Genomic DNA, 137,721 nt, shown 5'->3' with positions numbered 1-137,721 from the left:
CCATCAGTTATCTATTTTATATATAGTATTCAGTGCCCTATTAAACAGATTTGTATCTGTATGAGAATATTTCTGAAATTGTGGCTGTAGGGCTCTCAGAGTTTCTGCAGAGTAGAGCTGATAATGCATTTGTAAAGTGCTCTGTAGAACTTTCATACCCATTGTGGAGGTTAGGGCCGGGGGACTATGGCCAAGGAAAAATTTGTTCCCACTTTGTAAAGAGGATCAGGAGACTAAGGGAGAGTGTGACTTACTTAAGGTACATGCAGGTCTAGTTGATATTGTCCCTCCTACCATCTGATAAAGAGCGCTGTTTTTCTCAATATACCTGTCTGGTATTGTAACAGAATCACATTAGACGACGAATGTAGAAAATCTGCCCAAATATGTGTGGTTCTTCGAAAGGCATTGGAATTAAGGATGGAGCTTATTACTCTGAAAAATTACTCTGAAAAAGTTTGGAAGTTGAAATTTGAAAGGTATTAATATCCTGAGGACCCAACTCTGCTCCTTCCTTTGAAAGACCAGCTCCAAAAGTCTGTAAGACTTTTTTGCCTTTTGAAAGCTTATTTGCTGTATTTTTCATTTGAAAGATCCATCTTAGCTCATACCAAACATTGTCTTTTGGCTCTTAGGAACTCAATTATTGCTGTACTCCTAAGTGGTCTTCCGTGCAAATCCGTTTTCAAAGGAAAGATGAATTGATAGGATCTGAAATCCATGTTTTTCCAAAGCTCTTTGCAAAACTCTTCCACATTTGTCAATATATATTATAGTTAAGTTGGCAGGCTTTCACATCGTAAGAGGCTTTTGCCAAGATGGCCTTTTATTTCAGGTGCATCATGGGAGGAGAAGCTGATGTGCTGATTCTGAAGAGTGGTGCCATGTGTGCAGACGGCTATATGGATACCTCTCACCAGACGGGCCAGTCATAAACTCTTCATCGGAAACTTCATCAAGGATGTGTTTTGCAGACTGCAGGTTGAGACTCGGCAGTGAATTGTAAAGTTGAATGAGTCGCAACCAGCATTAAAATAAAAAAATGAAATAGTTAATTTAAGTGTGAATCACATATAGTAGGTTAAGTATTATTTCATGAAGTGTGTGTGTGCCTGTGTGCTTGTGTGCATGTGTATGCTTGTGAACTGGGTTACCGTGTAAAATGTATTCTAATGTGATTGATACAGTCAACAGAATGGAAAGCCACTACCTTACAGATCACCTAGGCCACCAGTTTGTAAACTGCCCTGCAGAGCCCTAAGTGGGGAGAATTATGATTCAGATTTTCTCTGTCGGATGGAGCCACTAGTAGTACTGATCTTTGTTGAGGGATTGAGAGATGATACAGGTAAGCTTCGCAAGGGCTTTGCTCTGCTTTTTTTTTTAAACTTTGAGCTTCCCTGTTGGATTCTTTTTGATAAAAGGTTCCGCAACCAAAAACCATGCGAAAACCACCCATCTAGCCTAGGCCTTGTCATGGGAACCGACTGCCCCAAGGTAAAGCCACGGCTCCCCCAGGTGCCTTGCCACCCCCGCAGACTGCCTCAGCCCGGGGGCTATTGAGGGCACCCAGCTTTAATTCTGTTGTAGTGAAAGGAAACAGACTGAGAGTAACCAGGTGCCTCTGAAGCAGGGGTAGAAGTAGCTCTCAGGGAATATTGGAGATGTGGAAGGAAAAAACCCGAAATAGGAAACAATGTGCAGAAGTGGCCTTTGTGAACCACAAAGTCCCACATCTGTTCTTTCCCTAGTGCATAACCGGGCAGGGACCCTTCTAGCAATTTAAGCATGGAGGCTTTGGCTTAACGTAGCCAACATGAGCAGAGGGGAGTGGTAAGCCTGACTGGTCTGGGCCCCGCCTGGAGGAAGACGCTCACGCCACTGACCATCGGGACCCAGCCAGACGGCCAAGATGTGCTGAGCAGCCGCCAGGAACCCTGTGATTTTCCACGTTTGTTCCTTTGCTTTTCTCTTGCTGTTCTCTGCCTGGGATATCCTTCCTGGTCTCCTAATGTCCTAATCCTTTTTGGACTTAGAGATGTACTTAAGATGATGGTTTTTAACTCTAAAAAAAAAAAAATACATTCACTTTTAGAGAATTTGGAAAACAAAAAGAAAAAAATTGGGAATTCCCTGGTGGTCCAGTGGTTAGAACTCGGCGCTTTCACTGCGGGGGCCTAGGTTCAATCCCTGGTCTGGGAACTAACATCCTGCAAGCCATGTGGCGTGGCCAAAAAAAAAAAAAGAGAGAGAGAAAAGAATTGTTGGCAATCCCATCATCCAAATATAACCAAGGACACCTACCTCAAGTCAAGTACTCTACCTGACTACACTCAACCTTCCCTGAGCTCCCCTCCTCTAATACATGGAACAAACTGGGGCTTTTTTCCCCGCTATGTATTTAGAAGTACTGATGTAGCTACAAACATCAGGATCAAACCATGTATATATAATGTTTAATATTCTTTTTTCCATTGTGCAGATCATGAACTAAAATTGCAGAATACATTTTAAATGTCGTACAACCAGGAAATTTGGAAAATAGATAAAAGAAAGTAAATTACCCCATGCCAACCTCCAAACACAGCTACAGTTCTCCCTTTTGTATATTTCTTATTTAGTCATTTTTTTTTTTAATGTTAGGGCTTTCCTGGTGGTGTAGTGGATAAGAATCTGCCTGCCAAAGCAGGGGACACGGGTTCAAGCCCTGGTCTGGGAAGATCCCACATGCTGCGGAGCAACTAAGCCCGTGCGGCACAACTACTGAGCCCGCATGCCACAACTACTGAAGCCTGTGTCCCTAGAGCCCGTGCTCCACAACAAGAGAAGCCACCGCAAGAAGCCCGCGCACCGCAACGAAGAGTAGCCCCTGCTCTCTGCAATTAGAGAAAGCCCGCGCGCAGCAACGAAGACCCAACTCAGCCAAAAATAAATAAATAAATAATAATTTTTAAAATGTTAGATGCTTCTATTTATTTAAACTCTTACCTCTACAGATAAAATGGTAATAATGGCACCCACCTCACAGGGTTCTGAAGAGAATTAAATTGAGATGAATAGAATGCAGTCCCTGATCCAGTGGAGTTCATGGCACATGGCCGGGAATGGGGGGGGTAGGAGCAGAGGGGCAATCAAATAGTGATGAAACCGCATGCTCAGGGACATAAAAGAGGGGAGCAGTGCAGCGTTGCAACGGTCAGGAACAATGTTCTGTGGCAGCATCTCAGCCACAGACACACTGTGAGGCTAAGCAAGTGACTTCGCCTCCCTCAGCCTGTTTCCAGTTGGTTTGCTGTGAGAATTGTTCCACAGGTACAGTATGTTTGCTGCGGTTGTGTGGGGAGGTGAGCTTCACGTCCTCTGACTCTACCATCTTGATTCACCTCCAGCCTCAGTTTCCTCTCGTGTAAAATGGGCATAGATTCAGTAAGATAATGCATGTCAAGGGCTTGGCTCATGCCTGGAGCATCATGAAGGCTTCATTAGTGAGAGTTATGGACAAGTTTTATCAAAGCTTGGATGCTGGCAATTGGAGGATGCACCACCATCTATTAAATATCATGCTGTTCATTGTAAAGACGCATGGAGATCCCAGAGAGGTCAAAATGTGGAGAAAGAAGTCTTACATTATATTTTATAACGCACATATATCTTACATTATATACAGTGTTATGCACAGAAGGGTCTGGAACCCTGAAGCAGGAACACACTCATCTGTCACACTCTCAATTTCTCTGTCCACGTCCCTACCCACCAGCTCCTTCATTTTGTCTCTCTCTCTCCTGTTCCAGCAGCTTCTCACATTCTTCCACTAGGTGGCGCCCGGGCCCTGGGTGCCCGCAGCCCGAGCTCACGCCCTAGAAGTTAGTCCGCCCCTCCCACTTCCCCTTTTTCTTCCTCTTTCCTTTTCCCTCCATCCCTATCTTTCTTCCCGATTCAGTGCTCAGAGGCTCTCTGGACGGCTCCAGAGCTTGAAGAACAGCCATGGGGCCCTTGCAGGTCACCCAGTCCATCCCTAGTTGGAATTCCTTACAGCCGGCCCCGAGCTGTCTCCAGTTCTCACTTGCACACCCTCAGTAACAGGAAACTCACTACTTCATGAGGATCCTGTTCTGGAAGGAATCCATGTAATAGTCATGCACTCGAGCTCTGAAGACAAATCCAGCTGGATTCTAATGTCTCAGCTTTGCTCTTTGCTCAGCGGGTGATTCAAACACTTGTCTGCTTTGTTGATGGGTGAATCCCCAGGGCCTGACACAGGAAAGGCACTCATTTGGTAAATGAGTGAGTAAATGAACAAACTCAATCATCTTCTGCATCAGTTTCTTCACCTGTGAAATGGGTTAATAATAGTATTTACCTCATAGACTTGTGAGGATTAAACACAACAGGACCTGAAACAGGCTTAGGCTCATTTCTGGCACATAGTAATTCTTCCATAAATATTCCTTTCATTTTCTTTTATAACTATGGATATCTCTATTCCTTTGATCTGAAAGTTCTCCTTTAGAGCAAATTGAATCCTGATCCCTAGGACTTCCACACAGAGGCCTTGGTCTTAGCCCTGTCCCTTGGAGCCAAAAAGAACATTTACTCCTTTTTTGAAATGATTCAGGCCTGCAGATGTATGTGCCTACTGTGCGCCAAGCACTGGGGTTACCAAGACAAAGACATGACCACGGTCTCTTCCTTTGGGTGCCTCTTTGTCTAGCCAGGGAAAGAGACAGTCAAGCAACAGTGTGTGCTCAGTGAAGAATTTGAATGAACAGTAGGACTTATTTATTGAGCCTTTACTGCACCTCATTTCATTCTTCCACCTGCATTCCTGGGCATTCTAACCCCATTTTATAGATGAAGGAACCAAGGCCCAGATAGGTCACATAAGCTGGTGAGTATAGATCCAGGATTTGGATGCTGCCCGATTGCAGAGGCCTCACCTTAACCTCTAAGCCCTGTTATCACTTCACTCTGGAGGATGCTCAGGCCCGTGGGAAATTTCCTGTTCCTGAGTATTCCACCACCACTACCATGACGTCATGGCTATTATGTGGCTTCCCAGCATCTGTTCCCCATCTCTCCCACCATCAGAGCCATATTTGGCTCTATTGGAATCCTATGTGATTGGCTGGGGGTTGGGGTGGCACCTCCAGCTCCAGGGTGGGCTCTGATGGCTTAGACCAAGCAACGCATCATTCCCATATCCTCGGTCACAAAGACGGACACTACCTCAGCCAGAGCCAGTGATTTGTCAGAAGTCGGCATGGCTTTTAGAGGGGCGGAGCTGCTTTTTGCTTCTGCAGAACTACTGGGAGGGATACTGTTCCCTGGAGAGTCTGTTGAGGGAATGTGAGAGCTGGAGGTGCAGCAGCTCTTCTGCCAAAAGAGGATCCCTTTTGAGGATGAAGCCAATTTATGGAGGATGGCAGAAGGCAGGACCAAGAGACTTCATGGAGAAATAGAACCTGGTCTGTGTTTTTATGTTACTGTTGTTGTGTACAGAGCACCCTAAACTTAAGAGCTTAAAACAGCAAACATGAGACTTCCCTGGTGGCACAGCAGTTTAGAATCCACCTGCCAATGCAGGGGACACGGGTTCAATCCCTGGTCTGGGAAGATCCCACATGCCGCGGAGCAACTAAGCCTGTGTGCCACAACCACTGAGCCTGTGCTCTAGAGCCCTCAAGCCACAACTACTGAGCCCACGTGCTGCAACTACTATAGCCCACGCCCCTAGAGCCTGTGCTCGGCAACAAAAAGAAGCCACCACAATGAGAAGGCCGTGCACTGCAATGAAGAGTAGCCCCTGCTCGCCACAACTAGAGAAAGCCTGTGAGCAGCAACGAAGACCCAATGCAGCCAAAAATAAATAAATAAATATATTAAAAAAACAAACAAACCAGCAAACATTTATTCCACATGCTTTGTGGTTGGGAATCCGGAGAGCCTAGATAGGTGGTTCTGGCTCAGGGTCTCATGAGTTTATAGGAAGATGTTGGCTGGGGCTGCATTCATCCGAAGGCTTGACTGGGGCTGGAAGACCCACTTCCAAGATGACTCATGTACATAATTGTTGGGAGGAGGCCTCGGTTCCTCACCAAGTGGACCTCTCCATGGCAGATGGCTTCTGCTGGAGAGTTGGGGGTAGGAAAAACAGTGCCTTCTAGAACCTAGTCTCTGAAGTTGCATGCTCTCATTTCCACTTTTTTCTATCCTCCAGAAGCAAGTCACTGAGTCCAGCCCACACTCAAAGGGAGAATAATTAGGCTTCCTTTGAAGGGAGTGTTGAAGTATTTGTGGATTTTTTTTTTTAATGGATACTTTTTAAAAAAATTGAAGTATAGTTGATTTACAATGTTGTATTTGTTTCTGGTGTACAGTAAAGTGACTCAGTTATACTTATATATACATAGTCTTTTCCATATTCTTTTCCATTATGGTTTATTACAGGACATTGAATCTAGTTTTCTGTGCTATACAGTATGACCTTGTTTACCTATTTTATATATAGTAGTTTGTATCTGCTAATCCCAAACTCCTACTTTATCCCTCCTCCACCCCCTTTCCCCTTTGGTAACCCTAAGTTTGTTTTGTATGTCTGTGGGTCTATTTCTGTTTCATAAATAAGTTCATATATGCCATATTTTAGATTCCACATATAAGTGATATCATATGGTATTTGTCTTTGTCTGACTTACTTCACTTAGTATGATCATCTCTAGGTCCATCCATGTTGCTGCAAATGGCTTTATTTCATTCTTTTTTTATGGCTGAGTAGTACTCCACTGTATATATGTACCACATCTTCTTTATCCATTCCTCTGTTGATGGACATTTAACTTGCTTCCATGTCTTGGCTATTATAAATAGGGCTGCTATGAACATTGGGGTGCATGTATCCTTTCAAATTAGAGTTTTCTCTGGATATACGCCCAGGAGTGGGATTGCTGGATCATATGGCAACTCTATTTTTAGTTTTGTAAGGAAACTTAATACTGTTTTCCCTAGTGGCTGCACCAATTTACATTCCACCAACAGCGTAGGAAGGTTCCCTTTTGTTATGGACTGGTTTTAACCCACCACTATAGTGAAATCACTTGAGCTGCTGGACCAAGCTCACACCTGAGGGTCCATCTCTGAAAGTTTAGATGCATGAGTTAGTTCATTCCCCTTATTGATTTTTTATTATTATTATTAATTAATTAATTTATTTTTGGCTGCATTGGGTCCTCGTTGCTGTGTGCGGGCTTTTCTCTAGTTGCGGCGAGCTGGGGCTACTCTTTGTTGTGGTGCACGGGCTTCTCACTGTGGTGGTTTCTCTTGCTGCAGAGTACATGCTCTGGGTGCGTGGGCTTCAGTAGTTGTGGCTCACGGGCTCTAGAGCGCAGGCTCAGTAGTTGCGGCGCACGGGCTTAGTTGCTCTGCGGCATGTGGGATCTTCCCGGCCCAGGGCTCCAACCCGTGTCCCCTACATTGGCAGGTGGATTCTTAACCACTGCGCCACCAGGGATGTCCTATTCCCCTTATTGCTGAAGCCAGTTTGAGCTGGGTTTTCTGGTTCATGCAAATCAAAGAGCCCGGGTTAGTACCTCCAGTGCCTCATGGGAAGTGCCTTCATCTGCCTCATCTCATTCTCCAGACCTGCCTTGTCTGACGGTGACCCTCTTAAGTACAGTGGTGAGACCTGGGCCCAGGCTTGAGGAGAAGTCCTTTTCCTAAAACAAGGTACATGCCAGGGTTCCATGACTACCAGTGAAGATAGATGTGGGAAAACCTCACTGCTCTGTTGATTCATGACCCATCATATTCATTTTTCCACCGGTGGCTCCTGCTAAGACATGGCTTTTCCACCCTGGACCTGCCCTTAAACATTGGGCAACAATCTCCAAGTCTCTCCGGGTCAGGCCCCTTTGGGAGGAGCAGGACAGAGGAATCAATCCCATGGTCATGTGGGAAGGGTTGTAAGTCCACCTCCACCCTGCCTTGCTATGTGACTGTGAGCAGGTCCCTCCTCCTCTCGCGGCCTCAGTGCCCTCTTTTATGAAAGAAGTTTACACTTACTTGCCCGAACATGCTTTAGGATTTTCTTAGTTCCCTTCTGTCCAGAGGAGACATGAAATCTGAGAAGTAGCCTCACTCAGACAATCTGGGTCTTGTGTGGTCATTCGTATCTTAGCAGAGATAAAGGCATACACTTTATGCCCTTTGCCATCTGCCATCTCATTCGATCCTCCCAGAAGCCAGCGAGGAGACAGGGCCGGGTAGACCTTCAGGACAACATGGTCTCGCCTCCAGGGCCTGGGATAAAATAGCCGCTGTCATTTATTGAGTACTTTCTGCTCACCGTGTGCCAAGTACTTCATGTGTGAGCGTTTCGTTTCATTCACACGTCAACCCTGCTGGGTGGTTACTATTATTACCCCCTTTTACAGATAAAGGACCATGAAAACCAGAGGGGTGAAGTAACTGTCCAAGGAAACGCAAGCAAAAGGAAGCAGTGGAGCTGGGATTCAAACTTGAATGTCTCAGAGGCTGCTGTGTTTTCCATCACACAACACTCCCTCTTGGTATTAACAGGAGCACAAGGGTGGGGCAAAACTAGGAATCCAGAGACTTGGCATCTCGAATAAACTCTGAACACTCACTAGTTCTGTGGCCAGGGCAGATCTCCCAGCGCTCTGAGCTTCCGTTTCCTTACTCTTAAAATGGGGATAGTGATTCTCACCTGAATTATAAGAACTCGGGAGCGGTGGAAAAGCATTTGTAGTGAAGGCGTGTGTGAGAGCGTGCCTTTTGTACTGCAGAGCTGTCTAAATGTTACAGATCGTTGTTTTTCTTAATCCTGGATCAGGAGCTGGGGAAGGAAGTAGGCAGGGTGACCAGGGTAGGCCAAGTGTCCCAGAGTGGCTGTTTCCATGCTTGGTGTACACAAAGTCCCCTGGAAAGGAAGAGGCAGGGCAGGAGGAAAGGCCAAAGCTCTGGGTTCTTATATGGAACTTCCCTCCACTCCAGGGCCCTCCAGGGCAAGAGAAACTCTGGACCGTCACCACCGAGTTCCAAGCATTCCAGAGGGCTCAGTGGGGAGGAAGGCTATCGCCTGACCCAGCAGCAGCAGCCAGGGATAGGCTGCGATGGGCTGGCTGTAATCCTCTCCTCACCCTGCCCTGCTCTCACTGTCCTACCCAAGGCCCAGCCCCCAGTGCCCACCCTACCAGGAGGAACAGCGGACTCCAGACCCCAGCAGTGATGGCCAACCGCCCAGCCCTATCGAGGGGCAGCTTTGGAAGGAGACTGGGATTTGGAGTCGGGACGCCCAGGCTCTGGTTCTGGTTTAGTTCTATCCCCTCTCTGGGCCTCAGTGTCTCCCCTGTGAGATAGGAACATCGGCGAAGGGCACCGGCATACTGCAGTCTCACCCTGGGGCGGAGAAAGAGCCACGTGCTGTGCCTGTCACAAAGTGCCGCTCATCCTTCTTCCCCGGGCCGCCAGAGGAACACGCACGTGCTGCCCTCTTGGTTGGTGGTCGCCGTCCTCCAGCCCAGGGATTCCACACTCAAGCTGTCTTTATAATTTTGTGTCTCTGATTCTCCCCGAATCCTAGGTCTTTCTTGCTCCCAATTAGGCTGAGGGGTCCTTAAGGATGAGAAGCTGGGGCCTGCTTACTTCTGGGCTCCCCTCGGAGCCCAGTATACGGTTGAACACAGGGTGAATCTCGGACCCGTTTACTGATTGTGCTGCTGGACCATCCTGGGGGCCAGGGATGGACACTCAGTTCACTCCCAGTGCCTGTTGGAAAGAGTTCGGCCACCCAGGGGGGGAATCCAGCCTTCTGCCCCTGGTTCTACTCCATTCAGACTGTGTGACTTTACACAGGGCCCTTCCCCTCTCCCAGCAGTGTCCGTGTTTCTTTGAAACGTGCTTAGTGGAGACCTAGTGGACCCTGCAGCTCCAGGTGGAGCGAGCCGAAGGTGTTCCTGGATGGTGGGGAGAGGCCAAGGGCATGAGCTGGTACTCCAGCCCTCACCCCACCCCCAGAGCTGCTCTGTCCTTCACTTTTTAAAAAAAAATTTATTTATTTATTTGATTGTACTGGGTCTTAGTTGCGGCAGGCGGGCTCCTTTCGTTGTGCCTCATGGGATCCTTAGTTGCAGCTCACTGGCTCCTTAGTTGCAGCAGGTGGGCTCCTTAGATATGGCATGTATGAACTCTTAGTTGCGGCATGCATGTGGGACCTAGTTCCCTGGCTGGGGATCGAACCCAGGGCCCCTGCATTGGGAGCACGGAGTCTTAACCACTGTGCCACCAGGGAAGTCCCTGTCCTTCACTTTCAATTTTTATGCATTGGGCTTTCACGTGAGACTTTTGTTTTGTTTTTAAGGCTTTACTGAGGCACAGCTGAAGCACAATAAACTGGCGTACTTAAAGTGTACACTTTGATAAGTTTTCACATATATGTACACTCGGGAAACCATCTACAATCAAGAGAGCGAACTTGGGCTTCCCTGGTGGCGCAGTGGTTGAGAATCTGCCTGCTAATGCAGGGGACACGGGTTCGAGCCCTGGTCTGGGAAGATCCCACATGCCGCGGAGCAACTAGGCCCGTGAGCCACAACTACTGAGCCCGTGCGTCTGGAGCCTGTGCTCCGCAACAAGAGAGGCCGCGATAGTGAGAGGCCCACGCACCGCGATGAAGAGTGGCCCCCACTTGCCACAACTAGAGAAAGCCCTCGCACAGAAACGAAGACCCAACACAGTCAAAACTAAAATAAATTAATTAATTAAAAAATAAAGGGAAATAATTAAAAAAAAAAAATAAAGAAAACTGATGTTTTAAAAAAAAAAAAAAAAAAAAAGAGAGCAAACTTATCCACCACCCTCAAAAGTTTCCTTGTGCCCCTTTTCAGTTCCCCTGTTGCCCAGGAACCACCGATCTGCTTTCTGTCACCACACACCATTTGGCATTTTCTAGATTTTTTTATGTAAATGGACTCATACAGTATTTCCTTTTTTTTGTCTGGCTTCTTTCACTCAGCATAATTACTTTGAGATTCATCTATGTTGGTACCTGTATCAATAGTCCGTCCCTTTTTAATGCTGCCTGGTGTTCTGTCGTATGGATAGACGCACCACCATTGTTTACCCAGTGACCTGTCGATGGGCATTTGGGTTGTTTCCAGATTTAGCTATCGCAAATGAACGTTCCTGCTACGAGTGTTCCTGTGCACAAGATTTTATCTGAAGAAGTTGCACTATTTAAAAAAAAGCTGGCCCGTGCTCCACAACAAGAGAAGCCACTGCAATGAGAAGTCTGCGCACCGCAACGAAGAGTAGCCCCCGCTCGCTGCAACTAGAGAAAACCCATGCGCAGCAACGAAGACCCAGTGCAGCCAAAAATAAATTAAAAAAAAAAAAAGGAAAGAAAAAAAAGCTGGATAACATGATCCCCAGAGTCGCAGGCTTTTAAGGACCAGAAAGCTGTCATGCGGAGTCAAGGACTAAGGGAGCTGCCACTTTCGAGCTCCTGCGGCCGCCAAGCACCTGACCACACCTGCTCAATTCGTCAGAGCACGTCTGGGAAGCAGGCGCCATTGATATTCCCAGTTTACAGATAAAATAGCTGAGGCCTAGAGGCATGGCTGTGGCGGACTGGCGACCCACGCCGAGGCTGTGGCAGAGCCTGACTCAGCCCCAAGTTCTAGCTGCCTCTCCCAGCTGCCACTCGCCTGGGAAGAGAACCAGCCCTGGTTCCCTCTTTCGTTGACTCACCGAGGGGCTGGGGTTGACGTCTGCATTGGTTTCCATCGTGCTGGGCCCGCAGGGGACACCCCGTCAAGCCTGGGAGGCACGTCGGGGACCTGTGGCCAGCGCAGCGGCAGGAAGTGAGGCAGCGGCGTTCGTGAGGGGCACCGGGTCCTGGGCCGGGCAGAGGAAGAGAGGAGGGAGCCCCTTGTCATGTAGAGGCCGCTGGACTTCCCACACATGTTCTCCCCTATAATGTGCACAGTTCTGTGAGGTAGGAATGATCACCTCCATCTTACAGATGGGAAAACTGAGGCTCAGGAGAGTCTATCAGTCAGGATTCTGTCAGCTTCAAGTAACAGAAAAGCCAACTGAAAGTGGCTTAAACCATCAATACATTTAATTGACAACCCCCCAAAGTTCTAAGTCCGGCAAGTGCCAGCTTTTTATCCAGGGTCCCCACAGGCCCTGAGGACCCGGCTCTTTCCCTCACCGGGGCTTCATCTAGGCTCCTCCCTCCCTCCCAGTCCCCGGAAAGGCTGCCACAGGTTCAGGGGCCGCAAGCCAACAATGGCATCTGGAGGCAAATAGGGAACTCTCTCCTCCCTCGTCACCCCTTTTAAGAGGGGGAAACCCTCCTTGGAGCTCCCAGCAGACTTCCCCTCACTTGTCATGGGCCAGATTTGCCTTAACCAATCACTGGGTTAGGGAACACTGGGTCTGTTCCCTAACCGGGGGGCGGGCCCCCCCTGGAGGCTGGATGCTGAGAGGGCGGTTTTGTTTCTGAGGAAGAAGGGGTCTGCCTCAGAGGAGAAGAGACTTGCTCAAGGTGGCCCAGCTGGGTCAGAGGAGAAAACTGAAGCTCCTGCTGTAACAACGAGGAGCTTCCTTAGGCCCCACTGCGCCATCAGTACTTCATGCGCCAGCTGTATATTATCCCACCACCTATGAGGTAAGATGCTATTATTATACCCACTTCACAGAGGGAGACACAGAGGCACAGAGAATAAGAAGCTTGCCTGAGGTCACATAGCCAGAAAGTGGTGGTCCTGGTATTTGAACGCTGCCTGGTATTCCAGGATCCCACCACACACAAAGGTCAAAGGAGGGGCTTGGGGAAGGCCCAGGGGGTGAGTCAGAGGGCGGGTGGGGCAGCCCCCAGGCCAAATAGGGATTGCTAAGCGGTGACAGGTGAAGACCAGCTGCTTGGGGAGCCCAGTGGCCAGGAATGGGGCTGGGGCCAGGCCCGCTGGCAGGCCCAGCCCAGCCCAGCCTGCAACACAAGTCCAGGAGGCGTCACCACCCACCCACCTCTCCTGCCTCTTGGGTTCCAGGTCTCTTGCCCGGGGGCCCCTGCTCCACTTTCTAGATGGAAAAACTGAGGCCGATCTTGCATGAACGTTTAGTTTGTTTGTTTTTATCTGTTTTATTCACTGCCTCATCCCTTTTGCCTAGAACAGTGCTTGGCACATGGTAGGCATTCAATAAACATTTGTAGAATGAATGATTGACTTGTTGAATGAATGTGGTTTTTCCGAGGCACTTAGCATTGCAACAGAAAGCTGGCTGTCAGAACAGAGCCTCTTCTTCAACCCCTGACGTCACACATGGGAAGACCACCTGAGGTCAGAGAAAAGGATATACCCTCACAAGGCACACAGGCTCTCACAGGCACAACACTGAATACATTTCCCCCAACACCCAAACACAAACACACACACACATGCACACACACACACACACACACACACCTCACTTTAGTTACAAGGACAGAACCCCGTCAGCCTACTTAAGCATAAGTTGGGGGGTGGTAGGTGGAGAGGGTTACTGGTAGGATCCTTGTGTAAGGGCAAGGGCTGGAAAAGCATCCCCAGCTCCAAGGGGCCAGAAACAAAACCAGAAGAAAATGACATCACCCGCCACCACCACTGCCCATTTGGGCTGCACGCCTACTTTTTTCTCCCCTTCTCCGATCACTAGCTTTCTCAGGACTCCTGGCTGCCTCAGCCCCAGCTCTGCAGGTCCTCTCAGTTCAAACACCAGACAGAGGCCGGTGTTTAGGTTTCAATTTCAAATTCTAGGAGAGTGAACCTGATTGGCCAGCTGAGGGGCCACTGCCCATGAGCCAGGGTTGTGGGAGCAGACCCTGAGAATGGGGGTATGGTTGCCTTCTCTAAAAGACATGTGGAGGGTGGAGGAAGTGATGCCTTCCCAGCAGCTAATCCCTTCCCAGGCCCCATTCTGCAGACAAGAAGTCTTGAATATCTCCTGTGATGGTGCTCTAACTACCCACACAGCACAATGCCATCCATTGTCCCTTATTACTCATTATTGGTTGAGGGCTCTTAAGTCATCCCTTCTTCTGAACCAGCCATTGCTCATTTGCTCACGTCTGTGGCTGCAGCATTTACACAATTTTAAGTCAAGGCAACCACCTGTTCCCTCATTCTGCTTCTTTGGCTGTTATAAACCATATTTACACCTTCTAGAGCCAAACCTCATATAAGACAGGATCTGATTGGTTCTCTCACTCGCCAGCTTGTCATGACTTCCCCTGTTGGCCAGTGCATTCACACCAACTCCCCCATTGGTTGCCATCCAACCTATAGAATGGCTGTCCAAGGACCAGAGGCCCACTCATCCCTGGACACTGATGCTTGGGGTCATTTTTTAGCTTTGTCTTTTTCAAGTGTTTTCTCCTCTTATCCTGATTTTCCTGTGGGCCTGGGCCAGTTTCCTGTGCTCCTACCCCCTCCCCAATTCTTTGTTCATTGGTTACGGAGGCTTATTCTTCTCCTTCCTGGTGTTTCCCCACCTTTTCCCTGCCGATTGCACGTTTTGGACACATCTCTGATCATTTCAAGCAATGGCCACATGTATCGCTTTGGGCAAGTCTCCTCCCCTCTTTGAGCCTCAGTTTTCCTATGTATATATTGGGGCTACTAATTCCCACCTCACAGGGTTATTGAGAGGATGAAAGGAGTCCATGTATGGGCGAGCTCCTGCCACAGAACTGGACCCTAAACAAACCCAGTGTCGATTCTTCCTTTTGGTGTCAACCCTTAGTTAAAGCAGTCAAAAGACATGAGAGGTAGAGCTGGACCAGGAGAGAGAAGAGGTTTGCATTCAAGCCTCAGCTGGGCATCTAACTTGCTGTGTGACCTTGGGAAAGTCCCTTCCCCTCTCTGGGATCAGTTTTCTCATCTGTCAAATGAGGATTGGACCAGAGAAGGTCCCAAACTACAAGACAGGGGTTAATAGCACACCATACACAAAAAGAGAAAGAGATTGAATCTTTGATCAAACATGTTGGGAAAAGCCATTTAACACCTATTAGAATATAAAAGGCTCTGCGGCTGTGTTCTCCAATATAGTGCCCACTAGCCAAATGTGATTATTTAAATTAAGTTAATGTAAATGAACTAGAATTTTTATTTTTTTATTTTTTTTAATTTTTGGCTGCGTTGGGTCTTCGTTGCTGCGCGTGGGCTTTTCTCTGGTTGCAGTGAGCGGGAGCTACTCTTTGTTGCGGTGCGCAGGCTTCTCACTGTGGTGGCTTCTCTTGTTGCGGAGCACAGGCTCTAGGCGTGCGGGCTTCAGTAGTTGTGGCACACAGGCTCAGTAGTTGTGGCTCGCGGGCTCTAGAGTGCAGGCTCAGTAGTTGTGGCGCACGGGCTTAGTTGCTCTGTGGCATGTGGGATCTTCCTGGACCAGGGCTCGAACCCGTGTCACCTGCATTCGCAGGCGGATTCTTAACCACTGCACCACCAGGGAAGCCCTAAATGAACTAGAATTTAAAATTCAGTTCCTCACCAGCCACATTTCCAGCGCTCAATAGACACATGTGGCCAGTGGCACCGTATTGCACAGAAGTGATCAGAGGCTTCCCTTGATAGCAGGATGGTGTCTGATGGTACTGAAGTCAGAGGAGGCCTGCTTCACGTTAACCCAGCATTTACCACACACATTTGATCACACCACCTCTACGGAACATCTGTGAGCAGCGTAAGAAAAGAAACTGCTCCCAGGAACACGGTCTGGAAGATGTTGAGCTAGAGGATGTCTCAGGGCCCCTCCAACTCCAAGAGTGGAGAAGGGGAAATGTTCTGGCCCCTGATTTCCTCTTAGGGGAGGGAACTGCCTGTTTCCAGCAGTTCTCTTGGCTAAAAAGACATTGTAATTGTGGGAAGAGAGCCCCCTGTATGCAGCTGGGATGCCCTGGGAAGGAGAGGGGGAAGAGAACCTAATTGTTCAGGGAAATAATAATAATCTGTACACAGCTGCCTTGCCAGGCAACCCCCCTCGCCCACCACCCATGAATCAGTGAATGTCTACCACATCTTGACACATGAACTTGGGGAAAGTTTTTACAAAGGGAAGGCTATGTTCAACCTTTGGGCTGCCAGTGGTGTGGAAAGGGCCTTCAAGGGAGTTGAGAACTAAAGGAGATAAAGAATTCAGCAGAAGCAGGTTATATGGAAGGAGGAAGTGAAGAGGTTGACTAGGAGAAATGGACCCCTTCCTAAGAGTCCTCAGAGAGGTTAGGAGGTGTGGTGGTTCTAAAACGTGGTCCCCAAATTCTTTATACTCCTCCCATCAAAATGTGGGGTTGTGTATGTCCTCCCCTTGAATATGGATTTTGTGACTGCTTGACCAATAGAATACGGGAAGTGACCCAAATCTTAAGAGACTGGAAGGTTTACTTCCTATTTCTAGGAACACTTATTCTTGGAATCCAGCTGCCATGCTGTGCCCAGGGCACATTAAGAGGCCACGTGTAAGTGTTCTGGCCAACAGCCCCAGGTGACATCCCAGCTGACGACCAGGGTCAACTGCCAGACGTGTGAGTGGAGGAAGCCTCTACATCACTCCAACTCCGTCCACCATCTGATCACAGCCACGCGAAGAACCCTGAGAAAGAACCCAGCCTAGCTGAGTGCCGTCAACCCACAGATCCGTGAGACACAGTCACAAAATGATATTGCTTTAAGCCACTAAGTTTTTTGGTTAATTCGTTTTCCAGCAATAGTTTAACTGGAACAGGAGACCAGCCACGAGTCCCATCACAGTGAGATAAGATACGAAAGCCCATTTTTCATGAAATCTTAAAGCACAGGGGACCCCTAGCAAGCTGTTATACTTGGAGGATGAGAGGGGTGACACCTGGAGGAACTTGCTGTGAGATAAAGTTTCTGCTGTGACCTTGAGGAGCTGGCCAGAGACTCGCCAGGTGAGAGAGAGAAAAGTGTCAACAATGACTTGGAAGTTTCTATCTTGAGCAACTGTCCTCAGTGGTAGCAGGAGCTGAGATTGGGAAAGAGGAGAGGAAGAGGACGAGCAGGTTTGGAGGAAGATGATCAGACCTGTTATGGACACACTCTTGCATTTGCAAAGTGTCTTCTGTAAACACCAGAACTTGCTGATAGGCTGAGAAAAAAGAGGAATTCTTGCTGGAAGCTTCAGCTCATGTTCCCAAAGCAAAGATTTGAGGACCCTGAACCCCAAACCTCATTCGTAAATGCCCATGCTAATTCATTCATTCATTCACTCATTCATTCATTCACTCATTTAGTAACTCAGTCAGACAGGCATGCTTAAGAGCCCAGGCCCTAGAGCCAGACTGCCTGGGTTCAAAGCCCAACTCTATATCTTACTACCTGCATGGCCTTGGGCAGGTGACATAATCTCTCCTTACCTCAGCTTCCTTATCTCTAAACGGGAATGATAATAACAGTGCTTGTATTATTATAAAGATTAAAAGAGTACATACTTGGAAAACTTTAGAACTGTGCTTGGAACATAAGTACATGTTACATGTTAGCTATTAATATTCAGCAAGTAATTTTTAAAATTTTTATTTATTTATTTTTATTTTTTTGGCTGCGCTGGGTCTTTTGTTGCCGCGCGTGGGCTTTTCTGTAGTTGTGGCAAGCGGGTGTTACTCTTCGTTGCGGTGCGCAGACTTCTTATTGGGTGGCTTCTCTTGTTGCAGAGCACGGGCCCTAGGCGCACCAGCTTCAGTAGTTGTGGCACTCGGACTCAGTAGTTGTGGTGCACGGGCTTAGTTGCTCTGCGGCATGTGGGATCTTCCTGGAGCAGGGCTCGAACCCGTGTCCCCTGCACTGGCAGGCGGATTCTTAACCACTGCGCCACCAGGGAAGCCCCAACAAGTAATTTTTGTGCTGGACCCCAGCAGTGAACAGGCCCTGCCCCATGAGGTTTACCTTCTCGTCCTTATCCAACACCTGGGCCCTATGCTTCCTCAGGTTTTCTTTCATGTGTACTATACCATTTGATCCTCAGAAAGGCCCCCTGAAGTTGGCATGACAGTGACCTTCTCCCCATTTGACAGAGGTAGAAACTGAGGCCCAGAGAGGAGCATTGATGTCCTCTTTGCACGGCGCCTCAGTCTGCTGGCACAAATCGATGTGTCCCTTTAACAAAGGCACTCTGACTTGAGCAGCCCCCTGTCTCCTGTCAGCTAGCTCTGCCCAGAAGCCCTCCAGCAAACGAAATCTCAACCATGACTAACCTCTTGCCCCCAAGCAGGGATCTCCGCAGCCCTCTTGAGGCATGAGGTCAGGGCCCTGTGCTCATGTTGCCCCTCTCCTTGCTTGGTCTCCTAGGCAAACTGGGTGTTTCTCCACTTGGTGGGACCACACTAAACCCCACCCAATATCATCTTCATGGATGCCTGAAATTCTACCATTCATGATTCATTCTTTCAAGTTGAGCAATGGCTCCCAGGAACATCTTGTAATAACCAAAATCCCTCTGGAATGGGTTACTAACACCTTAGTGAGCTAAAAGCTGGCCTTGAATATGATCACCTTCCTCCTACAGATGAAGAAACTCTGGTCCAGAAGGAAAAGTGAGCTGCCCAAGGGCACATAACCAGTCAGTGGCCAAGCCAGGACCAGACGCCGACACTGCCTCCTTGGCCCATAGGCGGGACACGTGATGCTTCTGTGCGTCTCCTGCTCATTTACAGCCTGCGAAGAGCTTCCCCAGCAGAGCTCGCCTGATTCAGGCCATCCCTACGAGCAGGCCATCTTCTTCCCAGATGTGCACACGAGTTGCTTTGGGCTGCCACAACCATGCCCTCTTCTTCCGATAACAGGACCTGGTTTATTATTTAGGGAACTAGCCTAAAGGTGCTGTTCATTGGTCCCTGCTGCTGGATGCCTGCAGTGGCCCTAGTTCAGCTCCTCCTCCCATTCTCTGGGCAGCCCCTGATCCTTCCTAGGCATTCCTTTTGTTCGTTGTCATTTAAGTAAAAGCCAAAGCTGCTTTCTGTTGCTGGCTTCTCAAGAACTCTAAGTGACATACCCACATTACAGATGAGAAGAATGAGGTGTGTGGAGAGGAAATGTGAATAATAAGCGGTAGAGCGGGAACTGCACCCCAGGTGAGTTTTCCTACCTCCCTGCACAGGCTTTTCCTCCCCACCACAATGCCGGCTCTGCGCAGCTGCGGCCAGAGGAAAGAAGATGGTAGAGAGAAGTGCAAGTGAACAGGCCTGAACACAGCACCGTGGTTACTAGAGAGGTTTAGGAGTCAGATAGTTCTTTTTCTGTTTTTTTGATATTTATTTATTTAGGCTGCGAAGGGTCTTAGTGGCGGCATGCGGGATCTAGTTCCCCGACCAGGGATAGAACCTGGGCCCCCTGCATTGGGAACGCAGAGTCTTACACACTGGACCACCAGGGAAGGCAGTTCTGAGTTTAAATCCCAGATCTGTCACTTACTAGTTACGAAGCCTTGAACAAGTCATTTAATCTCCTCATAACCTACCTTCCCTCAGCTGTAACATAAAGAGAAAAGAACATTTTAAAGACACAAACCTCCAGGAAGAGCATTAGTGATTAGAGCACTGGGTGGATTGGAGTCTTCGCACACCTGCCTTGGCTGGGTCCCCTTGTGCAGTGAACAACCTGCACAACTGGACACAGCAGCCCTACAGATAGATAACACCCCCCCTTATATGGTTGTTCTAAGGACTAAATGAGATAAAGTCTTTGGCACCGTGCCCAACACTTAGTAAGCGCTCAATAAATAGTAGCTAAATATTATGACATCATCATCACAGGCTCTGTCTGGAAGGTCTCTGGCAGTCTGTGGTGAAACTCCAAGTCCTAGGTTCCTCCCTTCCTCACCATCCACCCCCAAACCTCATAACCTTTCCTAGATGGCCTCGATGCCCTGCCTCTCCCTCCAGGGCTCAGCAGGCTTGGCTGGGCTTGCTGGGGAACAAGGCTCTGGCCTTGTCTAGCACACCATGGCTTTCAGTTTGGTGAAGGCCCCAAATATGCCAGGGCCAGATGGCAAGTGCTTCCTGCTCCAAGGTTCTAAAGGTTCCAGCAGAGTGCTCTGCCCTCCAGCCTCCTCCTTCAGCCCTGAGGCAGGTGGAAATCAGAACGCAGCATATCTTCGGGGCCCACCTGCAGGAGGCCCAGTAGCCCCTACAGCAGCCCAAGCCTCCTCATGCCTCCTCCCTCCCCTCCGGGCAGGCCCAAGCAGCCAGAGGCAGGAACGGCTGGACCCAGGGCCTCTGGGAGAGCCACGTGTGCCAGCCCAGCGCCTGCCAGCTCCCAGGCTGGTCTCACAATGGCTCCTTTCACCAGAGGGAGGAGATGGCCCCTCTGGAGCCCAAGGGGTGATGTCCCAGGCCCCAGGGGCATGGAGGAGGAGGTCAGAAACTCAGGAAGGGGTGGCTAAGGCTGGGAGAAGGGAAGGTGCTCAGCCCCTGCCACCACTACCGCCTGATGCTAAGGTGACCGCCCCACAACCAGGCCCACAGAGATCGGATTCCCTGGGGCCTGGGGGTGGGGGGACGAGTAAGTGTGGGAGCAGATGGAGGGAAAGAGTTAGTCATGGGGTTCTGGGGGGGAAGGGAGGCTGGGCCCTCAGCCCACGCTCTCGCTGGCATCTGCAGGCCCATAGCAAAAGGGTGACGTGGTCTTGGTCCTTGAAACAGCCCTTCCAGTAACAGCTGGGGCATCCCAGCCAGGCATCTTTTGCATCTCCCCCTTGTCTCCATGCCTTCTGCCGCTGCCTGGCACATAGCAGGGGCTCAGGAAATACTTGTGAAATGATCTGAATTGCCATCAGACTGGGCAGGCCCCGGCTGGGTGTTGGTACAGTGGGGATGGGGCCCTGACTCTGGCACTACTACTAGGCAGCTCTATGGCCCATTCCCACCTCTGTGCGAATGCTCTTTCCTCAACTTAAAATGTCTGTCTCCCTTCAATCTAAAATCCTGCTCATCCATCAAGGAGCTCGATGCCCTTAATGTGTGATGTGAGGGCTGCTTTGAAATTGAACAGACTTGAGTCCAAGTCCTGGCTCTTCCACGTGGCACTCGTGTAATATGGGGCAAGTCATAGAACTTCTTTGAGCCTCAGTTTCCTTAAAATGGCAAACGCATAGTGCTTATTACGTGCTGGGCATTGTTCTAAGTGCTTCACATGTCCTGGCACCTCTAATTTTTTGTCCACCCTCTGAGTGTAGGCACTAGTATTATCCTCATAATAAATGAGGCAACTGAGGCCCAGAGAGGTTAAGTGTTGCCTGAGGCCGTGACTAGGAGGTGGCAGAGCTGAAGTTGGAACTCTCACAGCCTGTCTCCAGAACTGTCCTGCCCCTTGCAAAATGGGGACAAAACTAGAACCTTCTTCATAAGGTTGTGAAGTTCAACCTTCATATAATGTGTGGAGGATCCAGCAGAGCTGAGCACTGCTGTTCCCACTAGTGTGTTCTGAGCCTGATAGAGTCCAGTCTTCCCAGAGAACCCTGGACCTCGGGGTCAGGCTGGAGGGAGTGGGGCTGTGGCTGGCCCAGGACATCGTCCACTTGGCTCTGGCTACATTTTAGGGCTTTCTGTGCTTGGCAGAAGGACTCGACTCATAATGCTCATTTGTCCAGATTGTGACTCAACGGCTTCTGTATTCTCTGCACACACTCCCTTGGGCCCAGAAACGATAGAGGGGGACAACACGGGCTCCAGCCAGGCTAGGAAAAGCTGCTGGGAATTAATAGGTCTGGGGTGGCCAGTTGGTCTAGTTTCTAGAAACCCCAGCTCTGCCACTGCCTGGATGTGAGAACTTGATCATGTAATAACCTTGGGCCTCAGTTTCTTCATCTGTGAAATGGGGACAGTAATGGTACCTACTTGATCTGGTGGTGTGAGGGTAAAAGAAGATGATGTGTTTTGCAGTATGTGTCGTGGGTACTCAGCGAAAGACAGTTGATTATTAGTCTCATTTTGCTGTTTCCTCAGCCAGGCTGTCTGGGGCTCAGTCCTGGCTCTACCATTTCCTAGCAGTGTGACCTTGAGCAAGTGACTCAACCTCTCTGTGCTCAGTTCCTCTCTTGTGAATCAAGGACAATGACAAGACAATAATAAAGCAACTATATGTCTGGCACATTAAGGATGCACTTGTTTTTATTATTCTCCAGCTATAAGACTTCGGGCAACAACCTGCCCCTCCCCAAGCCTTAGACTTGGCTATCAGGGCCATTTCCTAAGAGATTACGGGTTCCAGCCCACCCTACTGAATCACTCACTCTGGGAGAGAGGCCAGATGTCCTTTCTTCAAGGGAGCTGCTGTGTCCTTCTTGTTCTTGCTTTGCTCACCGCTGTGTCCCCAGAGCCTGGCCTGGACCTGGCACATGGTGGACCCTCACTAAATGTTTACTGAATTTATGTTTTTCTATGAAACAAACACTGACTTAGTGCTTTTTATGTTCCAGGCACTCTTCTGAGGTCTTTACAGATATAAATGCATTGACTCTTTGCCGTCTTGGAGGGAAGGACTCTTATTATCCCATTTTTTCACAGATGAGGCAACTGAGGCAGCGAGTTAGTGTACTCGGGATTCACACCCTCTGGCTCCAGATTCAGTTTCCGACCTTCTCTGATCCTGTCCCTTCTGTTCAGGAGCTGAAGTGCACAGATTCTCCCATCCTTGGGGTAAGAGGCGGGGATTGGCCGTGAGATGTGGAGAACTGAGCAATGGGTCCAGCCTCTGGGGGACAGCCTGCCAACACCTGCCACTCTGTCAAGTCAAAAAGCAGCCTGGGAGTAGCTCATATCCTGCTGTTCTTCCGGAGCCCAAGGAGAGAACAGGAAAGGTTGAGAGGCCTGGCTTCGGTGCTGACTCACCAGGAGGTGGGGCAAGCAGCCAGTAGGAAAGGGCGAGGAGTGCATTAAATTCATCCTTCCTTTCTCGGATACTCACCGGAATAAGGCTGTGCCCTGGAGCCAGAGGCCTGAATCCCCCCAACCCAGATCTGCAAGATGCTCCCAGACCACGGGGGGAGGAAACACATGTTCGATTAAAACCTGGGCACAGCACCCCTCCAGGAAGATGAGGGTCTCTGCATGGCCAAATACAGTAATGGCCACCTTGGGCACTGCCCTCTCGCTGACCACAGCCTGGAGGCCTGGAGGGTGGAGGGAGGCCTTGGGCAAGAAAATAAGGGGAGACTTGAGTCCTGAAAGCAGGAGGAGGGAATGAGAGCAGAGAAATGCAGCTGGAAGAAAGAAGCAACCTGTCTAGAGTCTGAAAGTTCCTAGGATGGAAATGTTTGCTGGACTTTTAAGAAGATGGATATTTAATATTCAAATTTTATCTTTTAGTGGTGGCTCTCCCCACGGTAACCACCAACCTTCCAGACCATCTGCCATACCCCAGCCTCGTGGGGTAAATTGTGAGGGTGGGAAGGATGGAGCCGTGTTCCAGGAGTGGGACTGGGGGTGTGCACAGCACACACGGGACACTAGAGTCATCTGGAGACTGAGATCTCAGTAAATGCAGCCCTGGGAGGCTGGTGAGACGGGCTGCCTATAACCTGCACATCTCCTGGGCTTCTTACCAGGCAGGCCCTGGGGGTTTGAGCCATGTGGTTAAGACTGCAAACTTTAAAGCTAAGTTATGCAAGTTTGATACACTTACTACATGTGTAAACTTAGGTCCTGTCATACACTCCCTGAGCCTTGGTTTCATCTGTAAAATGGGAATAATAACACAAAGACTAATATTTTTCAGCACCTACTATGTGCTAGGCACTGATATTAGTATACCTTATGTGGATTACCCTATTTTAATTCTTACTGCAACCCTATGAAATAGGTTCTGTTTTCGGATGAGGAAAGTGAGGCATAGGAAGGTTAAGTTTATATAATAAGTAGCAGAGATGTGAAAACCCAGGAGGTCTCACTCCAGAAAATGTACTATTAACTATGACACAGATCACATCTACCTATTAAAGTAGCTGTGTTTAATGGATTTATGCATGTAAATCTCTTGGAACAGTGCCTGGCACATAGTAAGTGCTCAATAAATTAGATGTGAGCTCTTGCACTGGGATCAGTGAAGATGTGAACACCTGACTCAGTTGGCATAAACATTAAGGGAATTTGTTATTTCACCAACAGGAAGTCCCTGGGCATTCCTGGCCTCAGGAGTTGAACCTCAGTGGTTCAATGATGGCATAAGGACCTAGAAGCTTTCTGTCTCCTGCTCTGCACATTGGCTTCAATCCAAGCTACCCTCTTGATGGCAAGGTGGCTGCCAGCAACACCTGGAGCATCCTGCATCCTCACTCTTCCCGAGCAAGAGAAAGAGGCTGTGTCCCTAAACCAGACAGTTAAGGCCTTCCCTTCAGTCTGATTGGGCAAGCTGTGTCATGTGGTCATCCCTGGACCAATAACAGCACCAAAACAATGCCAGGAGCTGATTGGATTAGCCTCCTCTGTCTCCACCCCTGGAGCTGAAATTGGGGCAAGCTTTCCCAGAATAGGGAGGGTGGCAGGAAGAGGACTCTGTTGGGAAGATATAAGGGGGATGTGGATGCAACTTTAAAGAACTAGTGACCCTAGTTAGCTGAGGACCTGGGGGACCCCTGGGTTACACAGATAATTTCAATACAGTGTGCTCGCCCAGTGTCCGGTGGTGCCGGATCCAGAGGAGGAAGAGGTTTATTTGGACTGAGGGTGGAGGGTGTGTTTCTGGGAGGATCCCTGGAGGCTTCGCCTCTGAATCCTGAAGTATGAGAAAGATTTCCTCGGCCTGGAAAGCCTGGGAAGAGGGTCAGAGGGTACAGCATGAGCAAAGATCTGTGGGCTTGGGGAAGCTGGGGCTTGTAGGCAGAGTAGCCTGGGGCAGGGAGGTGGAATGTGAGACGGGGCCCTCAGGGCACAGAACTCACTCTTCCCCACCTCACCTATAGGCTGAGAGGACCAGAATAACAGTAACATTACTGAGCACTTGCTGTGTGTGTGTATTTTCTGGGCATTTAATCCTCATGACAGCTCTAGGAGGAAGTACTACTACTATCCCATTTTACAGATGGGGAAAATGAGACACAGAGTGATAAGTAATTTGCCTAAGATCACACAGCTGGCCACGGCAGACCTGGGCTTCAAATCCAAGCAGTCTGACCCCAAACCCTGTGCTTTCAACATGCCCTGTACCTTCCTCGCTGGTCACCATCCCAGCAGGAGGAGAGCAGCAGTGGAGAGAGAGAAGTTCCAGCAGGCCAATGCGTCATTCTGTGAGTCACTGCAGCTGGTGGTGGCTGCAGCAGGGGGACCTGCATCTGGCAGACAAAGGTTCAAGAAGGTTTTGTCTCCAGTGGGCAGGGAGCTGGCCCCCCTCCTGAGGCCTGGGAGACAGGGAGAAGGTGCGGGAACTGATGTGAAAGAGGCTCTAGAGCCAGGAGACCTTCCTTCCTAGGACTTGAGTTCTTCAGGTCTCTGTTCTCTCTTTTGAAATAATAATAATTCTCATTATTTCAAATATCATGCCATTAGGAGGAGGCAGGTGGAACTTGGTAAAGAATACAAAGCTGCTTTTTTACCATGCCATTCAAAGGTTATTTGTTTTTCTTATTAAAGCAGAGATCCTGGGTTGGCAATTTTAGCAGTGATTGCCTTTGCAGCTTAGTTCTTTGTTCTGCTTTTCTTTTCTTTTAGTTTAGTTTTGTTTTTTTCCAACCTTCCCTACAACGAATATATTTTACTTTTTAATGGATTCCCTCCCAACAAAGAAGAACATTAAAATTCATTTTAAAAATTCCTCTATTGGCTGTATCTACATGTGCATAGAATATCTTTGGAAGGAAACCCAGGAAAATGATTGTGTGCAGCCTGAGGAAGGGGAAATGAGAGACTGGGGGGGGAGGGGCTGCCCTTGGGCTGTAGGCTCCCTGGGCTGCTTGAATTATTATTTATTTATCTTACCATATGCTTGCATAACCTCTCAAAAAAGTTTTGTGATCTTTTTTTTCAGTCAAGAAGAAGAACCAGACCCAAGCCCCAAATTCCCACTGGGCCCCATGGTTGTCATACTTGGGATCCATCTCTGGGCTCCCCCCTCCACTTCTGTGTTCTGGTTCTTTAAGAGACATCCCTTTGGGAGAGACCCTGGGTCAGACTGGAAGGCTGACTTGCCTTGTCTCCCAGCCAAGTCGCTGATTCCTCTGAAGTGGGTGCCAGACAGCTCGGGGAGCAGAACTGCAAAGATGCCCCACCCCCCTGCCTGCCCCACTTTGCACTCCTTCCCCCGCAAAGTGTTTGAATTCATGAGGTTTCTTCCCCCTCTCAAACCTGGAGCTCCTCACTGAAACCTCCACACCATGGAGAAAGGGCACATTTCTTAGGGCAGTACAAGGCCCTCCCTGATTGACCCTACCCTCTGTTCAGCTTCATCCTCTCCACTCTCTGATCTCAGACTGATGGCTGGTGCCAAAAGGGCACCTTCTCTCACTTCAGGCCCATGCACAGGCTGTTCCCTCCACCTGAACAGTCCCTCTCCCCCATCTGCACAGCTAATAGCTACCGATCTTGCAAACCTCATCTTAGATGGGACCTCCTCCAGGAAGCCCTCCTTGATCCATCCTGTCAGGGGCGGGCCCTCTTCCACACTGGGATTCCCTAGTGCAGAATTCTAGCTGTGCCACTTTTACACTGACTGTGTAATTCAGGGCTAATGACCTAACCTCTCTGGGCCTCAGTTTCCTCATTTGTAAAATAGCACTTAGAGTTGTTGTAAAGATTATACGACTTAATGCAGATAAAGTGTTCAAAATAGTGCCTGGTACGTAGTAAACTCTGAATAACCCTTAGTTCTTATCACACGATGTTTGGAATGGTTTGTTTATCTGTCACCCTCACTAGGCTATTATGAGCTTCACGACTGTGGCTGGGTCATGTCCTAATGTTCACATATTAAAACATTCTTGAAAAATTCTTGTTAAATAAATGAAATAATCCATTCAGATTAATAAATATTTCTTGAGCACTTGCAAATCATGTACAGTACCTAATACTCCTTATCAGACACTGGGCTACTAAGTACCTTCTATGCAATATTTCATTTGATCATTGTCACAGGGGTTTAAGTTAGGTACTTGTAGTATTCCCATTTCATAGATGGGCAAACATTCTGTCCCCTTAACCTGTTTCATTTTTTTATCATAGCACATCACCTCCTGACATATTACGTGTTTATTCATCTGTTTGTGAGGAGCCTGCCTTCCCCCTAGAATGACAGTTCTGTGAGATCAGAGACTCTATTTTGTGTTCTATTTTGCGGTGTTCACAGGACCTAGCACAGTGTCTGGCGCAGAGCAGATGCTCAGTTTATGTCTGTGTTAAACACTATTCCCTCTTGAAAAAACTTTGTTGACTGTCTTCCACCCCAGACTAAGATAGATGCCCCCACTCTGTGCTTTCATAGCACCTGGAAATTATGTGTACTTCCCCTAATCCAGCAGTTATCAGGCTTTGCTGATATTTCTTCTTAAATTTGTGGTTTTCTTGGCCAGCTGCAGACTCTGGGAGGGCAGGACCTGCGGTTAATAATAACAATAACAATGAACATTTGTTGAGCATTTAGCATGGGCCAGCTCTTTCCATGAAGTATCTATCCCATTCAGTAGTTTCAAGGAGCCTATGAGGTAGCACGTTGTCCCCATTTTACAGAGGAGGAAAACTGAGGCTCCTGGAGGTGAAGAGGCTTGCTGCAGGTAAAGTGACGAGTGAGTCACGTGCTAGCAGTGCCTGGCTCAGGCAGTCTGAATTTAGCTTTGGGATCCTTAACCACTACGCACATTGCCTCTTCAGAAAAGACAACAGTCATTTATGCCACAAACTGAGTGGGGAGCACTTGACAAGTGTCTTTTGAATGTCTGACAAGCAGGAAACAAAAAGGTGGTTCCCAGTTCCGGTTCTGCTGATTCCTGGCCCACTCAAGACAATAGGGGGTGGGGTGCTGGACCAGTCTCTGCGGAGAGAGGAGTCATGAAGGGCTTTTTGGAAAGGGCATAACAGTGCTTCTTCCCCCTCACTCTCCAGCTCGGGGCTCAGAGGCTCCAAATTCCTGGAAAGGCCAGTGGGTGAGCCGACCGCCCAGCCCCTACAGCCAGAGTCGGGGTGGCCCCAGTGGTGACGATCTAAGAGGCTGGAGTGTCTTCCTGGCTATTAACAAAAGGGAAACCAACCAACCCACAAAAAAGTCTTCCGAAAGAGAGAAGTCATAGAATGAGTTCTGCCAGTTCAGTCACTCCAAGATGAGGGGAAAAAATTCCCTGGATTTCAGTTAGGGATCCAGCTTTTCCTCCCTCTGGACTACTATGATGTTTATTTTAATTTAAAATAATTTCAAACTAACAGTAAAGTTGCAAGAATAATACAAAAGCTATTAAATATCTTTCACCAGGAATCATAAATTTTTTGCATTTTGCCATGTTTATTTTCTCTCTCTATAGATAGATAGATAGATAGGTAGAGATAGATAGATGATAGATATTAGATATAGGTAGGTAGATAGATAAATAGATAGACACATATAATCCTAGGATACATACTATGGTTTCTGAACCATTTGAGAGTAGATTGCAGACATCACATCCCTGTACCCATTAACACTTCAGTACGTATTTCCAAAAAACATGGATATTCTCTGACATAGCCACAGTACGACAATGAAATTCAGGAAATTTAACATTGATATAATACTTTAATTACTATCCATGTTGCAATCCTGTCAATTGACGCAGTAATGCTCTTTATGGTATTCTTTTCACTCTAGTACGAGCTCCAGGCCAGGTTGTGTGCTGCATTTGGCTGTCACATCTTTTTACTCTTCTCTAATCTGGAACAGCACCCTGCCTCTCTTTGCCTTCGTGACATTGAAATCTTGAAGAATACAGAGCAGTTATTTTATAGACTGTTGCTCGATTTGGGTGTATCTGATGTCTCCTCATGATTAGATTCGGGTTATGCATTCTCAGCTGGTATATTACCAAAGTGATACTGTGTGTTTGTCAGGGTATCACTTCCAGAAGCCCCCAATGTCTGTCTGCCTGGAGAGGGTACTCATTTTGATCACCCCGTTAAGAGGTGGTCTGGTTTCTCCACTGTATAAGTTACAATTTCCCCCCTTGCCAGGAAAAAGCAAGGGGATACTTTAAGGTCATGTAAATATCCTGTTCCTGCAGATTCTTGTAGTGTTTATTTCTGCTCGGCAGGAAGAGGTGCCCAGTCCCCTTTTACCGTCTCGTCCCGGTCATCCTCCTCACTGTGGAACTGGGATGTGGCCCCTCCTAGGATACTATTTCAGCATTATGTGGGGCTTGGACATGTTTACCCCACTTGGGAGCCCTGCTGGTTGAATCCAGGGACTCTGGTCTCTGCCTTGACAGGGTAGATCCAGCAGCTGAAGGATATGGGCATGTTCCGGGGAAGAAAGGACTCCTTTTAGAGCCTCACTTGAAAACGAAGAGGCGAACCTGATGGGAAAGAAAATAAGTGTTGGGCTCAACCTTCAGGACCCTGGCCATGTCTGTGATCAGCTCAGGAAAGGCTGTTGTCCTTCTGTTAGGGACTGTCCCCTGTGTGTACACAAACACTGGTGGTCCTGGTCCAAATATGGACATTGCAATAGGAAGCGTAGCACTATTTGAAGAGATGAGCAGTTGTTTTATATGGGAAACAAACAAATCAACCAACCAAGTCTGCACCTCCAAGTATCACCAAGCCACCAACAAGTGAGGGAACTGGACCACGGGGCATGGGATGCAGCTGGGAAAACACAGACCCTCTGCATTTCCCGTTCCCCCGCTTGCGGGTCTCCTCTGGCTGCTGAGATTCAGCACAGCTCAGAGCTGGGGATGTGTTTATTCTTTTGAAGCGTGAAGGACACTTCTCAGCTTTGAAAAAATACACTTGCCTGCTTGAATTTCAAATAGTTTAACGTCCCCCTCTGCTACCTAGCTGTGATCTAAAGAACTGACTGTTCAGGCCTCAAAGTACCAAAGTACCACTCTAATAAATGAACTGTGGCTACCCAGGGATGGAGAAGAAATGTCCTTATTCAAATCAAACTTTATGGCTGGAAAGGATTGTCGATTTTTGGTCTGATGTTGCAGGGAAGCAGCTGGGTGGTGGAGACCCACCCCTGACATTCTCCTGGGGCGACAGCTGGCTGTCCCTGCACCTTTAGGCAGTAGGAAATGGGCACCTCATCTGAGTCAAGGCCACCAGATCTAGCGGTGATAAATATTTCTCTATGTTGAAAGTCGTGTCCATGGTCTTAGGTCAAGGGGTAAAGGGCAGAGCAGGCACCTGGAGGAAGACTGTTGAATGCAGGGCACTGCCCACAGGGTGTCTGTGGGCGATGGGAGGCGGCAGCGCAATAAAGTGCACTGTCTGGAGTCTGAATAGACTTGGATTCAAATCCCAGCTCTGCCTCTTACTTACCAGCTATTTGACTTGGGCGAGTGATTGAATTTCTCTAAGCCTCAGTTTCCTCCTCTGGCAAATGGGGTTCAATAATAATACTGGACTTGGGTTGTAGGTATTAAATGAGATTGTATATGCAGGCACATATTAAGTGCTCAATGCATCTCTAATAATAGTGTAAACTCTAATAATAATAATAGTGATGATGATGGTGGTCATCATTATTATTTCTGAGCCTCCAGGCTATGTTCGGCTTGGCTAGGAGGTTGGAGCTGGGGTGGAGGTAGAATCGGGGATGTGGGCTGAGGGAGCAGTGAGTGACACTGAACTGAGGCCACCAGGCACAGAATGCCATCATCCTGGTGGCCAGTTCCACTAGTTCCTACCCCCATCAGCCGCGCCATTCTCAGCAACCTTAAACATCATTTTAAGTGACTGTGTATTATTCCATTATATAGATGAACTATAGTTTTTGTTTTTTAAACTATGTTTTATTTGAGTAATTTTTAACAGTTGCCGAATATTCCAATGATTTGTTGGATCGTATTTTGACAGGGAAGCAAAGTGGTGTATTAGAATCTGAACAGGCTTTGAAGATAGAGATCTTCAACTGTTTAGTCAGCATTTTTGAGCATCAGCTTTGGGCCAGGCCCTGTGTATGTGCCGGTCATACAAGGGTAATGCAGATAGACATGGATCTGTCCTCACGAGCTTAGGGTCTAGAGGGGGGTGACAAGCATACAAGTGGACCTGAATTTAAACCCCGGCTGTGTGATCTTAAACAAGTCTCGTGTCTTCCCTGAGCCACAGCTTCCTCCTATACGGAGGCTCAATGTAGCGTGTTATAAGCACAGTGTTCCGCTTACAAACATTAGTTCTCTCTTTTAATGATTAGTGGTTATATAGATATAGATATAGATATGCATACATATAAATATTTATATATGCATATCTATATATGTATGTATATAACATCTATATTATAATATATACATATCTATATATAATATATATACATATCTATGTTATAAAATATATTATATATAACATAATAAAAACATAATTATTAATATATAATTGTTTTTTGCCCTTATGGGTAATATAGCCATGGATAGCCTCCAAAAATATCAACTTTTTCTTTTGGGGTTGGGTTATTTATCATCATGGAATGATTTTTGTTATCCAGCTAAAGAAGTTTTTCTTTTTTTTTGGCTGTGCCCTGTGGCTCATGAGATCTTAGTTCCCCGACCAGGAATTGAACCCAGGCGCCGGCAGTGAAAGCACAGAGTCCTAACCACTGGACCGCCAGGGAATTCCCTAAAGTTTTTCTAAACCCTCTGTTACTCTTCAGTGTTCACTAGGCAAAGAAATGGGCAAGAGCCACTGAATTGGTAGGAGGTCTCAGCAAACAAGTCAGACCTTTTATTTCTCATCTGCCTATTTAGTGTTCCTCCAACACACCAAGGAAATTCTTGCCTCAGTGCCTTTGCACTTGTTGTTCCCTCTGCCTAAAGCACTGTTTGCCTAGGTATTGCCTTCCCTTCCTTCAGCTCTTTACTTAAATGTCATCTTATCGGAGAAGCTGTTCCTACCCCTGACGCACAGCACCTCTCTCCATCCTCTTCCTCTGATTTATTCTTCTTCACAACTCTTATAACCTCCTGACATAGGCATATCGGCCTGGGTATTGGTTTGTTATCTGTCTTCCTAAATAGAATGTAATGTTTGTGAAAGCCAAGATGTTGTCTGTCCTGGGCCTGGAACAATGCCTGGCATATAGAAGGCCCTCAATAAAAATTTGTGCCACGAGTAAATAAAGAGATCAAATGTGACTACTCACAATACTTACAGTATATGCTAGTGTCTGGAAACAGTAAAGAGCTGTTCAAATGGAAGGGAGAATAAAAATAATTGGAAACTTAATACAGTACCTTATTTGGGTGGTAGGCCATTGAAGATCTTGGCTGGGGTGTATGTGAGTGGGGACTGGGGTCGGGGAGGCAGTATTTCCTCCCTGCCAAGCTGGATGAGAGGCTAATGGCCTCCATGGGGATCCAATCCAATTAAGGCCCTGGCTCCAAGTCAACTCGGGTTTCCTTCCTGGCTGTAGCAGCTTTCAAGTAACAAAATGAAACCTGTAACTTTCCCAAGACGAGACAGTCTCCAGGCGAGCAGGGCAGAAAGGGGCTCAGGGTAGGGTTTCTGCTCCCAGGGGAATAGATCTGCATTGCACCCACATGGTTCTAATATTGTGTGTGTGTGTGTGTGTGTGTGTGTGTGTGTGTGTGTGTGTGTGTGTGTGTGTGTGTGTGCCAGGCACAAAAGCTGGTCACCATCCTCAAAACCAGTGCTCACAGAAAAACAGCTGGATGCAGTGGAAAGGCATCAGATGCAAAGCAAGGGGACGTGGGTTCTCAGTTCTACTCCCACCCAGCTGTGTGACAGGGCAGGAAACCAAGAAGGCAGGCAGGGTGAGCCGTGCCCCGAGTCACATAGCTCCCTACTGCAGAGCTGGAAAGGTGACTGTCTACAAGTTTAGGCTTAATTGCACTCACTCAGAATGGTCTTTCAACTGTTTTTGTTTTTGTTTTTCCTTTTTTAAGCCAATTTTTGGGAGAGGTAATACACACCCAAAGGACAAAATTTTAAATTTATGTAAAAAACAGTATATACTAAACAAATCTACACCTCTGTCCTCAGTGACCTAGTTCTCCTTTCTGGGGATAAACACTTGTGCCCAATTCCTTGTGTATCCTTCCAGAGAGAAATGCACATGTGATATATAGTTATGAAAAGATGAGTATGGTATGAGAATGTGATATACAGGCATGCAAAGATGATATACGAGTATCACATTAAATTTTTGACTAATATATCGATAGAAAGACCTACTGTCACAATGATTTTGAGTCTTCCTATCCAAGAATAGATTATGCTTCTCCATTTATCCAAGCATTTTCAAGGTTTTTTTGGTGAATATATATATTGTCTCACATATATATGTTTCTCAAAAGCATTAACATTTTTTCGAATAGAACTTCACATATTATTGAGATGATTTCCTATTTCCCAGATAGTTTTATGTTTTTGCTTGCTTTAATAATTGAGACATCTTCTTCCAAATTTCTAACTAGTGGGGCTTTGAATATAGGAAGGCACTGCTTTCTAAAAAAATATTAACTTGATATCTTATCACATTCAGGAGGTTGTTTATTGTTGGTAATAGATTTCTAGTTGTTTTTCTTTGGAACTAATGTGGAAGACAGTCAGCCCAGTAGATCCTGAACCCATGGATGCTTTGTTAATAAACTCTTTTTGATGTGAATGGTGACCTCTCACATCTGTGTAAACTTCCCCTTCTCTCCCTGACTCAACATAAGCCTCTGTTGTAGACATTATTCCCACACTTGACAGAAGAAACTGAGGCTTGGCAAGGTGAAATGATTTGCCTTAGCTGGTGAGTGGCAGAGTTGGAATTTGAACTGAGGCCTGTTATGCAAAATTTTTGATCTTAGGACGGCGAAACGAAAGAGAGAAGGGGTTAGAGAGGGGTTTGTGCAGAAGAAGCAGAGGTGACATATTTTGAATGCCTACCCTGTGCCAAAAACTTTATGTACCATCTTTCTGAATCCTCCTAAGAACTCTTGGAGGCTGGTATTATGAGCAGATGGCTGGCCAGGGCCTGGGCACAAGGACAAAGAGATCTGGGTTTGATTATTGGCTCTGCTGCTTTTCCAGCTGTGTGACCCTAGGCACACTGCTTGAGTCTCTGAGCCTCAGTCTCTCTGCTGTATCCTTGTTACAAATAGTACCTGAATGGTCCTTCTTTCAATAAAGGTCTGTGTAGTAGAGCCTGTGGCCAGGAAGAACACCTCAGTCCTTGGACCCACACACTGGAACTCCATTTCTAGAACCTAGAAAAGCTGAACTGAAATGTGTCTCCAGCTCCTATGTTTGTTGAGTGACTTTGCTTCCTCCAGGGGAGCCCATATCTACAGGGAGGCTGGAAAGTTGGTGCTTCTGTGGACACAGCATTCAGGTTAAACTTTAGCCAAAACGATGGCTAAGTCACAATTAGCAGGATTTTATAGGACCTAATTCATATCTTTGGGACACATTTGAAGTTCAAAGCTGCATTGGAATTTTCCATAGCTGGGTTGACTGACATCACTAGAGATTAATTAAGCACCTATTATAGGCGTAGTGAGAGAAACAATGATGTGAAACTTAGCACATGGGAAGTTAAAAGACAATGTTTAAATTTTATTTATTCTTTCACTCAATCTTATCAAGATTATTATTAGTTTATTATGCCCCAGGCACTGAGTTAGGCATAGGAGAGCATAAATAATGACTATAGGCATACATGATCTTATCGTACTTTATTGTGCTTTGCAGATATTGCATTTGTTACAAACTGAAGGGTTTTGGCAACCCTGCATAGAGCAAGTCTATTGGCACCATTTCCCAACACCATTATTTTAATTTATTTATGTATTTTTAAAATGTATCTCACACCTATAATGTGCCAAGTACTCTGCTAAATCCTTTACATGTATTATCTCACTTAATCCTTACAATTACCCTGTGAAATTAGTATTATTATCATCCCTATCGCATAAGTAAAGAAACTGAGGCTTAGAGACTAATTTGCTATTTTTCCCATTGTCACTTAGCTAGCAAAGAAAAAGTATTTGAGACCCAGGTCTAGTGTACCAACAGCATTATTTTTATTTTTTATTTTAAAGTAATTAATTTTTAATTTATTTTAAAAATTAAAAAATTTTAAAATTTAATTTTTAATTAAAAACTTTTTTTAAACTTTTAATTTTATATTGGAGTATAGACGATTAACAATGTTGTGATAGTTTCAGGTGCACAGCAAAGTGCACTCAGCCATACATATACATGTATCCATTCTCCCCCAAGCTCCCCTCCCACCTGGGCTGCCAGATAATATTGAGCAGAGTTCCCTGTGCTATACAGTAGGTCCCTGTTGGTTATCCATTTTAAATATAGCAGTGTGTACATCCCAAACTCCCTAACTATCCCTTTCCCCCACCTTCCCCCCGACCCCCATAACCATAACCATAAGTTTGTTCTCTAAGTCTGTGACTCTGTTTCTGTTTTGTAAATAAGTTCATTTGTATCATTTCCTTTTAGATTCCACAATAAGGGGTATCATACAATATTTCTCTTTCTCTGTCTGACTTACTTCACTCAGTATGACAATCTCTAGGTCCATCCATGTTGCTGCAAATGGCATTATTTCATTCTTTTTAATGGCTGAGTAATGTTCCATTGTATATATATACCACATCTTCTTTATCCACTTCTCTGTTGATGGACATTTAGGTTGCTAACATGTCTTGGCTATTGTAAACAGTGCTGCAATGAACACTGGGGTGCATGTATCCTTTTGGACCATGCTTTTCTCCGGATATATGCCAAGGAGTGGGATTGGAGGGTCATATGGTAGCTCTATTTTTAGTTTTTTGAGGAACTCATACTGTTCTCCATAGTGGCTGCACCAGTTTACATTCCCACCAACAGTGTAGGCGGGTTTCCTTCTCTCCACGCCCTCTCCCGCATTTATTGTTTGTGGATTTTTTGATGATAGCCATTTTGACTGGTGTGAGGTGATATCTCATTGTAGTTTTGATTTGCATTTCTCTAATAATTAGCGATGTTGGACATCTTTTCATGTGCCTCTTGGCCATCTGTATGTCTTCTTTGGAGAAATGTCTATTTAGGTCTTCTGCACATTTTTTGATTGGGTTGTTTGTTTTGATAATATTAAGCCTCATGGGCTGTTTGTAAATTTTGGAGACTAATCCCTTGCTGGTTGTGTCATTTGCAAATATTTTAACTTTTTTTGGCTGTGCCCGCGTGGCTTGCGGGATCTTAGTTCCCCAACCAGGGATCAAACCTGCACCCTCAGCAGTGAAAGCACAGAGTCCTAACCACTGGACCACCGGGAAATCCTTAACAGCATTATTTATTTATTTATTTATTTATTTATTTATTTATTTAAAGAGCTTTTAAAAAAAATAAATTTATTTATTTTATTTATTTTTGGTTGCGTTGGGTCTTCATTGCTGCGTGCGGGCTTTCTCTAGTTGCGGCGAGCAGGGGTTATTCTTTGTTGTGGTGTGTGGGCTTATCATTGCGGTGGCTTCTCTTGTTGCAGAGCACGGGCTCTAGGCGTATGGGCTTCAGTAGTTGTGGCATGCGGGCTCAGTAGTTGTGACTCGCGGGCTCAAGAGCACAGGCTCAGTAGTTGTGGCGCACGGACTCAATTGCTCTGTGGCATGTGAGATCTTCCCAGCCCAGGGATCGAACCCATGTCCCCTGCATTGGCAGGCAGATTCTTAACCACTGAGCCACCAGGGAAGTCCCTAAAAGCATTATTTTTCAATTAAGGTACGTACATTATTTTTTCAGGCATAATGCTATTGCACACTTAATACACTACAGTGTAGAGCAAACATAACTTTTATATGCACAGGGAAACCAAAAAATTTGTGTGACTTGCTTTATTAAGATTTTCACTTTAGGGCTTCCCTGGTGGTGCAGTGGTTAAGAATCCACCTGCCAATGCAGTGGACATGGGTTCGAGCCTTGGCCTGGGAAGATCCCACATGCCATGTAGCAACTAAGCCTGTGTGCCACAACTACTGAGCCTGCGCTCTAGAGCCCATTGAGCCACAACTGTTGAGCCCGTGTGCCACAACTAATGAAGCCTGCACGCCTAGAGTCCGTGCTCCGCAACAAGAGAAGCCACCACAATGAGAAGCCCGCACACCGCAATGAAGAGTAGACCCTGCTCGCTGCAACTAGAGAAAGCCTGTGCCCAGCAATGAAGACCCAAAGCAGCCAAAAATAAATAAATAAATAAATGTATTAAGAAAAAGAAAGATATTCACTTTATTGCAGTGGTCTGGAACCGAACTCACATCTCCAAAGTCTGCCTCTAATGTTCACTGAGCACTTAGTATATGCCAGGCAGTGTGTTAGGTGCTTTACATTAATTACCTGTTTAATCTCCATAACAACCCTATGAGGAAGATATTGTAATTATCATCATTTTATATGAAGAGTCAAGCTATAGAGAGGATTGCTCAAAATCACACAGATGGGAAATTAAATATTTTGCTCAACTAAAGATGGATATAGGTTCCTTTTACTCCAAGAATCTCACAGTATACCAAGGAAGAAGACATTGATATGAATAGTAATAATAGCTAACATTTATTAAATGCTTATAATTAAATGCTTTACATGTATTATCTCATTTAATCCTCAAAGTGACTTTGTTAGGTTCTATTGTAGAACCTAATTGTTGTAGTGGTGAGGAAACTTGCTTGAGTTAAGTAACTGATCCAACTGGAATTCAAAATCAGGCAGTTTAGGAACAAGACAAGGTTGCCCACTCTCACCACTATTATTCAACATAGTTTTGGAAGTGTTAGCCACAGCAATTAGAGAAGAAAAAGAAATAAAAGGAATCCAAATCAGAAAAGAAGAAGTAAAGCTGTCACTGTTTGCAGATGACATGATACTATACATAGAGAATCCTAAAGATGCTACCAGAAAACTACTAGAGATAACCAATGAATTTGGTAAAGTAGCAGGATACAAAATTAATGCACAGAAATCTCTTGCATTCCTATACACTAATGATGAAAAATCTGAAAGTGAAATTAAGAAAACACTCCCATTTACCACTGCAACAAAAAGAATAAAATATCTAGGAATAAACCTACCTAAGGAGACAAAAGACCTGTATGCAGAAAATTATAAGACACTGATGAAAGAAATTAAAGATGATACAAATAGATGGAGAGATATACCATGTTCTTGGATTGGAAGAATCAACATTGTGAAAATGACTCTACTACCCAAAGCAATCTACAGATTCAATGCAATCCCTATCAAACTACCACTGGCATTTTTCACAGAACTAGAACAAAAAATTTCACAATTTGTATGGAAACACAAAAGACCCCGAATAGCCAAAGCAATCTTGAGAATGAAAAATGGAGCTGGAGGAATCAGGCTCCCAGACTTCAGACTATATTACAAAGCTACAGAAATCAAGACAGTTTGGTACTGGCACAAAAACAGAAATATAGATCAATGGAACAGGATAGAAAGCCCAGAGATAAACCCACGCACATATGGTCACCTTATCTTTGATAAAGGAGGCAAGCATATACAGTGGAGAAAAGACAGCCTCTTCAATAAGTGGTGCTGGGAAAACTGGACAGGTACATGTAAAAGTATGAAATTAGAACACTCCCTAACACCATACACAAAAATAAACTCAAAATGGATTAAAGACATAAATGTAAGTCCAGACACTATCAAACTCTTAGAGGAAAACATAGGCAGAACACTCTATGACATAAATCACAGCAAGATCCTTTTTGACCCACCTCCTAGAGAAATGGAAATAAAAACACAAATAAACAAATGGGACCTAATGAAACTTAAAAGCTTTTGCACAGCAAAGGAAACCATAAACAAGACCAAAAGACAACCCTCAGAATGGGAGAAAATATTTGCAAATGAAACAACTGACAAAGGATTAATCTCCAAGATTTACAAGCAGCTCATGCAGCTCAATAACAAAAAAACGAACAACCCAATCCAAAAATGGGCAGAAGACCTAAACAGACATTTCTCCAAAGAAGATATACAGATTGCCAAGAGACACATGAAAGAATGCTCAACATCATTAATCATTAGAGAAATGCAAATCAAAACTACAATGAGATATCATCTCACGCCAGTCAGAATGGCCATCATCAAAAAATCTACAAACAATAAATGCTGGAGAGGGTGTGGAGAAAAGGGAACACTCTTGCACTGTTGGTGGAAATGTAAATTGATACAGCCACTATGGAGAACAGTATGGAGGTTCCTTAAAAAACTAAAAATAGAACTACCATACGACCCAGCAATCCCACTACTGGGCATACACCCTGAGAAAACCATAATTCAAAAAGAGTCATGTACCAAAATGTTCATTGCAGCTCTATTTACAATAGCCAGGACATGGAAGCAACCTAAGTGTCCATCATCGGATGAATGGATAAAGAAGATGTGGCACATATATACAATGGAATATTACTCAGTCATAAAAAGAAATGAAATGGAGTTATTTGTAGTGAGGTGGTTGGACCTAGAGTCTGTCATACAGAGTGAAGTAAGTCAGAAAGAGAAAAACAAATACCGTATGCTAACACATGTATATGGAATCTAAGAAAAAAAAAAAAAAGTCATGAAGAACCTAGTGGCAAGACGGGAATAAAGACACAGACCTACTAGAGAATGGACTTGAGGATATGGGGAGGGGGAGGGGTAAGATGTGACAGGGTGAGAGAGTGGCATGGACATATATACACTACCAAATGTAAAATAGATAGCTAGTGGGAAGCAGCCGCATAGCACAGGGAGATCAGCTTGGTGCTTTGTGACCACCTAGAAGGGTGGGATAGGGAGGGTGGGAGGGAGGGAGACGCAAGAGGGAAGAGATATGGAAACATATGTATATGTATAACTGATTCACTTTGTTCTAAAGCAGAAACTAACACACCATTGTAAAGCAATTATACTCCAATAAAGATGTTAAAAAAAAAATAAAAGGATTTAAACTTAAAAAAAAAAAATAAGGCAGTTTACTAGGGAAGCTCACACTGGTACCTGCAACACCACCTGACCTCCTTGATGGGTGATGTAGAATCCAGACTAATGCACTGGTGGAAGGAAGCTCCTTGGAGCAGGGGGATATTTGAGTTGGGCCTTGAAGGATGGTTAGGAGCTTACCTTTTCCCATACCCACTAAGTATACAGTGTGGTGAAGAGACAGTTGTGGGTTGAAATCTCAGCTCTGCCATCTTCCCAAATGAATTACTTGTGTTTATCTCCTCCATTCCCCAGTTTCCTTAACTGTTAAATGCGGACATTGAAAACTATTCATCTGAAACGCCATGAGGAATAAATGTGATTGGATATAAAAACACTCAGCTAGGTATCTGGCATGCAGCATGGGAGCTCAATAGTTGAGATTATGGACAGATGGGTATAAGACCAACAGCTAGTCCCTACAGAGCACTTTCCATGGGCCAGGCACCATTCTAAGCATTCAACATGGACTTATTTATCAACAATCCTTTTTGCTTATGAACAATCATAACTATTATTAGGTACTATTTTTAGACCCATTTTTACAGAGGAGAAAGGTGAACACAGCGAGGTTAAATAAGTTATCCTGAGCTAGCAAATGACAGTGGCAGGACTGGAACCCAGGCAGTCTGGCCCAGAGTCCACATACATAGCACTTTACTGCCTAAATTGCAGAGAGTGGGGTTGAGACAGTCAGCAAGCAGCACCATAGAATCAGGAGTGGGAAGAGGAAAGTGTGTCACCAGGGGAGGCTTTCTGGAGGTGCCATCTTGTCCTTTGGAAAACCTGACTTCTTATTTAGTGGCAATCATAAACAAACACAAACCACCTGGCTTCTCAGATGGGGTGAGCAAGACTTTCCAAATGGTATGTCAGGGGTACAGGAAACCTCAGCTTAAACATGGCACATACACCCATTCCATAAATTCTTATTGTGTACCATGAGCTGTTCTATGAGCTGGGAATATTAGCCATAAGCAAAATTAAACAAAAATCCCTGCCCTCATGGAGTTTGTGTTTGTGCAGGAGACAGACAACGTGCAAATAATAAGTAAGATATATTTCAGAGGGTGATAAGTGTTATGGAGAGAAATAAAGTGGAGGGTAGAATAAGATCCAACTACTTGCAATGTTGAGTAGGATGATATTTAGGGAGATTTCTCTGAGAAAGTGGTATTTGAGCAAAGACCTGAAGGAGGCAAAGGAATGTGAGTTGCAGGAATTCCGGGGGAAGATTATTCCACAGAGGGAGAAGAGCAAGTGCAAAGGCCCTGAGGCAAGAGTGCATTTGGCACATTCAAGGAATAGCAAAGAGGCAGGTGTGGCTGGGATGGAGAGCAAAGGGGAGAGAAATAAGAGATGAGGTCAGAATGCGGTGGGGGTGGACGAGGGAGGAGAACACATCTCTACCCATCTTCAAGATCTGTGTGTGTTATAAAAACAAACGAGTATAGAATGCAAAATATGCTTGCATTTCAAAATTGGAATATGAGACTTGAATGCAATATGCTTGTGGACCCTCCCCCACATACACACCCTGTTTCTCTCCCTCTCTCCCTCTCCCCAGACTGGCACTGCCCATCCATGTGAGCCACATGGGGTTGGAAATTGGGAAACATAGGTATGAGTGGTTGTGATCAGGTTTCAAAGCACAGGCTCTGGGTCTGAGCCTCGGCGATCATCTCTACCTCAAGGCTCTGTGAAGGAGAATGTCACTGGCTTTCTCTCAGTCAGGATCTGAGTCAATAAGGCCTAAAAAAACCTTGGCTTGCTCATCCTTCCAGGCCTTGGTCATCTCCATATCCTGGTGCTGTGAGGCCAGCATGGGGCCATCAACAGACACTGCAGGTAATATTCGCTGATTCAAACTGAATTTGATAAACCTCGGGCACACCTCCGAAAACAGGACCACCTTGAAATATTCCTTTGCCTCAGGGCCAGTCTGAGGCCATCTCTGAGGTTCCATTTGATCGTTTTAGACCGGAATCTGCTTTGAACTGGTTCACTATTTTGGTTTCTTTTCAGGCAGGGAGAGACTGGAAGGGAACTTTGGTTCACTTTCCTGATTCCATGAAAAACTAACACTGGGTATAGTTCAGAGTCCAGCCAGACACTTCAGTTTTGTTTTTGTTTGTTTGTTTTGTTTTTTTTGGTTCAAGTCCCCATCTAGGGGACAGCCTCCTGGCATTTACTTCTTTCCAACAAACAAGCTGGTCTTGGAGACAGTTGAATATGATGCCATCCTAGCCTACAGGGTTGGACAGGGACAGTACAAGGCCCAGGGCAGTGATAACAGCTATCACTGACTGAGCAGGACGTGTGGTAAGGCACGGACCAGTAACAGTCCCACCCGCCCATCTAGAGAATGAAACTGAGGCTTAGGGATTTCAGGATCTTGCAGTTTCAGGACTTAGTCTGACTCCAGATCATGTGCTCTGGGGTAGGATGCTTCTTTAACAGAGTCCCTGCAAGAATATTCGAGCAACTTGCCATAGACTGGGAGAGGGAGAAACTGCAGGTTTCACTGTATTTTCACGCATACCTTCAGTTTGTTCAAACGTTCTGATATGTGCTATGCACTGAGGATGTGGAAAGACAAACCTAGGGCTGGCCCTCTCAGGGCTCAGCCTTCAACTTAAACTGGAAGGCGAGGAGGAGTAGCTGAGTCATGTATTACCGAAAGTCAGAAGAAGGGACAAGTAACTGTTTCCAGAGGGGGTGACATTTGCCCCAGGCAATCAACAGTAGCAAACCCAGACCCGGTGCCTGGCTCAAAGTATAACAGCCCCTGTCCTCAGCGGCTTCAAACCCCAGTACAGTTTTTCCAGTTTGAGGACCACCTACATCAAAAACTTCCTGGTGCTATCTTTAGCAAACAGTAGACTCTGTTGTTAATCAGCCAAATGTATTCATTGACTAAGATTGAAAGTGTAGGTAGATTTAGAGCAACAGTACCAAGTAATAGTGAAAAAAAAAAGTCCTGGTGCTTGTTAAAATGTGAATTTCTCCCTTCCCCACCGGAGGAGAATCAGAGAATTGGGTGAAGCAGGTCTGGGGTGTAGCACCCAGGTGATTCTGATGCACACTCAGGTTTGCCAGGTGAATGGGGAAAGAAATCACGCCAGGAAAGGGGAACCGTATGGACAACGGCTTGGCAGTTCGTTGTAGCCTTCAGGCACTGGGCTTGCTGTTCAAGACTGTAGGCTCTCAGAGGAGAGGGATCGCGTCCGTGCCGTTTATCACCGGGGGCCTGGAACACTGTAGGGCCTCATAAATATTTGTGAATACGCTGGCTCCCAAGACAGAAGTAACGGGAGAGTCAAACGGGAAAATGAAGAAGTCAGAGGAGGGAAAAAACGGTGTTTCTAAGGGGATGAAAACTTTCCCAAAAAGGAAAAGGGAGCTCCGTCTAACACAGGGCGTTGGGGAGGCGACTGCTGCGGGAAAGGGCGATGAGTCCTGGGGGCTGCAGCGGGGGAGAGGGAGGGAGGCGCCTTCTCGCCTCTCCAGGCGACGGAAAGCTGAGGTCACCTGGCACAGCGCCAGCAGCAGCTGCGAGGACGCGCCCGCACTTCGGCGGGAGGCGGTGTCAGGCGCTGGTCCCCGGGGGACTTTCCCTTCCGTCTCCTCTGGAGGCGAGGCTCAGAGTCCCGCCCACCGCCCGCCCAAGCCTTGCCTTCTTTCGGTCCCTACCAAGGCCACTCCCCGAGCCTAAGTCAAGCCGCCTTAGCTGCCTCAAGGAGCCAGAGCGGTCCGCCCACCTCCCTCACCCGAGGCCACGCCCCCGAGCCCCGGCTGTCCTCTTTCCTCCCGGGAGTCCGGAGACGCCGAGCTTTGGCCCCGCCCCCAAACGAGGCCCCGCCCCCGGTACCCCGCCCAGCGACTTGAAACGGCTGGGGCTGCGGCTCACTCAAGAGTGGTGAGCTGGGCGTGGGGCGGTGCTGAGGAACGGACCCTGAGGCGCCGAGGCTGAGGCGAGTTAGACGCCGGGACTGTCCAGGGAGGCGCAACGCGGCAGGAGCCCGTAGCTAGAGCAGCCCCGGAGCAGAAGCAGCCGCCGCCGTCCGCGGAGCCCAGCCGAACCGGCCATGGCGTTGTCGATGCCGCTGAACGGGTTGAAGGAGGAGGACAAAGAACCCATCATCGAGCTCTTCGTCAAGGTGAGCGCTCGCCGTCGTCCCACCCCGCCGAGCCCCCGGCGCTCGCCCGGCCGCGGGGGGCGGCGTCCCTGGGCGCTCCTCAGCCGCAGCGCCCCCGCGCGGCGCCCCGCGCCCGGGCCGAGGGGGAGCGCTGCTCCCGCGCCCCCGGGCCATTGTCTTCGGCCACCCGCGCCTTCCCGCCGCCGAGGCCCGTCGAGGGAGCCGGGGTGGGACCGGGACCCCAGAAAGACAGCACTGCTGGACGGGGGGGCACCGCCTCCCGCCGCCCTGGCCTCGGCGGTCGCCGCACCGTCGTCCCGCGTCCGGGTGGGACTAGCTGCCCCCCTCCCCCCGGGTGCCCCTGGGACCCGGGCAGGGGTGGGTCCTGTCACCCCCTCTCCCCCGCCACCGCCCGGACGCCCGACCTCACCTCACCCCACCCCAGCCCTCGGCTCTCCCAAGTTCACCCCCAGCCCGGGAGGCGAAGCCTCGAGCCCGTCGTGAGCTGATGAGCTGAACTTCTTTGAACGCTTTCTGAGCGTTTCGCTCCCGGCTGGTAGGAAACTGTAACTTTAATTTTCGATTCCATCTGAAACAATTTTTTAAAAAGAGCAGACATTCCTGGGCCTCAGGAAAAGACCGAGATTCCCAACTTGGGTTTTTCTGTCTTAGTTATTTTACCACCATCTGATTTTCTTGTTTCTCAAGCGCGAGTGTTTTGTATGATGCAACATTCTGGCTGCTCCCCTCGGTGTTGCTGCCTCGGGAAAGATTGTGTGTGCCCTTTTGTTTTGAAAGAAAAACTGATGAGGGAAAGAACTCCTCACTTGCTTGGGCTTTAAAGGGTTGATTTTTCCCTTCTGGTCTTTTCAGTTTATATATCCTGAAACTACCATATTTGTAGACAAGTACTACCTCTAGCCCTTTCCTTTTTTCTTTAATATTTTTCGTTTTAGCAAAGGAGAAAGATAGAAGTTATGAACATCTGGATTCAACTGCCTCCCTCAAAACTTCTTTAAAATCCTCGAGATTTTCTTTCTTAGTCACTTACTTAAGCAGGCTCTTTCAGAACCAGGCTCTGAATTGGAGAGTTTAACAGAAATCCAGAACAATTTTGTTGTTTTTTTCCTGAGTTTTTATTTTAAAGAACGGGAGACACTGAAGGGTGTGTTTGAGACATGGAAAGAAGAAATGATCTGCAAGTGATGGAAACAGTGTTTGTTTTAGGATTTTCTTTCAGTTATCAGTTTTAGAAACATTTTGATTCAGGGAACTGAAACAACAGACAGGTATAGAACCCCAGAATATCTTCAACGAGTCTCTCAGTTGCTTCGAGCGGCAGATATAGTACTTTGAGATGCAGGGAATGTAGGAAGAAACCTGAAATAAGAAAAAGGAAGAGGAGTGGGAGACAGCGTGGAGAAGGGAGAAGAGTGGGTCAGAGATAAATGTTCAAAAAATTTCACTGAGCCAGGAATAGGAATGAATTTCCATAAATTCAAAAACAGTGTATCTACTAAACACCTAAAAAACATGTTACTTAAACATGTTACTTTAGAAGTATCATTAAGTTTAGTGTCAGATAAGGGTACTATCAGTAATGGCTTCTTTTCAGCATTGTACTGGAGGTCTAGCCAATACAATAAGACAAGAAAAAGAAATAAAGTATATGAATTAGAGACGAGGAGATCAATGCTTAATGCCCTACTTACTATTAATTTAACTTTTGTTAGAAGGAGAGAGGTGTTTCCCAAACTTGAGTCACTTGCATACCCCTTCTTAGTTTTCCATATATGTGTTGAATTGGTATTATTATTTACTAAATTCAGCCCGTTTTTTAAAAAACATAAACACATTGCCCTAAGCAATACCTGTGAAACTGTGGATTAGGTGTGGTGACTATATTTCTTATGTACATAACTATTGTGTGTGTGTGTGTGCATAACTATTAAAAGAAAAAGTGTTTGTGAGCCACCTAAAAGCATCCTGCTTATCACTAGTTGTAAGCCTTTGTCACTGGGCTTGTTGGCAGAGAACCAGGTTCAAGTCACAGTTCTGCACTCACTGGCTGGTTTAACCTGGGCAAGTTGTTTTCCCTCTCTGAGACTTGTTTTCCTCCTTTGTGGAGTAAGAGATGAAATGTTTTCTGCTGTCCTGTGATTTGGCATAGGTAAAACTTTATACTGATGTAAATCAGGATAACTGTTTCAAAGGGGAAAAAGGGGCCAGGTAAATTGTAGTAAAGAGTGTTCTTGATTTCCAAAATCTATGTGTGGGAAATGCAAATGGAGGAAAATCCCCTAGTAAATACAATTATTTTGAAAGCACTGAAAGGGCAGAGGCTGTGGTTGTCCAGTGTGGTGTGTTAAACAGTGTTAATTATTCTGCTAAGAGATATCTGAGTTTGTAGCAGAAAACTATTATCTACACTTAAAGGAAATGAGTGTAAAAGTGCTACCTGTTTAGGTAGCATTAAATTGAACAGAAATAGGCTAGGACCTTCCCAACTAGTGTGACTGGACTCACAGCTACATTTCTTTCCTTGTGAGTATTGTTTTTGGAGTTGTCTGTCCATGAGCCCAGTGGATCCTCGTTACTTGTATAACAGCAGTGCTCCATTTTTGTTTGTTTACCCCAACACCTATAGGATAGGGTACCCTCCCAATAGTAAAAGAGGCTTACAAAGGCAGTCATCCTCAAGAGTTAGAATGCCCTCTTTCCCTACCCTGAGAGGCCTAGTAGATGTATATATTTTGATACACCAGCCCCACTTGGGGACCACTGATTAATAGGGTGAAGTTCAAACCCTTTAGCAAGGTCATAAGGTCTCTTATCTGCTGCCGGGTTTCTAATCCAATTTGTCCACTTACTAATTGTGTGTCCCAGGACACGTAAACCTCTCTGCCTCATCTGCATAGGTGGGATATTAATAGACCAACCTCATGGGATTAAATTAGTTAATATATGTGGTGATAATAAGCTTAGAACAGTGTCTAGTACACAGTAAGTAAATAAATGCTAGTTGTGTGTCATTTTGTATATACTTATTTGTATGCACATCTCCCCTGCTAGATAGGCAGTAAGTTCCTTGAGGTTAAGGTCTGAATATTGTTCTGAGTCGGTACCAAAGAGGGTACCAGATAGTTGAAATGAGATTGTTTCCTTCTTTCTGAGCATTTTGGTGTTAATATATGCGTCTGGCATGCTTCGGAATTGAGAGCTACTTACTTATTAGAGCCTGGTAGTCTGAGTCTCAAACCTTGGTCCTTCATTTGTTCAACTTTGCCTAGCCTCCAGCCTCCAAGACTCTGTGTGGTTTTATCTATCTTTTTTCCCCTCCATTTTTTTGGTACTTCTGATCTTTTCATGTATCTGCCATGTATTTTCCACCAATATTTCTTCATGGTTACTTTCAGAATTTGGAAGCCAAGATTCTGTATTGGGTAGAAGTCAATATTGTGTTGAACAACAAAATGAGAGAAGTTGAGAAGAGACTGAATTTTTGGATTTTTCCTTTCCTTGTATATGCCTAACTCCTATTGACACTGCTGCCTTCCCCCCAGCCCCCACTAGAATCTTTGGTATGATGTGATGGTATTTCTGATTTTGGTTTAGGAGGAGTCCCTTTGCAGAGTTTAGTTTTATTGGTTGGAATTTAAAGTTGTTGGCATGCCATTTTGCATTGGGACACTCACTGTTGGCAGTCATCTCTAAACTGTTAGAATTGGGGTGGTGTAAAAAGTTAATCTGGTGCAGAGTGGCTTAACACATAAGAATGCTTCTTTTGAGATATTTGGCAGGATTTTTAATGTGTGTGGACCCTGGAGCCAGACTTCTTGGCTTGAATCTGGCTTCTAGTAGTGTGTCAGGGAAGTTTCTTAAGTTCTCAGTACCTCAGTTTCTTGACCTCTAATATCAGGATAATAATAATAACACAATTTTATAGGGTTGCCGAGGGGATTAACTGGTGATCTATGTGTATTAGGGTAGTCTAAGCTTCTGTAAGAAATACTGTAATGTGCCCCAAACAGTGGTTCAGACAAAATGGAAGCTTATTTCCTTTCTCACTTAGCAACCCAGGGAGGGTGTTCTAGATGTTGGTGGCTTTTCTCCTTAGAGTCATTTAGGGACCAAAGTCTTTCCAGCTTCTTTTTCCACCAACCCCCATAGCATTGTCCTCCTCACAGTTGGCAAAGCTGGTTGCTGAGAAGTCCTGGTTGCAGCAGTGGGAGGTGAAGAGTATGGAGGAGGCGCATGTCAAGGCCCCCAGCCCAGAACTTCTACCTGTCACTTCCTTTCATACTCCAGTGGGGAGAACTTTAATCACATGGTTTTGTCTAACTGCAAGGAGTGCTGGGAAATGTGATCTAACCATATATCACTCTATGTAAGTATTAGGAATAGTGCTTGGCACACAGTAGACACCTATTTTTGTTGTTGATGATAGTATATTCTTTTTTTTCGGCCATACAGTGTGGCTTTGCAGGATCTTAGTTCCCCGACCAGGGATTGAACCCAGGCCCTTGGCAGTGAAAATGCAGAGTCCTAACCACTGGACTTCCAGGGAATTCCCAAAAGTATATTATTCTTTTTTTTTAAAAAATTATTTATTTATTTATTTATTTGGCTGCGTCGGGTCTTAATTGCAGCACGTGGGCTCTTCCTTGCGGCGTGCGGGCTTCTCTCTAGTTGTGGCACATGGGCTCTGTAGTTGCGGCATGAGGGCTTTCTAGTTGTGGCCCGAGGGCTCAGTAGTTGCTGCGTGCGGGCTTAGTTGCCCCGCGGCATGTGGGATCCTAGTTCCCTGACCAGAGATCAAACCCACATCCCCTGCATTGGAAGGCGGATTCTTAACCACTGGACCACTAGGGAAGTCCCCTCTCCAATAGTATATTATTCTTAAATGTGGGCTTCATTAATAGAATTCAGGGGATTCTGTAAATCATTGAAATTACATTTAAAATTCTATATGAGTCTTTTTTTGGGGGATTGGGAACCATTGTTCTAAATGGTGGCATTCTGAGTGTAGAGCGTAATTCATACAGGCAAGGTATAGAAGAAAGGTTTGGGCTACATGATCGTTAAAGTCACTTCCATCTTATTATCTGTGATTTAAAGCATTTGTTGGCATGAAGGAAGTGCCTAATACTGAGTTAGGTACTATGGGAGATATAAGAAATTATTAAACATTTTCTACCTTTAGGTTTATAAATTTTATTGGAAAGAAAACAATACAGGATGGTACATGCTTAACGAGTCAAGTGTGGTTCACATTAAGTTGGGCCAGGACGTGTGGGGAAAGATGGAAGTAAGCTTTAACTTGACCTTGAAAAAGTGGCTGGAATAAGTGAATTGGGAATAGCCAAGAATGGGAATATTAGTTTTGACATCATTCGTAAACTCGTTATGCCAGGAAACAGTAGACAGATGATACTTTTGAAGAAGAAGGACCCAGCAATGATTCAAACCCATAGTGCCAGGGAGAGAAGTTATTTAAAAGTTGAGAATGAGACTTTTAAAACCTAACTTTTAGTCTTGTTTGTTCTCCCAACACTTCCCTACTTTTTGGATTGCTGTCTATTCAACAACTTCCCAGTAGCATTTGGGAAGGTGCAAATGGATTGTACAGATGGGCAAACTCTCAGCTGTTTTTTTACAGTATAAAATGGGAGTTCTTTTTTTAAAAAAATTAATTTTATTTATTTAGTTTTGGCTGCGTTGGGTCTTCATTGCTGCACACGGGCTTTCTCTAGTTGCGGCGAGTGGGGGCTACTCTTTGTTGAGGTGCGCGGGCTTCTCATTGCGGTGGCTTCTCTTGTTTCAGAGCACAGGCTCTAGGCGCGTGGACTTCAGTAGTTGTCGTGCGTGGGCTCAGTAGTTGTGGCTTGTGGGCTCTAGAGCGCAGGCTCGGAAGCTGTGGTGCACGGGCATAGTTGCTCCACAGCATGTGGGATCTTCCCGGCCCAGGGCTCGAACCCGTGTGCCCTGCACTTGCAGGCGGATTCTTAACCACTGTGCCACCAGGGAAGCCCGGGAGTTCTTTATATTTTGTTTTGAGGGCAGGTTTTTTTTTTTTTTTTTTTAAACACAGACAGATGAAATAAATTTTCTATAGGCAATGATGCTGAGAACTTTGTTTTAATAATTGAACAAAAACTAACTCAACATCAAGACAGTGTTACCTTGGATGAATTGGTTTGACATTCATTTGAGGTTTCCATAGGGGAAAATTCAGGAGATAGAAATGAATGTAAAAATGTGAAGTTAATGGGAACTCTATTCTTATTATGTTTTGTCTGAGCTGTTCTTGTAGACCTAACAGTGCCCCTCTGAGCAAAGGCCAAGGTGATAATTTTGGTTAAATGTAAAATTCTGAGAGAAAGGGGCCCAAAATGGGTAAGAGATGGGAGGATTCTGAGACAAGGTGACTGAACACATGAAAAGTCTAACGGTAAGGGGCGGGTGGGTGGGAGGGATAAATTAGGAGGTTGGGATTAACATATACACACTACTATATATAAAGGAGATAACCAACAAGGACCTGCTGTATAGCACAGGGAACTATACTCCATATTTCGTAATAACCTATAAAGGAAAAGAATCTGAAAAAGAATGTGTGTGTGTGTATAAAATTGAATTACTGTGCTGTACACCTGAAACTAACATGACATTGTAAATCAACTATACGTCGATTAAAAAACAATAAAAAAACCTAACGGTAGGAATAATAATAGGAAAGAGGCAATGCGGAGGACCTGGCTGTCACTAAAAATCTGAGCTGGTTTGGAAGGATGCTTACAGAGATGCCTGGAAGCTGGTAAAAGGATGGTGAGCAAGACTTTCCCACTTCCTGTTTCATTGGCACTGTGGAGCCTCAGTGTTCTAATGTCTCCTGAATAGGGAATTAGTGAGTCTATTAAAGGGAAATTTGTTAGCCAGGATGGGAAGTGTGATTAAGGCATGAATTAAGATTTTGATTAAGTAGGGGAGTAAGTTAGGATAGGTTTGCCCATTATATAGGTTCCTGTAGAAAATGGAAAGGGAGTTTCTGAAGGAAAATAACATTAAGGTCGTGATTACAAACTGTCCAAGTATGATTTAACAGAAATCTAAACTTAATTCAGGGCATCGGTTTGTGAATTCTCTGGAAGTTTTAATCCTTTTGTCTTTTTGGAGACCTGACTTTTATCCGTCAGTGCTCAGTACCAAGAAATGGTATAAGGAATATCAGTTAGCCTTGTTTGGTTTCTGTTATTTTCCTTTATTTAAAATATAAAACCAGGAGACTGTATTAGTCTAAATTTATGAAAATAACAACTTATGTAGATAAATGAGACTATATTTGAAAGTTGTGCCAAAGATGACCTAGGAGTCTTTTATATTTTAATATCAATATTTTGAAGAGGGCTTCCCTGGTGGTGCAGCGGTTAAGAATCCGCCTGCCAATGCAGGGGACATGGGTTTGAGCCCTGGTCCGGGAAGATTCCACATGCCGCGGAGCAACTAAGCCCGTGCGCCACAACTACTGAGCCTGTGCTCTAGAGTCCGCGAGCCACAACTACTGAAGCCCGTGTGCCACAACTACTGAAGCCCGTGTGCCTACAGCCCGTGCTCTGCAACAAGAGAAGCCACTGCAATGAGAAGCCCGTGTACCACAACGAAGATCCAATGCAGCCAAAAATGAATAAATAAAACAAATAAATTAAAAAAAATATTTTGAAGAAGTAACAATATTAGAACCAGGGCCATGTATTGACCCTCAGAGCATAGATTTTGTTCTGTAGATTTTTTTTTTTTTTTTTGCTTTGCTTAGAGCTGAAATACAGTGTGACTGTAAGCAAAGGTGTAACAGGTTTTTTACATTTTTTTGGTAATAAAATTATTACTTCCAACTTTACAGGTGAAATAATTCATTTTTGTGAAAATGATTAAGTTTTCATTATAATAGAATAGTAAAAATGTCAATCGTCTGTAATAATTAAGTACTGAATTTTGCCATCATGCAGCATAGCTATTTATTTGTATGTGTGAGAGAAGGAAAAAGGAGAATCTGAACAAACATTGGAGAATACAAAGACAAACAATTAGATGAAAGCTGAAGTAATTAAGAACTTTTTTAAGAATATGTGAGGTCTATGCATGTTTTCCTCAGCTAACAACCAGTTGCTTTATTATGGAGGTGGAGACCAGGTGGTAGATTGCTAGAGTGAAAGTTCATTAAAAGCTAAAGACAACCGAATCAGGCCGTTGTGCTACGTAGGGAAATGGAAGAGTGGTGAGACCAGACTACATAGACTAATCGAGAGAAAAGAAGATGGTTAGACTTAAATGAAATTTTGGCTTTGAATATACATATGTGCAAGACTTAACTGAAAAATTTGCAGAGACATAAACTTATGAAGAGTGTGAAGTTTTGTATTATTTGATCTTCTAAGTTACAGAATATTTTAGTTAACACAGGAATCTAAATTTTTGATTTAAAAATGTTGAGGGCTTTTTGATTCTTCATTAAATCAAGTAAAAACTGTTGCTAGCCATCAATAACATGGACTTTACTTACATTTTGTAATTGTCAGCAGGACCCTTGATTGCAAATGTACCTAAAAAAAGTGACTCAGAATAAATAGTATCTAACCTTAGTCTGTTTTAGTTTAAATATTGGCCCTAAATTTGAAAAGTAATGTCATTTTCCTTCTGCTTCCTAGTATATTCATTTGTATGTATTGTGCTTTAAAAAAGTGTTTTTTTTCCAGTTATAAAAGCAACACTTGGGGCTTCCCTGGTGGCGCAGTGGTTGAGAATCTGCCTGCCAATGCAGGGGACACGGGTTCGAGCCCTGGTCTGGGAAGATCCCACATGCCGCGGAGCGACTGGGCCCGTGAGCCATAATTGCTGAGCCTGCGCGTCTGGAGCCTGTGCTCCGCAACAAGAGAGGCCGCGATAGTGAGAGGCCCGCGCACCGCGATGAAGAGTGGCCCCCACTTGCCGCAACTGGAGAAAGCCCTCACACAGAAACGAAGACCCAACACAGCCCTAAATAAATAAATAAAATATTAAAAAAAAAAAAAAAAAAAAAAAAAGCAACACTTGTTTACCGTAGACAACTTAGAACACAGAAAAGCACCATAAAATAAAAATTATGTATATTCCCTTTTTCTTGAAATGACTGCTGTTGCTATTTTGTTATGCATCCTAATCTTATTCATAAACTTGCATGAATTATTGATGACATTTTATGTATAATATTTTAATGTTCTTCATGACAGCAGAATTCTTGGAAGAATGCACAGTGAAGCCCAATCTAGTATGTAACATGTATTGAGTTAAGTGAGTTGGTTTAAAGAAAATTTACTTTATTTAGGTTTTATCAGAGAAACTCAGATTGGATTTACCTTCCTAATGGCACTAAAAGAACATTTATCCTGTTTGATCTTTGCTTGAAGAAGGGAAGCTTTTATGTTGTGAAATCTGCCAACACCTAGAATTGCTCATAGTATAGATATTGATTAAATGGTTTGAAGGTAGGCCCTCCTTTGTGCTCTTTAGGAGAAATCTGTTTTGAAAAGTCAAAATATTTTTTAGCATTAATTTTCCCCTTCAATAACTGTCTAGTAGGTGAGGTATGCCCATTTTTATAGTTGGAGGATATAAGATGCAATCTTTGTCTAGGAACAGTCGAGTACAGTATAGGGATCATTATAGAAGCAAATATTGAATACTTTCCATGCACTAAGTGCTGGAGAGGGAAAGAAATAAGAACAGGTTCCCTTGTCTTCCAGGAGCTCACAAAACAGCTTAATGGACAGAGGATGAGTAAATGAGCCATGGTTGATGATGGCTTTTTCCCATGTAATACAGTGACTTTTTGTCTCATGTGCTTTTTAAAGTCCAGTTGAATTAAGACCTTAAGAAATGATTTATGTGGCAACCTACATGACATAACTGACTTAGAGATGAGTGAAATGTTTATGTTGTATTCTAACAGATGAAGGGTAGTTAGTATTACTGAATCTACCAAGTATTGTATATTATCAGTTTGAAGAAACTTTTATCCTTTTCCTCAATAATTAGTTGTGTTATATTCTGTAATTTTGTCTAAAATAAAACTGTGATACTTCTTGCCATAAATCGTAAATGGATCCTACTTTCTCTAGTTGTTTATTGAATTAGATACAAACTCCATGATCTAGCATTCATATTCATAGTCTTTCAGATCATGATCCTGAGTTGTGTTTTCAGTCTTTTCCCCCACTGCAGCTGCAAATATACCTCATGTTCTAGGCAGACTGGTCTTCAACATGCCCTGTACTACTCTGCCTTCATGGAAGATTTTTGCTCTTGTTTCTTTCATTTGAAATATCTTTGGCTTTGCCAGCCTCTCCCCCTACCTTCAATTTCTGCCTGCCAGAATAGTATTCGTTCTTTTTTCATTCAATTGTTTAACAAATATTGAAGCACTGTTTCTAGGGACTTGGATACATCAAAGAACATTATGGCATTCATATTCAGTTGGGGAAGGCAGAAAATAAACGTATGTCTACTAGTGAAAAGTGCTATGAAGAAAAATGAAATAGGGTAAGGAGTATAGAGAATGATAGGGGGGTGTGCTCTTTTCGATTTAACAGGACATTCTGTTGAGTCTGTAGCCTTGCAGAAAGTAGCATAGGGAGGTGAGGGCAGAATCAGGGAGACTAAATAGGAGGCTGCTTAGTAATTCAGGCAAGAAATGATGGTGGCTTGGACTGAGGTGAGAAGTAGTCTAATTCTGGATATATTTCTAAGATGGAGATCACAGGATTTCCTGATGGATTGGATGTGGAACGTGAAAGAAGGAGAAGTCAAAGATGATTCTGAGATTTTTGTTCTGAACAACTAGAATGATGGAGTTGCCATTAACTGAGATGGGGAAGCCTTTGGGAAGGGCTAGTTCTGATGGAGAGATCAGGAGTTTAGTTTGTGATGTGTTAAATTTGAATATTTTAAGACCTCATGGAACCTGTTGTCTAGTGAGAGAGGCATATGTTAAAAAAATACACAAATATAGTATATAATTACATTAAGGACAAGAACAGGGTGTCTTGAGAAAGAATGACAGGAAATTCAATTTAGATGGAAGCTTAATGGGGACTTCTTTGAGAAAATGACTTGTAGGATGAATAGTAATTAGGGGAAGAATGAGAGGAAGAGCATTCCAGGCTGGAGGAATTGGCATATGTAAAGGCTGGAAGTATTCAACAAATGGAGAGCTTGGCTGGAATAGAGAGAACAAGACTGAGGTGTAGAGTGAGGAATAGACAGGCTACATCATGGAGGTTCTTGTGTGTCATGTGAGGTTTTTTTAATATAAATTTATTTTATTTATTTATTTTTGGCTGCGTTGGGTCTTCATTGCTGCGCACGGGCTTTCTCTAGTTGCGGCGAGCAGGGGCTACTCTATGTTGCGGTATGCGGGCTTCTCATTGCAGTGGCTTCTCTTGTTGCAGAGCACAGGCTCTAGGCACGCGGGCTTCAGTAGTTGTGGTGCATGGGCTCAGTAGTTGTGGCTTGCAGGCTCTAGAGCACAGGCTCAGTAGTTGTGGCGCATGGGCTTAGTTGCTGCGCGGCGTGTGGGATCTTCCTGGACCAGGGATCGAACCCATGTGCCTTGCATTGGCAAGTGGATTCTTAACCACTGCGCCACCAGGGAAGTCCCGTCATGTGAGTTTTATCCTTAGTAAAAAGGCAGTTCTCAAAGGGAGTGTCATGATTTGATCTGCATTTTAGGATGAGTAGTCCAGCCGTTCTGTGGAAAATGAAGAGAGGCGAGAGTGGAAACAAGGAACACTACTTGCAGGCTGTTGTGATGGAGAAAGATGATGGTGGTGGTTTGGATTAGGATGGTGATGGAGAGAAGAGAATGGATTTGAGATGAATTTTGGAAGTGGAGTACATAGGAAGATACTGAAAAAGGAGTTCTGAGAAAGAGAGAAGTGTGAAAAATGACTTGGGTATTTTAGTAGAATCACTGGTTGATAGAGGTGCCTTTTATTGAGATGGAGGAGGAGCAGACAGTGTTGTTTTTGACTTAATGAGTGTGAGATGACCGAGATGTCAAGTGGAGATGTCTAGTAGGAAGCTGGATGTACAGACCTGATGCTCAGAAAGAAGTCTAGGCAGAGTAGGGAGATTTGGGACTTGAGTGCGTGTGTGTGTGTGAGTGTGTGTGTAGACATATTTTATTTGTTTGTTTGTTTATGTGGTATTTAAAGTGTGTGAGATCATTCTGTGGAGGAGTGAAGAAAAGGGAGAATGCCCAGGACCAAGTTCTGAGGAACTCACAACACTAAGGGGTTGTATAATAGAGAATCTGGAAAAGGAGAACTAGGAGGAGTTGCAATCAAGCAGTAGTGGGAAGAGGAAAACTATGAGAGCAAGGTGCCAAGGAAACTAGGAGAAGTTTGTAAGGAGGAAGCGACCAGTTGTGTCAAGTCAGATGAGTGTGTATTTGCTTTATCAGCCTGGAAGTCATCGGTAACCTTAGTAGTAACAGCTTTGGTGGAGTGGTGGTGGGGAAGCCATAATAGAGTGGGTGGAAGAGTGCAGAGGAAGTAAGAGAGTGGGGTCAATGAGTAAAGCCAAGTTCTAACAAGAAACTTGGCTGTGTAGAAGAGACAGGTTGGTAGGTAGAAGAGGATAATGTCAAGGGAAGGCTTTAAGAAAAAAAAAAGTATCAGCTGTAAGAGCTATAATGTAGGAAGGAACACTTACACCATCATCTTAAAGGGGAAAATATTTCCCATGAGAATCATCATAATTCACTGACTTGGAGGACTTTTTACTGCAAGGAAGATCTAGTTTGTGTACATTTAGAATAGACACTTAATCTCACTGACTTTTTTTCTGTTGCATCTTCCAAATGCATGAGATAGAAATGTAGAAGAGTATTTCATACTTAATTGAACTAATATAAATATTTACAAGGTGCTTTCTGTGTGCCAGGCACTGTTTACTGCATTACATGTATTAACTCATTTGATTGTTCTTCCAGAAAATATTTGCTGAAGGAATATACAGAAGCTTTTTTTTTTCCTCTTCCCTTGAACAGGGTTGATTCCAGAGGAGACTGGGGGGAAAAGAAGAAATAAAAGATCACATTATTGGGGAAAAGCAGATGCCTGTTAAATTCACAGAAATCTTCATATAGAGAAGCCAGAGGAATAAGCTGGGAGTAGAATGCAAATCACTGGGCTCAGTTCATATTTGCAGTTTTGATTTAGAGCCTCAAAATCATTGTTACTTTAGATTGAAATGAACAGTTACCTTTTTTTCCTTGCAAAATAAAGAAGATTGAAGGGAGAGTCCACAGCTGTGTTCTGGCCCTAAGTCTGTGGTTTGACAGCCCACAAGACCCAGGAGTTGCTGTCATTCTCCTGATGACTCAGCAGGGACCCGTGTGCTAGATTATGGTGTTGCCTCAGTGTTGCTTGTAAAGGTTCTTTCTGTCCTGTGTAATATTTGAGATTCGAGATCCCAAAGTCAGACCCAGAGGATGATTGTAGACTTGAAGTATCATTTGTTATCATTTGTATTCCTTATGTAGGCACTGAAATAGTCTATTTCAGAATTGAAGATAATTAGAATTAATACTTCAAGTAGGCAATTAAGGTGTCATTTGGAAGACTGGATCTTTGTGTTACATTGTTGCTGTAGGGTAGTGGTTAAGAGCATAGGTTCTGGAGCAATGTAGACTGTTTCAACCCTAGTTCTCCCTTTGTGCCTTAGTGTCTCCACTGGGGTAATAGTATTTACTTCTTGGGTTTTAGTGAAAATTAAAAGAGTTAATATAAGAAAAGCACTTAGTGGCTGACACAGTAAGCATTGTTTGCTTGTTATCCCATAGACCTTTGGGAATGCTGAGTTAAGACTGCCCATGGATAGTTTGTATGTTTAACATATATGCTTTCAACCTCCAGGATGTTACTGTGAGAAGCATCTGCCAGGCTGCCATTACAAATAGGTGGGGAACTTTCCATTGTTTATCAGAAGAGCAGGTTTAGTACAAAAAAAAGTCCAAGATTAGACCTGAACTTATTCCTGAATTAACTTCAGTGAACCATGATCCTGTTGACACTTGTTAGGTAACTAAAGGACAGTCAGATTGGACTCTGCCATCTTAGAACATCTGCCTCAGCAGCTCTTTCTGGACTGTAGCTAAAGCTGAGAGTCCATTATTATCAAGAGTGTTTTTCTTGTTTTTTATTTCTTTGTTTTGTCTTCTTTTTCTTTTTCTTTCTTTCTTCTTTTTCTTTTTTGTGAGAGCACAAAAGAAATAAAGAGGGATAATCTAAAACATATAGGATCTAGTGGTTCTGCAGAAGTACTTTTGACTTATGGATCTTGGCATATATATAGGTTTCACTTAGCTCCCTGTGCTACTACATTTCACTGTTCCTTGATTTTTATGGTAAACTTTGGCATGGCTGTAATTGATAGATGATGTAAGGATCATAAAGTGACTTTAAAATCCTTCATTTTATAATGTTATAAGCTTTTTGAAACTACTTAATTTATTCCTATATAAGATAGAGTACACTGGTGTATAAAAATGAGCAGTAGGTTTTTGTTTTCCTATTAAAGTCAGAGTAATAGTCGTAAGATAATAGGTAGCATCGAGTGCTTACTGTGGTTCAGGCACAGTGTGCCAAGCCCTTTACATATGTTATGTAATTTAATCCTCATATAAACTCAGAAATAGGAACTATCAGTACTGTTTTGCACATGAGGTTTAGGTCATTTCTTGTGTGTGCTCACAGGGCTGGTACGTAGCAGTACTGGGATTCGTACCAAGGTCTTTGTGATTCAGAGAGACTGACTCTTAACCACTAAGAGCATTTTTATTTGTTTATATTCTTTTTCTCTGTTTGAAACTTGAATTTTTACAGAACAGAGTTTTGTTTTCACTATTTGCTGTTTTTCAGTCACCCTGAAAAATAAAAAAGAAAGAATTCAGAGAATGTTTAAGAATATTTCGAAAACACTAACAACCAGTGAGCCTAGATAGTTGTTAAATGAGTTTGGTGCTTCCAGTTCTCTTGGTTAAATTTGAAAGGAAACTGTAAACTTTCCATTACCTCATCTCTTTGCATTTTGGGGGCCTGGTTAATTAGTATTTTTAAAAGTACTTTAAGGGTTTATTTATAAACTTGTTGAGGGACTTGACTTGAACATCACATATTTGATTTTAGGATTGTTTTCCAATTTAGAAGTGTCAAACAGTCCCAAGTTTAACAAAAATCATGTATTAAATTGTTAGTTTTAGTTTTCCTGTTCTTTTTTTTTTTTTTTTAACCTCTCCCTTCAGAGGAGCCTACACTAATCTTTGCATTGTTGACAGAAAAAAAGCAAGGAAGTTTCTTTTTGTGGAGAGAGGAAATGGCTGTTAGTTCAGGACTTTATCCATATTAGGTATAAACTAAATATAGATGTGTATTCCAGGAGTGAAGTCACATCTATAAAGTTTCTTAAGCAGAGCTAATGAGATCAGCCAGTGCTTTTGGATCTGGGTTTTTTTCTTTAATTTTTTTGTTTTGTTTTGTTTTTTAACTTTTGGCTCACTAAAAGGTTACCAAACTGATTAGTCCTATGGTCTGCCTTCCATGTCCCTTAAAAATTTTTTTTATAAGGAATCTTCCTTTAAGCAAACATAAATTTAAAATATTCTGCTTTGTGTGTAAGGAATAGTTACTTATGCCTCTTTTTTTTTTTTTGGCTGCGCTGCGGGTCTTGCGGATCTCTGTTCCGTGACCAGGGATTGAATCCCGGCCATGGTAGTGAAAGCCTGGAATCCTAACCACTAGGCCACCAGGGAACTCCCGCTTAAGCCTCTTTTTGAGGGGGTGTAATAAATATTTTAGTTTCTTGACTCTCTTGTTATTTTCCTATCTCTATCTTTTGTTTGTTTGTTTGTTTAGTTTGTTTTACCCTTAAGTCTTTTTCACACATATTTTTACTGTGAGGCTAGACTCTTGTTGTCTTGCTGTCATCTGTTTTACTTAGTATCTTCTTGGTTTATTTGGTGTTTAACCATTAAGTCAGATCTCAGTGTGGCCAGGTAGTAATAGGATTCTTCTGATTGGTTGGTTAGTACAGGTATCGTAGTAGAACAGAATGAAGAAATCTCCCGTTTTTGGCCAGAAGCACAGGTCGTTCTCAATAAGGACTTTTAAAAGTCCCCCCAAAGCATTCTTACCCACAATAAATGTTTGCAGCTCTTGTGCTCCTTCTCAGAGCCCTTTGCAGGCATGCCAAAACATTCAGGCACTTAGCAATGTACTGTGCTGCTGAAGAGAAGAATGATCTACCTTTATAGCATATCTTTATTAGAAATATTTTAAAATACAACTAACTCTGTAAAAAGTTTATCTTAACATATTTCAAGGGTTTTAGTTCATGAAACCAAATGCCCTCCAAGGTTTAGTTCAGCTATCTTCTGAATCCTTCTCTGATCTTTGTGCTTCCTCAGCAGAGCTAACCCTTCCTACCATCTGTCTGGAGCACGTTGTGCGGTTGCATGTTCTGCCACTCATCTGAATCATTTTTCTTCATATCATTGTTCCAGTTAGAATGTGAATTCCAGGAGATCAGGGTCAGGGATTATTTTCTTCATCTTTTATTTCTCACCTAACACAAATCTTGTCATATAGGAGATAACTCATCAATTCAGTAAGTATCTATTAACGTTTTGGGACAAATTGGTATGTGTAGTCTGGGAATAGAAGCGAGTAAGAGAGTATTAAGTCTGTTTCTGGTATTGTGTTCTATATTAACTCATAGTAAAATACCAGAAATAAAAATAGTGTTCAGTTATTGAATTTGAGACTTGTAATTTAGGTTTTATGACTAAGCTGCTCACTAGATAGATAGCCATTGATCTAAACTTAATAACAGATTGGTTTAGAGGTCAAGAATCTTCAAATTATATAACTGAAAGATCAGGTTTAAGTTGTTGTTCTCATCTGTAAAGTGGGTGTGTTTCTTAGAAGTGATGAACACTCTAGTCCGGATTTATTTTATGTACCCAAAGTAGCCTGAGTCTTGGGTGTTTAGGCCCCAGATTGGACTCTGCCATCTTAGAACATCTGCCTCAGCAGCTCTTTCTGGACTGTAGCTAAAGCTGAGAGTCCATTATTATCAAGAGTGTTTTTCTTGTTTTTTATTTCTTTGTTTTGTCTTCTTTTTCTTTTTCTTTCTTTCTTCTTTTTCTTTTTTGTGAGAGCACAAAAGAAATAGAGATTTCAAAATCAGGTCCAGATAATTAAATTTTCATAATTGGAAGTAGTTTATTAGAAAAAAATATAAATGGAGCCAATGAAACTTATCAGTGATAATGGGAGCAGTTTGCCAGAGAAATTAAAAATTTTTCAAGAGCAAATTATTTTACCAGAAAGATATTGTATTTCCAGATGAACTACCTGAAAGATAAATATTTTATGTCTAAAATAAAACAAATAAAGCACTGTTTTAAGTTAAAATTTGCCTTTATCATATTTAAGACACCTGTGCATTGAAATGGTAAGTAACTTTTCACAGCTGCAATATGTTGTTGAGTATATAGTTTTAAAAGAAACTTATTTTGTAATATGTTTTAATGAAAAATTTTTTTAAAAATTTTATTTATTTATTTATGTATTTATTTATTTATGGCTGTGTTGGGTGTTCGTTTCTGTGCGAGGGCTTTCTCTAGTTGCGGCAAGCAGGGGCCACTCTTCATCGCGGTGCGTGGGCCTCTCACTATCGCGGCCTCTCCTGTTGCGGGGCACAGGCTGCAGACGTGCAGGCTCAGCAATTGTGGCTCATGGGCCTAGTCGCTCCGTGGCATGTGGGATCTTCCCAGACCAGGGCTCGAACCTGTGTCCCCTGCATTGGCAGGCAGACTCTCAACCACTGCGCCACCAGGGAAGCCCTAATGAAAAGTTAAACATATATACTCCAAAATAAAATACCAAAGAATCATTCATTCATATGTTTATTGTGTGTGAGTATTTTATATTAAAATATTCTATAGCATTTTTATGACTTCAGTTTTGCATTGCTTATTGTTGTTATTAATCCTTTGTTCTTAGTCATTTAGAGGTCCAAAATTTAGCTATTAAATAATACTGTAGTGTAATGAGCACATGAAAAGATGCTCAACATCGCTAGTTATTAGAGAAATGCAAATCAAAACTACAATGAGGTATCACTTCAAACTGGTTAGAATGGCTATCATCAAAAAGTCTACAAATAGGGACTTCCCTGGCGGAGTCCAGTGGTTAAGACTCTGTGCTTCCACTGCAGGGGGCATGGGTTCGATCTCTGGTCGGGGAACTAAGATCCTCAATGCCGCGTGGTGTGGCCAAAAAAAATAAAAAAATAAAAAGCCTACAAATAATAAATGCTGGAGAGGGTGTGGGGAAAAGGGAACCCTCCTACACTATAGGGTAGGAATGTAAATTGGTACAATCACTATGGAGAACAGTATGAAGGTTCCTTAAAAAGCTAAAAATAGAGTTACCATATGATCCAGCAATCCCACTCCTGGGCATATATCTGGAGAAAACCATCATTCGAGAAGATACATGCACCCCAGTGTTCATTGCAGCACTATTGACAATAGCCAAGACATGGAAGCATCCTAAATGTCCATCAACAGAGGAATGGATAAAGAAGATGTGGTACATATATACAATGGAATATTACTCAGCCATATAAAGGAATGAAATAATGTCCTTTGCATTATGGATGGATGGGCCTAGAGATTATCATACTAAATGAAGTAAGTCAGAGAAAGACAAATATCATATGACATAACTTATATGTGGAATCTAAAAAAATGATACAAATGAACTTATTTACAAAACAGAAACAGACTCACCAGCTTTGTAAACAAATTTATGATTACCAAAAGGGAAAGGTAGGGGGGAGGGATAAATTAGGAGTTTGGGATTAACAGATACACACTACTGTATATAAAATAATCAACAAGGACCTACTGTTTAGCACAGGGAACTCTATTCAATATTCTGTAATAACCTATATGAGAAAAGAGTCTGAAAAAGAATGGATATATGTATATGTGTAACTGAATCACTTTGCTTACCTCTGAAACTAACACAACACTGTAAATCAACTATACTCCAATATAAAATAAAAATTAAATTAAAAAACATAATACTGTCGTGTAATGAGCACATGAAAAGATGCTCAACATTGCTAATTATTAGAGAAATGCAAGTCAAAACTACAATGAGGTATCACCTCAAACCAGTAAGAATGACTATCATCAAAAAGTCTACAAATAATAAATGCTGGAGAGTGTGGAGAAAAGGGAACCCTCCTACACTGTTGGTGGGAATGTAAATTGGTGCAGCCACTATGGAAAACAGTATGAGGTTCCTTAAAAAACTAAGAATAGGGCTTCCCTGGTGGCGCAGTGGTTGAGAATCTGCCTGCCAATGCAGGAGACATGGGTTCGAGCCCTGGTCTGGGAAGATCCCACATGCCGCGGAGCAACTGAGCCCGTGAGCCACAACTACTGAGCCTGCGCGTCTGGAGCCTGGGCTCAGCAACAGGAGAAGCCGCGACAGTGAGAGGCCCGCGCACCGCGATGAAGAGTGGCCCCCGCTCGTCGCAACTAGAGAAAGCCCTTGCACAGAAACGAAGACCCAACACAGCCAAAAATAAATATAAATAAATAAATAAATTTATTAAAAAAACAAAACAAAACTAAGAATAGAGCTACCATATGATCCAGCAATCCCACCCACTCTTGGGCATATAACTGAAAAAGGTGAAAACTCTAATTTGGAAAGATACGTGCATCCCAGTGTTCATAGCAGCACTATTTACAACAGCCAGGACATGGAAACAACCCAAGTGCCCATCAACAGACGATTGGTTTACAAAGATGTGGTACACACACACACACACACACACACACACACACACACACACACACACACAGTGGAATATTACTCAGCCATAAAAAAGAATGAAATACTGCCATTTGCAGCAACATGGATGGACCTAGAGATTATCATACTAAGTGAAGTAAGTCAGACAGAGAAAGACAAATATTATATGCTATCACTTTATGTGAAATCTAAAAAATAGTACAAATGAATCTATATATTACAAAACAGAAACAGACTTGTAGACATAGAAAACAAATCTATAGTTACCAAAGGAGAAAGGGAGGGGTGGAGTGTGGGATTAACGTATGTACACTACTATATATAAAATAGATAAGCAACAAGGATTTACTGTATAGCACAGGGAACTATATTCAATATCTTGTAATATTCTATAATGGAAAATAACCTGAAATATTGATATATATATATATAACTGAATCACTTTGCTGTACACCTGAAACTAACACAATATTGTAAATTAGCTGTACTTCAATTTAAAAAAAAAAAAACTGCAAAAATAAATAAATAAATAAATAAATAGCTTAAGAAAAAAAACCCCCAGTGCTGTAATGTGTATCTTTATAGCCAATTTTCTGTGCATAACCATATCATGCAATTGTTTTTTTTTGGCTGCATCAGGTCTTCATTGAGGCATGCGGGATCTTTGTTTAGGCACGCAGGATCTTTGTTGAGGCATGCGGGATCTTTCGTTGGGGCATGTGGGCTTCTCTCTAGTTGTGGCTTGTGGGTTTTCTCTCTCTAGTTGTGGTGTGCGGGCTCCAGGGTGCGTGGGCTCTGTAGTTTGCAGCATGCGGGCTCTCTAGTTGAGGCACACTGGCTTACTTGCCCTGAGGCATGTGGGATCTTGGTTCCCCGACCAGGGATCGAACCCACGTCCCCTGCATTGGAAGACAGACTCTCCACCACTGGACCAACAGGGAAGTCCCCATGTAATTGTTTTTAAAGTCCCTCACAAATCTCATTTATCCTCTGAATTCTTCATTTTCCTTTTATTTACCTAAAGTGTAATCTCTTTAAAAACTTTCTGGAGAATTTAGATTCTTTACAAAGGGAGAAATTTTTGACTCTACTGCTGAACTCTTGATGGAATTTCTAGTTAAAATTGCTTGGTCTGGGAACTTGTTGATAAAGAGAAATAGCTCTTACGTGCTAAAGTTAGGTAGTTGCTGTAAGCACAGATTGGGGAGGAGGAGTATTTTTTGAACACTTAATTGTTTTCTTTCTCTCCCAGGACTCTTTCTGAATTTAGTTTATACTACAGCATGTATATTTTTAACTTGCCCTTAGGGGAGGTGGGCTGCTGGATTTTGACTTGCGTAAGAATTTCACTCACCGCTCTAACGTATTTGTCTTCAGCTGATAAGCAAGGGAACACTGGCAGTTAGTGAATTTATCTTTGGTTAGAAGATGTTAAAAGAATGAGGCTTAGCCATTGAAAAAGTTTGAGATACATTTTTTTTGTATGTGACCAAAGTGAGAATATGTAATTGTAAAGGGCACCTGTTTCTTTTTTAAAATAATGTAATCATGCCTTAATATAATAAACATTAATTAGTTTTCTGTGTTCCTGAAATTAACTCATTTAAATGTCAGACATTCAAATTCTACATAGTTTTATCTGAAAATGTCTTGATTTCACTTCCATTCTTTAAAGATATTTTTGTGGGATGTAAGATTTTGGGGTGATTTTTGTTGTTGTTTTTATTTCAGTATTTTAAAAATGTAGTTCCATGTTTTCTGGCCTCCATTATTTCTGATGAGAATTCAGCTGTCATTCGAATCATTATTCCTTTGTATGCAGTGTAGTTTTTTTCCTAGTTACTTTTAGGATTGTCTCTTTTTGCTTTTTAAGCATTTTAATTATGATATACCTAGGTGTGACTTTCTTTATATTATTCCTACTTGATGTTAATGAAACTTCTTGAATCTGTAAATTTGTCTTAATTTGGGAAAAGTTCAGCTGTTATTTCTTGAAATTTTTTTGCCTCATTCTCTCCTCTCCTTCTGAGACTCTATTTAAATATATAGACCTTTTGATATTTTCATAGGTCTTTGAGGCTCTGTCGATTTTTTTCACTTGTTTTTTTCTCTTCTTCAGATTGAGTAGTTTCTTGCATCTGTCTTCACATTCATAGACTCTTTTCTCTATTCTACTGTTAAGCTTATCTTGTGGTTTTTAAAAATTTTCAGATATTGCATTTTTTAGTTCTAGAATTTTACATTTTATTCTTTTTTGTGGTCTCTCTCTACTGAGATTTCCTATCTTTCTTTATCATGAGCTTATTTTCTTTTGTGTCTTTGAACATAGTTATAATAACTGCTTTAAAAATCCTTGTCTGCAAAATGTGGCATCTAGGTCTGTTTAGCGTGTATCTCCTTGATTATTTTTTCTCTTGAGAATGGGTCATGTTTTCCTGTTTTTATGGGGAATCATTTGGATTGTATTCTGATATTGTGAATGATAAGTTGTATCAATAGAAACTTTGGATTTTGTTATGTTCTTCTGAAGAGTATTGATCTATCTTTCTCTCTCTCCCTTTTCTTTTTCTTCCCTCCCTCCCTCCCTTCCTTCCTTCTCTTTCCCTTTCTTTCTTTCTTTTTCTTCCCCTTCCTTTCTTCCTTTCTTTCTTTCTTCCTTCCTTCCTTTCTTTCTTTATCTTTCTTTTCTTCCTTCCTTCCTTTCTTTCCTTCTTTCTTTCTTTTTCTTTCTTTCTCTCCCTCTCCCTCTCCCCCTCCCCTTCCCCCTCCCCCTCCCAACTCCAACTGAAAAGCTCTCTCTCCTCTGGTGGGTGGCAGCTCAAGTTTCAGTTCAGTTCTTTTAGCTGGCCTACTTGGAATCTGCCCTGTGCATATGTAGGCCAGGGATCAGCCAGACATCTAGACAGAGTTTTGTGCAGATTTTAGGGCTCCCCCTCTCTGGTTCTCCTTTTTGTGGTGTTCGACATTATTTTCTGGGGGTGATGGTTTCTTTAAACTCTGTCCTTTGGTTCTTCACGCCAGCAGGACTGTGAATCGTTCATTGGAATTTTAGCTGCCCTGCATGGCACAAGGTTAAAAGATAAAAATTGGGGAAACTTGTCCATTGTATTTCCCTTGCAGGTATCAACTCCCATCCAGCATCTGCTTGCTTTTGTTCATTCTCCAGTGTAGTTCACCTCAAGTGGTTTTTTTTTTGTCGAGATGTTATCATTGTTATGGGGGCAAAGGGTTGATCTTATGGGAACTACTTGGCCATACTAAAAGCTTCAAATTGATTTTTAAAATTAACTTTATAATTTTGGAATAGTTTTAGATTTATAGAATATTTGCAAAAATAGTATAGAGTTCTCGAATTGATTTTAAGTGAAAATATTTCTAAAATATACAAATATATCCTTGACTTCTTAAAATGCTGAATTTAACTGTCAATATCAGCATTCTGAATACAAATTCAGTAATGCCATGATGGCCTAAGGAACTATTGAGGTATGTAAGAGTATTTTTGCCTTTCTGCTAAATGGCCTCAGCTGTTGTGCTTTTTGAATCTCCTGTGTGTGTGCCTGCATGGGTGCGTGTGTGTGTGTGTTTTCTATTTCTTCCTTTGTCAACTGGTCTCTACTGATGCAGCCCATTTCCTTTAATTTTCTATTGTAATCTTTTGTGGTTTGGGTAAGCCAGATAAACAAACTTGTTAAAGTTTGTTTGAAATAAGAGTAAATAATTTCTTAGGGTTTGAATGTTGAGTTGATGAGTCAGGTACATGACCCTTAGTACATGGTCTAGGTGACATACGTTAGTGTTTGTTGTTCAGAGGCTTTTTCTCTAGCCATGTGCTGTCTAGTATGATATGTGGCTAGCCGTATGTGGCTGTTAAGTGCTTGTTTGAATTGAGATGTACTCTAAGTATAAAACATACACCAGATTTCAAAGATTTAGTACAAAGAAAAGAATGTAATAACTTTATGTTGATTATATGTTCAAATGATAATATTTTAGATATATTGAATAAAATAAAATATTTAAATTAATTTCACTTTTTTTTTCTTTTTAAAATATGGCTGCTAGAAAATTTAAATAACAATTCTGGATCACATTGTAATGGTTGTGGTTCAGGTAACTTATCTTACTTGATAATAGTCGTGTCCATCTGTGTGAGTTGGTGGTTGTACCACACAAATCATGAGACTAAGCAGGTACAATTCCAGCATTTCCTTCTTATCTTGGTGTTAGAAACTGTAAAAGTGGTTAATAGCATGGACTTCGAGTTCAGACTTCAGTTTTACCACTCCTCAGTTGTGTGACCTATGGCAGGTTACTCCGTTTCTCTAAATCTCAGTTTCCTTGTTTGAAATATGAGGAAAACAATACTTACTTCATATGGGTATTGTGAGGATTAATGTATCTATATAAAGCACTTTCAAATAGTGCATGTTGAGTGAGAAATCAACTGCTAAATTAAACAGTGGCTATTAACTTGTTTGCAGGCAATTTTGGCAGCATTTTCATTTATTGTAGTTGATTCTTATAGGGAGTAGATTCAAGGTCGATCCAGACAAGAAAAAGGGTTATACCTTTGGCTCTCTTTTTTTTCTTTTCTTATCGTGCAGTATTTTTAGTTATATGGGTTATAATTTGTTCTGAAGAGATAATAGACTTTGTTCCTCCTATTTTAGGCTTTTGATGAGTGAATGTAAACATTCCAGCAGAGCTTGTTTTTTCCATTATGGTTCTGTTGTACTTAGATGGAAAGTCTGGTCATTGTATATCTGGCACTTAGTGGGTTTTTTTTTTTTTTTTAATTTATTTTATTTATTCATTTTTGGCTGCTTTGGATCTTCGTTGCTGCGCACAGGCTCTCTCCAGTCGCAGCGAGCAGGGGCCACTCTCCGTTGTGGCACGCGGGCTTCTCATTGCGGTGGCCTCTCCTGTTGCAGAGCATGGGCTCCAGGCGCACGGGCTTCAGTAGTTGTGGCACGTGGGCTCCAGAGCGCTGGCTCAGTAGTTGTGGCGCACGGGCTTAGTTGCTCCGTGGCATGTGGGATCTTCCCGGAACAGGGCTTGAACCCGTGTCCCCTGCATTGGCAGGCAGATTTTTAACCACTGCGCCATCAGGGAAGCCCTGGCACTTAGTTTTAACAAATGATTCTGGCTGAGACATTTCAGATTTGATTTTAGTATGGATTAGAGCTTTTGTTTTCATTTTCAGCATACAGTTCAAATATGTAACAGAGAACAAAAGTAGTACTCAGTAGAATCTTTTTCAACTGTCATTAATTCCCTATGTTATTTCCAGTAGTAGTTTTTGAGTAACAGCTTTGTATTCAGAATTTCTTTTGAATTCTTCATAGTGCTTGAAAAAAATGCTATCATATTTAAACAGCTTAATATTTTGACAGTGATTGGGGCAGGAATAAGATTATCATGTATAAACATTTGGAACATTTTCTTTAAAAACTTCCTTAAATCTAAAAAAAAACCAAAACAGTACAGAGGTCTATAAAGTTAATACCCCTGTTTCTACCTTTCCCGAAGTCTGTCCTGAGATATAAACAATGTTAATTTTGGTTTGTAGCCTCACACACCTGAGAAATATTTTCAAGCCAAGATTATAGCTCTCTGGTTATCTCTTGAAGGGATTTCTCTTTCTATCCTTCAGCAAAGTATAGGCAGGCAAACCCTCACCTCCATCTTGAGGCTTTTCTCTACCTAGTTGCTCAAACCAGAAATCTAGGAGGTACTTGATTTCTTTCTTTCTCTCACTTACCACATCCAAACCATCCTCAACTCTTTAGGATTATACCCTTCCCAGTTCAATTTAATCCATGCATTTCTTTCCATCTTCATTGCCTCTACCTAATCCAAGCCACATTCCACTGGGACTATTATAGTAGGCCTCCCAGCTTCCATAATTCATCAGCTTCATGCCCCCAACCTGTTTTCCATATGGTAGCAAGTGTTATTTATTGTCTTAAAATTGAAATCTGATTTTACCTTCATATACCTCTGCCCACTAAAACCCTTCAGGGGTATCCCATTATCCCATTCTGTGGCATATTCTCCCCTCCCAGCACACACACACACACACACACACACACACGCACGTGCATGCTCTGTGAAGTAAGGAATATATTCTCTACTTGGCACATACTTTGTTACCAAGCACTTACCACATGCTGAGCAATATTATAAGAGATTTTCATATATTAGCTCATTTAATCTCATAATAATTCTGTGAAGTAGGTATTATTCCCATTTTACATACAAGGAAACTGAGTTCCAGAGAGGTTAAGTGCCCAATATCATACAGGTGGTTAAGAAGAAGAACCCATATATCAGGCCAGGCTCTCAGCCTTCAGAATCCTTGCTGTTAACCATTGTGTTAAATGATTTCTTTCTACATAGTAGGTACTTGGTAAACATTTGTTAAACGAATGAAAAATTATTCCCTCTGTGAACGTAAGTTTGAACTCCTTAATTTGGTCTAGAAAGTCTTTCATGATCTGGCCCCTCCCAATACCACTTTCTCTAGTACTTACAGCAATCTAGTCATACTGGCTCTTTGCGGGGCTGGCTTTGTCTCATTCTTTAGGTCTAAGAGATCTTTTATGACCATCTTATCTAAAGTAGGTGCTCCTTGTCCTCTCTCTTAGTACTTTGTTTCCCTTTAGGCACTTATTGCAGTTTAAAGTTTTTAACTTGATATATTTATTATCTGTTTCTTCCATAAAAATGAAGGTTTCATGAAGTCAGGTCGTATCTGTCTCATTCACAGTTGTTTCTCCAGTGCCAACTTCCAGTGCTTGGGAGGATAGTAGGTCCTCAGTAAATATGTATTGAATGTTGAATAAATATATCTGGATCCTAGGCAAGGAGGTGTATAAAAGGTGTTCTGTGAATGAGGAAATACAGCCCATAGCTTGAACTTCAGTGGCAAGTACTACACAGACTACTGAAATCCTAGAGCGAAGTCTAAATGGCAGCCTATGAAAATAGAATTAATTGTAAACAAACTAGAGCCCTGGTTATTATATCTCCTTTCACTTATATTGAGAGTTTTCTTTTTTCATTCCTTACCACACTTACATATTTTCATTCTTCCTGCTAGTCTTAATTGGAGACAAATAGAGATACTGGTTTGGATACTTACGATTGTAAGTAACAGAAAACTTTGCCCCAAGTTGTCTTGAACCACTAAGGCAGCGTATCTAAGAAAGAAGTCTAATAGGAAGACTGGTTCCCTTGTGATTCTTTTGGGTCTGTCCTCTTTTGGTGTTGGTTGCAGCCTCAGGCAGTATCAAGTTGGCCACATCAGCCACAGGTTTCTCATCGAAGGGTTTCTTCTTCTGCTGTCTTTGTCTTAAGAGTGAGAAACTTTTCTCAGGGGACTGTTGTGTTGATTAGAACTGAGTCATATGATTACAGTAGGTCAGTCCCTTGCAAGGGGACTGGAACTCTCATGACTGGCTTAGAATCAGTCAGGATTTACCCCTAGAACTGGGGGTTGGGGTATCATCTCCTGTGTCACTTGGGGGAGGGAGGAATGGATTCCTGATAAAAAAAAATTTCAAGTTCTATCAGCAAAAGAAAGGGGAGAATGGATCTTGGGCAGGCAACTGTCAGATTTTGCTGTGTGGCTTCTGTGGTTTGTTAGCTCTATCCCAAGGTGATTTGGAGACCTAATTAAATTTTTTGAGAAAACTTATTAAATCAGAAAGATTTGACTTAGTAAGTTTTTTCTATACTGATAACCTTTTTTTGTAACTCAAAGGCTTTCATTGTTAGTAATCAACAGAAGGCTAATAAATAGTAAGGCATCTGCAGTAGATGAAGTCCTATAGAAAGAAAAAAAAAAGTACGGGGTGTCAATAAGTTTGTAGTCTAGTTCAGAGATACAGTGCAGAGATATGAATATTAAAGTAATAATTCACAGTAGTGATGTAAGAGATCACAAGGCAAGTCATGATTAATTTTTAAAAACTAACATAGAGTTGCTGTTCCCTGGGCGTTTGTAAGAGATGCAGAATCTGGGGCCTCACCCTGGATCTACTGAATAAGAATCTGCATTTTAACAAGATCCTCTGCTGATTTGTGTTGACATCAGGGTTTGAAAAGCTGGGTGGGTAATTGGACAGGTAATTGGTTTGGGCTAGAGTGATTTAGAAAGTTCTCTTGGGGGAGAGGCTTGAGCTTGACCAGAAGGGCAGGTGCAGCAGGGGCATTTCAGATGGAGGATAATGTGATTTTAGTCACGAAAGTGTCCAGATTTATGTTGACTGTTGTACAGGATGACTGGGAGGGGATAATGGAATAGTAGTATGGATCCTCAGGGATACTGGTGGGAAAGGCAGTAGGAAAGGAGGAGAGAGACCTTTTTCAAGACCTCATTTTTAAAGACTATTGTACATGTTTACAGGTTTAAAAAAAATTAAATTATTAGCTATATTAGTTGAATCATAATTTGATCACTAACTGAAGGAAACAGAAACAGGCAACCTTCGAAACTACTGGAATTGAATTGTCACTCCCATTTGACAGGTTTAACTGTGGATAGTTGTGGGAGAGCTTTTTCACTAAACCTTGACATTTAGCTAAAACAATTGGCTAAATTGTGTATCTTAGCTATTTCTTCCAACAGCATTCAAGTAACTTTGAATCTTGATGACTTTAGTAATAACTATAGATTTTAGTGGGTTATTTCAGATAGGTAAGCATGATAAACTTTGGCTGTGCTTTAATTGTTCCCTCCTTTTTTAAAATTTAAGAATAAAGTGAAGAGACATCTTTGTATAGTTTTAAATGATTTCTCAATTCACAGTGATTTAGACTAAAGCAAGAGAACATCAAGTCTCCTGTTATAAGATGAATCACCAGCTCAGAGGAGGAGCCATGGCAAGCCCTTAAGACTAAAACTCACAAAATCATGATTTATTGGGGGATGTTTATGAGAAAATGCTAAACAAGTATTATTACAATTGTGATAAAGTTGGGGGGGTATATATATATATTTTTTGGGGGGGTATATTTTGAGTTTCACTGTATCCTATAGTGACATTTTTACTTTGTGTATTCTCAAATTTTTAAATTATTCAGATTAAACTTTGTAGACCACAGGTAATACAAAGGCAGGAACCATGTCTTCTCTTGTTTATCACTGGATTTTCAGTGTTTAGTGTAGGTCCTCACTTGGTTGATGAATGATTAAAAAATAAAAATTTTAATTAAAAAAGACTTTTATCTGTCCTTGGAGATAATACATAAATGACATAATAAAAGTGAGTTATAATATAGTTAGAAACTATTTAGAATGGAAGTGGAAACTAGATTAACAATTGAAAACAACTTTATTTGGAAATAATTTCAAACTTACAGACAAGTTATAAGAATAAGAACAGTACAAAGACACCTTTTACCCAGGTTTACCTATTGTTAACATTTTACCCCATTTGCTTTTTTGTTTACTCTTTCTCTTGTAAGTTGTGTACACTGTAGCCCTTTACCCCTAAATACGTCAGTGTGCATTCCCTAAGAGTAGGGATATATCTTGTATTACAGCATAACAGTTATCAACTCTGTAAATCAGTCTCCACCATACCCCCCAACCTCCCCTTTCCAGAATAGGAAACTAAGACCCAAAGAGATTAAGTGATTTACCCATGGTTATATAGTTTCTCAGTGGAAAATCCAGCCTATTTTGCAAGTCAGGTATTGGTTCTCATCCCTAAGTCACAGCAGTATCTTTTCTTTTTTTCTCTTGACAAGTCAAATCATTGAATAGTATAATATACTAATTAAAATTTATAATTGTTCTTCTAAAACCAGATATAACCATCCTGCAACAAGCATAAAGGACTTGATCTATAAAGGACTCTGGGTCATCATAATTGTCCTTGACATTGTATTTGGTCTTAAGATAAGCTTTAAGAAACATTAATGTTATATTGTTTTGCACTAAAAGGTACTTGCCTCTGCTTCTTAGTTTTTGTGGAATGAGAGTGTTCTTGAATTTGAGTGTCTAGGTTTTAAGGGGCTCTAGGCTAGTTTGGTTTAAGTAACTTGGCTCTTGCCAAGTGTGAGGCAAGATAGCATAGCGTGGCATTACTTCAGAGTACGAGAGGAGGCTGTTATTTATCAAATCTGACCCCAGCAAATGGTGACGAGGTTGCTGGCTTACAAAGAGCAGAGTCCAGAAGGCATCATGAGGAATTCACAGTTTAACCGTAGAGTAAACATCCTTCCAGTCTTTTTTTAAAAAAATTTTTGGCATGTTTTTCCTCCATGTCAGTGTTTGCCAAAATATGGTCTGCCTACCAAATGCATCAGAATTAGAACTGTTTGGAGAGCTTGTTAAAAATTGCAGATTCCTGAACCCTACCACAGACATGCTGAATCAGTGTCTGGAGGTGAGACCTGGTAATCTGTGTTTTAAACCCATTTCCTTATGGATTTTTATGTATCCTAAGAGTTCTAGAATCCTGCTCCTATGTAGGTGTCTTTCGTTTTCAGGGCTTTTCCACATTCATTCTATAACTTGTGTTTTACTTAATTTTCATATGTTTAGGGTGGGAAGGTTTTTGATTGCTTGCTTTTTTGTTGTTAAATGAAAGATTCATGTGCATGGTACAAATATCAAAAAGTATGAAAGTGTATACAATGAACAATTCCCTCCCCGTTCCCCTGTTTTAGAGCATTGTGCTGTTCTAAGCCCTTTAATATAGTAATTCATTCAGTTCTTCCAAACAATCCAGTGAGGTAGGTCATGTTACTGTTCCCATTTTATAGAAGACAAAAACAGGCCCAGAGAGGTTAAATCACTTTTTCAAAGTCACACAGCTAGGAAGTGCTGGAGTTGTCTGGGAGTCTGGCTCTTAACTCTTAACCACCATCCTCTGCTGAGTGAGAGGATATAAGGATTAACTAGATTAACACATGTGAAGAGCTTGTTTTGGGAGAGTATAGAGTTTGTCTTCAACATGGTAAATGTTTCATATGAACTCTAACAGCCTACCCTGGAGTTTCATCTAAGCCTGGTATCTAATCCTTATGTAATTTCGAACTAATCAGTTCTCTAAATTGCATGGGCTCTCTTCTGGAGAGTAGACTTCATGAATTGGTGATACTGAACAAGAAAATGGTAGCAACTGAGGTCCTTTCAGTGTCCTGTCATTGGCTGTCTGTATTTTTATTTACATAAAATACATCCCAGGCAGAGCTTGGGATACGGTAATTCTTCCATTACATATCCTTTGACTTTATTTATAGAATTATTTCTATGATATGGTTATGGCCAGGAAACAGTGATACATTCTTTGCATGGCCAGAGATTTTTGACATCTTCTCAAATAAAGGATATCTTTGCTTCACTCCATTTAGTGGACTATTTAAACTTTATATAGACCATATTTCTTAAAGCATTAGGGCATAATATATGTCATTTGGAAGAACTTAACGTAGAAAATACTTAGATTCATTCCCCTCTCTTATTTTCTAAATGATTTTAACCTAGGGATTCTAATGACAGTGCTAGAACTGAAGAACCTGTTGTTAGGCCTTGAGTTCTGTGCATGAAGTATCTTTAATGTCAGGTAACATTTACTGAACTCTTAACATGTGCCAGGAACTGTGTGTACCTTAACTGATTTGACCCTTATAATATCACGTAAGTTTCACAATGTTAAGTATTTCACGGAAGGTCACACAGCTAATACTTAGTGAAGTCAGGATTCAAATCCAGATATGTCTTAATCTAAACATTGTTATTTCCTCCATACTCTGCAGACCCTGTAGAAGGATAACAGCTTATTAAACCTGTAGACTCTAAACCTTGGTTCCAGCATGTTTAGCAAAAACTCTGAATAGATAATAGAAGCCAGGTGACTTTGCCCATTTATTGTGTTGTTTTGTGACTTTTAAGTTAATCTAAATCAAAGGAAGCCATTTTGTGAATTTTTAGACAGCTAATTTACATAGAAACCACATTAAAGGTAAGTGAGCTCTTAAAGTTTTAAAGTTCATTCTTTCAGCTACACACTGTTCTCATACATTTCCTTGAAAATATGTCAAGGAAAATATTGGTAAGTTAGTGGTCAGGAGCCCATTCTTACCTTCAGGTCCCAGCTTCTCTTTCTCTTCCCCTAGTCGTAGTCATCCCTCACCCCCAGTCCCTTAAACACAAAGAAATAAAGAGGAACCAAGTTAAAGCTCTCTTTCTAGGGTGTTTTTTTTTTTTTTTAATTTAGTTATTTATTTTGGCTGTGTAGGGTCTTCGTTGCTGCGCTTGGGCTTTCTCTAGTTGCGGTGCCTGGGCTTCTCATTGCGGCGGCTTCTCTTGTTGCGGAGCACGGGCTCTAGGCGCGTGGGCTTCAGTAGTTGTGGCTCGCGGGCTGTAGAGTGCAGGCTCAGTAGTTGTGGCGCACAGGCTTAGTTGCTCCGCAGCATGTGGGATCTTCCGGGACCAGGGCTCGAACCCATGTTCCCTGCATTGGCAGGTGGATTCTTAACCACTGCGCCACCAGGAAAGCCCCTCTAGGGTGTTTTAAAATCTGACTATTCTGAAAACTGATTAAACTGGGTTTTCTAAGTGAGCAGTTCCTTAACCTTGAATTAGTAAAACATTAAAATATTTAGGCACCTACCACTGACCGCTCTTCTGCAATGTAGGAGTTAGTCCAGTAGTTTCTGAATAAATACTGGTATTAGGCAATTCAAGAATTACAACAGAGGTGGGGCGGGGGAATGGTGCGGAACAGTGAGTGTATGAGAAGAACCCTAGATAGCAAATTAAACAAAACTACTCCTTTTGTAAGAACAAAACCTAAATGAATGCTAAGATTCATTATTTGTCTGGAATTGGTGGTTATTTCTGTCAGTGGTATTGTTCATGTTTTTGCTTTGATTATTTGGATTTTCTAATTTTTAAGAAATATAGACATGTATGTTTTCTGTAATATGAAGTTATAGTTTAAAAACTATTTATGTATTGCAAATTAAAATTTTGTCCAGTATGTGATATTTATACTTGTAATCTGTGTCTATGTATTTTATCTATTTTTTTATAAGATTTAAAAAAATTTTATATATATATATATATATATATATATTTATTTATTTTTGGCTGCGTTGGGTCTTTGTTGCTGCGCGGGCTTTCTCTAGTTACGGCGAGCGAGGGCTGCTCTTCGTTGCAGTGCACGGGCTTCTCATTGCGGTCGCTTCTCTTGTTGTGGAGCACAGGCTGACGCACGGGCTTCAGTAGTTGTGGCATGTGGTCTCAGTAGTTGTGGCACACGGGCTCAGTAGTTGTGGCTCACGGTCTCTAGAGCACAGGCTCAGTAGTTGTGGCGCACGGGCTTAGTTGCTGCGTGGCATGTGGGATCTTTCCGGACCAGGGCTTGAACCCGTGTCCCCTGCGTTGGTGGGCAGATTCTGTGCCACCAGGGAAGTCCTGAGTCTATGTATTTTAAAAACAGCTTTACTGAGATATAATTCAGATATTATTCAGTTCACCCATTTAAAGTGTACAATTCAGTGTTTTTTTGGTATATTCACAAAGTTATGCAACCATCACCACAGTCTAATTTTAGAACATTTTTATCACTCCAAAAAGAAACCTTTTACCCATTAGCAGTCATTCCCAACTCCCCTTTCTTTCCTCCCCTCTACCAGCCCTAGGCAACTGCTAATCTACTTTCTGTCTCTGTGGATTTGCCTAGTTTGGACATTTCATATAAATGGAATCATATAATATGTGGTCTTTTGTGACTGGTTCCTTTTATTTAGCATAATTTTTTGAAGTTCATCCAAGTTATAACATGTATCAGTAATGTACTGCTTTTTATTATCAAATAATATTCCATTTTATGTATATATATATCACCTTTCATATATTTTTAATTTTGTTTTTTAATTTTTGTAAATTTTATTGAAATATAGTTGATTTGCAATGTTATGTTAATTTCTGCTGTACAGCAAAATGATTGTTATACATATATATATTCTTTTTCATGTTCTTTTCCATTATGGTTTATCACAGGATATTGAATATAGTTCCCTGTGCTATATAGTAGGACCTTGTTGTTTATGCATCCTATATATAACAGTTTGCGCCTGCTAATTCCAAACTGCCACTCCTTCCCTCCCCCCCCACCCCACCTTGGCAACCAGAAGTCTGTTCTCTATGTGAGCCCGTTTCTGTTTCGTAGATATGTTCATTTGTGTTGTGTTTTAGATTTTACATATAAGCGATAGCATATGGTATTTGTCTTTCTCTTTCTGACTTATTTTGCTTATCATGATAATCTCTAGGTCTATCCATGTTGCTGCAAATGGCATTATTTCATTCTTTTTTATGGCTTAGTAATTATCCATTGTATTAATTTTGCTTTTTAAATTTAATATATCTGAGAAACCTCCACTTTTGGGAAGATGGATTGGATGGTGGTGGTGAGTTTCCTGGGTTTTTGCTTCATACATCCCAGACTTGGCGCTATAGAACGCAGCAACCTGGAAACTCCAACAGTTGTAGACAAAAACAACAACAAAAACTCTGACAAAAAGCTGCTCTCTCTAGCCAAAAATCCAGGAAAGGGGCAACCTAAGCAGGACAGAAAACTTTCAGACAATAGCTGCTCTATTCCAAACATCACAGGAAAAATCTATGATCCTGTTTTCCACCCATGCCAGCGAAGGCCAAATGGGTTAACCCTGACTTCCACCCTCTGGTGGTGTGATATCATTTAACAAATCCTTTACTGATGGGCATTGGGAGATCCCCAGTGTTTTGCTATTATAAACAACACTTCATTTTTCCTTCCTCTTGTACCCTTGGACATCTGTATAAGTGTTTCTATAGAATAAATTTCTAGATATGAAATTGTTGGGTCAATAGCATACAGTGAAGCCTTCAAAAATGACCATTAGATGACATTAAAATATGGAAATATATAAGAAGTATTAAATTTTCTATCTATCTTCTTTCTGTTGTTCAGATTGGGTAATTTTTATTATTCCGTTTTTCAGTTCACCAATTCTTTCCTCTGTCCTCTGCATTGGCTGTTGAGCCCATCCTCTGAGCTTTTTATTTCAGTTATTGTATTTTTCAGTTCTTAAATTTCTGGTTCTTCTTTGTGTCTTGAATTTCCTTGCTGAGGCTATTTTTATGTTTATTTTAAGCTGTTCATAATTGCTCATTGAAGCATTTTTATCATGGCTGCTTTAAAATCTTTGTCAGCTAATTCTAACATTTATGTCATCTTGATGTTGACATCTTTTGATTGCTTTTTTTCATTCAGTTTGATATGGTTCTTGGTATGACAAGGGATTTTCAATTGAAACCTGAACATTTTCTGATTATGTTGTGAAACTCTGGATCTTGTTTAAACCTTCTGTTTAAACTTCTCTGACACTCAAATAAGACTCCTCTGACATTGCTCTGGAGGGGGGTGGGAGAGAAGAACGGCAGTGGGAAGGAGAAGCCAGATGGACATAGGCATCCAAGTGGAGATAGAAGTCCAGGTGCCCCACTCGGCCTCCATTGATACCCAAGGTGGGGAGGCTCCTCATTATTGTTGGGCAGGGGTGAGGGTTCCAGCTCCCCATGTGGTCTCCACTGACACCCCAGTCGAGGTGGCCTCATTACAGCTGGTTGATGTTGAAAATCCTGACTACTATCTACTAGGCCTCCTCCTCTGACACCCCTCTGCTTGCACCTCTCTTCCAACCAAGAAAAAAGGGGGGTTTCTCATTACTGGTTGGCAGGGTTTAAAGCCTGGCTCCCTCTTTGGCCTTCTCTGATACCATCCTGGTGGGGGCATTACAGCCTCCAGAGGGTTGATTATATTAGTTTGGGAATAAAATATTTTAAAAAGCTGTATAGTGTGATCACATGTTTAAAAGAAAAAAGTAGTGTGTACATAGAAAATAAAAATCTAGAAGAATAACTAGTGAATGGTTCAAGGGTAGGGGAACTCTGACTTTCTGTAGTGTTTCAGTTTTTATTTTAAAAATAATAGAGGTAAAAGACCTATACTCAGAAAACTATAAAACACTGATGAAAGACATTGAAGACAACAGAAACAGATGGAAAGATATACCATGTTCTTGGACTGGAAGAATTAATATTGTTAAAACGACCATAACACCCAAGGCAATCTACAGATCAGTGCAATCCCTATCAAAATACCAATGGCATTTTCCACAGAACTAGAACAAATAATTTAAAAAATTGTATGAAAACACAGAAGACCCCAAGTAGCCAAAACAATCTTGGAGAGAAGAACAGAGGGGGAGAAATCATGCTCCCTGACCTCAGACTATACTACAAAGCTGTAGTAATCAAAACTGTATGGTATTGGCACAAAGACAAACTTATAGTTCAATGGAACAGGATAGAAATCCCAGAAATAAACCCACGCACCTATGGTCAATTAATCTACGACAGAGGAGGCAAGAATATATGATGGAGAAAAGACAGTCTCTTCAATAAATAGTGTTGAGAAAACTGGAGCCACATGTAAAAGAATGAAATTAGAACATTCTCTAATACCATACACAAAAATAAACTCAAATTGATTAAAAACCTAAATGTAAGACCAGATACTATAAAACTCCTAGAGGAAAACATAGATAAGTGAGGTTTTAAAGTTTTACCTTTAGCATAGATTCTATCTAAATTAGCTGTCTAAATTTATAAAATGGCTTCCTTTGATATAGATTAACTTAAAAGTCACATAGAACACTCTTTGACATAAATTGCAGCAATATTTGTTTGGATCCGTCTACTAAAGCAAAGGAAACAAAAGCAAAAATAAACAAATGGGACCCAATGAAACTTAAACGCTTTTGCATAGTGAAGGAAACCAATGGCAAAATGAAAACACAACCTACTGAATGGAAGAAGACATTTGCAAATGATATGACTGATAAGGGGTTAATACCCATTAATATCCAAAATATATAAACAGCTCATACAACTCAATATTAAAAAAACAAACAACCAGATTAAAAAATGGGCTGAAGAACTGAATAGACATTTTTCCAAAGAGGAAATGCAGATGGCCAACAGGCACATGAAAAGATGCTCAACATCACTAATAATCAGGGAAATGCAAATGAAAACCACAATGAGATATCACCTTACACCAGTCAGAATGGCGATCATCAAAAAGAATGCAAATTGCAGATGTTGGCAAGGATGTGGAGAAAAGGGAACCCTTGGACACTATTGGTGGGAATGTAAATTGGTGCAGCCACTGTGGAAAGCAGTATGGAGGTTTCCCCAAAAACTAAAAATTGGACTGCTATATGACCCAGGAGTCCCACTCCTGGATGTATATCTGAAAAAAACAAAAACAATAATTCAAAAAGATACACTCACCTCAGTGTTCATAGCAGCATTATTTACAATTGTGATGGTATGGAAATAACGTAAGTGTCCATCAACAGATGAATGGATAAAGAAGATGTGGTGTATGTATACAATGGAATACTACTCAGCCATAAAAAAGAATGAAATTTTGCCATTTGCAGCAACATGGATGGACGTGGAGGGCATTATGCTAAGTGAAATAAGTCAGACAGAGAAAGACAAATACTGTATGATATCACTTATATATGGAATGTAAAAAATGTAACAAACTAGTGAATAAAACAGAAGAAGCAGACTCACAGATATAGAGCACGAACTAGTGGTTACTAGTGGGGGGGAGGGGCAATAGAGGGGTAGGAGTATAAAAGGGTTATTTTGGGATTATATGAAATCATGTGTGTGAAATTTTTGAAAATTTTAAAGCAGTATATAATTTAAAGAATCTTTCATTTAATAAAAAAAATTTAAAATGAGTGTATATGTTACTGTTAGAAGCAATAAAAAAAAAAGCATACTTTTTTTAGATGCTATGTGTTCATTTTTAACATTAATAAAAACTGGGTGTAGAATAAGATACCCTGATTCCCAGTGTAGTATGCTTTCCATTATACCATAATATCCTCCTCACCTCCTCAGTCAGTTGTACCAATAGGTTGTATTTATTGTAATTCATACTGAAGAGAGTAATTTTGATCCTTTAACTTTGTTTTTTTTTTTTTTTTTTAATCAGTCATCAGTTTTATACACATCACTGTATACATGTCAATCCCAATCGCCCAATTCAGCACACCACCATCCCCACCCCACCGCAGTTTTCCCCCCTTGGTATCCATACGTTTGTTCTCTACATCTGTGTCTCAACTTCACCCTGCAAACCGGTTCATCTGTACCATTTTTCTAGGTTCCACATACGTGCGTTAATATACGATATTTGTTTTTCTCTTTCTGACTTACTTCACTCTGTGTGACAGTCTCTAGATCCATCCACGTCTCAACAAATGACTCAATTTCGTTCCTTTTTATGGCTGAGTAATATTCCATTGTATATATATACCACATCTTCTTTATCCATTCGTCTGTTGATGGGCATTTAGGTTGCTTCCATGACCTGGCTATTGTAAATAGTGCTGCAATGAACATTGGGGTGCATGTGTCTTTTTGAATTACAGTTTTCTCTGGGTATATGCCCAGTAGTGGGATTGCTGGGTCATATGTTAATTCTATTTTTAGTTTTTTAAGGAACCTCCATACTGTTCTCCATAGTGGCTGTATCAATTTACATTCCCACCAACAGTGCAAGAGGGTTCCCTTTTCTCCACACCCTCTCCAGCATTTGTTGTTTGTAGATTTTCTGATGATGCCCATTCTAACAGGTGTGAGGTGATACCTCATTGTAGTTTTGATTTGCATTTCTCTAATAATTAGTGATGTTGAGCAGCTTTTCATGTGCTTCTTGGCCATCTGTATGTCTTCTTTGGAGAAATGTCTATTTAGGTCTTCTGCCCATTTTTGGATTGAGTTGTTTGTTTCTTTAATATTGAGCTGAATGAGCTGTTTATATATTTTGGAGATTAATCCTTTGTCCGTTGATTCGTTTGCAAATATTTTCTCCCATTCTGAGGGTTGTCTTTTCATCTTGTTTATGGTTTCCTTTGCTGTGCAAAAGCTTTGAAGTTTCATTAGGTCCCATTTGTTTATTTTTGTTTTTATTTCCATTACTCTAGGAGTTGGGTCAAAAAGGATCTTGCCGTGATTTATGTCAAAGAGTGTTCTTCCTATGTTTTCCTCTAAGAGTTTTATAGTGTCCAGTCTTATATTTAGGTCTTGAATCCATTTTGAGTTTATTTTTGTGCATGGTGTTAGGGAGTGTTCTAATTTCATTCTTTTACACGTAGCTGTCCAGTTTTCCCAGCACCACTTATTGAAGAGACTGTCTTTTCTCCATTGTATATCTTTGCCTCCTTTGTCATAGATTAGTTGACCATAGGTGCGTGGGTTTATCTCTGGGCTTTCTCTCTTGTTCCATTGATCTATGTTTCTGTTTTTGTGCCAGTACCATATTGTCTTGATTACTGTAGCTTTATAGTATAGTCTGAAGTCAGGGAGTCTGATTCCTCCAGCTCCGTTTTTTTCCCTCAAGACTGTTTTGGCTATTCGGGGTCTTTTGTGTCTCCATACAAATTTTAAGATGATTTGTTCTAGTTCCTTAAAAAATGCCATTGGTAATTTGATAGGGATTGCATTGAATCTGTAGATTGCTTTTCGTAGTATAGTCATTTTCACAATATTGATTCTTCCAATCCAAGAACATGGTATATCTCTCCATCTGTTGGTATCATCTTTAATTTCTTTCATCAGTGTCTTATAGTTTTCTGCATACAGGTCTTTTGTCTCCCTAGGTAGGTTTATTCCTAGGTATTTTATTCTTTTTGTTGCAATGGTAAATGGGAGTGTTTCCATAATTTCTCTTTCAGATTTTTCATCATTAGTGTATAAGAATGCAAGAGATTTCTGTGCATTAATTTTGTATCCTGCAACTTTACCAAATTCATTGATTAGCTCTAGTAGTTTTCTGGTGGCATTTTTAGGATTCTCTATGTATAGTATCATGTGTCATCTGCAAACAGTGACAGTTTTACTTCTTCTTTTCCAATTTGTTTCCTTTTATTTCTTTTTCTTCTCTGATTGCCGTGGCTAGGACTTCCAAAACTATGTTGAATAATAGTGATGAGAGTGGACATCCTTATCGCATTCCTGATCTTAGAGGAAATGCTTTCAGTTTTCCCCCATTGAGAATGATGTTTGCTGTGGGTTTGTCATAAATGGCCTTTATTACGTTGAGGTAGGCTCCCTCTATGCCCACTTTCTGGAGAGTTTTTATCATAAATGGGTGTTGAATTTTGTCAAAAGCTTTTTCTGCATCTATTGAGATGATCATATGGTTTTTATTCTTCAATTGTTAATATGGTGTATCACCATATATCATGGTTGATTTGCATATATTGAAGAATCCTTGCATCCCTGGGATAAATCCCACTTGATGGTGGTGTATGATCCTTTTAATGTGTTGTTGGATTCTGTTGGCTAGTATTTTGTTGAGGATTTTTGCATCTATATTCATCAGTGATATTGGTCTGTAATTTTCTTTGTTTGTAGTATCTTTGTCTGGTTTTGTTATCAGGGTGATGGTGGCCTCATAGAATGAGTTTGGGAGTGTTCCTTCCTCCGCAATTTTTTGGAAGAGTTTGAGAAGCATGGGTGTTAGCTCTTCTCTAAATGATAGAATTCAGCTGTGAAGCCATCTGGTCCTGGGCTTTTGTTTGTTGGAAGATTTTTAATCACAGTTTCAATTTCATTACTTGTGATTGGTCTGTTCATATTTTCTGTTTCTTCCTGGTTCAGTCTTGGAAGGTTATACCTTTTTAAGAATTTGTCCATTTCTTCCAGGTTGTCCATTTTATTGGCATAGAGTTGCTTGTAGTAGTCTCTTAGGATGCTTTGTACTTCTGCGGTGTCTGTTGTAACTTCTTCTCCTTTTTCATTTCTAATTTTATTGATTTGAGTCCTCGCCCTCTTTTTCTTGATGAGTCTGGCTAATGGCTTATCAATTTTGTGTATCTTCTCAAAGAACCAGCTTTTAGTTTTAGTGATCTTTGCTATTGTTTTGTTTCTATTTCATTTATTTCCGCTCTGATCTTTATGATTTCTTTCCTTCTGCTAACTTTGGGTTTTGTTTGTTCTTCTTTCTCTACTTCCTTTAGGTGTAAGGTTAGATTGTTTACTTGAGATTTTTCTTGTTTCTTTAGGTAGGCTTGTATAGCTATTAACTTCCCTCTTAGAACTGCTTTTGCTGCATCCCATAGGTTTTGGATCATCGTGTTTTCACTGTCATTTGTCTCTAGGTATTTTTTGATTTCCTCTTTGATTTCTTCAGTGATCTCTTGCTTATTTAGTAACGTATTGTTTAGCCTCCATGTGTTTGTGTTTTTTACGTTTGTTTCCCTGTAATTCACTTCTAATCTCATAACGTTGTGATCAGAAAAGATTTTTGATATGATTTCAATTTTCTTTTTTTTTTTTTCATTTTTTTTTTTTTTTCAATTTTCTTAAATTTACTGAGGCTTGATTTGTGACCCAAGATGTGATCTATCCTGGAGAATGTTCTGTGCGCAGTTGAGAAGAAAGTGTAATCTGCTGTTTTTGGATGGAATGTTCTTTAAATATCAATCAAATCTATCTGGTCTATTGAGTCATTTGAAGCTTCTGTTTCCTTATTTATTTTCATTTTGGATGATCTGTCCATTGGTGTAAGTGAGGTGTTAAAGTCCCCCACTATTATTGTGTTACTGTTGATTTCCTCTTTTATAGCTATTAGCAGTTGCCTTATGTATTGAGGTGCTCCTTTGTTGGGTGCATATATATTTATAATTGTTATATCTTCTTCTTGGATTGATCCCTTGATTATTATGTAGTGTCCTTCCTTGTCTCTTGTAACATTCTTTATTTTAAAGTCTATGTTATCTGATATGAGTATAGCTACTCCAGCTTTCTTTTGATTTTGATTTGCGTGGAATATCTTTTTCCATCCCCTCACTTTCAGTCTGTATGTGTCCCTAGGTCTGAAGTGGGTCTCTTGTAGACAGCATATATATGGGTCTTGTTTTTGTATCCATTCAGCAAGCCTGTGTCTTTTGGTTGGAGCATTTAATCCATTCACGTTTAAGGTAATTATCGATATGTATGTTCCTAGTACCATTTTCTTAATTGTTTTGGGTTTGTTTTTGTAGGTCCTTATCTTCTCTTGTGTTTCCCACTTAGAGAAGTTCCTTTAGCATTTGTTGTAGAGCTGGTTTGGTGGTGCTGAATTCTCTTAGCTTTTGCTTATCTGTAAAGCTTTTGATTTCTCCATCAAATCAAAATGAGATCCTTGCCAGGTAGAGTAATCTTGGTTGTAGGTTCTTCCCTTTCATCGCTTTAAATATGTCCTGCCACTCCCTTCTGGCTTGTAGAGTTTCTGCTGAGAAATCAGCTGTTAACCTTATGGGAGTTCCCTTGTATGTTATTTGTCGTTTTTCCCTTGCTGCTTTCAATAATTTTTCTTTGTCTTTAATTTTTGCCAATTTGATTACTATGTGTCTCGGCGTGTTTCTCCTTGGGTCTATCCTGTATGGGACTCTCTGTGCTTCCTGGACTTGGGTGGCTATTTCCTTTCCCATGTTAGGGAAGTTTTCGACTATAATCTCTTCAAATATTTCCTCTGGTCCTTTCTCTCTCTCTTCTCCTTCTGGGACCCCTATAATGCGAATGTTGTTGCGTTTAATGTTGTCCCAGAGGTCTCTTAGGCTGTCTTCATTTCTTTTCATTCTTTTTTCTTTATTCTGTTCCACAGCAGTGAATTCCACCATTCTGTCTTCCAGGTCACTTATCTGTTCTTCTGCCTGAGTTATATTGCTATTGATTCCTTCTACTGTAGTTTTCATTTCAGTTAGTGTATTGTTCATCTCTGTTTGTTTGTTCTTTAATTCTTCTAGGTCTTTGTTAAACATTTCTTGCATCTTCTCAATCTTTGCCTCCATTCTTATTCCGAGGTCCTGGATCATCTTCACTATCATTATTCTGAATTCTTTTTCTGGAAGGTTGCCTATCTCCACTTCATTTAGTTGTTTTTCTGGGGTTTTATTTTGTTCCTTCATCTGGTATATAGCCTTCTGCCTTTTCATCTTGTCTGTCTTTCTGTGAATGTGGTTTTTGTTCCACAGGCTGCAGGATTGTAGTTTTTCTTGCTTCTGCTGTCTGCCCTCTGGTGGTTGAGGCTATCTAAGAGGCTTCATGGGGAGGCTCTGGTGGTGGGTAGAGCTGACTGTTGCTGTGGTGGTCAGAGCTCATTAAAACTTTAATCCACTTGACTGTTGATGGGTGGGGCTGGGTTCCCTCCCTGTTGGTTGTTTTGCCTGAGGCAACCCAACACTGGAGCCTACCTGGGCTCTTTGGTGGGGCTAATGACAGACTCTGGGAGGGCTCACGCCAAGGAGTAGTTCCCAGAACTTCTGCTGCCAGTGTCCTTGTCCCCATGGTGAAACAGAGCCACCCCCTGCCTCTGCAGGAGACCTTCCAACACTAGCAGGTAGGTCTGGTTCACTCCCCCCCGGGGTCACTGCTCCTTCCCCTGGGTCCCGATGTGCACAGTATTTTGTGTGCGCCCTCCAAGAGTGGAGTCTCTGTTTCCCCCAGTCCTGTCGAAGTCCTGCAATCAATTCCCTCTAGGCTTCAAAGTCTGATTCTCTATGAATTCCTCCTCCCGTTGCTGGATCCCCAGGTTGGGAAGCCTGACGTGGGGCTCAGAACCTTCACTCCAGTGGGTGGACTTCTGTGGTATAAGTGTTCGCCAGTCTGTGAGTCACCCACCCACCAGTTATGGGATTTGATTTTACTCTGATTGCGCCCCTCCTACCGTCTCATTGTGGCTTCTCCTTTGTCTTTGGATGTGGGGTATCTTTTTTGGTGAGTCCCAGTGTCTTCCTGTCGATGATTGTCCAGCAGCTAGTTGTGATTCTCGATCCTTTAACTTTGTTGAAATGGAATTTTATTAGTACAGCTTGGATTAAAGGAGTTAGTTTTTGATTTATGACTACTGGACCTCCGAGTTTTTCCACAGTTTCACTCTACTTTATGAAAACATCGTGTGGCTAGTAGCTGCCAATTTTCTAGTGCTCTTATGACTTTGGAAAAACTTACTCATGGCAATACTTCTTATTTGAATTGTCATGAGTTTTAGGAGAGCAGTTAATACAAAGGCGTTTTCCAGATTTATCCTGAAGAGTGCACATGCTATGCTTTTTATTTATTTATTTATTTATTTATTTAATTAATTTATTTTTGGCTGCGTTGGGTCTTTGTTGCTGCACATGGGCTTTCTCTAGTTGTGGCGAGCAGGGGTTACTCTTCGTTGCAGTGTGCAGCCTTCTCATTTCGGTGGCTTCTCTTGTTGTGGAGCACGGGCTCTAGGGCACGTGGGCTTCAGTAGTTGTGGCATGCGGGCTCAGTAGTTGTGGCACACGGGCTTAGTTGCTCCGCGGCATATGGGATCTTCCTGGACCAGGGCTTGAACCTGTGTCCCCTGCATTGGTAGGCGGATTCCCAACCTCTTCGCCACCAGGGGATTCCCCTGTATTATATTTAATGAGGTAACTGCTTTTATTTTTTTTAACTCCCCTCCATTTCCCCATTAGTTTAGGAATTAATGACTTTACTAATGTAGCATTTTACTGAAATGGCTTCTGAAGTTTTTGAGACTTGCTTTAGGTTAATAAACAGTACTTCTACCAGCATCTTTGAGTGACTTGTTGAAAGTTCGTTTCTGGCTCTATTCATAGACTTTATGGTGAAGAGGGCTGTGTTGGCTGCTAGTGAGTGTCAGAATGTCCTCTTCCAGCCTGCTTGCTCGCTGTTTCATTTCCTGCTCCCCCCTCCCTCCTTTTTAAACTTGGGGGGCATACTTGATGGAATTCAAGATTTGTCCCACTCTAATTTTTAGGAAAATTGTGTTATCGTAGAGCTCAGGGAATTCAGCTGCTTCATTTATTAAGTAGAATTACAAATAACTTATTATAAAGATATCTTTTGTTATTTTCTTGTTCCCTGAAGGAATGTGTAAACTGGGTATGGGATTTTTATAATGAATAATTTTTTAAAAATTATTTATTTATTTGTTTGACTGCACCGTGTCTTAGTTGCGACATGCGGGATATTTTAGTTGCGGCATGCGGGCTCTTAGTGCAGCGTGTGGGATCTAGTTCCCTGACCAGGGATAGAAGCCGGGCCCCCTGCATTGGGAGTGTGGAGTCTTAACCACTGGACCACCAGGGAAGTCCCATGAATAATTTTGTTTAATGTGGGGGAGGTTGGCAGTTATTTTACCCTTTGGAGACAGGCACACGTTTCCCTTTTTATGTTGCCCTGTAAAGAATACTGTCTCATAGAACAAGAAATGACTTACGTTTCATAAAACCTATGATAGTCTTTGCCCTGGCGCAAGGATATATGTACCCCTAGGGATTGATTGGACCTGTGCTGTCCAATAAGGTAGCCATTAGCCACGTGTGGCTGTTTAAATATAAATTAATTAAAAGTAAATAAAATTCAGTTCATTTGAACTAGCCACATTTTAAGTACTCATTAGCCACATATCACAAATAACTACTGTATTGGACAGTGGTGATTCAGATAATTTCTATCATTGCAGACAGCTCTCTTGGACAGCGCTATATTAGACTGGCCATTTTTCAGAAAATGAGGCGGGAATTCCCTGGTGGTCCAGTGGTTAGGACTCTGTGCTTTCACTCCCAAGGGCTTGGGTTCAATCCCTGGTCAGGGAACTAAGATCCTGCAAGCCGCGCTGTGTGGCCAAAACAAAAAAAAGAGAAAGAGGCAAATGAAAGACCTGAATTTCTTCCTTCCACAGTGCAACTTCTCCTGTCTCCTAGTACCCTTGACTAAAATTCAGGAAAAGGTCTATTGTTTTGTGTATCATCACTTTGGCCTTGATTTTTAATGTTTATTTCTGTTTCCCAGGCTGGCAGTGATGGTGAAAGCATAGGAAACTGCCCCTTTTCCCAGAGGCTCTTCATGATTCTTTGGCTCAAAGGAGTTGTGTTTAGTGTCACAACTGTTGACCTGAAAAGGTAAGATTTGGTTGTAGTTGGGGATCAACTTGCTGTTTTCAGTTTGATCCTCTCCTCATCCCTCACTTTGCTTGCATATGTTCTATAAAGAAATGTATTAAAGTTCAGCTGATTTATGGGCACATTTAACTTGTATAAGTATTATGGATAATTCACAATGTAAGTATATTGCTTGTGGCCTCTCAGTCTTTTTAGGAACTTATTGTATGTTTATTACCTTATAATATCAAGAGCAGCACCGGGAGCTGTTTTAGTGTAGAAGCAGTGAAATCTTTGACTTTACAGATAAACATGTAACTATGCAGAACTTTCTAAGCAGACGACTTCTCAAATGTGCTCGTAGACACATGGCCTATATAATCTGGATCTTTAAAGCCAAGAGTGGGATTTTTGGAGGCTGATTACTGCTGTGGTCTTTTTCATTTCATCTACTTTTCAAAGCATAATAGGAGTTTTCTATAATATGATTTTAACCATATTTGGTTAAATACAGTTATAGAATAAGAGCAGTTATCTATGGCCCTGTGATTGTTCTTGCTAGGTGAAGGGTTGTTTCTGACTTTCTCTCTACAGACCAAAGTGGAGAGGGCTGAGAAGAGCCCTGATAAGCAGTAAGCTTTTTTTACTCAGTAACTTCTATTCTCCCTTAGCAAACAGGTCTGAGGCGAAGAACATTCATACTTAAAAAAAAAAAAAAAAGACTTAAACCAAGGGTTGAGAACATTTTTACCAAGAGAAAATCTGGGATTTGGCAGTGGAAATGTATTCCTCTTGACACAAATGCCACAAAGCAAAAAATGCTTTGCTACTTATTTTTTAAGCATATTAGACATGAGCAGTATCCAAGAAAAAAATAATGACAGGCTATCACTTGATGGGTAGCAGAATTCATGAACATTCTCCTTCTGGGCATCACAATGTGAGAATTACCTGACAGCTGTAATCCCATTCCCTGTTCTAGGTTAGCATTCTCTGGGACCCCTGTCAGTTCCTTAAGATTTATTTTTACTTCACTTAATTGAGATTTTGCAGACTTAAAATCTATTTATTGAAAATAAGCCATAAAGTCTTCCAGGAACCCCTTTGGTTATATATATGAATGTAGAAATAAGCCTTTGGGAATTGTAAGAACAACAGGCTCATTTGAAGACATACCTAGCTCATATTGGACAGAACTATTGTAAGAATGAAATAATGTATATAGTTACCCTTCTATTACTGTTTTTTTCCTACATGCATTCACAAAGGGAGTTTCCCAATATAACTCCTAAAAATAGACCATGCCGCCAAGCACACACCCTTAGTGTGTCTTAAAATACATGGATTTCTCCTATTCCATTTTTGGCTTGGAGCAAGTGAGTTGACTAACATGCTTTGAAAAAGCCTTCTTTGAACAGCTCAATACAGTGTTTGATTGTGGTGCACACCAGTAATAGAACCATAAACGATGGGAATCTGGTTCAGAAAAGGAAGTGAACTCATAATGGCTGTTTCTAGGTCATCTGTTTCATTTTTCATTTACAAAGTTTTGACGGCATTATTCTTGGAAGTTGATTGATATTTGGGGATTTGTATATGTTTAGGAGTAATGTACCCTACATGTAAAAAGTGACACATGGGAAGTAGGATGAAAGATTCAGGGCCTCCTAATTAGAAAATTTGCTACTCAAAGAAGACGTGTGTTTATTTCCTAGAGCTTTGTGTAAAATCTACAGAGAGCACTTAATACTGAAGCCTATATTCTTTAGCTTTCTTTAAAAGTCTTAGGTCTACAGTACATATAAAAAAATCCTTCTTAAGGTCAATTAAAAGTGTGCTAGTAGTACATGATAATGAGTCCCCTTCATCCCTAACCTTGGTCATCAGGTTCCCCTTCACAGAGATAACTGCATTTAGGTTTGGTCTTTATCATCCTTCCAGATCTTTTCTATGAGTTTACATGCTTATATATAGTCTTAAGTAAGATTTCAAAGAGAAGGTACCCCAAGAGAGTGAACGTTGGCTCAAAAAAAAAAACCAGTGTAAATAAAATAAAGTTGTCACAGAGGACTAAAACATGCTGTAGTAAAAAGTACCTTTCATAATATATTCTTAACTTTAAAACTTTAAATATGATTGTTTTTAGAAAGCTGTGGGGGAGAAAGATTCGGTGCCTATAGTGCTTATTTTCCTGCTTTTCCTGATAATTGCCTAATTTCTTGGTGAAATGTACTGATCCCAGAACGAACTGGCGGAGAGCAATAGAACTCTACTGAGAGCTTTTTAGAAGCCCACTCTCTGCTCTGAAAAAGTTATTGTTAAATGACATTTCATCCTTAAGAACAAGCCAGTTTCTAGTTCTGGCACTGTGTAACACGTTCTCTTTGAAGCTCAGTTGGTGTTAGTGACTATGCTGGTGGTACTCATATGCCCTTGTGAGGCTTGGAACAACCTCCCATTGCTTCCTGCCAGTGCTGCCTTCATACTTTTGGGGGAGTAATTTCTAAACCTAATTTTCTGTTTACGCTGCAGTCGTATTACAGAACTTTCAGATTAAAAGAAAAAGTTCCCAGGCTTTAGGAATTTAGGTTTATATCAACTGCCATTTGAACAAAAGCTTCAGGTAAATATAAGTGAAAATATTAAAATATGGGACACATTTCAGGATGTTATCACATGTCATCAAAAGGGGAGCAACCATGGCATAGCAGAAAGTGTTAGGGGTAGAGACCTGGTTCTGTGTGGAGAGAGCCCTATCTCTGATTTAGCTGGGACCTTGGGCAAGCTGTCTCATCTTCTTGGAGGTCAGTTACCTCATTTTTCATCTCAGTAAGAAAGAAGGGAGAAATAAACTAACATTTCTTCATTGTCTATTACGTGCTAAACACTGTTCAGGGTACTTTTTACTACTGTTACCAGACCATTTTCAGACCTATTATTGAATAGAATTTATTGTTTTTATCGCACTGGTGTTACAGGGCCTTTGTGGCTGACAGGTTCATGGCAGTGATCAAGATCTTTATTTGAAGACTTCCACTGTCTTCATTATGCTCAGAAGTTCTTAAATCAGAGATCAGCATCATTAGAGCACAGATAAGCCTGAGAGGTAGGCTGGGGGAAGAGAAAGAAGAAAGCGTGAGAACAGTAATAAGAGAGAGAGACACACACATACATACACACACTGAGACACTGACTTGGATATAGCTGAGTGTGGCCATATAGTTGTTAGGGTAAACTCTTCTGGTTTTGGGAAAAGAGAGTGGAAATGATAACTTTAAGAAATTAACTTTTTATTGTAAAAGCAGTGATATCTGCTATATTACCAGTGAATAAAATTCCTCCTCCATGATATTCTCTGAGAAAATAGATAAATTGGAGAAGACCACTTTAAAAGTCCGGGAAATATTTGTTTTCATTTTTCCCATTCCCACCTTAAACATTGAAACTATCTCATCCTTTGTGGTGTCACCAGTTCCTTCTGCTTCAGAAGTCAGCATACCATTTGTAACATTGTATGAGTCAGACCCACAGGTAAATTGCCATGATCATGGCATAAGGTTTTGGATTATTATTATGATAGTTTAACAATTTTGTTATAGTTTAAAATGTTACAGCAGAACTATAAAACTGTTAGTTCTGTATATCTTAAAAGGAGTTATAAACTCAGAACAAAATCTGATTTCCAAATAGATTCTTCAGGTAATTTGCTTTCATTATCATGTCTCTGTGGTTCTACCCTTCTGAAAATAGTCTTCAGCAAGTTGAGAGATCATTTTGAGTTCCAGGTACATCTTCAGTACACAGCAGCATGAATAACACATACAGAGAGACTAAGTGGAGTGGAACAGGCCAGCCTTTTAGAGAAATCATTCATTTCCTGCTGCTGGTCAGTCAGGAAAGTACAGACTGTTCTTCCCCTTCGTAAAGTTGACTTGGGCTACGTGAAGCCCTTGTTAGAATGGTCCTACAATTCACGATATGGGTCTCATGAATGCATTCTGAATCACATGTATACATACCCTGTGTGTGTGTGTGAGACAGAGAGAGATAGAGACAGAGAGAGTTAGAGACAGAGACAGACAGAATTTCACTGCCACTGCCACTGCCACATGTCTTTATGTTCTTTTTCAAGGTAATTTCAAAGATGAAAAATCCTGTTGAGGCCACTAAGAGCTGAAATAGAAAAATGGATTGTTAGTGAAAGGTTTTCTAAACCTGTTGTCAGTATAAACTCTGCTTATAAACTATAAATAAAATCTGTTGAGCATTATAAAAGCTGAATTTGATACCTTTTCATGGGTGCTATTTTGTTCTAAAATGATTGCTCCACAAGTTGACATTAAAGTAGACAGAGATCAGCAGTATACCACATTTAATCACAATAAATAAAATCCTTTAACAGGTTGAATGGGACACACAGACAAAATACTTAGTAACTGGGATCTTGGTGTGTGTGGTTTGATGTTCACAATTCAGTCATTCAGTTAGTGACTTTAGTATTAGTCAGAATATAGCAAATCTAATGAAGGATAATTAATAGGAGTAAAGTGATCTGAAACAAAAGATTTGTGTTGTTACCTTTTTTTGCTTATTTGCCATCTGGTGTCCAGCATTCTCTTGATTTGTATGAAATAATTCTATGCCTTGAAAATCAACACCTTTAAAGTTTTAAAAGGGAACTCAATTAACGTGTAAGTCTACATACTTAGTATTTTTTTCTCTCCCTTTAGTGAGTCAAGTAGTTACAGTAGGTCATTTTTAAGGACCAGCTCCAGTGTCCTGTGGCTGTGCCGTACTCATTTTATACCAAGCAGCTGGAACCGGGCCACCAGCCCGAGGGCCTCCAGTTTTTTGTGGTGAATTAAATTTTAATTGCAATTAAGCCACTTAAGTTGCTTAAAGTATTAGCTCCTGTAAGGTGTCTCCTTTTCATTCCTATCTTTCCCTTTCTTTCTGTTTCTTATTTTGGTTTTTTCTTTTTTTTTAATGAGTATTCATGATCCAGTTTTTAAATTTTTTTAAAATTAAAAAAAAATTTTAAACATCTTCATTGGAGTATAGTTGCTTTACAATGTTGTGTTAGTTTCTGCTGTATAACAAAGTGAATCAGCTATATGTATACATACATCCCCATATCCCCTCCCTCTTGCGTCTCCCTCCCACCCTCCCTATCCCACCCCTCTAGGTGGTCACAAAGCACCGAGCTGATCTCCCTGTGCTATGCATCTGCTTCCTACTAGCTATCTATTTTACATTTGGTAGTGTATATATGTCCATGCTACTCTCTCACTTCATCCCAGCTTACCCTTCCCCCTCCCCATGTCCTCAAGTCCATTCTCTACATCTGTGTCTTTATTCCTGTCCTGCCCCTAGGTTCATCAGAACCTTTTTTTTTTTTTTTTTAGATTCCCTATATATGTGTTAGCATATGGTATTTGTTTTTCCCTTTCTGACTTACTTCACTCTGTATGACAGACTCTAGGTCCAACCACCTCACTACAAATAACTCAATTTTGTTTCTTTCTATGGCTGAGTAATATTCCATTGTATATATGTGCCACATCTTCTTTATCCATTCATCTCTTGATGGACACTTAGGTTGCTTCCATGTCCTGGCTATTGTAAATAGTGCTGCAGGGAACATTGTGGTACATGACTCTTTTTGAATTATGGTTTTCTCAGGGTATATGCCCAGTAGTGGGATTGCTGGGTCATATGGTAGTTCTATTTGTAGTTTTTTAAGGAACCTCCATACTGTTCTCCATAGAGGCTGTGTCAATTTACATTCCCACCAGCAGTGCAAGAGGGTTCTCTTTTCTCCACACCCTCTCCAGCATTTATTGTTTGTAGATTTTTTGATGATGGCCATTCTGTCCAGTGTGAGGTGATACCTCATTGCAGTTTTGATTTGCATTTCTCTAATGATTAGTGATGTTGAGCATCCTTTCATGTGTTTGTTGGCAATCTGTATATCTTCTTCAGAGAAATATCTGTTTAGGTCTTCTGCCCATTTTTGGATTGGGTTGTTTGTTTTTTTGAAATTGAGCTGCATGAGCTGCTTATATATTTTAGAGATTAATCCTTTGTCAGTTGCTTCGTTTGCAAATATTTTCTCCTATTTTCGTCTTGTTTATGGTTTCCTTTGCTGGGCAAAAGCTTTTAAGTTTCATTAGGTCCCATTTGTTTATTTTTGTTTTTATTTCCATTTCTCTAGGAGGTGGGTCAAAAAGGATCTTGCTGTGATTTATGTCATAGAGTGTTCTGCCTATGTTTTCCTCTAAGAGTTTGATAGTGTCTGGCCTTACTTTAGGTCTTTAATCCATTTTGAGTTTATTTTTGTATATGGTGTTAGGGAGTGTTCTAATTTCATTCTTTCACATGTAGCTGTCCAGTTTTCCCAACACCACTTATTGAAGAGGCTGTCTTTTCTCCATTGTATAGTCTTGCCTCCTTTATCAAAGGTAAGGTGACCATATGTGTGTGTGTTTATCTCTGGGCTTTCTATCCTGTTCCATTGATCTGTATTTCTGTTTTTGTGTCAGCACCATATTGTCTTGATTACTGTAGCTTTGTAGTATAGTCTGAAGTCAGGGAGCCTGATGCCTCCAGCTCCGTTTTTCTTTCTCAAGATTGCTTTAGCTATTCGGGGTCTTTTGTGTTTCCATACAAATTGTGAAATTTTTTGTTCTAGTTCTGTGAAAAATGCCATTGGTAGTTTGATAGGGATTGCATTGACTCTGTAGATTGCTTTTCATAGTATAGTCATTTTCACAATGTTGATTCTTCCAACCCAAGAACATGGTATATCTTTCCATCTGTTTGTATCATCTTTAATTTCTTTCATCATTGTCTTATAGTTTTCTGCATACAGGTCTTTTGTCTCCTTAGGTAGGTTTATCCCTAGGTATTTTATTCTTTTTGTTGCAGTGGTAAATGGGAGTGTTTCCTTAATTTCTCTTTCAGATTTTTCATCGTTAGTGTATAGTAATGCAAGAGATTTCTGTGCATTAATTTTGTATCCTGCTACTTTACCAGATTCATTGATTAGCTCTAGTAGTTTTCTGGTAGCATCTTTAGGATTCTCTATGTATAGTATCATGTCATCTGCAAACAGTGACAGTTTTAATTCTTCTTTTCTGATTTGGTTTCCTTTTATTTCTTTTTCTTCTCTGACTGCTGTGGCTAAAACTTCCAAAACTATGTTGAATAATAGTGGTGAGAGTGGGCAACCTTGTCTTGTTCCTAATCTTAGCGGAAATGGTTTCAGTTTTTCACCATTGAGAACGATGTTGGCTGTGGGTTTGTCATATATGGCCTATATTATGTTGAGGTAGCTTCCCTCTGTGACTACTTTCTAGAGAGTTTTTATCATAAATGGGTGTTGAATTTTGCTGAAAGCTTTTTCTGCATCTATTGAGATTATCATATGGTTTTTATCCTTCAATTTGTTAATATGGTGTATCATATTGATTGATTTGTGTATATTGAAGCGTCCTTGCATTCCTGGGATTAAACCCCACTTGATCGTGGTGTATGATCCTTTTAATGTGCTGTTGGATTCTGTTTGCTAGTATTTTGTTGAGGATTTTTGCATCTATGTTCATCAGCGATATTGGCCTGTAGTTTTCTTTTTTTGTGACCTCTTTGTCTGGTTTTGGTATCAGGGTGATGGTGGCCTCGTAGAATGAGTTTGGGAGTGTTCCTCCCTCTGCTATATATTTTGGAAGAGTTTGAGAAGGATAGGTGTTAATGCTTCTCTAAATGTTTGATAGAATTTGCCTGTGAAGCCATCTGGTCCTGGGCTTTTGTTTGTTGGAAGATATTTCATCACAGTTTCAATTTCACTGCTTGTGATTGGTCTGTTTATATTTTCTGTTTCTTCCTGGTTCAGTCTCAGAAGCTTGTGCTTTTCTAAGAAGTTGTCCATTTCTTCCAGGTTGTCCATTTTATTGGCATATAGCTGCTTGTAGTAATCTCTCATGATCCTTTGTATTTCTGCAGTGTCAGCTGTTACTTCTTTTTAATTTCTAATTCTGTTCATTTGAGTCTTCTACCTTTTTTTCTGGATGAGTCTGGCTAATGGTTTATCAATTTTGTTTATCTTCTCAAAGAACCAGCTTTTAGTTTTATTGATCTTTGATGTTGTTTCCTTCATTTCTTTTTCATTTATTTCTGATTTGATCTTTATGATTTCTTTCCTTCTGCTAACTTTGGGGTTTTTTTTTTTTTTTTTTTTTTAAAAACTTTTATTTTTTTTTTTTTTAATTTTTATTTATTTATTTATTTTTAATTTATGGCTATGTTGGGTCTTCGTTTCTGTGCGAGGGCTTTCACTAGTTGTGGCAAGTGGGGGTCACTCTTCATCGCTGTGCGCGGGCCTCTCACTATCGCGGCTTCTCTTGTTGCGGAGCACAGGCTCCAGACACACAGGCTCAGTAATTGTGGCTCACGGGCCCAGCCGCTCCGCGGCATGTGGGATCCTCCCAGACCAGGGCTCGAACCCGTGTTCCCTGCATTAGCAGGCAGATTCTCAACCACTGCGCCACCAGGGAAGCCCAACTTTGGGGTTTTTTTGTCCTTCTTTTTCTAATTGCTTTCGGTGTAAGGTTAGGTTGTTTATTTGAGATGTTTCTTGTTTTTTGAGGTAGGATTGTATTGCTATAAACGTCCCTCTTAGAACTGCTTTTGCTGCATCCCATAGGTTTTGGGTCATCATGTTTTTATTGTCATTTGTTTCTAGGTATTTTTTGATTTCCTCTTTGATTTCTTCAGTGATCTCCTGGTTATTTAGTAGTGTATTGTTTAGCCTCCATGTGTTTGATTGTTTTACAGGTTTTTTCCTGTAACTGATACCTAGTCTCATAGCGTTGTGGTCGGAAAAGATACTTGATACGATTTCAGTTTTGTTAAATTTACCAAGGCTTGATTTGTGACCCAAGATATGATCTATTCTGGAGAATGTTCCATGAGCACTTGAGAAGAAGGTGTATTCTGTTGTTTTTGGATGGAATGTCCTATAAATATCAATTAAGTCCATCTTGTCTAATGTGTCATTTAAAGCTTGTGTTTCCTTATTTATTTTCATTTTGGATGATCTGTCCATTGGTGAAAGTGGGGTGTTAAAGTTCCCTACTATTATTGTGTTGCTGTTGATTTCCCCTTTTATGGCTGTTAGCATTTTCCTTATGTATTGAGGTGCTTCTATATGTTGGGTGCATAAATATTTACAACCTTCTTCTTGGATGGATCCCTTATAGTAGTCTTTATTTTAAAGTCTATTTTGTCTGATACGAGAATTGCTACTCCAGCTTTCTTTTGATTTCCATTTGCATGGAATATTTTTTTCCATCCCCTCACTTTCAGTCTGTATGTGTCCCTAGGTCTGAAGTGGGTCTCTTGTAGACAGCATATATACGGGTCTTGTTTTTGTATCCATTCAGCCAGTCTATGTCTTTTGGTTGGAGCATTTAATCCATTTACATTTAAGGTAATTATCGATATGTATGTTCCTATTACCATTTTCTTAATTGTTTTGGGTTTGTTTTTGGAGGTCTTTTCCTTCTCTTGTGTTTCCTGCCTAGAGAAGTTCCTTTAGCATTTGTTGTAAAGCTAGTTTGGTGATGTTGAATTCTCTTAACTTTTGCTTGTCTGTAAAGGTTTTAATTTCTCTGTCAAATCTGAATGAGATCCTTTCTGGGTAGAGTAATCTTGGTTGTAGGTTTTTCCCTTTCATCACTTTAAATATGTCCTGCCACTCCCTTCTGGCTTATAGAGTTTCTGCTGAAAGATCATGTGTTAACCTTATGGGGATTCCCTTGTATGTTATTTGTTGCTTTTCCCTTGCTGCTTTTAACATTTTTTCTTTGTATTTAATTTTTGATAGTTTGATTAATATATGTCTTCGCATGTTTCTCCTTGGATATATCCTGTATGGGACTCTCTGTGCTTCCTGGACTTGATTGACTATTTATTTTCCCATATTAAGGAAGTTTTCAACTATAATCTCTTCAAATATTTTCTCAGCCCCTTTCTTTTTCTCTTCTTCTTCTGGGACCCCTATAATTCGAATGTTGGTGCGTTTAATGTTATCCCAGAGGTCTCTGAGACTGTCCTCAATTCTTTTCATTCTTTTTTCTTTATTCTACTCTGTGGTAGTTATTTCCACTATTTTACCTTCCATGTCACTTACTGTTCTTCTGCCTCAGTTATTCTGCTATTGATTCCTTCTAGAGATATTTTAATTTCATTTATTGTGTTGTTCATCATTGTTTGTTTGCTCTTTAGTTCTTCTAGGTCCTTGTTAAACGTTTCTTGTATTTTCTCCATTCTATTTCCAAGATTTTGGATCTTTACTATCATTACTCTGAATTCTTTTTCAAGTAGACCGCCTATTTCCTCTTCATTTGTTTGGTCTGGTGGGTGTTTACCTTGCTCCTTCATCTGCTGCATATTTCTCTGTCTTCTCATTTTGTTTAACTTACTCTGTTTGGGGTCTCCTTTTCGCAGGCTGCAGGTTCATAGTTCCCGTTGTTTTTGGTGTCTGCCCCCAGTGGGTGAGGTTGTTTCAGTGGCTTGCTGGCCATTGGGTGGAGCTGGGTCTTAGCGTTGAGATGGAGATCTCTGGGAGAGCTCTCGCTGATTGATATTACGTGGGGCCAGGAGGTTTCTGTTGGTCCAGTTTTCTGAAGTCGGCTCTCACACCTCAGAGGCTCAGGCCTGACACCAGGCCGGAGCACTAAGACCCTGTCAGCCACACAGCTCAGAAGAAAAGGGAGAAAAAAAGAAAGAAAAATAAATTATTAACATAAAAAATAATAATAATTAAAAAAAAGAGAGCGAACAAACCAGTAAACAAGTACACCAATGATAACAAGTGCTAAAAACTAAACTAAGATAAACATAAATATCAGAAACAAATCAGTCACAGACAGCAAACCCCAAGTCTACAGTTGCTCCTAAAGTCCACCACCTCAATTTTGGGACGATTCGTTGTCCATTCAGGTATTCCACAGATGCAGGGTACTTCAAGTTGACTGTGGGGATTTAATCCGCGGTTCCTGAGGCTGCACGGAGAAATTTCCCTTTCTCCTCTTTGTTTGCCCAGCTCCTGGGGTTCAGCTTTGGTTTTGGCCCTGCCTCTGCTTGTAGGTCGCCCTCAGGCATCTGTTCCCTGCCCACACAGGAGAGGGTTAAAGCAGCGGCTGATTAGGGGGCTCTGGCTCACTCATGCCAGGGAGAGGGAGGGGTACGGTAGTCATAATTGGAATACAGGGCGAGCCTGTGGCGGCAGAGGCCAGCGTGACATTGCAACAGCCTGAGGCGCCGTGTGTTCTCCCAGGGAAGTTGTGCCTGGATCACGGGACCCTGGCAGTGGTGGGCTGCACAGCCTCCGGGGGCTGTGGTGTGGATAGTGACCTGTGCTTGCACACAGGATTCTTGGTGGCAGTGGCAGCAGCCTTAGCGTTTCATGCCCGTCTCTGGGGTCCGAGCTGATAGCCATGGCTCGTGCCCGTCTCTGGAGCTCTCTTAGGCGGTGCTCTGCCTACTGTGGGCACACGGGAAAGGAATCCCTTCTCCTCGTGCACCCTGAAACAATGGTCTCTTGCCTCTTTGGCAGGTCCAGACTTTTTCCCGGACTCCCTCCCGACTAGCTGTGGTGCACTAGCCCCCTCAGGCTGTGTTCACGCAGCCAACCCCAGTCCTCTCCCTGGGATCTGACCTCCGAAGCCCGAGCCTCAGCTCCCAGCCCCCGCCCGCCCCGGCGGGTGAGCAGACAAGCCTCTCAGGCTGGTGAGAGCTGGTTGGCACTGATCTCTGTGCGGGAATCTCTCCGCTTTGCCCTCTGCACCCCTGTTGCTGCGCTCTCCTCCGTGGCTTCAAAGCTTCCCCCCTGCCTACCCCTTGTTTCCACCAGTGCAGGGGCTTCCTAGTGTGTGGAGAGTTTTCCTCCTTCACAGCTCCGTCCCAGAGGTGCAGGTCCCATCCCTAGTCTTTTGTCTCTGTTTTTTCTTTTTTCTTTTGCCCTACCCAGGTACGTGGGGAGTTTCTTGCCTTTTGGGAAGTCTGAGGTCTTCTGCCAGTGTTCAGTAGGTGTTCTTTAGGAGTTGTTCCACTTGTAGAAGTCTTTTTGATGTATTTGTGGGGAGGAAGGTGATCTCCAGGTCTCACTCCTCTGTCATCTTGAAGGTCCCCCCTAGTTTTTTCTCTTTATATATTTCCTTTTCTTCATCTAGAAACAAACTTACTCTGGTAAGTAATGGTGAAAATAAAAAGCCCCCAAGATATTGGAGAATATTCACGCTCTCATCTCAAGGCATGAATTCTATGCATTTTGCTTTTCCTAGATATCACTTAAGGGAAGCATTTGAATGAATTTGAATGAATTCTTGAATATTTATTGAAGACCTTTTATGAAAAAAACCAAAGATGCCCTGAAAATTTTAGCCATTTCTTATTCAGTTTCATTTTTCTCACACTGCAGTTCTTGAAATGTTAAGTTTCTGCGAAGCATCTGTAAAAATGAGCCTTTGTGGGTCAAATGAAACACCCGAGACCTTAGAGTGCCAGTGAGGACTTGAAGTTGAAGAATCTTAGATTCTATCTGTTTGCTGACTTGATAACAACCTCTAAGTGAGTCACTTCAATGCGTACAACTTGTCCATTTATTTGGCGTCTACTGATCTGTTAGGGGCATTAAAGTTTCTTCTCAAATTTACTTTCACTTGGAGTAAGGACCTAACATGATTGTGCTTTATCTCAACAGTTAATCCTGAAAATAGTTTTATCATCTTTAAAAAAAAATCTTTATAGCCTTTTAGCAGAAACAAGAAGGACTATTTGCTAGTCATTAATGTTAAGGAAAATTGGTAAACATATGCCTGGTTTCACTTTACTTACACACTTCTATATTAATCAGATTTCTTATTACCAGTTAATGCTAGATAACCAGTTTTGAACCATCAGACTCAGAGTTTAAAACTGCCAATTTCATCACTTGTATAAAGTTTAGTTCACTGTCACACCCATTATTTGATTTGATCTTTACAGGCAGAGCCAGTCTTATATCCATAGTACAAATGAGGAAATCTAGACCCAAAGAGGTTGTGATTTACTTAGTCACATAGCTGGTGAATGGTAGAACTGTTCAATTTGGGACTTTAACCAGGTCCTTTTTATTCGGTCTTTGGTTCTTTCTTCTCTACCATGCTAACTTTATCCCTCCTCTAATAAATATTTTTGTTTTGAGATCTTGAAAGCTGTCATAATTTATTATAGAAGTAATAGCTGCTATTTATTTTGCCGCCCTCCCTTATGGGTTATTTTAAAGCATTGATTTCTTTCTTCTCCCTTACCTAAATCCACCCTGTTCATAAAAAAATTATTACCTTATGTTTAGGCATTAATGGACTGTTTGTTAGTCATAAAAATGTTGGTGGATATGTTTTATAACTTTGGAATGAGAAAAGTGGCTTCCAGGTGATCACAGTTTGTGTATGATGAGATTAAAGAACATTCTTATTCGTCACTGGCATTGATGGGAAATGTGTGTATTCTCTTTCTCTTGTGTACTTTATACAGTTTTATTAGCCCTACTTGCTGTGGTGAGATACTGTTGTTCTTGCTTACCTTTGTGCTACCTTTTTAAACTTTAAAGTGTTAGGATTTGAAAATAAATATATAAACCCTAAACTGTTAGGATTTCTGGACTCTTGATTATGTACAAGGTCTTCCTGAGTTGAGTAGGAAGTAAATTATAAGTGGGAACAAATGTGAGTCTGAGTGAGAACATGAGTGGGTGACTTGAAGATTAGAGATGACTGTGGTCTTGGACATGCTGGACCCTTTAGTGATCAAAGAACAGGTGGTTAAGATGATGAGTAAGAAGGAAGAACAAAAAGAAACCAGTGAAATGTGGAATTCCCTGGCAGTCTAGTGGTTAGAACTGTGCACTTTCCTTGCCGTGGGCCCAGGTTCAGTCCCTGGTCAGGGAACTAAGATCCTGCAAGCCGCATGGTATGGCCAGAGGCGGGGAGAGAAAAACAGTGAAATGAAAAACAGAACAGGATTAGTTCTGACTTGGAGCTGAGTACTTATAAAAGTTACTGAAACCTTATAGGCATACCTCACTATTTAAATAAATGTGCGTCTGGAAGACTTACTCAAGTTTCATGTATTCCAATCATTTTGTGCTCAACTTTACCTTGTCCAACCAAGGAATGCTCAGTAAAAGAATCAAGAGTTGAAAATTAAATCAGATTTTGACTTTAAAAAGTTCTCTTTTGGGGGCTTCCTTGGTGGTGCAGTGGTTGAGAGTCTGCCTACCAATGCAGGGGACACGGGTTCGAGCCCTGGTCTGGGAGGATCCCACGTGCCACGGAGCGGCTGGGCCCGTGAGCCACAGCTGCTGAGCCTGCGCGTCTGGAGCCTGTGCTCCGCAACAAGAGAGGCCGCGATGGTGAGAGGCCCGCGCACCACGATGAAGAGTGGCCCCCACTTGCCGCAACTAGAGAAAGCCCTCGCGTAGAAACGAAGACCCAACACAACCAAAAATATAAATAAATAAATGAATAAATAAATTAAAAAAAAATTTAAAAAGTTCTCTTTCGGAGCTTAGGTTTTTGTAGCAGTTGATAGATAGTCTTAGTTTTCTTTGGCTTGGGAAGGAGATAGGCTCTAGAACTTGAGTAGAGGGAGGCTCTGAGTTAGAACATTTGGACTAATTGGATAATTATTAAGTCTTTATATATTTGATTACAATGTAGTAATAGATGAGGCACTTTCCAAACCTAAATTGAGAGAGAGACAAGGGTGTGTGTGCAGGGCAATGGGAGGGAAAGAAAGAAAGAGAGAGAATTGATATGAATAAGACCATAATTGAAAAGCTGGGCTGAGTATAGATTTTAGGATACACTCTATTTTAAAAATTCTTTTTAATGACAAAGTATTTCACCTTCATGATACACTTAAAGATATCCTTTATTTATTCAAATTCCATGCATTTGTGGTAAGGATGGAAGGAAGGAAGGTCTATAGTAGGGGGAAAAGTTCTTTGAAGCAATATATTATATTATAATATTTTTTTAAGTTTAAGTTTTTTAAGTTCATCTTTTTAATTATGAAAGTATTCAAACATATACACAGAAAGAATAAACTTCCCCATAACTTCAATTCTGTTAAGATTTCGCTCCCAGTTGCTTTGTCCCCTTTTTGCTTCTTTTTCTTTCTTTTCTTTTTTTTTTTTTTTTCCCCTGAAATATTTTAAAGCACATCCCAGGAATCCTGTCATTTCACCTCTACTCATTTCAGTGTACATCTCCAAACAATAATGACATGTCCTTAACTAACCACAATGCCATTATAACATCTAGTTCCCAGTATACAATCCAGTTTCCCCAGTTGTCTCCAAAATATCTTATCTTTGTCTGGTTTGTTCAAATTAGGATTCAAACAAATTCTACTCATATTTGGTTGTTATGTCTCTTAAATTTTTCTTAATCCACAACAATCCCTTCAAACTCCCATTTGCGGCTTTTTGTCCCCATGCCATTGACTGATAGAAATCTAATTAGTTGAACTGTAGATTGCCCCAAATTCTGGATTTGGCTGATTGCTTCCTTGTGGTATCATTTAACTTTGTTCTGTAACTCCTTGTGTTTCCTGTAAATGAACTTTTTGGTCCCAACACCCCTTTATCTTTTTTTTTTTTTTTTTAACATCTTTATTGGAGTATAATTGCTTTACAATGGTGTGTTAGTTTCTGCTTTATAACAAAGTGAATCAGTTATACATATACATATGTTACCATATCTCTTCCCTCTTGCATCTCCTTCCCTCCCACCCTCCCTATCCCACCCCTCTAGGTGGTCACAAAGCACTGAGCTGATCTCCCTGTGCTATGCGGTTGCTTCCCACTAGCTATCTATTTTACGTTTGGTAGTGTATATATGTCCATGCCACTCTCTCACTTTGTCACAGTTTACCCTTCCCCCTCCCCATATCCTCAAGTCCATTCTCTAGTAGGTCTGTGTCTTTATTCCCGCCAGGACCCCTTTATAATCTTAAATTACTGAGGACCTCAAAGAGCTTTCCGTTATTATTGATTTTACTATATTAGAAATTAAAACTGAGAAATTTAAAATATTTACTAATTCATTTAAGTAAAACAATCATGAACTCATTGTTATCACAAAAATTTTTTTTTTTAATTAATAGCTACTTTATTTATTTATTTTATTTATTTTTGGCTGTGTTGGGTCTTCGTTTCATGTGAGGGCTTTCTCTAGTTGCGGCAAGCAGGGGCCACTCTTCATCGCGGTGCGCGGGCCTCTCACTATCGCGGCCCCTCCCGTTGCGGGGCACAGGCTCCAGACGCGCAGGCTCAGCAGCTGTGGCTCACGGGCCTAGTTGCTCTGCGGCATGTGAGATCTTCCCAGACCAGGGCTCGAACCCGTGTGCCCTGCATTAGCAGGCAGATTCTCAACCACTGCGCCGCCAGGGAAGCCCTCACAAAATTTTTTAAGAATTAAAAATATCTGTATTTTCCAAAACAAAATTAGTGAGAAGAGTGGCATTGTTTTATATTTTTATACCTATCTAATGTCTGCCTTAACAGAAGACAGATTCTCATATCTGCTTCTGTATATATTACCTTGTGATGACACACACCAAGTAGCCTATGGAAAACTCCACTATACAGGCATGAGAGAATGAGAGTGAAAAAGGTAAATGATGTCAGTATTATGCGAATGGTTTTGACCTCATGGACCATCTGATGAAAGGGTCCCCTAGATCACAATTTTAGAGACAGCTGCCCAAGGAGACTTAATTTTAGAGCAGGTTTGACTTATTTGGTAAGAATATTTCATAGGTGGTGATGTATACCTCATATTTTATCATTAGGATGCATACCATATCTGTCATGTTATTGACTCTAGGATTCATTGGTAGGCTTAGGTGAGCCATTTTGCTTTTTAGTAGGGTAGCATACCAGTTTCACCATTTTTATCAGTGTTCTGTGTATTTTCAGTTTCTCCTAATTCATAGGAGGAAAATGTCTTCATTATTTAATTTTGAATTTCTTTGATGATTGGGTTCTTGGACATTTTTCCATGTGTTCACTTATCTATTGCTTATCAATTTATTTTGACCCATACCTACTCGAATTTTTGATGAATTTGGACAAAATCCTTATTTACTATACTATTTTTTCCATTCTATGTTGCTTCTTACCTTTGTTTATGCTATTTTTTATATATTGAAGTAATTTTGATATTAGATAGTCAGATCTCATGATCTTTTTCATTGTTAAGTCTGGACTTATAGGAAAATGGAGAAGTAGCATTTGAGTTTGAAATCTTATGGAAAAGGACTGTAGGAATCAGCTGCTCTTCTTCCTTATTAAAAAAAAGAAAAGAAAAGGAAGGCCTAGAGAAGTAGAGAAGTTATAGTTTGCCCATCTTTACACAGTGAGTTGGTGCCAGAGTTGAGACTAGAGACTGACTTTCCCAAGTCTTCTTCCCCTCATTCTACCTCCATTTCTAATAAGTACCTCAGTTACATTTGGAATGAGAATGAAGAACTTTGTCTTTGGTTAAAATCAAAGACTTTTAATTTTTTTTCCCTAAATTATGTGCTTTGTGGATGTTTGCTTCTTACTAGAGTACTATTGTGGCTGTTATACTTAGTGGAAAAAATACTATTTCTTATTCATTTTTATATATTTTAAAATTTAGAATCACTCTGAGAATGTAAAGTATTGTTGCTTCTCAGTTAGAGTAAAAAATGACCTGATTTTGACCACTATTTTGCCTAACAGGAAGCCTGCAGACCTGCAGAACTTGGCTCCGGGGACCCACCCACCATTTATAACTTTCAACAATGAGGTCAAAACGGATGTAAATAAGATTGAAGAATTTCTTGAAGAAGTCTTATGCCCCCCCAAGTGAGTACTGAAGAAAATATGCATGGAAATATTGCCATCTCTTTAAAGTTTGTCTTATCTGGCCCTTAGAGACATTTCTCCTGATTGTACTTGAGTTAAATTGTCACAGCATTAAGTTGGAATGACTAGCACTTTTCTTCATACATTATAATGCTACACAAATGTCAGAATTGGCTGCCAGCTAAGCCAGTAAGCCACACTAAGAAAGGTAGGAATCTGATTAAGCTATAGAGTACCTGGTGAAAGTAGGTTTGGGACACATGAGATAGGTCAGGAAAGACTGGTTATTTGAGGTCCCAAAATGAGAGAGAAGTTTAGGGAGAAGAAAAGATGGGGAAAGAAAGGTTCAAACTGAACCCAGCCAGAATATCTAAGCAGAAGTGTGGTACAGGTTGCTGGGAGATTTCCTATCAGGCCATTTTAAAGGTAACTTTCTGAAGCTACCACCCAAGGGAATTAACTTTTTAGATTGTGTCCCTGGGATTCCATTTTTATTTATGTATTTCTTTGAGGTGTTCTGGATCCCCCAGTCTTGCATATTAGCCCACATGGTTAATGATTTTAAAGTACTCAACTATTTACTATATTGTGAGGTGTAGTTGAGGAATAGATGTACTGTAATGACAGTTACCTAAATTGCAACTATGCATCATAATGTAATCTTGGCATAGGTTCAAAGCATCATTGGTTTCTTTTAGGCTTTTCCAGTTTCATTATCCTGAAAACTGGAATGTTTCTTCTGGCCCAAACCTTTTCTTGTTAGTTGTCTTTCACCCTCCATATATACAGATAAATTTCCCTGAATTGGGATTAATGGGTCAGAGAGTTCTAAAATAATAGTTACTCAGTATTCATTCCTTCATTTATTAGTTTATCATGCAAACAGTTACTGGGCAACAAAGCCCTATGGATATAATAGTTAATAAGATAATTCCTGCTCTCAAGAAGTGCAGTCAAATATGTATGAAGAGATAGTGGTGCTGTGGGAGGGTGAGTAGAAGCAGAAAAGGCTTTATAGAAAGAGATAACACTTGAACTGAGCTTTAATTTAAAAAAAAAAAAAAAGGCCTTTCGCAGGTGAATGAAGGGATGACAGACGTTCCAAGCAGAAAAATAATTTTGGATAAATAGTGTTTCTTTGGGGGACCTAAAGCTGTGGCTGGAGCATAGCATGCAGGGTTGGGGATGGTAGGCAGGAAGGCTGCCAGGAGACATATGAATAATGACGCCTCTGTCTACAACTAGCCCATCTTCAATTGTGAACAGAATTGCCCTCTGTTTAGCAATCTTATACTAAGCTTAAAATTCATTTTCTTAATCGTGTATTCTAAAGCGTATTCTCTGCCTTCCTTCCTGTCTTTCTAAGACCCTCAAACTTCTTTTTTTTTTTAATTTTTATTTTTTGGGGTATAGTTGCTTCACAATGTTGTGCTAGTTTCTGCTGTACAGTGAAGTGACTCAGCCATATGTAAGCCTCAAAACTTTTTTATCTCTACTTTCCAGGAGTCCTAACCTTCCTTCCATCCCTAGTAAAGTTTCTCTAGACCAACATTAATAAAACTATATTTGACTTTTCCTCCAGGCCATGTATATAGTTAGAATACTGATAAATCGAAACTGGGATCCTTGTAAAAATATAAATTGAAGCTGTATACACATAAGTAAGGAACTATTATGAACATGCATTCAGCTTAGTAGAAATAACTTTTCAGATATTGTTTTGCATCATAGAACATACTGGATCTCTTTTACTCTTTTTATGTATGTATGTATATTTTACCCTTTTTATTCTTAAAGTCTGTCAGCTCTGAGGAAAGCTCCATATTTGCCATCTTATCCTCAGACACTAATGAAAGTGATCTTCCTCTCATAACTGTAGATCATTGTATCAACATTAAATTATAAATAGAGAAACAGTTTGAATGACATTCATTCTCTGTGAAGGAAGCTGTATGTTGTTTTAAAGCATTGTCTAAAATGTTTGTTGTGTAAATCCTTCCAAGGATATTTACGTTTTTGAAATCAGTATGCTGATAACATTATATACCATTTCAGTAAAATGGGCATTTTCTCATATTCTCTTCTAGCCTTCTTCTTCAACAATAGCAGCAATAACAACAACAAAAATAATTTTCATTATTCTTTCTTATTTTTCTCAGAGGGAATAAATATTAACAGAAATAGTAGAGCTAATATCAAAATATTCAATTTTTTTGGCATCCAGTACTCTGTAAGACACCGTAGCTTTTTTTTTTTTTTTTTTTTTGACTGTGCCACGTGGCTTGTGGGATCTTAGTTTCCCAGCCAGGGACTGAACCTGGGCCCTTGGCATTGAGAGCGCGGAGTCCTAACCACTGGACCGCCAGGGAATTCCCTCATTTTGCTTTTCATATATAGAAAATTTAGCTTCATTTCATTTGGGCATATTCATAGAGATACTCTAACCAGAAATGATCTTTTCTTTTGGCTTAAATAATTTAATTTAAAACTTGGAGATCTTTCTGTTATAAAGGGTTCATAATCCACTAAATTCTCTCTATGGTTAATTTTCCTTGTTTTTATGTTGAAGTTTATATTCTGAAGAGAGTTTCTAAATAAAGTTTAAAATTTTACTTTATATAGAAGGGAGTATTTTTGATGTTACTAATGCCTCTGCTATTATTAACTCACATTCAAGTGCTAATTATGTGCCATGCACTGTGCATTGTGGATTATTTTGTGGATTATCTCAATTAATCCTCTCAAAGACTTTATGAAAAAACTGAAGATGAGTAATCCAAATAATTTGTCCAGGATTTCACAGTTCATGGTGGCAGAGTTGGCATACTTACTTTCAAAGCCAAGTAAAAACAAAAACCTATGTTTGACTTTTATAAAAGGTAAAATGTGAGTCTTTAATTGGAATTGTGCTTTAGTGAGTACAAAATTGAAGGCTAGCTCAAGTTTAGAGGAAGGGTAAGATAGAAAGCAAAGGTAGTTTGTTTTACTGTGATGACCAAGTGGGACTGAAGGTGGTTTTCAAACTTAATTTAATGAATCCTTTTTAAAAAGTAGGTGAGGTTTAACTTCTGATGAGTTTTTATTTATATGCATTGGAACAGCATGTTTGGATTGGGAGTACCTTGCCCTTAGTGAGCTCTGTAACACATAATGTGAAATGCGGATCAAACAGCTTATTCTCTGTCATGCAGAATTGCTTCTAGAGGATGAGAGGAGGAAGTGTTTCTGGGACCATCACATACATTCTTCTTCCTTTCTTCTGTTCTAGGGCAGCCAGGGGCTGTCTGCCTTTTCTCGGTAGGATAAGGAGGTCTTCAGGTCCTTAGCTGATCCTACTCACACTGATCGTAAGCCTTTTTGTTTCCAGATAGGATGAGGACAAAAGGCAGAAGAGTTGTACAAGCTGGTGGACTAGAATCTAGGATTTCTAATAACATGTTTTTGGCATTTGATGATACTGAGAACAGAGGGGTTTTTATGTGAGCATTTCTGATTTAATCATGACAAATACAAATACAGGCAACTGTCTCTTCTAGAGTTGTTTAGAGACTAATGAAAAGATAAAATCAAGGAGCTTTTGCTGGTCTAGGTAACTATAGGTTTTAAAGAAGAAACTATCTTTCTTCTCTTCTGGGGATATTTTTTTCAGTTCCCCTTGCTTGAAAGAAGGAACTACTTTGCCCAAAAAGAGCTTTCAAAAAAACTTTGAAATTTGGGTTTTTAACTGAAGCAGGCTTGTATACTTGGCTAACTTACTGATAAAAGGATAGAAGGATAGAGGAAGCTAGATAATTTTGGAGAAGAGTTCTATGAACTGTTGTTAAGCCTTTTTTTTTTTTTAAGAGAAATACAACGAAACTTGAGTTTACAGGGATAATTTAATAGACTGTATAACCACACTTTATTCTTACATTAACACAAGAAAGGAGAAAATGTTTGAAATCTTTCTTAAAGGATGGAAGTATTCTTAGCTAGTCTACCATTAATAATAGTGATGTAATACAGGATGTGATAAAGGACTGATCTGGAAGTCTAAATACCCTGGATGTGCATGTCTATTCTGTTGTTGACACATAGCCTTTTATTAATTATTTGCCTTCCTTTTGTTAAATGTTTAAGTGAATGCTCATAATAATTGAAAAGTATTGCTTTATCAAGCAGTTTGCTAAAACTAATAATGAATTATTAAAATCCAGTGTTTGGGGGGAATGCAAAAAAAAGTTGACAGCTGATTTTGGACCTACCAGTTTAGCATTTGATTTATCTTTTAGAACTTGATCTTTAATAAAACAAAAACAAAACAACACTGGACCTGGGGACAGGAGATGTGAGTTTCAGTTTGACAATACTTTTAACTAGTCCAGTGATTTTGGGGCCAAGTATGTAAGCTTTCTGGAATATAATTTCCTTTTAGGCAAAATGAGAGATTGAGGTGAGTGGTCTCTTGTAACTATAGTATTGTATGCATTAAATTAATAGTACAAATTTAATTGTCTTGGAGGAGAAGAATAGGACATGTTTAACCTGCTTTAGAGAACACTGCTTTTCTTAAGAATTGTAATAGCATCTATTTCCATATGAATAAAGGATATGCTGATTGCAGGTCTTTTAATTTTTACCTGTTCATTAAAACAGATCTCTAGTAAGCATGCTTTTATGTGTTGATCATTACAACCCCACTACTTAGTACAATTCCTGACACGTAGTAGATACTTAATAATTAGAATAAATGAATATATGCATGATAATGAATATATAAATAATCTGTAATTCAAGCCTACCTGTCTGTAAGTTATTATGAGAATTATGAAGTTTATTTCATTAGAAAAAGTTGGTACTGCTAAATATTGGTTGGGGAAAAGAAGAGTAAATTTGGACTTGGCTAGAGGAAGTCATAGATATATTGAAGAGGTACTTCAATATATTTTGTTCCTTGCACTATTTTTTGTTTGGAATGAGTCAATGAAGGTACCGTATTATAAGCAGTGGAAACATTTTAATTAGAGGCTGGTTGTTTTCATAGTCAAGGGAAATCCAGGAATGTTGAAGCTAGAATTAACTGTTTCAGCTCAGGCAGGGAAAAAAAAAAAGAGAGAGAAGGTAAAGTTTTCTATAGTTAGCAGGAAAAAAAATACATATTATATATATACACACATACACATATATATAATATACACACACAGGTGTATAATTTTCACACACAGGTGAAAGTTATTTACTATAATCATTCACTGATAAGCTCGTTATATAATTAGTTTCATTTCTAATTATGAAGAACTCTTTAAGCTTAAAAATAGATATTAAACAGAAAAATAACTTGAGCATGTTGGTATTCAATAGATATTTTATATTCTCCTTACCAATGTAGTACTATGTCTAATTTAGAAGATATATCTTTTCTTGAATTTAAAATGGTAAACGTAAAAGATATGAATATAAAAACTAACCTGAAACTGCAGCTTACAACTGAACAAATTTTTTTCTAAAAATACCTCACTTTCATTTTTAATTTAAAGAAAAGTAGTAAGACAGCATCTTAAAATATATGAATAAATCTAAACTAGTTCAATGTAAGATTTTTTCCATAGTCTTACCGGCCCCCAGCCCGTTTTGCAGGGCTTTTAAGCTGATCAGTCTTCCCTAAAATGGTGCTCAGAGTCTGAACTTCTCTAGTCCTGACTCCCTGGAGCTGATACAAGCTCTGCTGAAGGGAGAAGTAAAGAATTGGGCTTTTTCACATGTATTTTCCAGTTTGAGGAAGAAATAAACATTGGGTATGTGTGTTTGAAAATTTAAGTATAAGAAATACACATCTGTGTGTTTTTTTTTAAAAAAGCTGTTGTGTCATGAATGTCTTTTCTCAAAGTAGAAAGACTTTGTAACAACACAACAGAGCACTTGTTCGCAAAATTCCTGATGTCTTATTTTTCTGTTGTTCATTGTCACCCTTACAATATTTAATATATGGGAGGTTTTGGAAAATCCTGAGTGTAGGAAAGTGAATGATCGGCCTCCTGCTGTTTTTGTCCTTAACCTAAGCTTGGACAGCTTAGACTCTTTTCCTACTGTCAGGGTTCTGTGGTACTGCTATCCATGGCTGGCTCAGTGTGTGGCACACCAAAGATCTGTCCGTTTGGCATTCCTATTTGAGAAAGCTCTACAGTTGAAATGTGGCTAGTGTAACTGAGGAAATGAATTTTAACTTTATTATGATTAATTTAAATTCGTATTCAGATAACCACAAGTCACTAATGGCTACCATCTTGGACAATTCAAATATATAATATTTCCATCATCACAGAACGTTCTCTTGGACAGCTCTGCTCTAGAGTTCTCTTTCTAAGACGCCCATGGGCTTGGCACAAGTCTCTGAACAAGTAGACTGTTTCCCCAGCATTCTAATTTATAAAATGGAGGTGGAGTGTGGATGAGCTTTGGTTGCCAAGAATATTAATATGTGAACAAAAACACTGTGTAGAACTTCGTTTCCTAAGGAAAACACACATCTTAAAAATACCACGGAAAACAGATGATAGCATTTCTTAGAGTAATAACTGTTAAAAGATGTCTAGTAACTGCTAGCACAATGGTTTGATTGAGAGAATTTATGCTAATGTATCTTTGGAGGATCTATAATCCGTTATTACATTTTTCATTTAGGTACTTAAAGCTTTCACCAAAACACCCAGAATCAAATACCGCTGGAATGGACATCTTTGCCAAATTCTCTGCATATATCAAGAATTCAAGGCCAGAGGCCAATGAAGGTAAAAAAACCAAATGATTGAATTAACACTGTAGAACCATTCCCCCCCGCCCCGCAAAAATACCCCAAAACAAAACAAAAACAGGAACAAAGACCAAAAACCCCTATTATGACAGTGATTATAAATGATTACTTTGGAGGCCAGACATTCCCATAAGTATCAAAAACTGGCTTTCAGAGTTGATCAGAGATTTGAGGATAAAGCAGGGTAAGTCCTTAAATTGCTTTTTTCTCTGTTTCTTGCTAGTGGGACCGTGCCTAGCATAAAGTAGATGTGTGATAAAATGTTTATTGAATAAATTTGTTCTCATATTCTTCTGAGAAGTTACCACGAAGGGAGCTATACAGAAAACTGCGGTGCCTCAGAAACAGTGGACCGGGTGGTTGTGGTTGTTGGAATAGACAGATACAGCGTAATTTAAACTGTTCCCAAATCTTTGTTTATTATTCGTACCAGCAACCTGAAGTCAGCCTGGGTGGATTTTTGTGCTAATTACCCTTAAGAGCAGTTTTTGGAGTTGCTCTAAGAGAGATTTGGACTCACCAGCCTTCCAAATTTCTCCGTATCCTAAAATTAAGATTTTAGTTTCAAGTCATATTTTCATGGTGAGAATTGTTTAGGTAGTACAGATGCAACTTCTTTCTTTTATTTATTAAAAGACACTATCTTATTGTTTCATTTACCAAACTTACATATAGTAAAGGGAAGCCTCTTAGAAAGAGGTCCCATTTAATGAACCTTGTCTTAACGACACCATTCAGTCATTTCCCCTTTTCTTCTCTTTGGGGTGTTAAGCATTGTTCTTCCTGGGGAAAACTATATAGAGAGAGCATTAGTGTTTAATTAAAAGTAACAATAATAACCGAAGAGCCAACTCCTGAAGACACTATAATCCATCATAATTTTAGACTCTTTGGTAGCTTGGGTGGGTTTCTTTGGGTAGAGTTTATGGCAGCAAATGAGCAAGAATACCAAAGGGGAAAAAATATCAGTGCTGGTTAAGCAAGAATAAACATATTTTAAAAAATTGAAACATTTGCTGATTTCCTTATGTTATTTCAGTGGGTGGATTTCCAAGCTATTCAGGCTTTTATTTTTTCTATAGCGAAGGGAAAAAAGGGAAAACGTTAGTGCTCAGGCCTGCCTTATTAAATGTGTTTCAGTAGCTGCCTTAGTTTGGAAGCAATTTTCCTTAGTAATTGGCTTTTTTTCTGACTACTGTTTCTGTCTGAGAATTTTATATACTCGGTAAACAGTTATACTGGAGCCCCTCCTATCCACAGACAGTATCTTTTCTGTTCTACCCTCCTTCCTGCAGGTGACTGTTCTTTTTACACCCAGATGCTCTTGCTGCATAGTTCTTTGAACTCTCTTAGTTAAAGTCATAATGTTTTTATTTCTCTGTGTGACTTTTGGAAACTAGAGGGTGGTTGAATTTATTTTGACACTTGGTGGGGAGGAGAGGGAAATAAAATGTGTTTGCTTAAAAAAAAAAACAAACCAATTGCTTTGAGGGATGGGATGGGGGTAGAGAATAGGGGAGAAAGTGACTCATTTAAGTATAACTTTGTATTCTATATTTTCCTATCAATTTGTTACTGTCTTAAGTAGCCACCTACACTTACTGTTCTTAGAATGCTGTAACCAATAAGAACAAACAACATAATGGATTATATAGTGCAGAACTTAGAAGGCTTTTTACATTAAATTACCTATTGGTAAATAAGAATTCCAGTTACCAAGCAACTTCCCCCCACAGTGGCCTGTCACTGCCATGAGACTTTAGAAAACAGTATTCCAAATCACTTTGGAGCTTAACGGGTCTCCCTTATGTATATTTGTTGCAGGGGTCTTATGTGTCTGTTTAGTGCAATTAAATGCCTTAAATAAGTCTTAGTCATCCACCTCCTAATTCCCCCAAACAATAAACAACTTACATGTAGATGGATTTGTCATTTTACATGGTAAATCAGAGTAGGCAAGCCCTTGATTAGTTTTAAAAACCTATTAAATGTTTTACAAAATCCAATGTGTTTGGACAATTTTAAGACCTTTTAAGAGCTAATTCTAAGTAAGGGATTAGATGCCTAGATGCTACAGCAATTGGGCTAGTGAAAGTGAAAGAGAAGGGCCAATGCTTATATTGGGGTACAAAGTAAGCAAATATGATTTAAAGAATAAAATAAATAAAAGGAAACATAGATAGATAGATAGATAGATAGATAAAACATATAATTCTTTTGGTAACATGTCCAAGGTGTTTGGGAGTAACAGTTTGTGTTTTTTTTGAAGCATTAAAAGAGAAATTAATGGGTAATTCCTTTTATGGGATGGGTTCATTATGACCTGTCCCAGATCTCCTAAGTTTTTTTCAGTCCTGTGATTTCATTCATTTATATAATTTATTAAGCTCCCAAATGTAACTAATAGATAATTTATTAGTCTGTTGATGTTTATAATATTCTTAAGAGATCAGCGAATTTAGCAGTGATGAAATCGACCATTATAGCCTCCGAGGCATATTTCTTAATATCCCAATTCCCATTTTCAAATGGAGGCAAGGAATCTTTAGATTCTGATTAGTTCCTTTTTATTCAAGATTTATTCTCCCTCCCTACTTGCCTCCCTCTCTCCATCCCTCTCTCTCTTTCTCTCTCTCTCTCTCCCTCTGGAAAAGTGTGTGGAATCAGAGGATGGTTGTTTATCATTGTAGCAATGAAACTGCATTGGGTATTTAATCATGTTTACATACTTATTACCTCTCCCTGTTTTCCACTGATGTGTTACCTGGCATTTAAAAATTGCTTGTGTAAGATTACCCTTTTATTAAAACTAGCAGTAGCTTTAAAAACTAGCAGTAGTTTTGTCCATGTAAGTGCTCATAATTCTTTTCTTCACTGTAAATTATATTGTTTTTCTACAACAGTAACTGTCTTGTTACATTTAATGCTTTTTGCCTTGCGCTTACTCATTCAAATTATACAAGTAGTAGAATAACGCATGCTTATTGAAGAAGTTAAAATAGTACAGAAATTAATAAAATTTCAGTGCCCCTTCTTAGTCACATCATATACACTCTTCCCCAGCAGTTAGTATGTATCCTTCTTTTTTTCTATGCACACATTGTACTTAAATGTGTATTTATATATATATACATTCTGCAGTTATCTTTATCATGTATTATATGGTAGAAATACTTCCATATCAAAATGTAGATCTACCTCATTTTTTAGAAATGCTGCTTAATATTCCATAATATGGATTTTTAGTTAACTATTTCCTTACTGATAGACATTTAGATTGCCTCAAGTTTTTTATTATGACAAACTGTGCTGCCAGTGAATGTCCTTGTGCTAGATTTCAAATAGGTCAAAAGGTTTTGTTCTCCAAAGCCTATAATAGTTTATATTCCCACTAATGTGAAAGTATTCATTTCCCCACACTTCTGACCCTGGTGTGTTTGTGTGTGTCTGTGTATGAGAGAGAGCGTATGTGTTAATATTTTGATTTTCACAATTAATTTAAAAACTGATTTTATGGCCTCTGTGGTACTTAGTAATTTTTTTGAGAACTTTTGAAATACCTCCTTAGAGATATGGCATTACTATAGTAGGGGTATTAGAGAATAATAGTGCTACTTTTTAATTACAAAAGACAAGGAGCTTAAAAAAAAAAAAAGCGCTACATTTTTTTTTTAATTAATTTTTTTTTTTTTTTGGCTGTGTTGGGTCTTCGTTTCTGTGCGAGGGCTTTCTCTAGTTGTGGCAAGTGGGGGCCACTCTTCATCGCGGTGCGCGGGCCTCTCACTATCGCGGCCTCTCTTGTTGCGGAGCACGGGCTCCAGATGTGCAGGCTCAGTAGTTGTGGCTCACGGGCCTAGTCAGGAGCTACTTTTTGATGGACTGCTACTGCCTTCTAGTGGTTAATCTTGACATTTTCTTTATCTTAACCAATTTCACATTCCTTTGTGATGGTTTGTCTTTAAAACTTTATTGTCTTTTTACCTCGTTTTTCTTTGTTTTGTTGTCCATTCATTAGTTTGATACATAAAAATTGTATCAAACTAATTCAGCATTCTTTGTTTTCATTAACATACCCTTTACTCTGACATTCTTAACTATGAAAAATCACTAACACTGGTCGAGTACAGCAGTTCAACTTCATTGCAGGTACTTTGCTACGTCCAAAATTACAGAGCAGTAATTGTAATGTTCTGCTAGCTTCTGAATTTTAGTCCATGCCTTACAGCTAGGATCATAAGCGTTGTATGTTATAAACCTTGGAAATTTAGGATATTTTATTTCTCTATTGGATACTTTTGAGAGTTAATTCAGGAAAAGGATTAATTTAGAGTAGATCAGAGATCATAAACTTGCTTGCACTTGTTATACCACTCAAGTGCCGTTTGAGACATTATTTCAGTGTTTGAATTCAGTATTATCTTCCTTATAAGTCATGATCCTGTTGATTGTAATCTGATCAAAGAACAAGTCCTTATATCTAATATGTATTTATTCTGTATTCACTGCTTTTGACAGGAAGCATATTGAATCTGTAAAAGTTTGTTCTTTTACAGTCCTGAGATTCTACTATCTCCTTTTTTTCTTTTTAAGTGCAACCATGAAAATTTTCCATCATGCCCTGGACTCCTTACTAACGTAGCTGTTTCTCACATTGCATTTTCTTGTTAATTTATAAACTTTACATTTCAGCTGACTGCGTGCATTATTAACAGCTTGTGTGTAAGTAATAAAAGGTTATATTTATTGCCTTTGTATTTTTGATCTTTTATCTTTAAATGGCTTGATTCCCTGTCACTTCCCCAGTTGCAGTTAAGCTCCCCTAACTCCTCAACTTTATTTTACTGGGTTCTATTGGCCTGTTTCTTAACTATTTTCTCTAAGAAATAAACTAGCTTGATCCTGGCTATGGCTAGAGTGACTTTCTATTAATAAAACAGGTAGTTCTTTGATCTTAATCTTGTTGTCTATCACTTGACATAACACATTCCAATTTGTTTGATATTTACCTAGGTAAAAAATATTACCAGTTCTTTTTTACATTTTTTAAATGGCTACGTGCTCCATAGCAATATGTAGTACCTACCTTATTCTCAGCTTCCCACGAAGATATAAAAGTCAAGTATAAATATCTTCAATCATCTGACTTTAAAAGTGTCTATTCTACATTTTCACCTAATTGCCTTTTGAACTTCCTTCATACATTTATGAAACTCAAAACTCTTATACTTAACTATTGGCCTTTCTCAGTCTTGTCCAGACATAGACCAAATGTCCACCATATGCTGAGGTAAAGTGCCGTGAATTTAAGGGGATATGCAGAAGAAGAAGCATAAGACACAGACTTTACCTTCAAAGAACATATAGTACGGTTGGGGAGCAAGAATGATGCATTAATTTTAACAAGAATATGAAGAAAGAAGTTCATGATTTAGTAGACTATCATTTTAATATAAACCAGCCCTGAGTTTAAAAATTTACCAGCTTTAAAAATCTAATAGTAATAGAAAGTACCCATATCAAGGACTGAATACAACTAATACATTTTATGAAACCATTTAAAAACTACAAGGTATTCAGTTATCAGATACTTTAAAATAACTTATATATATTCAAAAGTAAAAGAACAAGGTGAAAATTGCAGCAAAGAACTGGACATTGTAAAAAGAATCAAATGGAAGTTCTAGAATTTAAAAATGTAATATCTGAAATTATGAACTCAATAGATGAATTTAACAGAGTAGACAATGATGAGAAAGTATTAGTGAACATGAAGATACGGCAGAAGGTAATAGCTAATGGAAGCACAGAGAGATAAAAAGACAAAACCAACAAAAAAACAAACCACAGAAAAGAGTGTAAGACATGTGGGGCACAATAAAAAAAGTTTGACATGTGTATAACTGGAATCCCAGAATAAGAGGAAAAAATGGAGTTGAAGCTATGGTTAGATAATTGCCAAGAATTTTCCAAACTGATGAGAGATAACAAGCCATGGAGTCAAGCATTACAAAACCCAAGCAGGACAAATAAAACTATACCTGTATACATCATAGTCAAATTGCTGAATACCAGAGATAGAATCTTAAAAGTGACAGAGAGAAAGCTCTTCAAGGTAAAAGCAGTAAGACTGAGCACTGATTCTTAACAGAAACAGTGGAATCCAGAAGACAGTGTTATGAGATCTTCAAAGAGTTAAAAGAAAACGAATTAGAATTCTGTAAGCCGTGACATACCCTCCAAAAGTGAAAGCAAACACATCCAAATATTTTATTTTTGCCTCAAGATGTGACATTTATGTTTACAGCCCTGGATCCATATACTTGCTGACCAGTCAGCTTTTTCTTACTGCCTCTTCTGTGAGCCTCTAAAATTCACAGTTCAATTTATAATTTCAGGTAGTCATAACAAGTCAAATTCCAAGATGTCAGATCTCCTTTCTTTGATTTTGAGAAAAGGCAAAGTCTCTTTATTTCAGTATCTATAAGATAGGATAATATCTACCCATCCTATGTCCCATGGCTGCTCTGAGAATCAGTTCTCTTAACATATGTTCACCAAGTTTTTCAACTGAAAAATACTATAAGAATGTAATGATTAATATATTAGTTTTTTATTTATGAATTTTAAATGGTAAAAGCAAAGTAGACATTTTCAAATAAACAAAAACTGAACATTCATCTCAGCAGACTCACACTAAACAAAATACTAAAAGTAGTTTTTCAGGCAGAAGGAAAATGATTTCAGATGAACACCCAGAGATGCAGGAAGGAAGGGAAAGCAAAGAGTAGTATAAATATATTATAAAATATAAATGAATACTGTCTGTATAGAAGAGTAGTGTCTTCTGGGATTTAAAATATATGTCAAGGGACTTCCCTGGTGGTGCAGTGGTTAAGAATCTACCTGCCAGTGCAGGGGACATGGGTTCAATCCCTGGTCTGGGAAGATATCACGTGCCACAGAGCAACTAAGCCCATGCGCCACAACTACTGAGCCTCCACTCTAGAGCCCACAAGCCACAAGTACTGAGCCCGTGTAGGGCCCGCGTGCTGCAACTACTGAAGCCCGCGTGCCTAGAGAAAGTCCATGCACAGCAATGAAGACCCAACGCAGTCCAAAAAAAAAAAAGTCAAATTAATACACAAAACAATAGTAGTGTGTGAGACAGGAGGGAAATTAAATACAGTTAGAGTGTTCTAAGGTCCTTGCATTATCCTGGAAGTGGTAAAAGTTATAATTAAGCTTTAGTTAAGTCAAGGAAACAAAGTCTAGCAAAAGAATGTGTGATACTATGATCCAGCAATCCCACTACTGGGCATATACCCAGAGAAAACCACAATTCAAAAAGACACATGCACCCCAATGTTCATTGCAGCACTATTTACAATAGCCAGGTCATGGAAGCAACCTAAATGCCCATCGACAGATGAATGGATAAAGAAGATGTGGTACATATATAAAATGGAATATTACTCAGCCATAAAAAGGAACGAAATTGGGTCATTTGAGACATGGATAGATCTAGAGACTGTCATACAGATTGAAGTAAGAAAGAGAAAAACAAATATATATTAACGCATATATGTGGAACCTAGAAAAATGGTACAGATGAACCGGTTTGCAGGGCAGAAATTGAGACACAGATGTAGAGAACAAACGTATGGACACCAAGGGGGGAAAGCCGCGGGGGCTGGGGATGGTGGTGTGATGAACTGGGCGATTGAGATTGACATGTATGCACTGATGTGTATAAAATTGATGACTAATAAGAACCTGCTGTATAAAAAAATAAATAAAATTCAAAAATTATAAAAAAAAAGAATGCATGATACACAGGTAGAGGGGGAAATGAATAATAATTTTTAAAAAACTTAATCCAAAAGAAGGCAAGAAAGAAGAAGAGAACACAGAGCAGGAGGGCAAATAGAAAACAAACGTATGATGGTAGTTCTAAACCAGTTTGTAGTCATTATGTTAAATGTAAATGATTCAAATACTCCAAGTAGAACACAGAGTTTGCTAACTGCATTAAAAATGTGTTGCTTATGTACAAGAAGGAATTCTCTCTTTCTCCCTCCCTCCCTCCTACATTTGAAATAGACACCAATAGATAAATAGACAGACCTATAGGCTGACTGACCCAGGAAAGTTGAATGTAAAATGGTGTAAATACTAACCAAAAGAAAGTTGGCAAAACTATGCTGACATTGCACACAGTAGACTTTGAGGAAAGAAGTATTGCAAGAGATAATGAAACATGTTTCAGACTAATTTAAAAAGATTAACCTACCAGGAAAATAAACTAATTCTAAATTTGTGTAACCAAATAACTACCCTCAAAATATATAAACCAGATTGACAGAGCTAAAAGAGAAATAAACTAATCCACAATCTCGGTGGGAGATTTTAGCTTACTCCCTTAGTAACTGTTAGAATCTGCCAAAAAGAAAAATTCAGTGAGAATACAGAAGAATTGAATAATACAATGAACAAATTTAATCTCATTGATATATAAATTTAATCTCACTGTGCCCCACAACTACAGAATATACCCTTGTTTTTCAAATGCACATGGAACACAAAATTGACTGTAAAGCTGAGCCATAAAGCAAATCTGAAAAATTTTCTAAAAAATGGAAATTGAAATCGTATAGAATATTTTCCCTGACCACAAAGAAAAGCTAGATATCAGTAACAAAAGTACAGCTAGAAAATTTCTACATGTTTGAAAATTAAGCAGTGCATTTCTCAATAACCCATGGGTTGAAGAATAACATGATGAAAATATAGCATGTCTAAATTTATATGCTACCACCACTAAAGCTGTGTTCAGAGGAAAATTTATAGCTCTAAATGCATATATTAGAAAAAAGAAGGGACTTCCCTGGCGGTCCAGTGGTTAAGACTCCGTGCTCCCAATGCAGGGGGCCTGGGTTCAATTCCTGGTCAGGGAACTAGATCCCGCATGCCGCAGCTAAAGGATTCTGTGTGCCACAACTAAAGATCCTGCATGCTGCAACTAAGACCTGGTGCAGCCAAATAATGAATGAATGACAAAAAAGAAGAGCTAAAAATTGGTAACCTTAAAGTATCCACCTCAGGAGTTTAGTTAGATCAGCAAATCAAGAAGGTAGAAGGAATGAGATACTAAAAGAGTAGAATTTTATGAAATAGAAAACAAATGTGACAGGATTTGGAAAGCTAAAAGTTAGTTCTTTGAAAAGTCTAATAAGAAAATTGATAAAATCCTTGACAAGAAAAATTAAGAAAAGTGAGAGAAGGCAGCAATAACCAATATTAGGAATAAAGGGATTACTACAGATCTTGCATTTAAATGATTTTTGGATATTATGACAATGTTTATAAATTTTTTTAAAAAATTATTTAATTTATTTTTATATTTGGCTGCGTTGGGTCTTTGTTGCTGCGCGTGGGCTTTCTTTAGTTGCAGTGAGCGGGGGTCAGTCTTCATTGCAGTGTGCAGACTTCTCATTGCGGTGGCTTCTCTTGTTGCAGAGCACGGGCTCTAGGCATGCGGGCTTCAGTAGTTGTGGCATGCGGGCTCTAGAACACAGGTTCAGTAGTTGTGGCGCACAGGCTTAGTTGCTCCGCAGCATGTGGGATCTTCCCGGACCAGGGATCGAACCCATGTCCCCTGCATTGGCAGGCGGATTCTTAACCCCTGTGCCACCAGGGAAGCCCTATGCTTATAAATTTGAAAACACTATTGCATAAATTTACAGAAAGTACAGTGTAAGAAAATTGTTGCGAGAACGGATTCAAGATGTGAATCATCTTATATCTATAATTAAAAACCATTTCACAAAGATGGCTTCACTGATGGACTCTTCTAAGCATTTGGGAAAGATGTAACATCAGTCTTGCATATACTCTTCCAGGAAACAGAAAAGAGGAAATACTTTCCAACTTGCTTTTTGAGGTCAAACCACACAAAAACATCAAAAGAAAGTAACTTTCAGGCCAGTCTCTCTCAAACATAGCTGTAAAAGCCTAAAACAAAATATGCCAAATCCAGCAATATGAAAAAAGATAATGCACATAACCAAGTTGAGTTTAATTCAGGAATGGAAGATTGTTTGGACATTCAAAAATCTATTTGAATTATTACAATAATAGAATAAAAGAAAAGTTATGTGATCATTTCAATTGATGCAGAAAAAGTACTTGATAAAATTTAATACTTATGATTAAGATGTTTATTTTTTAAAAATTTGCAAAAAAGATATAGCAAGGAATTTCCTTAATCTGACAGAAAATCTGCAGAAAAGTTACAGCAAGCATCATAATAGGGGAGTAGTGAAAGATTTCCTCTTGAAATTGAGAATTAAAGAAGGATGCTTACTGTCACCACTTCTATTTAGCATTGTACTGGAGGTCTTGGCCAGTATAATAGGCAAGAAAAAGTAATGAAAGGTATGAGACTTATAAAAGAAGGGATAAATTTGTCATATTCTTAATATAATTGTACATGTAGAAAATCTAAAATAATCTACTGGTAAACCATAAGAATAAAAAAAAGTGAATTAGCAGGGTGGTTGCATATGAGGCTATTATAAAAATCAATTGTATTTGTGCATGTTAGCAAGAAACAATAGAAAATGTGATAAAAATATTTATACAATAAAAAATGTCAAATATTTAGGAATAAATTTAACAGAAATGGGCAAGGCCTCTACATAGAAAACAAAAGAAATTGAAATTTCTTTCAATTTCATAAAATAAAAAAATTTTAAAAGAAATGATATTCATAGATTGGGAGACTCAAAATTATAAAGATGCCAGTTTGCAAGTTGGGGTTGTGTTGAATCTATAGATTATTCAAAAGTCCAACAGCACGTGCGTGTGTGTGTGTGTGTGTGTGTGTGTAAATTAACATGCTAATTGTATAGTTTATTAGGGAAATATAAGGAGCCAAGAATAGCCAAGATGATCTTGAAGAAAGATGTGTTTGAAAACTTCCACTACCTGATATCAAGACTTGTTATAAAGGTACAATAGTTAAAACAGTGTGGTATTTACAGAAGGGTAGGCAAATAGAACAGTGGAACAGAATATAGAGTCAAGAAAATATCCCTATCTCACACCATACACAATCAATTCTAAGTGGATTGTAGATATAAATATGAATGGTAAATAATATATCTTCTAGAAGATAATGGAGAATAGCTTCATAATTAGGGAGTAGGTAAGGTTTCTTAAGCTGAACACAAAGTACTGATCATAAAAGAAAAAAAATAAATTGGACTACATTAGGTTTAGTAACTTAAGTTCATCAAAAGTCACCATTAAGCAAGTGAAAAGGGAGAAGGTATGCATAATACATATAACCACAAAGGATTTGCATCTGCATGTATAAAGACTGCAAGTCAGTACAACAGACAGTCCAAGAGAAAAATGAGCAAACAGCACTTTACAAAAAGAGGATATCCAAAGAGTCAATAAATATGAAAATACGTTAAACCGAATTTGTCATACCCAAGAATGGTTAAAATTATAGAGACCAGCAATACCAAATGTTGTTGAAGATGTGAAGTAACTGGAACATCCATACACTGCTGCTTGCTGTGCCGAACTTGGAAAACTGATCACAGTTTCTACTAAAGCTGAACACACACATACCCTATAACCTACATCTCCATTTTAAAAAATTGAAAAAAAAATTTTTATTGAGGTATCATTGACATATATTTTATTAGTTTCAGATGTACTACAGGGTTTGATATTTGTATACGATGTGAAATGATGACCACGATAAATCTAGTTAGCATCAATCACCACATGTAGATACAAATTTTTTTTCTTGTGATGAGAACTTTTAAGATTTACAACTCTTAGCAACTTTCAAATATGCAGTACAGTATTATTAACTGTAGTCGCCATGCTGTACATTACATCATTTTCACTCCATCCATTTTGCCCACCCCCTGCCTGTGGCAACCACAAATCGGTTCTCTATATCTATGAGCTTGTTTGTTTGTCTGTCTTTTAAGAGTCTACATATAAGTGAGATCATATGGTATTTGTCTTTCTCTGTTTGACTTACTTTACTTAGCATAATGCCCTCAAGTTTCATCTGTGTTGTTGCATATGGTAAGATTTCATTCTTTTTTGTAGCTTAATAATATTCCATTGTATGCATGTGATGTATGTGTGTGTGTGTGTGTGTGTGTGTGTGTGTGTGTGTGTGTGTATATACACCACATTTTCTTTATCCATTCATTTGTCATGGGCACTTAGGTTGTTTCCATATTGGATAAATACCCAGAATTGATATTGCTGGATTACATGGTAGTTCTGTTTTTAATTTTTTGAGGAACCTCCATACTGTTCTCCACAGTGGCTGCACCAATTTACACTCCCATCAACAGTGCCTAAGGGTTCCCTTTTCTCCACATCCTCGCTGACACTTGTTATTTCTTGTCTTTTTGATTATGACCATTCTAACAGGTATGAGATATCTCATCCACAATTCCATTTTTGATTGGAATATGAATAGATGCACACCAAGAGATTTGCACAAGAATGTTTGTTACACCGTTAGTCATAATCCCCAACTGTAAACAACACAAATGTCATTAACAGTAGAATGGATATATATTTATTCTATAATCATATAATGAAATGCCGAATAATGACAAAAATGTATTATCTGCCTCACACAACACCATCAGTGATGTTCCTTAGGGTTCTGTCCTAGGCCCTCTGCTTCTCCTTCATTTCCATGGCTTCAGCATTCATTTGTGCTTTCAGGACTTACAAATATATTGCCCCAGCCTAGTCTATTCCAGACTAGAACTCAACTGTCTGTAGACATCGCTGCTCAGATGTCTTACAGACATCTCAAAGTCAGCATATACTGAACTCATCTCCACATTTCCTGAATCTGCTTCTCCTCTAGGAAGGTACATGTCTCAGCAATGGTACCAGCATTCACCCTGGGAATCTTTTGTTGATCAGCTTCTCTATACTACTTGCATTCCCCAAAATATAAACTGAGAGTAGGAACATTTTATGTTTTATTCAGTAGTGAATTTAACGATGCTTGGAACAAAACTTGGCATGTAGTAGGGCCTCCATTTGTATTTTGTTGAATACTTCTATCCTCCTTTTTCCATATTCAGTTTGGTTTCCAAGCTCAGTAGGTTTTTATCTCCTAAGTACTTCTAAAATCCTTGTAATGCCTACAGCCCCTACCTAGCTAAGACTACCATCTATTGTCTGGACTACTTTGAAGGGATCAAGGGATGAGTCAGTGGGAGCAGTTTGGAAGAAGAGGTATAGGGTTAGGACATTAATGTTGCTGGTGAAATATCTAATATACAGCATGTAAAACTTTGCCTTTTTCTGTGATGGATCCAACTTTATTCAAACATAACTAATATGGAGTGTCACCTCATGATTTTAACTTTCTTTTATGGCCAAGTACTGTACTCATCAGTGTGAACCCATCTATTCTGGGAGTGGGAGGTGAAGGTGACTTGAGAGGATAAAAGACAAAAAGGGATAAGGGAGGATCTGTCTTTTGTTATTTCGTATTCCTTTCTAATGATGTTCCCATCCCCTCTTTGCTAAGGGTCACTAACCTTGACTTTCTAGATATACAGGGTGGCTGCATCCCGCTTCTCTCTGAATTATAGCATATAGTAGCTTGATCTATTTTGCTAATGAGGCCTCCAATTCAGTTTGTAAATTGAACTTTCTAATCTGACCTCTTTTTCATGTTATTATAAGATAGTGCTATTTCTGGCTTCTTATGTATATTAAGGCAGTGCAAAAACTTCAGGCTTCTCTGCTTGGAGTGCTTGGATTGGAGTTTCTTAACACAGTTCATGGATATAAATCCAAATATTTTTACGGGAACGGGACTTAAAATTGAGGGCAAGAATCTGTCTCGGCAAGATTTTCTTTCCTAGATTTGAAATAATAGGTTTGCATTTTCTCACCCATTTTTTCCCCCAGTTTAAATATCAACTGTGTTGGGCCATGATGTGTTTGTATATGGGGCATTTAGTTATTAACAAATTTTTATAGATACCACTATCTGAAGTTATCATGCTTGTTTTTATCTATAATTTTATCTATAAATTTGTTTTTCTTATCTCTCTCCCCCAAGTAAATAAGCTCCATGAGAGCAGGAACCTTGTCTGTTTTGTTCTCCAGTGTCAGAGAAACATTTGACAAATAGTTATTGACTGAAGGAGTAATGCTTCTACTTGGGGCTTGGGTGGTTTTCCTTAGAGTATTTCCATCTTTCTTTCAGCCTTGGAGAGGGGTCTCTTGAAAACACTGCAGAAACTGGATGAATATCTGAATTCTCCCCTCCCTGATGAAATTGATGAGAATAGTATGGAGGACATTAAGTTTTCCACACGTAAATTTCTGGATGGCAATGAAATGACACTAGCTGATTGCAACCTGCTGCCCAAACTGCACATTGTCAAGGTAGGCCTGCAGGATGTGGGGCACTATTACACCTAGTATCTGTTTACTAAGACAGCACTTCCTCTGTGTAAAACTTTGCTGATCTTCTGACACACACTATTTAGCACCCCCCAAATAGTGTAACTTAATGTTGTTCAGGCAATAGTTGAAACACCCTAGGGTTGATTAAATGGAAAATTATGTCTTAAAATCAAGGCATATGAGAAATAGGATTTTTTTTTTCTGTGACTGCATAAAAATTCAAAGATGTAACAGATAACTTTGAAGTGGTGGCTACACTGACTTATAGCATCAAACTTTGTTCTCTGATCACCTGGCTTTTTCTTTTCAAGGCAGAAAATATTTATTGAGCATTTATTGTGTGAAACACTATGCTATATAGGATGGTTGTGCAGTAAAGATCAAGATGAAGAAAAACAGAGATCTAAACTAGTGTGTGTGTGTTTAAAGTATTTATCCAGTGGTTATACTTGGCTGTTTCTCTGGATGGCCAAGGCAGGCATTTGCAATGACCATCACACTTCTGGATCTCTGGTGTAGTGTGCAGTCCTTATCATTATTTAAAAGTCTAGTTAGAATGAAGGTGACAGACTTTAGGTAGAAGCAGTTTTCAGAGATTCACAGAATTTGCCCTGAAATCAGATATATGTCTGGTTTATAAGACATGGCATATAAATGTTAACTTTTGATCTCTTTGTATTTCAGGTGGTGGCCAAAAAATATCGCAACTTTGATATTCCAAAAGGAATGACCGGCATCTGGAGATACTTAACTAACGCATATAGTAGGGATGAGTTCACCAATACCTGCCCCAGTGATAAGGAGGTTGAAATAGCATATAGTGATGTAGCCAAAAGACTTACCAAATAAAGTAGCACTTACGAGAGAGATGTCTTCACATCTTCCCCTGACTAAGAACATGCTTTTCCTAACAGACTGCTCCTCTTCCTATAAAGTAGAAACTTTATTTTGTACAAACATGCAGTTATTCCAGATTAGGATAAAGGATAGACAAGGTATAGTAGCTATCTTTAAATATATACTCCTAAGCAGTATTATTTTAAAATTCTTTTACCCTGCCTACCTCCCCTACCCTGTATCCTCCTCTCTAATTTGGAGACACTCCATAAAAACTTTTCACTTTAAAGGCAGTTTGCCATCTCTCTAGAGCCCTCACCACTGTCTCCATTCACTGTGTATAGATGGCAGAACTTTTGAGGTGCACTGTTTAACTGTTAAAATAGTAATCACAACCTCATCAGGCCCAAACTGGTGCATAATGCACGGTACAAGGAATATTTATGTATTTTTGGAATTTTATAATATTTAGTAAGAGTATATGAAAGGATTGCTACTGTATCAAAATATTCTGTTTCAATTTAGTCTATCCTGGATATGTACTAAAGGATGTTACCACCAGAGGAGAGAGCCTTCTACAGAAAGTCACTACAGATTTTGCTATTTTACTTTGTATGTGGATTTTTACTTTTTCCTAAACGCATTTATCCTTCATATCAATTATAATATCTGACACTATGTAGAAGCTAAAAGTCTAGAGGGAGGAACAATACTTGCAAGATCTTCTTCAAGCCTTTTATGCATATGAGAGAAACCAATGGGCACCTGATACTCTCTGTCTAAATATGTTACTGGTTATATATATTTTGCCCAGTGCCATTCATTTGGAACATTATTACTTTCTTCCTTTATTTTAAAAATGCTCCTTTTTTAGGTAAGCATCGGCCTTGCTGTTTGTAGATCGTTTGAGCAACACTACGTAAACTGATATTTAGTTGATTTAGCTCTAGCAGTACAATGATTAGTAATGTAAAAATTAACCTAAGGAATGTAGTGTGGGTTTGTCAAAATATCAAGTAGAATTTTGTTTCTAAAGCACATTTAATGTGGATAATCTAAAGAATGCATTATCCATCCTATATTAAAAACAAGGTAAAACACATAGATTACCCATTTACTGTTAGACTTTGGGTAGAGGATGGTTCACTTCTTTTGGACTAAATTATAGTTGTCATGGTGACTACATATTGACTGCAGTTTTGCCTAATCTCAATCATTGCACTTCCTTCAATTAAATTTTCCTACAGCCACATTGAGGAATAGCAGTCTTCATGTTTGTTTGTTTCTTAAATTGAAGTCCTAAACCAGGAATTATTTGTGTTGTAACAAGGGAGGATGAACTTGGTGAAAATAAAACAAAAGTTTGCTATGTATTTATTCATTAAAAAAAAAAAAGACTTTCTATGTAATACTCCAAAGACTGTGATTGTGACTATAATAATGTTTTGGTAATTTTTATACCTAACTTGTTTAAGAAATGCTATTTCTCATAGGCTGCTTTTGGAAATTTTAAGTATATTGCTTTAAAATGGCAGTGTTTTCTTCCTATGATATGCTAACATTTAGTAAGCACTGGCTTTATGGAAGCAGCTTGATTTTTTAATAAGCATTCTGCATTTTTTAAACTTATCAGTGATTAGCTTGGTATAGAAAGATAAGAAAAACTCCATATTGTATCCATTTGGCTCAGGGAGATTTCTTTGCTTTACCTTTCTTAGAACTCCTTATTGCTGATCAAAAGTTTGGGTACCCACCTTTTTGTAATAAAATGTTGGATGATGATTTATCTTGTTCCAGGAAGAAGCATTATCAGGTTATATATTGAGAAATTCTATAGCAGTAGCTTCCGTGGGTGAATATGTCACCTCTGCACCAATACACAGACAGCCATCTTCACTTTTCGCTTACTTTTACAATAGTGGTAACTTGGCATCAGGTGATATTGAATCTTGCCTCATAGCTTAAAGCATGGAAAAGATTCAAGAGAAGTGGGGGTGTCTATTTCAAGTGAACAGTGGACTAAGTGGTGCAGAGTAGAGGGCTAATGAGGAAAGAGCTACAGTCCTCCAAACGGATGAAAAAACACATTCTGAAACTCAGTTGTGAAGTGTTTTCCACTTTGGATATTTATTCTCTTCTTCTTCTTCTTCTCCTTTTAAAAAATTTATCCCGTGATTGTACTTGGCTGTCTCTCTGGATGTCCAAGGAAGGCAGGGTCTATCTGTTATAATTTTGATGAAGGCAGAATTATTTTTCTGTTGAAAGACAGATCTTATTACTTTATCAGGGAAGTTAGATGAGGTTGAGATTGGCAGATGGACAAAAGCTAGTAAGAAAGATAATCCTAGAATATGCTTGTTACCCCATCTTACATTTGTGGAAAGATCATAGCTTCATGTCTTGGGAGATTTGGGACATGAAAGTTTTCATGGCAGTTCATGTAGTATATAGGTTGACACAGTAGAAATCATCTGTTATTATTTCTACAACTACTGAATCATTTCCCCCTTCATTTAAACCCCTTTTGTTCCATTTAAACAAGGAGATTAGAGTCTGAATGGAAGATCTTACTAATTTCCAAGGGATTCTGAGAAATTTTTGTGTTCAACATTTGGAAAGCTGTCTACTATTTCAGTTGATGTAACTTCCCTTTTTAAAAAATGTAGATGCAGATTTTCTATACAGTTCTGTTATTTTCTTTTACTAGGATTGTTGACTTCAGTGATAAAATTCATGTAAGATTTTATTTCTTGGTAACTTTGGTTTATACAAGTACCTTTATTATTATTTTTTTTTAATACAACTATCTTTAAACCCTTGAGCAATCTGTATACAATGAAGAGGTTTCTGACATTTATTCTTACACTCAGTTGATTGACTTTAGAATTTAGGCATATTTACTTCTGTTGTTTTGAATCTCTCCAGAGTTGCATGTAGATAGCTTTTGTTTCTGTGCATTTAAAATATCCATTTAGAAAATATCTACATGGTAAAAACGAGAAGAAATAGAAATGTATTTTTTCATGAACATTTTGATACACAATTTCATCAAGTTTATTGATTAACCAGTTTCGTACAGTGGTTATAATCAGTATTTGATTCAAAGAGAGGGAAGCGTTCATTATTGTTATACTATATGGTCTTTTTTATTCCATCCTTTACAAATTACTAAGGCTGGGGCTGTCAAAATTATATTTTTATCATGGAAAAAAATTTCAACTCCCTCAAATCATAATGTTGAATGGAATTGGAGTATTTTCTTTAAATTAGTTGAAAAGGAAAATGAAAGCTTGTTATAGAATGCTTGTATTTTCTTTTCTCTCTCTGGAACCAGTATATTGCTGGCAGCTATTGTATTAAAAAATAAAGTATATTTTCACTATCATAAAAGGTTCTTTTTTACCCCCTCATGAAAATAAATAACAATTTGGGGTAAAAGTGTTTTACTTGAGACTACTTTTTTTCATGACTGGCGATTCAGCACATTTAGTAGATTAAAGGAGAAAACCCATATGATCATCTCAATAGGTGCATAAAATAATTTATAAAAACTTTCATGCTACCCATTCTTAGTGAAATAGGACCAGAGATTAACTTTTTTTAACCCAATAAAGACATCTGCCAAGAACCTACAGCAAATTTCATATATAAATATGAAACAGAAACCCTATCATTAAAGTCAGAAATAAAACAGAATTGCCTTCTATCACAGCTATTATTCAGCTATTTTCCATAGCTGCTTTATTAGAGGCATCCTACACCAATGCAGTAAAATCAGTAAAAAGAATAAGGAATGGAAAAGAATAGACCAAATGACTTCTTTGCAAATGATGCATATAAAAAAGAAATTCAAAATAACCTACTATTAGAAATAATAAAATTCAGGGACTTCCCTAGTGGCACAGTGGTTAAGAATCCGCCTGCCAATGCAGGGGACATGGGTTCGATCCCTGATCCGGGAAGATCCCACGTGCCGCAGAGCAGCTAAGCCTGTGCGCCACGACTATTGAGCCTGTGCTCTAGAGCCCACAAGCCACAACTACTGAAGCCCGTGCGCTCTAGGGCCTGTGTGCTGCAACTACTGAAACCCGTGTGCCTAGAGCCCGTGCTCTGCAACAAGAGAAGCCACTGCAATGAGAAGCCCGTGCACCGCAACGAAGAGTAGCCCTTGCTTTCCACAACTGGAGAAAGCCTGCACACAGCAATGAAGACCCAGTGCAGCCAAAATAATAATAATAATAATAAAATTCAGATGCTTACTAGATACAAGATTGAGGAACAAAAATCAATATAATTGCTATATACTAATATTAACTACATTAAAAATAAACTAGTAACGTTGGTTTCTTCTGGAAGAAAACTGGGTACCCAGACTGAGAAAAATGGATGGGAAGTTGTCAGTGTATACTTTTTTGAGCTTTTAGAAATTTGTACCATAAATATATTACCTATTCTAAAAAATTAGAAGTGCTTTAAAAGATAATCTCTAAATATTTAGGATCAAATCTAATAAAGAATGTGCAATTCCTTTATGGAGAAAAGTACAAAATATTATCAAAGGACCTAATAGAAACCTGCTCAGTGGATAGGTGTACCATGTTCATGGATGGAGAATGAAAAAGTATAAGAATTTCAATTCTGTCTTAAGTAATTTATAAATGCAGTATATTTTCCCAACAAAATCCCAAGAGGATTTTTTGGGAACACAGATAAATGGATTTAAAACATTCATATGGAAGAAGTGTGGCCCCCAAATAACCAACATATATCTGGAGGGGGGAGGGAAAGAAAGGAAACTTGCCTGACAAGATATAAAGTCTTAAAAGCTTATAGTAATTGCTGGGTAGGATATAGTAAGTCACACAAACACAACACTTCTGCTGCAACTACCAGAAAAAACTGGTTTAAAACACCAAGATACTATTTTTAAACATCAGAAAACTGTGGAGGCAATAAGGACTAAATGAATTGGATTTCAGAGGAGGAAGCCTTTCTGAGGTGAACTGATGGTCTGGCCATTTTTTCCTTTGGGGGCATTTCCTGATTCTGGGCCTGGAAGTGAGGATTGGGTTTGGCCCATGGAGAGGGCTCTACTGGGTAAAAGAAAATCATAAGGCTCTTGGTGATAGGGCATACTGGAAACTGGAGACATCTTAAACATGTGACTGGTTTTCTCACAGAACATTTGCTGAATTCCAGAGCTCTACATGCCATGCTAGAAGCTAAGCCCAGGGCCTCCAAGAGGCAGAGTGAAATCTCCCACGATGACACAATACTTAGGAGACAAAATTTCATTAGAGGGAGGGCTTACCTGAAACACACAGAAAGCAGCTGCAGCTTAGTGGTTGCCAGTCACTAGGGGTGGGAGAGGGAATTGACCACAAATGGACATGAGCGGCCTGTTTTAAATATGGATTGTAGATAAGGGTCTAGTATCCAGAACAGAAAGAATTCTTACAACTCAGTAATAAAAAGACAACCTAATTAAAAAATGAGCAAGGATTTAAATATACATGTTTCCGAATAAGATATACAAATGACCAATAAATACATAGAAGCTTAACATTATTAGTCATTAGGGAAGTGTAAATCAAAAACCACAAAAAACACCCTCTAGGATGGCTATAATTAAGAAGACAGAATTGTAAGTGCAGTGATGTGGAGAAATTAGAACTCTCATACATTGCTAGCAGGAATGTAAAATTATGCAGCCACTTTGGAAAGCAGTTTGGCAGTTCCTCAAAAAGTTAAGCATAGAGCTACCCTATGATCCAGCAATTCCACTCCTAGGTTTATAACCAGGAGAGTTGAAAACTACATCATTGTACATAGATGTTCATGGCATCATTCTTCATAGTAGCCAAAAATGGAAACAACCTAAATGTCCATCACCCAGTGACTGGATAAACATACCGATATAATGGCCATTAAAAAAGTACTGATACAAGCTACAACATGAACCTTGAAAACATTATGCTCAGTGAAGCCAGACACAGAAGGCTACATATTTTATGGTTCCACTTATATGAAATGGCCAGCATAGACAAATCTATAGCGACAGACAGTAGATTAGTGGTTGCCAAGAGCTGGAGGAGGAGAGAATGGGGAATGACTGCTAGTGAGTACAGGTTTCTCTTTGGAGTGATGAAAATGTTCTGGAATTAGCCAATAGTGATGATTGCACAACTTTGTGAATATACTAAAACCCACTGAATTGTATACTTTAAAAGGGTAAACTTTGCAGTATATAAATTATACCTCAATTTTAAAAAATTACAACCGGGGCAATTCTACCTGCTTAAAACTTTTGGATAATCAGTGTATACACAGGTTGATTGGCAAAGTTAGTGATGTCGATTTCCCTTGTATTTGAATCAAAGTTCAATTTAAATGTCATCCAAAATATATTCTTAAAGAGGAAACAGGAAAAAAAATTGTGTTAATGGCTGCTCAACTTTATAAATTTGCTAAAAATCATTTAATTTTGTTCATCTAAAATGGGTGAATTCTACAGTTTGTAAATTATACCTCAGTAAAGCTGTTTGGAAAAAAAAGAAATAAAAGCTCAAATCTGAAATTAAGAATTCATTGTGTGGGTTTAACAGCAGAGCACACACAGCAGAAGACAGGATTAGTGCTTGAAGATAGGCCAATAGAAAAAATTCAAGCAGAGAGTAAGAAGAATGCACAAACAAAACAAACAAAAGAGCATAAGAAACATGTAACTGAGGTCCCAGACATAAAAGGGAATGGGGCAGAAGCAATATTTCATGAAATAATGGCTGAGAATTTTCCAAAACCGTTGACAAACATCAACCCACAGATTCATAAATCTCAGCAAACTCATTATGGAATAAAACCAAACCAAACCAAACAAAAAAAACCACACCTAAGAATATCATAGTCAAACTGCTGGAAACCAAAGACAGAAAATTCTAAAGACGGCCAGAGAGAAATATCATGTAACCTTTGAAGGAGCGATGGCTGACTTTTCAGCAGAAACTTTGGAAGCCAGAATCTTTAAAGCGCTGAAAAAGATCTGCCAACTTAGTGAAAATATTCTCAAAAGGGAAGGCAAAATAAAGGCGTTTTCAGACAGACAAAAGCTGAAAGAATTAAGCACCAGCAGACCTGTGCTACAAAAATACTTAAGGAAGTACTTCAGCCCAAAGGAAAATGACCCCAGATGGTAGTATAGAACCAGAAGGAAGAATGAAGAGCAATGGAAAGGGTAAATATATAGGCAAATACGAGAGTATTGACTACTTAAGCAGCAGTAGTGTCTTGAAGACATATACTGTTAAAAAATATATAATGTGGAATACATAACAGTGGCTATATATTATACATATATAACACCATGGAAGGGTGGAAGAAAGGTTTAAGTGTATGTACTTGTATGATCC

The 137,721-nt window shown here is 40.4% G+C and overlaps 1 protein-coding gene across 2 annotated transcripts; it reads left to right on the top strand.

Moving 5' to 3' along the window:
- Positions 1-44,066: 44,066 nt before the first annotated feature.
- On the top strand, positions 44,067-133,761 carry CLIC4 (chloride intracellular channel 4). 2 transcript variants are annotated; one of them, XM_082423359.1, is made up of 6 exons: positions 44,067-44,334; positions 90,175-90,284; positions 108,079-108,204; positions 114,865-114,971; positions 129,276-129,457; positions 130,163-133,761. In XM_082423359.1, exons 1-6 carry the CDS (start codon positions 44,263-44,265, stop codon positions 130,325-130,327), a joined length of 762 nt encoding a protein of 253 aa, XP_082279485.1. In that variant the 5' UTR covers positions 44,067-44,262; the 3' UTR covers positions 130,328-133,761. The 2 variants fall into 2 exon arrangements, with proteins under 2 accessions (XP_082279485.1, XP_082279486.1); XM_082423360.1 differs by lacking the exon at positions 44,067-44,334 and adding an exon at positions 44,846-44,869.
- The last annotated feature ends 3,960 nt before the right edge of the window (positions 133,762-137,721 follow it).

The sequence above is a fragment of the Balaenoptera physalus genome (genome assembly GCF_965194825.1).
Source record: "Balaenoptera physalus genome assembly, chromosome: 1".
Lineage (NCBI taxonomy): Eukaryota > Metazoa > Chordata > Mammalia > Artiodactyla > Balaenopteridae > Balaenoptera > Balaenoptera physalus.
The sequence above is the reverse complement of the archived record's forward strand: the minus strand, read 5'-3'. Positions and strand labels throughout refer to the sequence as shown.

What these genes read in the sequence shown, in the direction of transcription:
- CLIC4 (XM_082423359.1), top strand. Translation starts at nt 44,263, where the DNA reads ATGGCGTTGTCGATGCCGCTGAACGGGTTGAAGGAGGAGGACAAAGAA. An exon ending in ACAACTGTTGACCTGAAAAG is followed by an intron (nt 90,285 to 108,078) that starts GTAAGATTTGGT and finishes TTTGCCTAACAG; the next exon opens with GAAGCCTGCAGACCTGCAGA. An exon ending in AAGGCCAGAGGCCAATGAAG is followed by an intron (nt 114,972 to 129,275) that starts GTAAAAAAACCA and finishes TCTTTCTTTCAG; the next exon opens with CCTTGGAGAGGGGTCTCTTG.